This window comes from Amblyomma mixtum, chromosome 2 (genome assembly GCF_055824585.1).
Source record: "Amblyomma mixtum isolate Tamu chromosome 2, ASM5582458v1, whole genome shotgun sequence".
Lineage (NCBI taxonomy): Eukaryota > Metazoa > Arthropoda > Arachnida > Ixodida > Ixodidae > Amblyomma > Amblyomma mixtum.
In genome coordinates this window covers 204,344,413-204,482,078 of record NC_143013.1, presented here as the reverse complement: position 1 = coordinate 204,482,078, position 137,666 = coordinate 204,344,413, and the positions used below count along the sequence as shown (strand labels likewise).

Genomic DNA, 137,666 nt, shown 5'->3' with positions numbered 1-137,666 from the left:
CCTCTCTGCGCTGCTCCTACCGCGATTAGCATTGCACTCCTCGAAACTCCGCCGTGGAGCCTCTGTTACCTTTTTAGAGCTCAACACAATAAACGAAACGGCGGAAAGCTACTGCGGTCGGGTATAATGCCAGTCAAGGCGCAAAGTAATGTAGGCTGTCGTGCAGACGACGCCACGAAAGACTACAGCCAAGATGGCGGCTGGCTACTTCCGGTAAACGCGCGCATGCGCAGTAGGCTTTGTGAAATCGGTCTATTCCCTGATTGGCCGAGACAGTGATCACGTCCTACGTGCCACATGACCACTAAGGACTATTCTCCGTGCTCCGCGTAATTTAAAAATCCATCGCTAATAGAGGAGCCGCCGCGGTGGCTCAGTGGTTATGGCGCTCGGCTGCTGGCCCGAAAGACGCGGGTTCGATCCCGGCCGCGGCGGTCGAATTTCGAAGCAGGCGAAATTCTAGAGAACCGTGCGCTCTGCGATGTCAGTGCACATTAAAGGGAAGCTGAAATGGTTTTTTGAGAATCCGAGGTTATTCAAGAATTCGAATCTATCAAGCTTCTAGTTAAAACATGCAAAGTATTTTTGCACTTGCATTTAAAATGGTGACATAATCGTCGATTAAAACCGCGACAATGTTTAGGCTTCTCCTCACTACGTTGGAGGAGTGCGAAAAAACTCGGCAGTGACGTCATTGTTGCCGAAATTTCAATGTCCTCTGCTTACGCCTGCATGCTGCTGTGCGTCGTCAGATGGCGCCAAAAAATGCATTGTGAGCTTCGCCTCTGATGGCGTCGGTTTTCTTCCATGGAATAACCGTTTCTTAGCTGGAAACGTAGTGTCGTTATACGTGACGTCATTATCGGGGCCTCTGCCCGTCGCTGGGCACTTCAGAAAAGCCTGAACGCGGACGACGACTTTGTTCGGCGATTACGCCACCATTTCAAACGCCAGAGCAAAACGATTTCGCAGGCTTTAGTAGCACATTTCACACATACGGCAACCTTAAACTCATCGAATTCTAAAACCGCTTCAGTTGCCCTTTAAAGAACCCCACATGGTCGAAATTGCACGCAGCCCTTCACTACGGCGTCCCTCATAGCCTGATTCGCTTTTGGACATTAAATCTCCATAACCCATAACCCATAGCCCATCACCCATTTGTCCTTAAGTCCTTTACCCCCCCCCCCCCCTCCTTCATGGAGTGCTTGGCTTCACTCGGCAGATCATCAGCGGGCCTTGACGGAGCAAGCACTCTTCTTCACTGGGCCCTGGTGATGATAATGATGACGTCCTCAGGCTTAATGGCACATACCCACGGCGGGGGATTGGCCAGGGTGCATAGCGGATACAAAGGGGCCATAGTGCTGGTCTCAAAAGTATTTTCCTCATCCTCTTCCTCAGCGCTTCACTGCGTCGAGTGCGCCTAGACGAGCGTGTGGTTCACGAAAGCTTTTTCAGCAACGCGGCGCGGTTCTTTCGAGTCGAGATCAATTGTCAGCCGGTTCGCTTAACGGCACAGCAGTTCCTCACAGCTTAGATGCAGAGCGCCTATTCATTTTTAATATGTCATTTAACTTTTCAACGAGTAGATTTACCTTTGTGGAGTCTGTGTCAGAACTGTGAGCAAAACACTTTTTAACACCGTCACAAATACTACCACGTGGCGTGTTTAGCGGACTGGTTTGGGCAAATGGGAGAGGTCATTTCGAAAATATTACCCAAGAGTTCGGCCAGCCTCCCTTCTGTGTAGGTAGGTAGGTAGGAAATACTTTTATTGCTCTAGAAAGGTGCTAGTAGCAGACGAGAAAGAAGAGGTCCATCTTCCTTCTCGTCACAGGGTCGGTGCCCCTATTCCAGGGCTCCGCTGAGCTTCGCTGCTAGTTGGGTGTGCTGGTTCAGAACTTGTTGGCAACCCAGATCGCCGCTGGAGAGCCGGCTCTCCCACTGTTCTGCACTCGGTTCTTTACGAAAGCTGTCGTTCTTACTGCATTCCCACGTGATGTGGTACAACGATGGTTTGCTGCCACACCACGGGCAAGTGTCCCGATATTGCGTCGGGTAAATCTTCCTAAGGATATGCAGGTTTGGGAATGTTCCTGTCTGCAATCTTCGCCAATACACTGTCTTCCGTGTAGTTGTGCAGGGTATCCACGAACAGCAAAATTTGAAATATGAAGTGCTCTCAAGAGCGGCTTCGTGGTCGGTCGACCGTGTCATCCGAGTGCGGTGAATATAGAGAGCAGACGCACTGCAATAAACAGGCGCAGTAGTGCAGAAGAAGAGCACCCTGGTAGCCGAAGCTCTGCACATCGCCGTGAAGTGGACACTACAATAGAGCACAGAACCGAGCCCGCGTTGTGCCAGATTTGTCGGCACCGGAGCGCGCTCATGCGTGCATGGCGAAGCACATGAACACCATTCGACGCCGAGTGCGCAGGCGAACTATACCTTCTTCAACAGGCCAGTGAAAGTCGAACACAATGGAACCGACGGTCGACCAAGTGTTTTGTGCCCTTCTTCCTATCCGTAGGAGAATACAGAACGCGCTTACAACGATCAGACAGGTCTGGCAACATTGCCGGCAGCCTTCCGCGTCGCTGGAATGGCTATGTGCGCCACCACGCCTTAAGCAGTGCCGAGAACGGTGCCAACAGGAAGCAGCCAGCACCCACGTTTCTCCTGGATGGTTCCGAGGAACCCCTACCGACTAGTCGACGTTTGCCTCAAGTCGTGAACTCGAGATTTCCAACACTGGGACGCTCCCTGGGATGGCGTACAGGCCTGCGTCTCTCCGAGCCTGCGCGTCGTCATTGTGGAGCGTGTTGCGCGTTCGGTCCGGTCAGCCACCGGGACGCTCCCAAGGAAAGCGTCCTGACCTGCGTCTCTCGTAGTCGTGGAGCGTGTTCTGCGTTCGGGCCGGTCAGCTACCGGGACGCTCCCAAGGATGGCGTCCAAGCCTGCCAGGCCAATCAGCCACCAAGACGCTCCTGATTAGACGAAAAGGGGCGGGAGTCTGTGCCGGCTCTATTTAAGGGCTCCCGTCTGCTTTGTTCGTGTCATTCCCTGCTGTGATTCATCTGGGCACGTAGCGTGCTTTTCGCTGCCCCTTGTAAATATGTAAATAAATTGTCTTCTTTCGCCACCTTTTGACCCCTTCGCCCAGCGCCACTCCTGTCCTGGTGGTGGGAACGGGCGTAGTCTTAACCGTGGTTCCGTCGAGCCACGACCCCGAACCTTCATCCTCAACAGCAGCAACTTTCGCTCCTGCCGAAAGTCAAGAGAGGGAAGAAGCCCAGCGCTGTTGAAAGCTGAAAAAAGGGCACCTTACTAAAGCGGATGCTATTCTGCATTCACTTGTCTGTAGTGCCCGCCCGTCTTGTCTGTAGTGCGGGGTATGTTAGCGTTGCTTACTAGGGGCCTGGAGCATGAGAGTAGTTATATATTTTAAGGCGAACGCCTTTAATGGCTCATACTCGCATTGTCCGTCCATGCCACTACTTCAAACAGCCGGCTTATGGCTCTTGGGGTGGTGAATACTTTCCGGGAGCTCCGGGAGGCGCACCTTACAAACCAGTACACGCGCTTGTCGCTAACGGAGTCGGGTCGCCGCCTTCTTGCTCGGCTCCATATCCAACACACCCCTCCAATGGAAGACAGGTTTCGCATCCCGGAACTGTGGAGACGTGCCCTCCACGTGCGGCCTCTTCCAGCAAACATGTCACATGAAGACCATAATGGTCGGCGCCTGGCACGAGCGGAAGCGCTAGCCCGATATTATGGCAACAAAACAGGTGTATACTACGTGGACGCCTCCGGCCCTCACCACGGGGGATGGTACACGGCCGCGGTAGTTCACAACAGCAACACAGTTAACGGCCTAACTTTCAGAGCCCGCAGTGCAACACAAGCAGAAGAGGTCGCGATTGCTCTCGCGGCCTCACATTCCAATTCAAAATACATAATCACCGACTCGCGAGGGGCCTGTCGGAACGTCGAACAAGGCTGCACTCCCTTCCTAGCCTATCGAATATACCAAAATTGCATACGGGATACGGACCCCGCACACCGTTACCTCATATGGGCCCCTGCTCATCAGGGGTTGGCAGGAAACGAGGCAGCAGACGCAGCCGCCCGCGCGCTCTCTCACCGGGCTGTTTTCTCCTCCCCATCCGATCAGGAACCCGATTTTAATCCGGTCTATACATTCAAAGATATGACAACATATTATCAAAATTGTCATCGCCTTTACCCTAGCCCATGTAAAGGCCTGAAGAAGGCGGATGAGCGGCTCCTTCTCCGCCTTCTCACCAATACTTTGCTGTGCCCGGCAGCGCTAAAACATTTTGACCCCTCCTTTAGCGGCAGCTGCCCACACTGTAGTGCAGTGTCTTCTGACACCTATCACATGGTGTGGGCCTGCCCCTCCAACCCCGCTATTCCCCCATCCCCAACCCAACCCGGGAGGACTGGGAGGCGACCCTGCTCGGCTGCCACGACTTACAGGCCCAACAAGCCTTAGTCGGGCGTGCCCGGGCGGCGGCAACCGCAACTGGGGTCCCATACTAGGGACCTCCACCTAGTGTTTGTAAGGATCGGTTCCTTACGGGCTGATCCAAACATACCTCCTGTTCATTCGTAATAAATGTTTTCACCACCACCACCACCATGCTCGCAGTGTCCGTCCTTGCGCTGGAATCGTGCCAACTGTGGCCTCTCCTCCGCGCAGCGGCGCAACCTCCTCCGTAATTTCCTTTCCTCAATTTCATTTTCTTCACTACGGGGCCCTCTTGCTCTTCCTTCTTTCACTCCCACTGCCTCCCTTCCTCTGAAAACGGATGACGGGTGTCCACCGAGAGATGCGAGAGAGTTACTGCGTAATTTCCTTTCCTCAAATAGAATTTTCATTTTCTTCACTACGGCTCCTTTTTGTCTTTCTTCTTTCACCTCCCACTGCCTCCCTTCCTGTACGGTTCGGTTCGGGTGTCCACCGTGACGGTTGCTAGGCAACGGCTCTTGCAGCCACAACAACAACACAAAAGCGCGATTCAGGCGTCCATTGACCCACGGAGCCGGTTATGAGCGCTTCCTTTCCTTAAAATTATCGGAGTGTAAAACGCCAACGCCAACGAACACAATGAACACCGAAAAAGAACGGCGACGGCGACGCCGCGAAACGGGCGCCAAAGAGCTCGCACTAAAACACTACAATCAAAATAGAGATCGCAGTCACCAAAGATAATAAAAACCTGCGGGAAGCCCGCCACGCGCCGGCTGGACGACCTCGGAATCAGAATACCGGCCAACGACCCAACCCTCCTCGCCATCCCACGACCCCTTCACCGAGAGCTCCTCATTAGGCCTCTCCCGAGGAATATGCATCCGTCCCACCATGAGCAGCGCCGTAGAGCCCGTGCGAAGGCACTCCATCGAGTGTACGGCTCCGAGCCGGACGCCGTATAAGTGGACGCTGCCTGCACGGGTGATGAAGCGACAGCAGCTGTGGCGGACTCCAATTTATCCGCCCTCCTCACACTACCTCTCCCTCCAGACACCTCCCCAGAGGCTGCAGAGGAAGCCGCCATTGCTCTTGCTATCACCCGCACGGAAGCCCGGTACATTTTAAGTGACTCGAAAACTGCGATTCTAAATTTTACTCGAGGCCGAGTCCATGTCCCTGCTTTTGGCATACTGGACTCGCCCGGTGCACCCCCACCCCGCCAAGTAGAGCTGATATGGGTGCCTGCGCACTCCGGGAATCCCGGAAACGAGGCCGCCAACCTTTTAGCCCGAGGTTCTTTAAACCGGGCTCAGGTGGCCTGGGATCGCGGATTCACGAAGGAGCGCATGTAGACATTCAGCGAGCTGGCGCAGTCCTACAGAGCTTCACGCCAGCTCTACCCCCCGCCCCACTCCTCCCTAGATAACAAACAAGCAACACTCTGGCGCAGACCACAGACACACTCTCTCCCCTCACCCCTTACCCTAGCCCACTATCATCCCTCCTTCTCCACTCCGGCATGCGCCCTATGCCCAGAACCCTTCGCTTCTTCCCTCCAAATCCTTTCCCTCTGCCCGGCGGACCTTCCCCCGCGGGACCTAGAGAACCTGAAGACCTGGGAGACTGGTAGACCCTGCTGTGCTCGGAGGACCCGGCCGTGCAGACCATCACCACCGGCCGGGCTGCCAGTGTTATCAACCTTAGGAACATAAACACTTGATTGCAGTGAGGTCGTGCGGGGACCCTGGGGCGTGCCCCGAATTCCTCTTCAAATAAAGTTTTTCCCTCTCTCTATCTTGACCACAAGGCTTTCGCCAAGCACACTTTAGAATTTCCAAAGTGTCTTTGGTAATTTTACCTGTAGTTTCCTTCAGACCTTAGTTGTCCTTTAAAGGCTATATGTATATACATGATGTGTCACCTAAGAGATTACATATTTTAAAAAAATAGGCTTTTTAAGTTAGGAGAGCGCTTTTTTCCGCGTAGCATTGTCAGTGTTGTAGCTTATCAGAATACAGCTAAGACATGCTAACAGGACCGTTAACTAATATTGAATATGTAACTTTTTAACTATTACTGTTAGGCCCTTTATTTTTTGAGAGGCGTGCAGCCCGCCGTAAGTAATATCCATTTTAGCTTTTAGGATTTCGAAAACGCGGTTACCCACGGCGCTGTGGCCCGACAAATTTTGGCTATTTACGAGCAACGGAGAGGTTGCTTTGCCTGCGAGCTTCTCGGAAGCGCATGTATTTTGGCGCGATGCAGCTAAAATTTGTTCGAAAAACAGCGGCCAGTCTGGCCAATATAGCTGGCACCACACGCGAGAGGATTGCTGTAGATAACATCCATTTGGCAGCGCACAAACGGTTCCTTATGTTGTTGTGCACATGAACTGCGTCTGCCCTGCTTCTCGATCCTGTTGACATTCTGGCACAACGAATTCAGTTTCTTTGGAGCATAGAATACCGGCTTTACATTGTGCCTGCTAGCAATCATTTTGATGCGGTGCGAGATCCTACGCACATATAAGATGGCGAATGGCCTTACTCCTATCTGTTCACACTCTTCGGCCGGTGGTCGCTTTCTTTTGAACCCATTCAGGCAATCCTCCGCTACCGATCGTACAACATGTACTGGGAAGCCACTTTTCGAAAACCTGTCAACTTGTCTGTCCAAGCTTGCTTGCACCTTGTGGTGGCAAGACTTCTTCACCGCCTGTAACCTGCATCCCTTTCGCAAGCCTCTAGCGGCGCAGGCATCCTTGCAGATCACTGCAATGTTCGGGATCCTTGGAAAAAAAGAAAACCACGTCGGGAAAAAGTACGTGTGCTAGCCATGCGCTTAGACAGAATCAGCAAAGAGATCATTGAGGCTTTCCTTATAGCTAATTGTAGCGAAAGTTGCGTCAGCACGCCTTCAATACTGCTATCGGCCAGGGAGATGACTTTTCTTCGAAAACAGCTGATGCCGTTTACTCAAGATAAGTATCTTACGCATGCTCCTTGATGGTTTTCGTTTGCTTTATATTCCCATTTTGCATAGTAAAATTCAGTTGATAGTTGCGCTTCGTCCAGTCTTGTCTCGTATTGTAGTGCTCAGCGCATCTGCACTGGAGTTTACGTTACCGTTTACCGTGCTACCGGTCGCGGGACTTTCCGGTTAGCGCTGCGCACGCAAGTAGCCGTTTAGCATACCGTCTCTCCGCAACAAGCTACCGTAAGGATAAAACAAGTGGTGATGGCAGATGCCCCAGCTTTTATTGCAAACGAAAATACGGGTGCCTTGCAAGCATTTCTACGCAGTGAGATGCTACATGCACACTAATAATGTTTTTCTCTGCATATCACGAGCATCACGGTCGCATTCGAAAAGCCGCTAAAGCGGCTTCTCATATGGGCCCGAGATGCTAGGCACTTTGCTTGCCCTGGCCTATAGACAATTTTGTTACGGAGAACTCAGTAAGTTTGCATACGTAGCGCTCATTGCGTTGCGAACGTTGTAAAAAGCGCAAATACGACACCTTCTATTTGCCGTGCCACAGCCTCGTTTCTTTGGATGTTTGGATGTAAACACAGTGGGGCCATCTAGTGGCAGCAGGTCCAGGCGCGTCAACTCTGTGGCGGACAAATTCATTTTCTGCACTTAATGTTGAATGTGGTAAGGAAATTTACCAGTCTTTCTTTTTTTTTATTTTCAGGGGAGAAAACTATGAAAATATCATAAAATGTTAAAGCGGAGCACAAAGCTGAAGAACCGCAGTGCTGGGGTTGCTATTTCGGCTATTTATAGGTAGGCTTAACTGCCGGAAAACCGCTAAATTATCTAAAAAATTTTGGGCAAGATTTTACTCGAACCATGACGCATGAGTGAGAGTATGCGAATTAAAACAAACGCCTTCATTTATAGCGAGAAACGGCGGCGAAAAATGTGGCGGCGGTGCTTTGTTTGGTCTGAAACGGCCATACAGTGTTTACTAGCGAACGCGAAATTTCCGCAGAGCTAAAAGAGATCCCGTAAAGTGCTAGCGGTCCGGCAAGTGCCACGCATGAGCAGATGTCGCTGCCAGGCCCTGTAAACGGTAACATAAACACGGTAACGATATGCTGTAACTCTCTATTCACTAGAAGCGTAAGGGTCTTCTTGGCGCAGAGGTTGAGGCGCCATAAGTTTGACACACTTCAGAAACGTCCAGATGTGCAGTGTGGCAGCAGAGACTGGAAACTGATGCCCGGTAACAGGTTTGGCTGAAAAAAATTGGCTGTAGCTTAGCTAAGGTTAAGCCTGGATATCTCGAAGCGAAAAGCTCTCGCTGCTTTTCAGCCAGCTCCCAAGCTACCACTTCTGGATCGGTGTTTCTGCGCCGTCCGACTGTTGCTTCTTGTTCTCCTTCCATGGCGAGTGTCTGCGCCTGTTCTATGGGCAAGTGCGCCTTATATACCCCTTCTTTCAAATGCGCACCAAGGTAGATATACCATGGTAGCGAAGGCTCCATAGACGCCCATTGGTCTAAAAGATGGCGGCTCATGGGGGCACCCCAGCGCCCCCAATTTGGGGGGGCAAACATACGTATGAGTGACGTTGGATGACGTCACGTATACGTATGGTTTTGGCGCGAATTATAAAGTGGTCTTTTTATGGAACCCGCATTTTCGAGCCGCTATCACTTGAAGGTTGCCTTTCAGAGCGCACCAACCTTCGCCAGTGAAATGTGCTCGAGTTCCTGCTAGTTATGGCCTTGTTAATGTGCAACTGGGAACCCATAGAAGCGACTGGCAAAGAAGGCAGCATAGAAAGGCAGCAACACTTTCAGACGCTGCCTAAGCATGCATGATTCGTAGTGGAAACCTTGGTGGAAGTACTGGTGCCAGTGCTTTCGACTATATCATGGTATGATGCACAAAGCACAGGCTCAGGTGCACAGTTGGCAATACAGTGTACGGCAAGTATGGTTTTCATATTCAGGGTTTATTACAGCAACCAAACAAATAGTGATAAAGCACACCAACAAAAAATGCGCGTCACAGGCAGCTCAAGCAGTAGTTCTTTTTAAGCTGGCTATTTATCTCAATGGTCACAGTGCGGATAGGAAAAAGCCCTGAAGTTCCACGAACGTTGCCAGGTAGCAAATTGGAAAGTATAGAAAACAATGCTACGACAGCTTCCATTGAGGCAAACATGACATGACATAAGTAGGCGCATCAACACATAGACCATGCAGCACACAGGGATTACTCTTCACATTTTATTTCTTCAACTGAAAGAATATAGCAGCTATGTTCACACATGCATGACAATATTAAAAACAAGTTTTAGCATCAACAAGCTTGCTCAACGCTAGAGCATTACACCATACATAGGGCCTGCGCACAACCTCGACAGCTCCTTGTCGCTAACCGAAGTAATTTGAAGCAATTCTAATCAAACTAAAATATACATGAAGTTTAGTTTAAAGTGAAGTGCAGGGACATTCAATACAGCCACTCCTTCCTAGAATAGGCACAGCATCGAGACGCAGACATCCTGGCCGCAGATACACAAACAGTTCGAACTTCGAAGTGCTTGGAACAAACCCTCAGGTCTCGCAGCTGGCACGGCATCTTCTCCAGGCTGAGGTTGCGGCAGAACTCCACCCACGTTTTGCACCTGGACATGAAGCAGCATCCACGTTATACAACTGCACCCAAATGAATACCATCTACTCCAAACGTCAATACGCAAAGATTCCCTTCACCTAAATGCAGTACGTTATAACTATGGCAGAAAATGCTCGCGCCAAGCCTCCGCGCCTCAGAGTGCGGTTACGCTCGCCTGATATCACGCGGCTAGCTGCTTTTCTGTGCTCAAAGAGTGACGAGAGCGATGCAGCAAAATGAGTCTAAAACTACATTGACGGTCATGTATACGTAGAACGGCAATAACTACTGCTGGGTGAATTCAGTTAAGGCACAGTCAATGCGGCGCACATACACATGGTTGAGCTTCGATACTGTCAGTTGCGAGGGGATCCTCAAATTGGCTTCACGGTGCTGCAAAACCCATTAATGTCATGCTCAGAGCTGTTAGGCAGCGCAGTTGGTTTTAAATTGACCATGCGGCAAGTCAATTTACTAAAATATCCCGATAACATGAAGACAAGTGCGTATGAAACGGTTACAGCTACGATAGGCGCGGAAAGCCCGACAAAAGCATATCTAGAGCAGACGACAACGGCAAGAGCTCACCTGCGAAAGTCCAGATGGAAGCGGTGTAGTCTTGGTAAGACACCCACGGTACAACCCACGCTGTCACAATGTGCCACGGAGCAAGGTTTCTTCACGTGCCGCAACCTCATCTTGAAATGCACAGCTAAGCGCTTGAAACGATGAGCGCGAAGCCTGGAAGCCTGGGGATAAGGGCCAGTGCACCGAAGGAAACGCTGTAGCGGTGCAGCGGGGTGCAGCAGATCTTGCCAAACGGTGACAGAGAAGCGACGGGCAATGATGACAAAAACTTCTTAATGGGGCCATTTCGAGACCGGCGAGCTTAATTTGTACGCTTTCCAAGGCGCGCCATAGCAGGCAGCTGGAGATAAGAAATCGCATCGTAAGCTCCCGCAGCCACTTTGGCCGGGGGGCCGGGTACCGAAACAAGGCCTGAAAAGTCGCGCTGCAAATGCACCGCACACTCATCAACAGAGGACGCAACAAGAGCGTTGCAAAAAATTACAAAATTCGGCGTAATATGTTTTGTTGAAATAGTTTATCTATTTTATAAAACGTGGCATTAAAATATTTATTTCTTTTTGTTGTTTTATAGCATTTTTATCAGTGCTTTTGAATTTCATTATATAAGTGTTTCGGCCGCCCAAAGTGGCTGTGCTGCAGTCGCGCTAGACCGTTTTTGGGCCCAGCCTTCGCCACCATTCTGCATCCACCTTGTGCGCACTGCGCACGGCTGCGGCGAAAGGCCAAACGGTGGGGAGGACGAGAAGCGGCGGCGCACATGCGCAGTAGCGCGCGGCGGCGGCGAAAGGTCAGGCGACGGAGTCAGCGGCGGCGACGGCGGCCACCTGCGCCGTGCGTGACGTCGCTCGGTTTCGCGCATGCGCAGAAGTGGCAAATCTGGCATCCGGCTCACGCGAAGCGCGGTGTTGACTAGCCTAGTGCTTCACTAGCGTCACGCACCTTAAGACCTCTTTCGTCTATTCCGCAACCGTGCCAGGGGTAGGAAACTTCGGCGAGGTTTAACTACTTTAGCACACCTGATGACACAAGAACTGGTGTTTAAAAATGAATCATTCGTGCTCATGAATGCAGCCGAGGGGCTGCAGCGACTGAATTGGTTAAGGCAACGGAAAACGAAGCTGCTTTGTTTTCGCCCTTGGTGGTTCAAATCTAGCTCGGGGACGAAGTTTTTTCCTTCCAATTACCGTTTCCACGACAGCGGTACGCCGCTCTAATTGACTTTACTCTGGCCGCTATGGCAGCAATTGGCGCTGAAGTCAGGATTGGCTGGACAGTGGTATATACAAGAAGTTTCCTCCTCCTGACCATGCTCTTTGTGAATTGAGGAACCGTGGTACATTCAATAAATGTTACGTAACCAATTTTTATGCGCTGAAGCGACGTTGCGGCACTTGAAGCATGCATTAGCGAAAGGCTCCAAATTAATGTATGCCATCTTGTGTCCTTAAAGTCCTGTCAAGTCTCGGTATGTGCGTGCGTTTTCGGCTTTCACTTCCTCCGAAACGCGCCGGCCACAACTCCTCATGAACACTGTAAGCTCTGACTGATGCCTTAAAATCCTAAATGGGCAGTGGTTTACCGCTGTTCCATCAGTTGGAACCAAGTTCTTGGACCGGTGGACAACGCTCGTACGAGCTGCCCGGGAAGTCAACCGTAGGCATCGCAAGAGGTCGCTCTCTTTCATATTACTGCTTCGCTGGCTGCATGTGGCGATACCAGGCGTAGACTGGACCCTTAGCCATGACCTCCACACGTGCCCGTGCTAGGCGTACGTATTTCACTGAAATATCTGCCGAGCTCCATGAAAGGTCTATGCGAGCGTTTACCAAACCTTCAACCTATACTGCGTGGCTACCTTATGCCGCGCATTGAACGAAGTAGGGAGATTTACATGAAACTGCGAGATCAACAAACCCAGGTCCAGATCATGGAGAGTCCGGGATGATCTCTGTTTTCATGCTGTACCCTTCTTCAGTGATTTTTTTTTTTGCTGTGCCGCTTCTCAGCGCGATATTGAATCTCTCTACGAATACCGTAGTTGCATATCACCCTCCAGAGTATTTTCGTCGTTGAGCATCGTGACACACAAGGCAAGCAATATCGAACTCCAGAAAAACTGAGCACATAGGTCACTGAGGGTTACTTGTAGCTAATGGTAAAATACTGAATCACATGCCAGTTATAAGGAACATAAACGCAACGTGGCAACCCTTAGTGAAATTTATTACCGGAAAATCAAGGCAAGAGTACCCACACCTCAGCAAACTTTTCAGTGCAGTCAGGGAGAGAGCGTAAGTGTTTGACGTGTTCCGTTGTCGCTGCAGTCGACGCTTTAACCATCTTACCTGAACGAAATCCATGGTAGAAAGTGGGCAGGAAGATGTGCCTCTTGACAGCGCAAAGTGAACAGGGGAGGGGGAGCCCCAGGGCGCTTAGCCAACGTTTCGACAAGGGGACTCGTATCCGCCATGACCTATTTTCGCCGAGACGAAGGCGTCATCTTGTTGAAACAATGGCTTTTTTTCGCTGAGACAAACGTTGGCTAAGCACCCTGAGGCTTCCCGTGGCCTGCTCACTTTGCGTGACCTGAACAGAGATATGGACTTGCTGCTGTCTAGCGCGTCCTCGCAAAGCTTGAGACTGCTAAATTGTGCGACGAAGTTCTTCCTTCATATGCAATCGAAGGACCTCATAACGGCCCTTGCCGCTATATCGAGAGTAGTGGAAGAGGTTGCACCAATACTAAATTTCAGAAAATGGTGCGGCGGGAAGAAGCACACTTTATATGTGAGCAATAACGTGAAATAAGCAGTTTATCTTTAGCGACAAGACAGAAGAACGAGAAGGTGCAAGCGCTGACTACCAACTGAAGAAATTCAACATAAAAAACAGAGATCTTAACGGATGCATTATTTAAGAAGAAAGCAACAAAAACCCTAAAAAAATCAAGACAAACACAACGCTCCGGATTGTGTTCCCCGGGTTCACAGCCGCAGTCAATGCACGCGGATTCAATGTTTTGCGATAAACAGGTGACTGAAGACAACGCACCTTGTCATTTCTCTTTTGTTTATTTGCCTTCTTTGGCCCCGGTGTTTGAACGAGACAGGACTTGCCCCAACCCGATCGGAACAGTCACAGGAGCGCATGGTTAGGTGCGAGCCGTCGGGGGCCTGTGAAGGAATACTTTTTGCTCTTTCGGGCTCGTTCCCATTCGAGCCTTGTGCTCGAACTCCGCGTTAAAAGAATAGCGGAGAAAGAGGAGGCGTTGTGAAATGTGGATGGTGTAATATGGCAGTCAGCCTCTTATAGTTTTGCAAGAGATTCCATTCGTGTACGGTGACTGCTGACGGCGCGCCAGGCAGGAGTTTCCGTCATATTTCTTGACTTCATGGCACGGTGCTTCATAGTCAGCGCCTGTGTTGCCTTGTTCTTATTATCATCATCTTCATCACCAGCCTGACTACACCCACTGCAGGGCAAAGGCCTCTCCCATGTCTCTCCAATTAACCCTGTCCTTTGTCAGTTGCCGCCACTGTATCCCCGCAAACTTTTTAATCTCCTCCGCCCACCTAACTTTCTGCCGTCCCCTGCTACGTTTGCTTTCTCTTGGAATCCACTCCGTTACCCTTAAGGACCAGCGGCTATCTTGCCTTCGCATTACATGCCCTGCCCAAGCCCATCTCTTCCTCTTGATTTCAACTAAGATGTCATTAACCCGCGTTTGTTCCCTCACCCACTCCGCCCTCTATCGATCTCTTAGCGTTACACCTATCATTTTCCTTTCCATAGCTCGATGCGTTGTTCTTAACTTAAGCTTAACCCTCTTTGTTAGCATCCACGTTTCTGCCCCATAGGTGAGTACCGGTAGTAGTCAATAAAGGGAATCGTTTTTTTCTCAAAGTAACAGCATAGCATGATGAAAAACAAACTACAGACGAATAAAACTTAAGTCTGCCTTTCTTGTTACCTTAAAAAGAAGCCAGCCGCCACAAGAAATGATAAGATCAAGAATCATGACGGTTCTGGCTTGTTGATCTAGTCAAACATAACAAAGCTAATATTCTTTAATTTTCCGATAGACAGGGGAGCAATAAAAGCCGCCGCAGAACACTGCCCAGTGTTACCACCTGCACTTCCTTTGTAGTTGTATGCTGCTATAGCGTGCCTTACAGCGCCAAGAGAGAGGCCCTCACTGTCTCTATGGACGGCTGCAACGTCCATGTGAAAGTGCACGCGAAACTGCACCACATTTTTTCACATAGCTCTAAGCATTATTTCACATTCCCACGCTAAACAACGGCAGCTGGGCTAATACGATCATATTTGATGCTCTAACTCCTGAATGCCGCCGCGGTGGCTCAGTGGTTATGGTGCTCGGCTGCTGACCCAAAAGACGCGGGTTCGATCCCGGCCACGGCGGCTAGAATTTCTTTGGAGGAGAAATTCTAGACGCCCATGTACTGTGCGATGTCAGTGCACGTTAAAGAACCCTAAGTGGTCGAAATTTCCGGAGCCCTTCACTACGGCGTCTCTCATAGCCTTAGTCGCTTTGGGACGTTAAACCCCATAAACCAAACCAAACCTAACTCCTTAAATACAAAATTCAACCCAGACTGACGTCTAAGATGTCCCTCGGCCTATTGTGCATATGACCGTTTCGTTCGTGCTACCTCAAAAAGTCGGGACGGCTGATGTGCATGCGCTGTAGTTATTTTTTTGCACTACGAATGACGCGCGGTAATTAGCAAAATTTTGTGTCATGCTCATATCTGAAAGGGCCGTACAATTCGAACTAAGAGAGCTTTCATCTTGGAATGCTTTTTCTTTCGAAGTAAAGTAAAAAGCGGCTGAATCCAGAACAATGTTAAAGTATGTCATTGTGGGGATCTCATTTAAAAGGAACGGGTCACTCGAAAGCGCGTACGTATATTTGCCTTTTTTGAGATTTCCAGCAGACTTTTGACAGAGGAATATATCATTGCCAGTAGCAGCATTTCCTGTTTCATCCAGGCGGCCGAAAGAGCCAACTTCGAGCGAATCGCACAATACGCTGGTAAAAACAACACATTTCGCTGACCTATTTCAGCGAAGGAAATGTTATTTTGGACCTGATCAGACCGTATACATTCCCAGGCGCATTAATAGCGATATGAAATTGTTTCATCAAAATATGAATCCCTGCAGCACATTCTTACCCGATGTTACCTGACAACAACCAGCACCGCATTAAGCCTATAATTTCAAGCCGAGAGATCAGCCGCTCTGCTGCCTCGACAAAGATTCTCGTGTCCTGGGCCTGCGGCGTGACGTTTTAGAAGTGCGAAACACATGTGCCGGCAAGCGGCTAGCCCGATAATTAGTGAAAAAGTGATTATGTGAAGTCTGAAATAAGGATTGGATGGTTCGACGTTTCCTTTGTGCCGCGCTGTCAATGACTCATACTCAGCAATTCTGGTCAAAATAATTTTTGAGCGGGAAGACTGCTATGAACGCAGTTTTTTTCATACAATGTATGATTTCACTATAACCATCAATGTATCCGCAGATCACCCGACGGCAGTCTCGCACTGTTTTTTTCTATTAAAGTTCATGCTATCGTTTAATGCGTTCCCCAATGCTTTTCTAAGGAAGTCTTAACTGTTCGGTGTGATCGATGGGAACACTTTAAAACAAAGATTTTTCTACATGTCTGAATAATAGCCCATTTCCTTCAAAATTTCTTTAAAGATACCTCACAATTTGCCATTTTTCGAAAGTTTTCTCCGGAGCTGCTGGACCTGTTTTTTGTACAATCTGCTCGTCAAAGGTTCCCGGCAGCACGGGTGATCTCGAGTACGGGTGATCTCGAGCACTAGTGAGCACGAATTCCCACATGAGTCTCTATGTAGGAATTCACTCAAGCAACTTTACAGACAAGCTAGGCCTTGCTTTGAGAGCAAGCAATAAATTCTGCCGCTGCGACACAGCATCGAGCCTCAAACGGCTTCCGGCATTCTGCATCGAAGACTCTGCAACCAGGAAGAAAAAGACACGTCTAGAGTGAGCAGTTTTAAATAGTTTAATGCCCCGAAGTACACAACGTACGTCTATATGTATAGAGAGCTCCTAAATAGTGAGTCATAAATAGCCAGAGGCAGCGCGAGACCTAGAGTTCTTCAACACCATCACAGTTATTAGGGAGTGAACAGAATGCACAAAAAGTAATAACAAGTCACTAAACTGTTCCTGGAAGCACGACTAATATGGAAGCTTAGTTATGTACACATAAAATCATCAAATATAAGAACACTGGTAAAAGTCGTAGTGCGAGCGACGCTTTGGCTTCGAGCTTCCCTCTGGTTCTCTACAAAGGGTCCGGGTCCGCACATTCGTCGAAAAACTCGACAGCCAATGCTCTCTGGTCCTTCGAAGGTCCTGCGTCAGAAGCAAAAAGAAAACAAAAAACACCCATAAGCAACACTCATTCACGCCAGCTATTCTTGTTGTGGAAAGCTTATTTTGCTATGAGACTATAAAACTACCGGCGTAAAACGAAATTATTACTGGCGTCCCAGAGCGCAATAGTGAAACGTTCAGTAAGACGCAGAATTGTGGAAATAGAGACTCTCCATAGTGCACGGATATCTATACATTCGCCGCATGCTTTCTGCTAGGTTTTTGTTAAATTTTCGCATGGCGAGCATGACGTCATACAGAGTCCCCAAGTGTTGCACTTTTGATCTCCGTAAAGGGCGTGCGTTTCATAAGAGTCGTGTGGACATTACACGTACACGGGCGACGGAAAGAAACAAGAGCAGAGCAGAGGCGCTCCTCTGTTCGCATTTATTTTCATCACGCGTTTAGTTAACTGGCAGCAAAAAGACGTTAGAGTCGTCCGTGAGGCTTTCTAGGACGACTCTAAGGTCCTTTTTTGTTTTTACTACCGAGGCAAAAGCGCGACAAAAAAATTGCGAGGACACTTTGGCAACTTTATGAAGTGTTGAGAGGCGAAAGCCGAGGACACTATGGCGTGACGACTTCTGTCACACCGTTCCGTGGCTATATTGATACCCAAATTATACATCTTTCGGGGATCTTAAGCGTTAATGACGCTTATTTACACAATTTTCTATCTAATTTGACACAAATACGACGTTTTTCGTACCATTCTATGACAATTTTCACTATGCCGGGACGGCTTCCGGTGGATGTGACGTCACACCGTTCCCGTGGCTATACCGACGTCCGCGCTATTTCGACGTAATTTCGATATTTTTGACTAGAATTAGTTAACTAATTAATCTACAGTCATCAAACTTAGCTTCTAGGTTCATTTTTTCCTCCTCTATCTGAAGCAAGCGTCGGTTTTCTCCTATCTTTTTTAGTTCCCCGAGTCAAACGCGTGTGACACGCTTTGTTAACGGACGACCGTATGAGCCATTAAAGGCTTTCGCCTTAAAAGAAATTCGAGAAGTGAAGCGCGTAGGCGCCGCGTTGTTAGCGCTTTTTCCGTCGCGATGGTACTTATGATAACTGTGTGGCGGACCGCTGCTCGAAATGGGAAATGGAAAGAGGAAAAAAGTTTATGAAACTTTGTCTCAGGGCGAGGCTGCGGAGAAGGCTCTTTCAAGGCGGGGGTGTAATACCAGCTTTTGATTGCTGTAGGCTCGATGAGTGGCTAATGATACGTCCAGAGGGCGCTTCACTTCGTGCTAAACGGCTGCCGTCTGTCTGGACCTAAGCACAACCTACCAACGTAGCGCCAGGCCACAACACAGCACTCGTATGTGCCCACTGTGAACTGTGCTTGCGGCCGAACACTGCTGTTAGTGAAAGCGTTCGCAAGCCGTTTTATAAAAGCACATTTCTGTATTCGGCGAAGAGGCCATTAAGGTAAAACTTCGATGGCCTGAACGCGAAGTATAAATAGCTTCTGGCAGCACTCTCATAAAGAAAAGTGCTTTCCCAGAAAGCAGGGCTGGGCAAGATACTTCAAAATAGTATCTTCGATACGATACTCGATACCTTTGAAAATTGTATCTCTGATACAGATACAAGATACAGTACCGAAATCAATTTTCGATACAGATACTCGATACTGTATCTTCGATACTTCGATACATCACTAAATTATCAAATATAATACAGGTTATGTTACGACTAACGAAGTTTACATAACTGAAATCACTGTCTAATAAGTCGGGTAATATAATTGGAGAACTTTGGAAATGTACGCGTGGTTTCTGTAACCTTTAGTGTATTTCTATGGAGCACTTTTCCTGAAAGGACTTATAAATGAATCCGACCGCATGGATCTGTTGAAGCTCCGCTGTCTGCGCAGTTGGCCTTGTTAGAACTTTAATTTGCACTAAAGCCATATACCAGGTGTCCCAGCTAAATGTAACCAAGCTTTTCAAAAACACGGGGTGTCCTAGCCGTCTGAAACCTAATGAGGGTTGTTAGAGTCGCGTGACCTAGTCTGCAGTATTTTTTCCATTCTTCAAGGTTGACTATTTAGTTAAGCTTAATTAACTAACTTTTTATTTATTGACTTCAGGAACAAAGTGTCAATGGAAAAGTTGTAGATCGCTTCGAGAAACAGCTTACTGAGACATTTGCAGCAAAGTAATATTTACGTAAAGTAGTTTTTTTACCGGCCTTTAACCATACCCCGCCCAATAAGAAAAGGCTTCCACATGACAACTGTGCCACTTCAACGTGCCAAGACGCGCCTTAAAGAATAAAATCCGTTTTTTCTGAAGTCCTCTCCTCGATGAGACTTTGGGTGCACATTGGGGAAGAGAAGTGAGCGAGCAGCAGGTCACGTGATAACTTTCTTTTAAGGCCAATAAATGAAGCTACGTAAATCGTAACTTGACGGAAACAGCACTACTAGCGGTTTTTCGAGGTGATCTAAAACTTTTGCATTGACACTTTCTTCCTAAAGTTAATAATTAAAAAGGTAGCTAATTAAACTGAACTAATTAATTAACTTTTAAGCGCGAAAAAAATACTCAAGACTAGGCCACGTGACTGTGAACAACCCTGAGTTGGTTTCACTACATGAATAGGACACTTCGCCTTTTTTAAAAGTTTGGTTACATTTAGCTGGGACACCGGGTATATGTTGAAGTGATCGCTTCCGTAAGCAGCCTAGCGAAAAATCATTTAGCCCAAAGTTCCTCATACGAACCAATCTGTGAGCACTTGGCTATATGAATAAACCTGAAACGTTTTCTGTTTTCGGTTCGATACTATAGAGTACTTACCCGATGGCCTGTGCCTTTGATCAAACTAAATGATGCAAGCTCCGTGCGCTTGCGAACCGAACAGTTAGTTTGCCCGTACTGCGATAACAAACTTCTGAAGCTGAAACTATTCTTGAAAAGCTGGAATTAAAACAATAACAAGTAAAATGGCTGAACGTTTTTATTAGGCTAAAGGTATTCGTTACGTTTACTTGAAGGTCTTAAGTAACAACATTTGCTCGAACCGCCGGTCCGAAAGAGCCCCGCGATGTGGGCGCGCTGTAAGGGAGGCAAATGAAAAAAGCCTCTCTACAGGAGCAGACGAGCACGTCGCAGTATTATACTTGACGAAGGCGCCTCTTATCAGTGGATAAGAATGAAGCATAGCCACATCAACTCGAGGATCTTGTAAATAATTGAGAAACTGAAGCTTCACTAACGCCTTCTGAGAGCTACGGCTGGTTATACCGCTTGTCTCTTGAAATGAAAAGAATGCGTCAGCTGACGCATTTGATGCTGCTGGCGCCGATGATCCCACTGCCTCGCGTGCGAAAGAATGCGCGGCTTGTGTTGTGCTGACATAGTCGACAACAGCTTCGTCTGTAAGCTTCTGAGCATGACGGCGGAAGTCTTCCATTTCTGCTGGCAACCACCGCAACTTGAAATAGGGGTGTAGAACAGCAGCAACTATTGCCTCTTCTGCACTCGGTTTCATCTTCAAAAGATGGTCAAACCTGCGGGTGAATCCATTCCTAACTTCGAGAAACGCTGATCCAGAAGTGGTAGCTTGGGAGTTAGCTAAAAAGCAGCGAAGGTGCTGCCGCCCGTCTTGTACTACCGCCTGAGCAAGCGCTTTTACAGTTTTTTTTTTTGTATCGAGTATCGTAAAATACACGATACACCAAAAATGTATTTTCGATACCGATACTCCGATACTCTAGTTTTCAGCACGCGATACCTAATACCGATACACAAAATGTATCGAAAGATAGTATCGAAGAAACATGTATCTTCGATACTGCCCATGACTGCCAGAAAGCCACCGAACGACACATCGGTTCTCACTTGAAACAAAGGCTTTTACTGAAGCTTTACTCATACGCTTTGACGTTGGCTCGAAAAATAATTTCCTCCTCCTACTATATTGACCTCTGACGGACAACAATACAGCCGAAAAATTATAATGGACTTGTAGTTTGAGACAAGCTGTTTGTTGAGTCACATTGGCTCTGTTGATAGCGTTTTCTTACATGATCAATGACGGAGTGAGCGAACACACGCAATTTTTGACTGAAAGTAAAGGAATGCAATATGCGCCGCAGTTGGCATGAACTCTTTTCTCTAGACGCACATATCTCAATGCATGCGCGGCACCGTTATTAAAACAATTAATTCCTTGGTAAGCTTAACTATAATCGTCAGTGAATACAGTCTGAATTCAAAGTACGTAATTGTGCCGCTCGAGGTGCCATTAGAAAATTCATTACACACGCACACGATCAGGTTATAGCGGCAGTATAGCAAACACGATTTTTTTTCTTCCCACGTACGCCGGCGTCGCTTGCGGCAGTCCAGCGAGCGTTCATCGTTTCCGTGACAAAGTCGCTTTGTGGGGTTCGTCCTCTAATCGCTGAATGTCACAGGGAAGCCGCAATGGAGGGCTCCACACACTGCGCATTTTTGCACTTCGCCTCCGTCAAAATGCACCTGGAAAAACCGTTATTTGGGTCCCACAACTTGGGTTCAGCAGACAAATGTCATGGCTAATTGCGACCGCAGAGGATGCGTGACATAACAGAGGACTGGCGGAGCAACCACGTCGAATGGAATCTCGGTAAATGGAACTAACTTGATTTGAAATTGTCGCTTATTCGAACTTACGTTTCGCTGCATCAGGCATATTTCAGCGCGAGGAACCGTTCACTAATTCGAACAACTACTTCGAACAGGCTACGTAGTAACATTCAAAGAAAAAAATAAAGAAAGAAACACTGAGGCGCAACTCGGCGGATTTTGCCCAAAGAGCGGGCTGTTTTAAGACGCCGGGCGTCGAATGCGCGCCGTCGGGCGATAATCGCCAACTCTCCGCTGCAAAAACGCTCCACGTGTCTATTTTTATTTTCATTCAATACTGCCAGCCGCCGTTTGGTGGCCAAGGCAGGAGTGGGGATACAACTGCACAGTGCTTTGTCAACAGCAAACAACGAAAAAAAAAGAAGGCCTGCAGGTAGGCAACAAAATTTCTGCCGAACAACACAAATAATAGACGAGTAACAAACACTTCCTTTAAAATACGAAACAACACGCGACAAGGGCAACACTCCAGAATCGAACCAAATACCATAACTTGACCGGCTGGGGTTGATTGCAGATAAAAATGTTTCGGCTGACGATAAGGTGACCAGTTCACGAGGTAATGCATTCCAATCAGCTATCGTTCTTGGAAGGAACGACAGCTTGTATGGAGTGGTTCTGCATTTGGGAACTACAATTGATTTATCGTGTTTGTGCCGAGTTTGTCGTGTTCTGTTATACTGCATATAAGTGTGAAAGTCTATTCTGGAGTGATTATTGACAATGTCGAATAACATTTTCAAGCGATGCATTTTGCTACGAGATTCCAAGGTGGGCAAACCGGAACGGCTAAGAAGATTAGATATCGATGCTTGTCTTCCGTGTCTAGGCCTTTAACCTGTCCAGACTCCACAGCGGTTAGTGCGGTTTTTTCTACTACCGCCAGGATGCCGCCACGCAAACTTGGACATCGGTAGAGAATCACAAGCGCGTGATAAGGTGGGCAGTAAAATGGGGAACAAACGAGACACCGGACAATGAATGCGCATCTGAATGGCGTCTTGTAAAACAGCATCTCCTTGACATATATACCGGGGTGGCATCCACTCGCTCCCTGTGTGGTAAGGTGCAACTGCATAGAGACCCCTTGCACGAAAGCTGTAATCAAGAAGGTACACACGGTTAGGTGATTATTTCATTGCGATGTTAATCCCTTCACTCGGTGCGCGTCGACAGCGTTTCTTTTTTCTCTCTTTCACAGTGACAGCGGTGCAGTAGACTTTGTCCGGAGAAGGAGGCAAAGCTGTCGGCGTCGTTGTGTAGCGAAGCCGAAAACGAACGCCATGCAGGCGGGTCTCGGCCACATCAAGCGCATGGGCCAACGGCAGTCGCGTGCGACGGCGGGCCTGGTAGGAGACGTACTCACGGTGGAGGGGGCCGCGGTGTGACATACAGCTATCAATTTTCTCAGCCTCACGGGAAGAGAAAATGGATGTTTGCACTTTGCTTTTCGGTTTTGTCTTTCTTATTGTTTTCGCCTTGAGCTTTTTTTCCGCTTTTGGTATACTTTTTATTTGTTGTGTGTGATTATCCTTCCAGTTCTTTTCTGCTATCCTTCACTTTCACTGAACAAAGCATTATGCGCTGTCCTTGTACACATATTCCTGTGCCTCATCCTACACAGTATGGAAACACACATAACTTTCTTTTTTTACAAAATTTATTTCCACTTTTAAAAACTAGTTCTTCCAGTCCGTTTCACTTTATTATTCCTCATCTCTGGGTTTTTTGCCTCCTTCTTGGCTTTTGCTTTAATTTTCCTCTGTTTCTGCTTTTCAGACCAGGTGATGATGATGATGATGTCCTCAGGCTTAATGGCACATAGCCACGGCGGGGCATTAGCTGACTACTGCAAGGGAAATATGACCAGGTCCTATTGGTAGCGCCTTATAGACTCTTCGTTCTTCTCTCCTTCTGCTGTCAGCCGTTCACTCCGGCTCCTTCCGGCATTCTTTTTCTTTCTTTTTGCCAACTTCAAGCGCTAAGTTCAGAAGTTATCCCCTGGTTATGTTTTCCTCAATTACCACCTTTCTAACTTTCCTTCCTGAGTGCGTAGCTGCTTTCAATTCTGATTGCCTTTAAGCCTGGAAACGCGGTGCTCGAACAGGCTTCTTCTGAGCTGTACTTAGTTCTCTTGAGTTTTCTGAGCTGACTACTGCAAGGGAAATATGACTATTGCGCTAGCAAAAAAAGAAAGAGAACCATGGACCAACTAGGTGTCTAATACTACTGCGCATAAATCCCGCTGTTCAGCGCAACTCTCCATACAAACGTCAGTCAGATCTTCGATAGCGCTTAGCTGCGGACGGCCCCAGTCATGCCGGGTAAATTAAGAGTGATCGCCTTGCAGTACGTCATCCACAGTGTTCAATGATGTTCATTTTCATTGAGTTATCTACGCAGAGCATCTCGGTACCTTTCTGGACATCGCCTAAATACTTCTGCCTGTGATCGCGATGGTCGATGGCACCAATTTCATACAACTCAAGAAAGCTTGTGTGGTTGGTAAGGAAAAAATGGCTGAGGATAAATAAGCCCTTCATTCCATAAGAAAACAAAAACATTCACACAATTTGGATCATGGATATTTAAGTGACATTCTATGTTCACTTGTACATTATACAATGATCTGAAGAAAAATCGTCTTTTATGGAAAAAAAAGGACGGCAAATTTAACCAGACTGACGACATTAATGGCGGTGCTCCATCAGGCAGGTTGTCTTTCAGGTACGGCGCTTCAGAATGCCGAGAAACGGCCTAAGCGACGTTAAAGCGCGCAACGGACGTTAAAAGAATTATCAGTTAACGAAGAATGAAGTCTGTGGTGACATACCACTGCTCTGCTGCATGCGGTTGAACCAGTCTCGAGAAATTGTTCCGCCATGTGTTCAGGCAATCTAAGGAAGATAATGGGTCAAGTTGAAACATACTGTGTCGACCCTGGCGCAGTATAAGTGCCGAAGCATTAGATATCGACCAAACGCGACTACATTCTGCCTGCACTCGGTCCTGTAGTTGTCGAAGTCGATGTCGTATATCAGGACGCACACCTGCGTTCTGTTCCCAAGATTGGACATCTTGTTTTTGAGAGAAATGAGGTCGTCCAACACAAAAGTGACGTTCAGGTTAGGACCGGACGTTTTCCTCAGCGTGCAGCCCGTACGGTTATCCACCACATCGTTGAAGCTCAGCTGTGAGTCGCACGCCTCGAACAATGCCATGTACCCTTCAGTGGTGGAGACGGGCTGCGGCGGCGCGGGATGTTCGAGTCGGTATCCTTGCCGAGCGTTCAGGGCTAAGGACATGCTTATGCATAGTCCTTCGTATTTCTGGGGCTCCGGCGCATTTGGGACAGGAATTGGCGGTCGAAAGAACGGTTTGATGCGCTCAACATTGGACTGGAAGAGTTTAGCAGAGTTTGCGCAGTAATCGTCCAAATCCTTTGGGGGCGACGCCTGGTGCGTTTTGAAGAACGTCATGTTCAGGCGGGTTCGAAGCAAACGAAAAAACTGCATTTCTTGTAGTTGTTGGGGATCCACTATTGCGGCAATCTTGAACGGGGGGCTGTCCTCATTGAGCGACATCAGAAGCCTCAGGCTGTCAATGAATTCGCCCAGCCGCGGCACGCTTCCACCGAAGGTGCTCTCGCAGACGAGCTCGTTCTCCACCCAGTGCAGGACAATGCCGGAAAGGTTGTAGCGGCGGTATGCTTGGTACACCTCCTGCACCAGCCGGTGTCGTACAGTATCGTCTTTTCCGGCCGCGTGAAAGTCACCGCTGTCTTCGGGGTAGCCGCCCAGAGCGAGGGATACGTTGACTCTGGCGCTTTGGTTGCGCGCTACCTCCTGCATGGTGGCCAGCCCATAACGTTCGTCGAATTCCTTTGCTCTGCTGGTAAGGATCCCACCGGATATCCTCCAGGACCAGTACACTATGTTTGGACACAGGGCAAACGGCAGATGCGGCGGCAGAAAGTAGTAACGTTTAGGGCGTCTAAAACGTGTCACATTGTAGATGCAGTAGACGGGCTGATTACGGCCGCCTTCGGGATCCGCTTCTGGGTAAATCAAGCGTTCGCCGAACACATCTGTCAGGTTAACAGCACCTGGAACATCGGGACTTTCTTTCTGACAGCCGGTGCCAGTGGACCTGGGTGCCTCCGTGGTCGGAGGCGCCGACGTTGTCGCGGTGGCGGTCGTCGTCAACGTGGGCGGCGAATTTTTCGGATACGTTGCGGTCTGCGATGGTACGAAGACGTGCTCAGTGTTCTCAATGAAACTCGCCCTGATGAACGGAAGCAGGAAGAATCCGACGGGAACGGCCAGTGTGGCGATGCTCACGAAGCAGAAAGCCCACAGTGTGACGAAGTAGCCGGAGGTATGCCGTCGGACGTTCACCACGTTATCCGTGTACGAGGTCGAAACGTTGTCACCACCTCGGTGTCTTCTAGAGCCGGGCCTGCGGCCGCCGCGGGGCATCTCGCCATCGTCAACGTTACCGTCATTACGCTGTGGCGACCATGGTGCTGCCGATTGCATGGCGGGTCCAGGCGCGGTGGCTCGATGGTTTCTTGGGTTCCCAGAGCCTCCTCCTCCGCCGCCATACGTTTAAAGCGACCGCCTCGTTGTTCCTTTCTCCTTCCGCAGCGTCCTGTTTCAAAAGGCTGGCCAACCTCCTCGTCGCAATAGTGAGGAACCGGTGGCACGTAAGGGGAAGCAGAGAGCTGCCTGCCGCAGTAACTGCCCGTAACGAGGCTGTTCAGGATTCTCCGAGAGCGGTTCCTTGACGGAAGACGAAGAAAGACGCGTCACGTGGCAGCACGGGCTTTACAGTTTCCATGATGATCACCTCCATTGTAAAGAAGACGATGGTTTAGAACGGCAGACGGTAAGGATGGTTTGCAAGAAGCGTGAAGAACGGGTGGCAGAAAATAATAATCATTGAGGAATAATCAAAACCATGCAGTGCGGTAAAACATTGAACGAGGTACTCAAGTTGGAAATTTAGACTGAATTTTGGCTGGCTAGCGATCATAATGGCGGTGAAGTTGAATCAGCCGAAAGTTGAATCAGGCGATGCGAAATCAATGCTTGAAATGCTATTTCCAGGGTTTCCATATTACAAAACACTTCGAGATTACAAAACACGAACAAAGATGGAGAAATAAGAGCACCAATTTTACAGCAAAACCGGCAAAGCATTAAACCCACGAAATAAAGCAGGGACAATAGAATAAAAACGAGATACTTGAGCCTCTTCTAAAGCTTTGGCCCGACCCACTCTGCCATCCCTCTGATAATTTTCACGCAGGCATCTCCGTCACATGTCAGCTCCTTGTCCCTACACCCCTCTCCCACAACTAGGGCGTCGTGCTACTCACTGTGACAGTTGCAGCCGCCATAGACCCGCCAACTTCCTAATCTCCTCCGACGAAGTGACTATCAGCTGCCCCTTGCAACGTTTGTCTTCTCGTGTAATCCGCTCCGTTACGCTCAGGAACCTTTTCTTGTCACTTTACATGTCCTGCATGTCAGCAGAGCGGCATGTAATGTCCCCGTGTGTAGCTGGGAGCGACAAAAAGGTAGGTGGGCGGCTAAGATAAGGCCACAGCTGGCACCAGACAAGGTTAATGGAGGGACATGGGTGGAGCCTTTGTCCTGCAATATGTGGACGCAGTTAGGCTGATGCAATACTTTAGTTCGAGCTAGTGGTTGTAACGATACATAACTGCACAAAATGCGAACTGGCGCGAAGGCGCAGTTCGAACCCACAGAGGCCATGCCTGTCGCTGTGTGTGCGTCGTCGTGTTTTCGCGCCAGCTTGTCCTTAGGCTGATGATGATGACATTCAGTGCCCCTGTCCGTTTGTTACACCTTATCCCAGCTAAGATAGTATTTTTTTGTCTTTTACTCCCCATTCCCTTTAGCGCTAGAAAATTGCGTCATAGAGTCCGTAATAACCTTCCAGTCAAGACTAACGCAAACATGCAAACTACTGCTGCTTTTCATGCTGTATTGTCTTCGTTAACGACGGCTCTCGGTAGCACATGCCAGCTGGACGGCCATACACATGTTGTCCGAACGCGTTAACAGCTACAGAAGCCTCCACAGTGCAGCAGCGGAGCGCGCCACACCGTATCGACCGGTGAGGCCTGTACACCGACGGCGGCCGGCAGGGTGCGCTCGTACGTGCATGCTAGACACGTCTCGTGGCGCCGGCCGCCTCGCACGAGCGCCTATGAACGCGCGGGCGTGTAACGAAGGCTGCTCCGAAAACGAAAGGCCGCACATCTTCCAGCCCACTTCTGTGGTGCCACCAGTCGATTACGCGATTACTGAGGAGATTTAAATCAGCTTCATTTCGAGTCAAAGCGTAATAAAACATCGTTAGGGCTCGTGGCGAGTCATGACTAGTGGATGCAGCTACCACGTTTGCAGGGGTAATTCACCTGTTCTTCTATTGCCGCCAGCACACTTGCATCCGTGCTTTGTTGACTATTATCAGTGAGGTAACAGCCACTGACCAACAAAGCTCTCTCTCCTGCTGGTCTCTAAATGGATCTTCCCGCGCCACCCCCGGCTGCCCTTTTGAAGGAAATTTGCTAACATCACCTGATAACTTCAGAATCTTATCGGATGAGAGCTGTAAGCACATTTAAGTGTCAGCTGCCAAAAAACACACCAGAACTCATCGCTGAAAAATTCAGGTTTGCTGCTGCAGCATGTCCGAAACTACACCTTCGATTTAAAAAGAGACTGAAAGACCCTTAGAACATGAACAGGATATTTTTTAACATGTACAGGGTTAAGCTTCAGGGACGACTGTTTCAATGCGTTCGCAAGCATAGTTACTGACGGAAGTGCCACAAGCGCTTGGTGTGAGATTATGCAACCTCCGGTTAGCGATTGCGTTTGCAGTTTAGCAACGGCACGACACCTTCGATTTCGACAGCGAGCGAGAATTTAGAACGCCCTCGACTCAATAGTCCAATCGAAACTGTTCGCGTGACATGAGTATTACATTTCGCTCGCAAAGCGACTCCCATAAACCTCGTGTTTCTCCCCAGCCATGAGCGCGGCTTCAATCGAGGCCGCGTTTCTTTTATATACTGAGGTTGCTTTCGAGAACTGCTGCTGTAAGTATTCATTTTTGCTTCTGCAGACCCGTCTCTTCAGACGTAACACCTGTCACGCAGTTCAGCTGAGAGGCGCTGCCTTCTTATAAATGTCGTTTCTTTTCGGAAGTGTGTGTGTTTTACCTGGAAGAAGAAAAGCACGAACACACTCACAGTACAGCCTCTGGCAAAAAGGATTTGGCCTACAGTTTCCATTTTCACGCGTTGTACAAGACACTTATGGCACCCTGATTGCCCAAAATATCTACAGTACAAACTTCAGCGTCCTTAGTTCTACGGAGCCTTGATCAAGCTCCTTGTGTATCGGGATACTGCAAACCTTGTGGGCCCGACAGGATTGGTTTTTAGAAAAGGCTGTAGTTGCGGAATTGAAAAACTCTAACTCTATTGAGTTACAAGCGGGGCTGCGTAATGTCAAGTGTGCTTGCAATCATATTTGTGAAAAAACTGTCGGTCAAATATCTCGCTCATTTTATACTGCCTTGCTTGACTTGTCTGTTGTCTGTCGTGCGGCACTCAAGGATCGATAATTTGAAGCAATCATTGGGCCGAGCTAATGAAAGAAAGAAGGAATAAAGCAGAAAGAAAGAAAGAGAGAAAGAGAGAAGGAAAGAATGAAAGAAAGAAAGAAAGAGAGAAGGAAAGGAAGAAAGAAAGGAAGAAAGAAAGAGAGAAGGAAAGAAAGAGAAAAAAAGAAGGAGAGAAGGAAAGAAAGAGAAAGAAAGAAAGAGAGAAGGAAAGAAAGAGAAAGAAAGAAAGCAAGAAAGAAAGAAAGCAAGAAAGAAAGCAAGAAAGAAAGCAAGAAAGAAAGAAAGAAAGAAAGAAAGAAGGAAAGAGAGAAAGAAAGGAAGAAGGAAAGAGAGAAGGAAAGGAAGAAAGAAAGGAAGAAAGAAAGAGAGAAGGAAAGAAAGAGAAAAAAAGAAGGAGAGAAGGAAAGAAAGAGAAAGAAAGAAAGAGAGAACGAAAGAAAGAGAAAGAAAGAAAGCAAGAAAGAAAGAAAGCAAGAAAGAAAGCAAGAAAGAAAGCAAGAAAGAAAGCAAGAAAGAAAGAAAGAAGGAAAGAAAGGAAGAAGGAAAGAGAGAAAGCAAGAAAGAAAGAAAGAAAGAAAGAAAGAAAGAAGGAAAGGAAGAAAGAAAGAAAGAAAGAGAGAAGGAAAGGAAGAAAGAAAGGAAGAAAGAAAGAGAGAAGGAAAGAAAGAGAAAAAAAGAAGGAGAGAAGGAAAGAAAGAGAAAGAAAGAAAGAGAGAAGGAAAGAAAGAGAAAGAAAGAAAGCAAGAAAGAAAGAAAGCAAGAAAGAAAGCAAGAAAGAAAGCAAGAAAGAAAGCAAGAAAGAAAGAAAGAAGGAAAGAGAGAAAGAAAGGAAGAAGGAAAGAGAGAGAGAAAGAAAGAAAGCAAGAAAGAAAGCAAGAAAGAAAGCAAGAAAGAAAGCAAGAAAGAAAGAAAGAAGGAAAGAGAGAAAGAAAGAAAGAAGGAAAGAGAGAAAGAAAGGAAGAAGGAAAGAAAGAAAGAAAGAAGGAAAGGAAGAAAGAAAGAAAGAAAGAAAGAGAGAAGGAAAGGAAGAAAGAAAGGAAGAAAGAAAGAGAGAAGGAAAGAAAGAGAAAAAAAGAAGGAGAGAAGGAAAGAAAGAGAAAGAAAGAAAGAGAGAAGGAAAGAAAGAGAAAGAAAGAAAGCAAGAAAGAAAGAAAGCAAGAAAGAAAGCAAGAAAGAAAGCAAGAAAGAAAGCAAGAAAGAAAGAAGGAAAGAGAGAAAGAAAGGAAGAAGGAAAGAGAGAAAGCAAGAAAGAAAGAAAGAAAGAAAGAAAGAAAGAAGGAAAGGAAGAAAGAAAGAAAGAAAGAAAGAGAGAAGGAAAGGAAGAAAGAAAGGAAGAAAGAAAGAGAGAAGGAAAGAAAGAGAAAAAAAGAAGGAGAGAAGGAAAGAAAGAGAAAGAAAGAAAGAGAAAGAAAGAAAGCAAGAAAGAAAGAAAGCAAGAAAGAAAGCAAGAAAGAAAGCAAGAAAGAAAGCAAGAAAGAAAGAAAGAAGGAAAGAGAGAAAGAAAGGAAGAAGGAAAGAGAGAAAGAGAGAAAGAAAGAAAGAAAGAAAGAAAGGAAGAAAGAAAGAAAGAAAGAAAGAAAGGAAGAAAGAAAGAAGGAAAGAAAGAAAGAAGGAAAGAAAGAAAGAAATATTGGACACAATGTTATCCAAGTTGGCATGGATGGAGTAGACGACGTGCTCGAGTAGGAAGTGAAGTGGGCGCCGAATAGGTGACTTAAATCACAGTAAGAATCCTACCTTTTATTTAGGACGGCTGGAAAGAAACCCCGGGGATATGAAACATTTCTACTAAGGCAAACAATGAAAACAGCCCCTAAGAGGATGACCCGTTCTAATCAAATATACACTTTTCTGTATGTCTAGCCATTTGGTTCTTTAAACGTTCAGACACCTTGGACGAGAAGGCCTCATCACAGATTGTATTGAAAATAAATAAATAAATAAAAGATGTCCCTAGCACAGAGCCTGCACTACGGCTTTTACAGAAAAAAATTGAAGATATTTTCCAATTTGAAAGTGAAAGTGAATTCTAATAAATAGAAATGCATGTGTGCGCCTTTTTAGTGCCAGTGGATCGGGACGGAATGTTCGGTTACTGTTTTATTAATAGGTATATTAAATCAAAGAACCCTCCGCGGTGTTCCATTAGCTTTGGCTTTCGGCTACTGGTCTCAAGGTTGCAGGTTCAATCCCGGCCACGGCGGCCGCGCTTTCATGGAGCCTAAATACAAAAACTCCCTTCTGCTGGTACTATTTCCGCGCATGTTAACATCAGGTCGTCTCAATTAAACCAGAGGACACCCCACTGCAGCGTCCCTCATAGCCCATATATCGTTTCGGAACGTTAAACTCCAGAATTTACAATTAAAGAAATCATGTTTTTTTTTACGCTTCTCGGTTTTGGTAACCGACAAGCATGCGTACAAAGGGTAAATAAACCCCCATTCTGCAGCGTCCGTTATGTGCACTTTAAAGGGGGTCTATAAAAGTTCATTTAGGCCGCATTTCGCACATGACAAAGAGGATGCCAGTTTTTTTTCTTCTCGAAAAAGTGCTAGCTGGTTCAGCTGTCCGCCATTGCGATGGGGCTGGGGTGGAGTGGGGGAGTTGGCTTGGTTGCATTTTAACGGCGCACAGCTACTCTGATATTGTAGAGACGCGCTAAGCTCTGTAATGGGAGACAAAAAAAGGGACTGAAAGGAAGATAACGCCAGTACGTACACTTTTGTGTAATGGGCAACTGACAGAATGGAATGGATCGACAAAAGGAATAACAAAAGTGCATCAATACTGGCATTCAACAAATATTTCAGAAAAGACTTTTCTTAATGACTGCAGAACAAGAAGAGTGCGTTGACTACAGCTCCAGTGAACGCTGAAGGCGCAAAACTCCTACCGCCGTCACAACCAATACAAGGCCAATATAGTGAAAAACGTTGGCCTCTTGAGCATAACTAATGAACGACGTAAACGGCATCAAGGCAGGAAAGGTTTATTTTTCAAATCGCACAACGTTCCTCGCCTTTGAGGCTTTCTGGGAATGAACGCCGCGAATACGGACTTGAGAGATTTTTGAGACACGCGTGCAATATACGAGTCGCCAAATTTGTCAAAAGCAAGTTAGCAGACGTTGCCATTGATTTGTTCCGAAGGAGCCCGAAGAGAAAATTTACCGATTGCTACCTTGTTCATCATTCTTGCATTCGCCTTTTCTAGTCGCGAGAACCGCATATGGTACTGAAAAGACATAAGTGATACCAAATCTGCAGCATTTAAATAGGTATGAAGAAGTTTAGATAAAGTTACAGGCTCCACGGGCTCCTATTTCACGGTAAACACAACACGCCACGAGCTATCGGTGGCTGCGAACACCGACTGTTCACAACGCTCTGTCACGTAAACTGCCGTAAACAATGGATTTCACGGTTAATGAAAACGTCATTTCGGCACTGAAACGCCCAGAGGTGTCGCGAAAATGAGAGGAAGATCTGCGAACTGTGGAGTTCTGGAATTTCTTGGAAGTTACACGGACATGACAAGTCACGGACTGCGGGGCGAACAGTTTTTATGACACGCATTTTCCGAATGTTTTCACATTAAGCATATAATGAATTAATCCACTTTTGGCGCAGTGAGGTAGGGCGCAGTGAAGGAATCCAGTCAGTCCACTGACGGAAACAAGTAAAAAAAAACATTGCCGGAATATTCTGGTAGAGCTTGCTCTCAGCTGGTAAAAACGAGTGAAGAACTGGCAGTTTGGTCACAAACTATAGCTAGTACCTACTAATATAGTCTAAATTGGCTGAGTGAATACGGCCAGACCAACAATGGTCTCGTGCTGCGCTTAAACTTTAGAGTTTCTTGGTAAGCGGGCTAGGTCGCCTGAAGTTAAGCATACTACAGACTATAGTTAATGAATAAGACAGAGCACGGTAGAGATAAGTTGCTTCGAGTGAAGAAGCTTCAGGCGCTTTTATAATTTTATATCCTTTTTTTAAATAAGTGACCTTGTGTTTTAAGGTTTGACTATTTTTTATGACCTTTTAAAACATATTGAAAAGGCAGACTGCCATTATGGTTAGAGCGGCACTGCCATTGGAATATATCTGCAACCGATAAATGGCATCTGTGACATATACCGCCAGTCTTGTTTTAGCGATACCCTCTTGGAACCACGCTATAGATCTGAACTATAAATTAACGACTAGTTTTGTACCTGAGTTGCTACGCTGGTCTCATCACCTTGACGGTGGGGTTGCACCGTCTCTTTCGCGCCTCTAGTGTTATGGTTGAAAGATGCTGGCTACCGTACACAAAGGAACGCTCCCAAGTAAAAAATTTAGACTTCAAAATGCTCTACAGTGTTTTGCAGGAGCATAGCGGGGCATGCAAATTTCGTTGAGCTAGGAAATTTCGGCTGCCGCAAGGAAAATACGGCTGATAAAATGCAGTAGACTGAATCTTTAATTTTCGCACAAATGGGATTCTTGAAGGGGGCTCTGAATACTACTCCATCCAATAATTCTCCAGAGTAAAAATTTATTCCCCAACTCTTTCTGAGAATGTTAGCGTGTGTCTGAGAGGAGAAAACCCCATTTATGTTTGAGAAAAATGCAACTAAAAATTTCCTTCCAACCCCATTATTTGTAACGTCCACACCGAGAGGGTCTGGTTGCCGCTGTTTTTAAGTGAAGGACAGAGGGAGGTAACCACACAGGGCGGTATAGCGTATATGGCGGTAATATGCGGCGGTATATGTATACCATACCATCTGCGTGAGAAACTCCGTGTCCACACGGGTACTTTACTTGCGAAGTCGGCCTGCGACGGCACCAACTGTATATTGTTTGTCCGCCTTTTTCTGGCCCAAAGAAAATTACTTTGAAAACAGAATGCGCACTTCTAATATCAGGATGCGATAAGCTGTTCAGAAGCCATATTTAAAGCCTTAAGTTCCGCTTCAAAAAGTTCCGCTAAATTTCGATATATGACAGTTTTTGTGCTGATCGGAGAGGTGTCCTGCTACGTGCTTGCCCCCGTACTTTAGACGTAATGGCGCAAGTCGTAGCAAACGAATGTGTCCATGTAATCAAGTTAAATAAAATTAGACACTTCAGACCCAATTATAACCGAGTAATTTTTGCACTATGCCCAGGCAAGATGCTTGATCTTTAATTAGCTTTCATTTAAATTTTCTCTTAAAACTAAGAGTTGCGCCAGCAGCTCCTCGATCAGGATAAAAAAACCTTGGTCGTCCTTCAAGAAGCGGCTTCGGCAGGTAATTAAAATACGACGATGGGCTCCATCTCTGTTTTACCCGCACTCCGTCAAAGATTTAAGAGATTTCACGCGTCCGATGTCACCGGCCCTGAGCCAAAAACGAAGAGAGAACACGGGGGCTGGCGTCGCTTCAGTCAATGAAGAATAACTGGAAAAAAACAAAACTTGATTAGGATGCCTCAGTGTCGGAAAAGATCGGATACGATCGAGACTCAAACCATGGTCGCAATAGTAACACCGTATCCTAGTCGACTCGATCAGGCTCAAGTGTCCGTGGGACACCGACCTTAGTTAAGCCTCGCTGCTATTAATATGTCTGTCTTTTACAATTCGTTTGCTCTCGACCGTTTCGGTGTCCTTCTGTGCACACGTGGTCACTGCTCATACGGGAAAACTGACTAAGTCTGCACATGTGTTGGCCGTCATGGCGTCGCTTCCACGCCGCGTAAACATGTCTCGTGAATCCTTGAACTGCCCTATCCGGTAGAATTTGACTTCCTCTACAAATCAGGCTCAGCTACATGATTATGTAAACATTATGCAACTGTTGACGTTATCAAAAACACTATCTACCCTCTATATGTCGTTGCGTTTAGTATTCGCGGAATTTGAAACCAAAACCAAAGTACGAATGAAACGGAAGCGATGTAAAACAATTACTCACATTTCCGCGTAGAAACCTCTAACGATACTGAATCATCCCAGAACGACAACGTATTATTAATCTCACACGTTACATGCAGTACTATAAAAAGTACAGCTTTTTCGTCCAATCGGGGCCAAGCAAAGCAGCAAATAATCCCTGGAATATCTGAGCGGTATCGTGACTATTTTCCCACCAAATATTGCGTTAATGGAAAAGGTAGCTCGGGATGATGTTTTGAAATTACAGCGAGTGTTTCATTCACTGGTTGAATTAGCAGATAAAGTTAGCACGAACACAGCACTGCGGAGGCTTGCTCTGATGTGATTCGTCGCCATTCGTAAACATGGCGTTCGCCGAGTCGGCCGAGTCGCCAACTGGCAGCAGCTGGACGACGTTGCTCTCTCTTTCCCAGACACTGCGCCACCATTCGCGGGGTGAGAGTAGCGGAGGAACACATTTAGCAGCGCACTGTGTTCATATTGGCTCAGACCAGCGCCGCCTTCACAGCTCTACAAACAACCACCTTAGGAGCATAGTAATGTTTCATCATAATCATCATCATCAGCCTGACTACACCCACTGCAGGGCAAAGGCCTCTCCCATGTCTCTCCAATTAACCCTGTCCTTTGTCAGTTGCCGCCACTGTATCCCCGCAAAACTTCTTAATCTCATCCGCACACCTAACTTTATGCCGTATACAACAAGAGAAAAGTATACAACAGCTGTATCCTACCGGTACTCACCTATGGGGCAGAAACGTGGAGGCTAACAAAGATTGTGTTGTGTTGAATTTATTGGCGCATAAGCAGCTAAGGCTATCATGCGCCAAGAACAAGGTATGGAAAAATTGGCTTGGGCAGAGTTTGAAAACAAAGTGGATAAAAACGGTGGTGTAAAGGGCCTAAAAGTTATTTTTACTAACTAGCTGATGAAAGACAAGAATTTTAAAAATGTCTGATAGCAGAAACTTTTAAAGGTTGGGTCGCCTCCGCAGACATCCTTGGCTCGGCAAGGATTTCGAGGCTCCCAACAGCTCAGATAAAGACCTCAGCCTCCCTCTCACGATTTAGAAAGTGGCTGAGGTGTATAACTGTATGTAGTGAAGCACAGGGTGAGTAAATTAGAGTTTGTGAAGAATACTGGCTTCCCTTAAAAAGCTAAAAACACAGGGTATACTGACAAGTGCATCTTTGCCTAAAATCAATGCTGGATGAAAAGGAATCTGTTCTTTGTAAAAGGTAGTAAAATGTTTTTTCCTTATAGATTCAAGTTCCGTACATGAGAATAATATGTGGGTTACTGTTAGTTCATCTCCGCACTTTTCACAAACAGGTTTGTCTTCTTTTGTAAGTAGGAAGTTTTGTGTGAGGTGTGTGTCCAATACGGAGACGGCATAAAATAACTTCGATGAATCGTTTTTGGTGTGAGCATGATTTCCATTCGCCTAGGATCGGTTTTACTAAATGTAACTTATTATTTCTTTCAATATTCCATTGCGACTGCCATTTATTTCTTAGCTTGCACTGTACCAACTTCATACAATCATTGTAGGGGATGTTCACTTTCTTTATTTCTTTGTTCCGAGCTTTTCCAGCACATTCATCTGCTTTCTCATTGCCAGCGATTCCAATGTGGCTGGGAACCCAGCAAAATTTTATGTCTTGTCCCTGTATTATCGCGCTTGTTATGTTATGTATGATATCCCCGATTAGTGGTGTCACTGCATTGCTATGGTGAAGTGAGGTTAGTATGCTCAGAGAATCAGTGTAAATGATACTGTTCTGAATGTTCTCATTTATTATTTTTTCTACAGCCACCAAGACTGCGTAACACTCGGCGGTGAAAATGGATGTACACTCAGGTAGCCGTACTATTTTTTCCCAATTATTCTGAACTACAGCACTTCCCACGTAGTGCGCCGATTTTGATCCATCGGTATAAAATGCTTCGTATTCTCCGTATTTTTCGTTGAGTGCTAAATATTCTTGTAATATCTGTTCATGTGGAGTATGTTTTTTTCTGAAATTGTGTTAATGTGAAGTCGCACACAGATGGTAGGCAGTACCAAGGCGGGAGTGGATCAGGTTTGCGGGCAATATTAGGTAATACGTTTATTATGTCTAGTTCTTGGCATTTCTCTTCAAAGCGGAGAAGAAGTGGTCTGATTGCTAGAGGTTTGTTGGTAAATAGTGTTCGGAATGGGCACTTTGTAACGAGTGGGTAACAGATGTGTTTAGGCTGGGAACGGATCTTTAAAATGTATGAGCATGTGAGCATTGTTCGTCTGTCTGCAAGTGGTGGTTCATTGGTTTCGACGTACAGGCTATTTATGGGTGACGTCCTGTATGCACCAGTTGAAAGGCGCAATCCAGAATTGTGCACAGGATCCAGTCGCTTCAAGTACGATGGCCTTGCTGATCCATACACTATGCAACCATAATCTAAAACGGAACGTACTACAGAGCGATAAATGTGTAGAAGACATACCCGATCAGAACCCCAGTGTTTGCGTGATAGGACTTTCAGTATGTTCAGTGCTAGCGACGCCTTCTTTTTCAGTGCGTTTATGTGAGGCAGGAAAGTAAGTTTTTTGTCGAAGGTGACGCCTAGAAATTTGTGTTCGTTTTTGAAAGGCAGCTCGGTTTGGTTGAGGTGTAATGTTGGATTTGTGTGCAAGCCTCGTTTGAGTGAAAAAAGTAAGGCCACTGTTTTCTGTGTTGAGAACTGGAAACCATTCTTGTCAGCCCATGTTGCCATTTTGTTGATTGTAAGCTGTACTTGTCGTTCGCATGTGGATATATTGGAAGATGTACATGCTATCTGAAGATCATCAATATACATTGAATACATAATGGACCTTGGGATTATTTTTCTAATAGAATTCATTTTTACAACGAAGAGAGATGTGCTTAAAATGCACCCTTGAGGAACTCCATTTTCCTGAATGAAGTCCCTCGAAAGGGTCGAGCCTAGGCGGACATTAAATGAGCGGTTAGACAAAAAGTCTTTAATGGAGTTGAGCATTCTGCCACGGATGCCGAGCTCAGCTAAGTCCTGGAGAATCCCGAACCTCCAGGTTGTATCCTATGCTTTTTCTAAATCAAAAAAGACGCTAAGACAGTGTTGTTTGTGTATAAAAGCTTCTCTGACAGTATTTTCAAGGCGGACTAAGTGATCTGTAGTGGAGCATCCTTTTTTAAATCCACACTGATGGATATCAAGCAGTTCACAGGATTGAAGAACAAAGGTTAGTCTTATATTTAGGACACTTTCGAAGGATTTGGCGAGGCAACTGGTTAAGGCTATATGGGTCTATAACTGCTAGGAGAGGTTGGGGGTTTACTAGGTTTAAGAAACGGTACAATAATAGCTTTCTTCCAGGCTGCAGGTATTTTCCCTGACATCCAAACTGTGTTGAAGAATCTCAAAAGTGCTTCTATGGCAGGCTCAGAAAGATGTGCAAGCATTTCATAATGTATATGGTCGGGTCCTGGAGCAGTTTTTTTTTCCGGCAGACAGTACTCTGTTGATTTCTTGGCGGGTAATTAGACTATTGTATTTTTCATTTGCACCTCCAGTTGTTGGCAGCCGCTGTTTTTCAGCTGTATTTTTGTATTTTAAAAAGGACTGCGTGTAGTGTGATGAACTTGAAACTGCAGTGAAGTGTTCCCCCAATATGTCTGCCTGTTCCTCTATGCTTGTTTGTGTGCCAGGTGTTGTTAAAAGCGGAATTGTGAATGGTGAAAAGCTACCGTTTAATTTTCGAACCTGCTCCCACATTTTTTTAGATGGGATCTGACTGTTGATAGATGAAACATAATTCTGCCATGAAGCTTTCTCGGCACTGCGACGGACGTACCGAGCTTTAGCTTTTGCCTTTTTAAAAATTAAGAGATTTTCATGTGTCAGATACCTACGGAATTTACCCCAAGCTCTGTTTTGTTGTTTTTTAGCTTGTTTACATTCTTTTGTCCACCATACTTTATGGTTTTGTCGCGTCACTCCTGACGACTGAGGAATAGCTGTGAGTGCGGCAGTTATGATACAATTAGTAAACTTTTCGTTTATCTGGTCGATAATAAGATTTTCTAAAACTATATTTTCTAAAGTTGCCTTTGCTCTAAAAAGTGACCAGTCGGCGAGGTGGAGCTTCCAGCGACGTGGCCTTGTGGGGATTATTTCCGGTGGGGATGTTAAAGTGATTAGTACAGGGAGGTGATCGCTGCAATATGGATTGTTAATGACGTCCCAGTTAAACTCATTAAAAACAGAAGGTGAACTAAACGACAAATCTAAAAAGGTCATTTTCCCTGAGGTAGGCGAGCAGTATGTGCCTTTTTCTGTATTTAAAAGACATACATTATTTGTGAGGATAAAATCTTCAATTATTTGACCCCTAGAGTCACGGTGCTCACTTCCCCAAAAAGGGGAGTGAGCGTTAAAGTCCCCAACTACTAGATACGGTTCTGGAAGTTCATTGACAAGTTCTTGTAAATCGTGGACTGTTAATGTAAAATGTGGAGGAATATATACAGAACAGATAGAAATTGTTTTATGGCTGACAACACTGACCGCAACAGCTTCAAGCTTTGTTTTGAGTGTGATTTCTCGAGCAGGGACGCCGCTGTGCACGACAATCGCGACGCCTCCAGAGAGTCTATTTGCCTGCTCACGATCGCGTCTAAAAGTTTTATAGTGTTTCAGGATATTTGCATGTTGTGGACCAAGATTGGTCTCCTGAAGACATAAAGCTACGGGCGAGATTGACCCTAGAATATCTTTTATGTCACTGTAGTTCCTCAACATTCCTCTACAGTTCCACTGAACCAGAAAAGCCATATTTATGTTTGGGATAGGAGTGATTGAGAGTTTACTTATTTTCTGGGGCCGTTATGACGGTCTTGTCTTTTTTCCGCTCAAGGGAGCTGTTCCGCCGCTGTAAAGCAGGCGGGCTGGGAGTTTGGTCCATTACCTCGCAAGATGTGCTGGACGACCGCGGGGAAGCCGCGGGTGGGTGAGTGTCAGGCCTCCCCCGACGGGGGGAAGTCCTGCGGGATGTCGACCCATGGGCCGGCACTCCCTGGCTTGGAGTTGGCAGAGCAGCCTTCGCTGTCCCTGCCTGGGGCGTGGGTGGCCCTGCCACCGGCGCAGTAGAACTAACCTCGGCAGGTGCCGGAGTGCTGTGTGGTGCTACGCCCCCGCGCACCACATCAGCGAAGTTAGGTTTCGCTGTGAAGGAGAATGTGTTGGTAAGCGCAAAACGCCTCCTCGCTTCTTTGAATGAAATGTTTTCTTTGGTCTTAATGGTGATGATTTCTTTTTCCTTTTTCCAGGACGGACACGCCCTGGAGTACGCAGCGTGGTCGCCTTCGCAGTTTGCGCAGCGTAGTGCTGCGTCGCATTCCTCAGAAGGGTGGTCCTTTGATGCGCATTTCGCGCAGGTTTTGCGGCCGCGGCAGCTCTGTGAGCCATGGCCAAACTTCTGGCAATTGAAACAGCGACGGGGATTGGGTATGTAATGCCTTACGGTGATTTTCAGGTATCCAACATCGATCGTTTCGGGCAAACTGCTGGTGTTAAACGTGAGGACCATGTGTTTGGTGTCTATTTCTTTGTTGTCTTTACGGATTTTGATTCTGTGCACTTCAATTACATTTTGATCGGAAAGTCCTTCAAGCATTTCGGTTTCTGTTAGATGGATGAAGTCAGCCTCTGAGATTACGCCTTTGACTGTGTTGAGGGATCGGTGGGGAGTTACGGAGACAGAGATGTCCCCTATGGAATCGATGTTTGAGAGTTTTGAGCACTGGATGCTCTCGCGTAGTTCAAGAAGTAGGTCGCCGCTGGCCATTTTTGATACCTTATAGCCAGGCCCTAAGGTATCTGTTAAACATTTGGTTACAAGGAATGGGGATATTATTCGAGCTTGCTTTTCGTCACTGTTGCTATGTGTCACATGAAACTTTGTGAATGTAGGTTTCTTTTTCGAAAAAAAGTCTGCTGCCTCGTTCCGCATTCTTTTAAGAGAGCGATCAGGTTTTGAAAGGGGGGGAGCCATAAAAAATTGAGGTTTTTCGGTCATGGTGCCAGCCACCCACCATGGAGTCCAACAGGGGGACGCGACACGAACTTGAAAGCAAGTCCTGCCCACGCCAGCTGTACACCTTAACTATAACCTAATATGACTCAACTCAGGGTAGTTGGTCACACACGGTTAACCCTCGCCGCCAGGAAAAAGAGGAAAAAACGAAGAAAAGAGGAGGAGACAGGAGAGTTGTAAGAAAGATATAGGAAAGTGAAAGATAGAGGGGAGGACAGGAAAAGGCGACTGCCGATTTCCCCCGGTCGGGTCAGGCCGGAGGTGCCGTCTACAGGAAGCTGGGGCCAAAGTGGTGTGTTGCCTCCGCCGAGGGGCCTTAAGGGTCCAAACGCTCGGCATCGGCTCAACCACCAGGATCCCCTTTTCCCCGGACACGGCGATGCCACGCACGGCTAAGCGCGGATGCTCGGGTCCGTGGCGACGCATTGTTCACCATCATCCCCCTGCGGGGATGTCCCTGCGGATGCTCGGGTTAACCCCGTGGTGTCGCCACTCACCAACGTCTGCATGCTGCAGACGCCTCCCTGCGGGGAGGCTAACAAAGAGGGTTCAGCTTAATGCTTAAGAACAGCTTAAAAACAACGCAGCGAGCTATGGAAAGGAAAATGATAGGTGTAACGTTAAGAGATCGGAAGAGGGCGGAGTGGGTGAGGGAACAAACGCGGGTTAATGACATCTTAGTTGAAATCAGGAGGAAGAAATGGGCTTGGGCAGGGCATGTAATGCGAAGGCAGGATAACCGCTGGTCCTTAAGGGTAACGGAGTGAATTCATAGAGAAAGCAAACGTAGCAGGGGACGGCAGAAAGTAATGTTTACGAAATGAAAAACTCCATCACATGCTTCGCTTGGGAAGCAGAGGAGATTCGTAAAGCCGAATGTTCTCGTTCCATGCGGTCCACCAACGGCAATTGGTTCAGGTAGTACTATAGCCTTGGCAGGGCAGCAACGGGCCTCTGGAGTACGGTGGCCCGGCGGCCGGATGGCTCTGGTGTAGGGTAGCAATCTGGCCCCTGCCCTTAATGTTAGGACGGCTTTCTCACCCTCAAAGTCTTTAAAAACGACCTGAAAGCAGCTACGGTATTCTGATGACTGTGAGTGGCATGTTCGGGCTTAGTTTGCAACAAACGCGACATTTTGAGCTACTTTTTGTCATTTTGCTTCTTTCTCACCGCTATTCGCTTGCTGTGTTTTTACTAATGCACACCTGCTCATGCTCCCCTGTACCACATTGGCTGAGCACCCAGCCTTTCCAGTATAGATGCCTTGTTACGGTCCGATATTTAATACGTTTGTTCCAATATATCGCAATGTGTGAAAACGTTGGGCACTGTTACCCCCTAAAAGACGGCCCCAGCGAAGAGATCACTCTCGCATGTAGATGTCTAACGAGACCGCTTCGGCGTAAGGTTTCAACCATTCACTCAGTGTCAACGTGCACGCGTGAGAGGATCCCTCCCGGACAGACCGCACCTGCAAGGCATCACGGGAAGCCGCTTTCTCCCGTTGCCTGTCACGCCATTCCGGAGACGTCGCCGCCATCCTTTGTCCTTCTCTCACATTCCACGGGCCATTCTCTCAGCGGCGCGGTCCTCGCTCGCTGGATGACGATATCGCTAGACTAGGCTCCATTTACGCTCCCGCGTCACTCGTGCGATATGAAGCCACGCGAAAGCCGGCGCCTGAACGTGAGCCCTGTCGCAGGCCCAGCGCAGCGTGGCACGATGCTGCGGGCTTCTTTACCTCCTCAACCAGGAGAACATGTCATCAAGAATGGCGTTAACGCCGCTCCTCTTCTCCCTCGATCTGTCATGACAACTTTGAAGAAGTGTCACCGAGTTACACTGACGACACAGATGAATACTTTCTCTGGCAAAGAGTTGTTCTTTTCATGTGTGAAGTGTTTTAACAGTACGCTGTTATATTATTATTATAGAACAAGTTTAACATGTAACTCATAAGAACAATAATGTAGTAGTAACACGCATATATACCTCTGTGCTCTACTCCAGCTTTAACAGCGTTCGGAAATATTCGGGTCAACGATTCGCGGTTTGGATAGGCCAGTGGCTGTCCATATAGTTCGCATACAGTTTCGGTCAGCGACTTAAATGCTAAAAGAGCAGTTTTGTTGTCATAGCAGTGTCAGCGATGCAGTACATGTGAATACAACTAAGACTTGCTAATTAGCAGCCTGGTTAACTGGTACTGAATAATTAACTTTTTAAATATTACCGCTAGGCTCCTAATTACTGAGGCCTCACAGTACTTAATATACATATCAGCTAAAATTTAGCTTTTATAATTTGAAAAACTCGGTACCCTCGGCGCTGAGACGCAACAAATTATGGCTATTTCGACGAATAATGTGAACTGGAGATGTTGCTTTGCTTGCAAGCTTCTCGAAAACGCATGTATATTGGCACGATGTAGCCAAAAGTTGTTGGGCCACAGCGCCGAGGATAACCGCGCTTTCGAAATTTAAAAAACTGACATTGGTATTACTTCCGATGGGCTACACGCCTCTCAGTAATTAAGGAGCCTAGCGGTAGTAGTTTAAAAGTTAACTATTCAGCATTATTTAACCAGCCTGCTACTTAGCAGGTCTCAGCTGTATCCTCATGTACTACGCAGCTGACAATGCTAGGCCGAAAAAAGCGATCTTTAACTAAGAAAGCCTATTTTAAAAAATTCCGCAAAATCTTAGGCGAAGCACCCTGTATGCTCGATTCACGTCTCAGCTGTATTCTCATGTACTAGCATACCCAGCTGATAATGCTAGGACGAAAAAAGCGATCTTTAACTCAGAAAGCCTACTTTTAAAGATTGCGCAAAATCTTGAGTGAAACACCCTGTATGCTCGGTTCAGCGAAAGCGTTTCGCTATACTTTAAAGCATGCAGCGGAGTGTGGCACGTCACGACAGGAACGGAGGTAGAATTAGCCGAGCATGAACAATCCCCCCGCAAGCCAAAGTGATCCACTGCCTCGGACAGCTACCTCTCAGCATGGTCAGAGAGAGAGAGTAGACATATTTATTACAGCACCTCATCCGGTGCCCTCAACACGAACAGCATCGCAGGTGATATAGAGCCCTCCAAAGGGTGTCACCACTATTGGGACACTTTTTAACGCGCCTGACACGAGTAGCAAACAACGATAGCGGTGAGGACTAACCATGCATCCGCTGTAAATCTTGCACTGGGACTGTGCAAGCTGATACGTAAACGCCTGTGTAACCCGGATGGAGTGGAAGCGGTGACGTTAAACAGTAGATTGTTTTTCTTATTTTCTACTGGCAATGCAGGAACTCCGAGGGCGTTAGCCTGCGCCTGCTTGAAAGAACAACAAGCACGCCACAGCGAGCATGTGACAGCGAGTCGCCGCGTGGAGAGAAGCGTATGCGGTCTCCCGTTGAGAAGATTAAACGTGCGTCACAGACTCCTCGACCTCGACAGGGTCGCGTCTGGTAAAACCGGTCACGCTCGTTATTCATGCCCGCGTGTGAAGGGGTGGCTCGGGAGCGTGAAAGCCTCCCGCCGTGCGAGATGAAGCGCCCAAGCTCAAGCGAGATGAGCACAAGCTCAAGTGTAGTCGCGCGACGACTGCGCCGCTCTTCTTCCCTGGCGGCGATCTGTAGCCGACTGGGAATAAGCGCTGCCGGCGCCGCTGGTCTTACGGCGCTCACTCGACAAGTTCGTTGATCGAAACGGCATTTCTGCAATGTTAGAAGCGGGCTTCGTCGTTTCACACCACGATGTGGAAACAGGCTCCTCTTCTCTTCCCAGTTGGTTTGCCCCATTTCTGGGGCTGGCTGACTGGGGCTAGCTTACATAACTTGCATGAAAGCACACCACATCTGCGTGCTTCCAGGAAGCTTTAATGCCAGCTTTGCAGGTGAATTTTTCTTCTTGAAAGAAAAGCTCCCGCTTTTGCTGGCATGGCTTCGCCAGCTCTGAGAGAAAGGAATAAGGCCGAGACAGCATAGACGTTTGCTGTCGTTTTTCAAGGGAAAACTGCTTTTCCAAACTCGCCTCTACAAGTGTTCAGCTATATTATGTTCTAGGGGTGCGAGAAAAAAAATTCCTAACGGCCCAGACATATTATACACTGAATCCCCTGAGAAGGCACGAGACACGCGTGTTTCATCCGTTTGGAAAATGGCCTGCTGACTTCTAGGCGAGAGAGATGAACTTTAAGCAATGCGAGGCTATAGGTGTACTGCTCGCCTCGTTATTTCGGTTCCCATTCCATGCTTGCACTTGATTTTTGTGAGAATTCCGGCTTCAAAGAAGTAAAACTCGCTAAGCGAACGCAGTGTCCAGTGTGAGTGATGCCGAACTACAGGCGCGCGCTCTGGTATCATACGCGCGACATTTTCGCGTAAATAGCGCGAGTGTAAACGCACATTCATAACATTGTACTGAATGTTTTATATTGGAAACCTTTAAGTAAATTCTGTCGTCTTAATTTTTGCTTCGTACGCGCTCTCCGAACATTGTGGTACAGGTGGAAAACTGAATTTATCTGCAAAAATGTACACCGTGTCTTCTGACTATTGTACAGTATTTGTAGGGGCAAGTTTGGAAAGGCAGTGGCGCTTCAACAACGGCAGCAAACGTCAACGATGTCTCAATCCTATCCCTTTCACTCACTGCTGGCCATCTAAAGCGAGAGCTTTTGATTAGACAAGGAAGATGCGCCTGCAAAGCTGGCATTAAAGCTAACTGCAAAGCACGCAACTGCGGTGTGCTTTTATGTAAATGATAACGAAGTAAATTCATGCCCAGACAGCCACAGAAATGGGGTAAGCCAAGTGGGAACAGACGTGGCGCCTGTAAAAGGATGTTCTCACATCCTGGCACAGCTTAACAGGTGTACCGTGTCCCGCACTGTTGTGGCAGCTCACGACGCAGCCGCTTCTGTCATTGCAAAAACGCCGCTTCGCTGAACACGCCTGTCGAGTGAGCGCACTAAACTAGCGGAGCGGCGTCCCCTCCTGTGCTACGGCCGAACTACTACGTTGCAGCCGAACTGCAGAGCGCGTGTGCGTGAGTGCCGCCAGGGGTGAAATGCGGCGCTGTCGTCGCGAGGCAAAGCTTCAGTTCCCTATAGCGGTCAAGCATGCAGATCGAAAGCCGCACTGCACGCGGTACATTGTGACGCGCCGCCGATGCAGCATGAGACCGCTGCACGTACGCAGACTATAGAGGGAATGCGCTGCCGAAAAGAGAAAACGCGCAAAGCGTATCAGCAGTTCATAGTCTTCGCCCAGAGATGGCGCTCCCCATCAGGAGCAGCAGCGCCGCTCAACGGTGCTCTCCGGAACCTATAGTTGCCAGAGCTTGTGTCAGTCAAAGACACGGTGGAAGAAACAGTATATTCTTCCACCGTGGTCAAAGAAGCGGTTTCTATGTCGGCTGGTCGACAAATGCTGGACCACGGTGGAAGAATACACACCGTGTGCTGGACCAATCTCATCTCCGACGTATTTTAGCGAACTTCACGTATCCGCTTTGATCTCGCAAGAAACTCAAACTTTGTGCCTGGCGGTCAATGCCAGCGCACAAAATTCCCGCGCCAGTCCCTACCTGTCGTGTATGACGAGCGGTGCGATGTACTCGTAAGTTTTGCTGCTGAATAATACCCCTGTCACAGGGGCGTTCAACGACAGTTCACTTTACCGTCAGTTGAACAGAAAGACAGTTTGCGCTGTTGCACGACAGCGTCAACATGTCGTTGAGATCGCAACGGCAGTTCAGTTCGACTGGGTCCGCAGTTGAATCGGCCAACTGAGAAGATTACAGTCAACGGACCCGCCGCATCGGCCGAGTCGGCGGCATTTCCCACTGCCATACCTTCTCAAATCATGCGAAAGGTTGTTGTCCTCGTTAGTATATGGCCCAGTCTGCAACTTTCAATAATCGAACGAATGTAAACACGCAAACCCGCTAAGCGGCCCCGGAAAAACGACTATACGCGATGAAGGCACACGCGTCTCTACTGTATTGTCCTGGCTCTTTGGGGTGTGTACAGTTGCGGCATGCTCAGAAATTGCACAGAACAAAATCAAAACACGCCCAGAAATTGTAGTTCACAATAATTCAGTGTGAAATCAATGGTGACAGTAAAAAATAGAGAAAAAAACAGCCTTTTGATACCCATAAATTGCCCGCACATGACATGCTAACGTCATCCAGAATTCGAACTTAGTTTCGCGGAACTTGTCGTGTAAATGCAGGCGAATGCCGTTCACCTCAACTTCAGTTGCGACGCTAAAGTTCTGTTGAGCTCAACTGCAGTTTAAGCTGCCCATGCCATACCCCTGTCACAAGGGCAATCTCAATGCCCATTGAGCCAATGGCCATCGAAACTTTCCAGGGCCATCCAGACGCCCCGCAGCCAGACGGCGCATTTCTGTGATCGTTGAGTGAGCCTGCGGCGAATTTCTGTGATCGTTGAGTGAGCCTGCGGCGAATTTCTGTGATCGTTGAGTGAGCCTGCCAACCTGCGGTCCCACAGATGTCGCTAGGGGTAGCAACATTGAAAAGGGTATGCACAAGTTGAAGGTGAGTAAAACGTGTCAGTGTTGGACTAAATGCTATTTTAACTGAGTTTTTTTTTTAATCAGAAAAGGCTATTCAAATACTTCACAGGTCGGCACAATCTAGACAAATCGGCGACGGGGCTACGATGGGCAGCGATGTGTATTTCGTTTCAGAAGCATTCACATATAGCCAGCAAAGATGCCATAGATTGCCGACCATGTCTATCGTGTTCATAGCAACTATCGTTGCAGAAGTTGTGGGGTACTTCTTGCTCTCGGTTGTCGTAAAGTGCGCTATGAAGCGAAAAAATGAGAAACGAAGCGGAACGCCCCGACGCCGCACAAGAAAGGCGTCGGTTTGTTTGCGTTAGAAAGCCGGACGTTCTGCGGAGCGGTCACTTTGACTACCGAATAAAAATTACTTTACGAACTGACTGATGTAGTCTGAAATTTTTCAGTTAAATCAAACAGATTTTTTGTTTAGTTCGAAATTTTATGTGTTGTTTTTTCTATGTATGGTGAGTGCGAGGTTGTTCTCAATGGCCCTTGTGATTCCAATGGCCATTCGCAAACCTCCATTTAGTGGATGGCCATCGAGTTCAACGGTCATTGAAAACCGCTGTGTGGCACTGGCCGATCTCCACTGGGTTCGATGTCCATTGACTCAATGGCCTTTGAAACTGCCCTTATGACAGGGGTATAACAGAGGTATAAAGTACTCTCGAATGGGGAGATTATATTGATATGGACTCCATAAAATTCCCCAATATAGGCCTTTTGCAGGATGTGGATGTGTTAAACTAAGAGGCGCGCAGCTGCCATATGATGGTGAGGTCTAGAAGTGCGCTAGATTTGAAGACAGAATGGGAGAAAGTAGTGCTGAAAAAGCACATTCGTGACTCAGCCGTAAGCGGTCAAATACGGGAGCTCAGTCTCTCGCTCGATAACAGATATTGCTCTATAAACCAAAGACGACCTAGACCTACAGGCGGTGAATGAAATCCTTCTCAATGTTGCTACGCAGTGCGCATTAAAAGTAAGAAAACACACGCCTAAACGCCACAGGGTGAAAGTCTAAAACTATATATATATATGGGACGTAACTGGCGTAAGATACAGACCTAATCAATAAAATAAGCGCATAGGAAAGTATCATGTGGAGGGGATTCAACAAGCTCCAAAGAGCGTAGGAAAAATCAAAGTAACAAAAAAGATGACTATAAAGCCCGACCCGCAAGGAGCTATTTTCTCGCGAAAAACCTGCGAACGGCCGCCCGGCGGCGGCCGCTTGGCCGCCGACCAAGCACTGCTAGATACGTTCGCCCGGCGGTCAGCCGCTCACCGGAAGCGGCGAATGCGAGCACAGCGCGGACCAATGAGGGCGCTCTGCTCCCGCATCTAGCTTCCGCCCAATTTCCGCCGCGCGGCGACAAACATGGCGGCGCCCTTCGAAGCCGGACCCCTCGCTTCGGACTGAATTCTCGATGTTGCTGCCTTTTTCAGTGCGTTTACTGGCCGTAAATGGAGCACCGGTCTTTCGCTTCGTCTCAGCTTGCCTACAAGAAAACGTATAAGCGATCAATTTGGTTTATTTTTTTATTTAGAGTGAGAGTTCTCCCACTTCTAGGCTTACGATGAGAGTCGGTTTGTTTACAGTAAAGACGGCTGCTGTCTGGCGGCGGTCGCCTGTTTTTCGCCGTATGTGGTGCAGCACGGCGAACGCGCGTCGGCGTCCCGCCGCGCCGCATGAAATTCGCAGCGTCTGTTCGCTCCATGTGGGTTGGCCTTAAAGGGGTGGAGACACCAAATTTTGAAGCTATAAAAAGCCTGCTATGGGATTCCTGTGTATGCAAGGGCACTCACAGCCAGGTGTTGGACGCAACAAACGTTTAAAAAATATTTTAATTCGGTTCCAAAGATTACCTAAATGCTCACTCTCACGATCTAGACCCATCGCTAGCGCCATCAACGCTGACGTCACAAGGGGTAAACAAATTAAAGTTTTAGTGACGTCATACCAAAATACAGTGACGTATGATGAGCGGGGCGCAGCCGCGTGAGCGCAGTCGACGCACCAGCGAGCCGCATTTGCTACTAACCGCCACTCGCTCGGTTTGCGGCGCGCCGTTGCGAACAGCGTCGCAGCGTCCGATTGCAGCTCGTCGCCTGCGTCCGGCCTGCTAGATGTCAACGGCGAGCCGCTCGCGACAAACGCAACGACGGGAAGCGGCAGCCAATGCGAGCCCGGAGAGCGGCAGCGTCATGATGAAATAGGGCGCACTCCTTGGAGCCGGGCGGCCTGCGCCAGTCTTCGTGCCGACCACCGGCGTCCGAAGAACGCGACAGTATTGTTTGTTCACGTTCATAGCAAACCCTGGGATATATGAATATCAAAAATGCATCGTTTCTGACGATCGTTGGCAAATACCGAGTTCCTGATAGAAGTGATGACTGCGATGCAAGCAAATTTCATCCCATAGCCGGTTTTGTGCTGCTGCTTCCTGGTGCGGTTCGCCTGCCGTATGCTAGCTCTGTTGCTGAAGACGTCGTGGAAATCGAACACATCTTTTATTGTGGGACGAGTTCACAGTAAAGGGGTGCCGAGCGGAGCACGTTTCTGAGCGCTGGCCAGTCCCGAAGCGCCCTCAGCTGCGGAGTCGGATGTGAAACCAGCTTAGGCCTAGCGACGACTAGGGCAGTCTGGGACCAGCGCGCAGGTCGTCGCCCGGCGTTGCCGCAGGCAGTGTCGTTGCCGAAAGATATATCCACTTTTAGTACAGTCATGCTGTCGTATCTCGAATCTAGGAAGCATCCTTACTGGTAGCATGGCCGTTTTGTGCGGACGTGAAGTACGCCGTGCCTGCCAGCCGATCGGCCAGCCTGGATACCGTCTGCCGACGTCATAAAAGCGAGCTAAGGAGTGTTCTTGACGTAAATAATAAACCATGGTACAAGAAATGTGAAAAAAGTGCCATTTTTGAGTATCGCTGACCAATACTGAGCTGCTGGTAGAGGTAACAACGGTGATATGAGCAATTTTCTTGCCAGAACCCCTCGCAGCTGCCGCTGGCCCGACGTTAGGGTCCGGCTCGCCTGGCGCCCACTAGCTCCGCTGCCGAAGGCGTCGAGGAGATTGACCATACTATTATTTTATTGTGACATGATGCTGTTGACGCTAAAGCTATTTGTGAAAAGTATTCCTTTTATTATAGTGCAGGCGACTTCCGAAGCGCCGGCCGCTTGCGAAACAGGCTATAGGCCTAGCGACGACCACGGCAGCCAGGCAGCAGCAGAGCTCGTCGCCCGGAGCGCCCGCGAGCGGTGCCGTTGCCGAAAGCTCCCAACATAAGCAGGCATGCTTTGTCGCTGCTCGAGTATAGCTGGCAGTTCTGATAACAAGGCGATTTTGTCTTTTCTTGTGATATTTGTACACCATCCCAAGCAGCGCTCAGGTACTGCTGCACGGCGGCGAAGTGTGACACCGGTTGTGGGCGCAGCTTGGGTAGAGCGGTGCAGCGATGCTTACTGGCATTTTGCAAAGTGTTTCGCATCCTCACGCGAACCCGCGAAGGCAATATTAGCGTGCGATAAAAAAAAAGTCGATGTCCTCACTCATTGGATTCAGATCCGTCAGAATCCGAGCTGCTGGTACTAGACATGCTGTTGTTTTTTTCATGTGCTGGTCAGCACGTGTGTGAGAAAGCAGACGATGCAGCAGTAGGTGCGTCACAACTTTTGAGGACCCACGTGACCAAGCGAAGTAGTTGATCTTCCCCCTCTGTGACGTCACTGTCCAACTCGGCGTTCCGAAACCGAAACCGAAAATCGTTCATCTAAAAATGCGATAATAAATTATTCACTGTGAATATATGAATCTCTGAGTGTGTATCATGCTTCCTGGAGCCATAAGAAACGTTTGAAACTAAGAACGCGCGAACCACAAATTTGGTGTCTCCACCCCTTTAAGAATATTCAAATGTACGCAAAAATAGATTCGACTTAAACAGCAATTTGGACGACCCAAAGAGGCGAGGAATTCTACACGGGAGTAAAGAATTCATCTAATATAATCATGACATTAATAATCGAAGTTGTTACATTGACAAAATATTTTAGCGGTAACTAACGAAAAACTAATGCCAATTTTCAAGTGCTGCAAAGAGGAAAAGTGACCAAAGAAGTTAATGAAAGTGCATACGTTTTGAAAGATGTATAAAATATATTGCACTAACTATATCCCTCTACCTGTGCGGACCTATCCCATTGGCCCTTCTCATGCCGGTCTTCTCACCAGTCGGGTCCCTACCCCCTTTCCTTTTCCACCACCAACTGGCTTGGCGCTGAAGGGGAAGAAATGCGTCGACTGGTCGCCCAGGCGGCCGATATGCTCGGCTTGTAAATTATGACCGAATCAATGTATTACACTGCTCTTATTATTGTTACTACTACTATTACTACTACTACTACTACTACTACTACGAATACATCTACTACTACTACTACTATTACTAATACTACTACAGGGACTACTACCCCTTAATTGTACATTATAATTATACAATAGGACATTATGCTACGGAGTGTATAAGAAACTGAATGTCACAAGGTTAAAAAATTGTGTACCGATTAGCTTACTGCCAGCCACCTGTTTTTTGTTTTCACATACAGCAGCCCCTTTAGGGCTATAGCAGGAGTTTAGGACATGCAATATAATGCAGAAATATTTAGTAATGGAATAAGATTATTAAGATATAATAAAAGAACTCAACTGAGTATTAGAATAATAGCAGTTGTAAACTTTAAACATGCAACGAAACAAGCCCATTTTCGGGAAGGCTACTCGGAACTAGGCAACATTTCCACTATCAATAAAGCCACACAGAAGTGCGGAGACGATAACCAGCCCCTATATATAGCGTTCATAGATTACGTGAAAATACCTAAAAGCCACAGTGATTACGCTGGCTATTGACACACGCCGTTTTTTAGAGAGAATGGGGGACATAAGGCTCAAGTGCGCGACACTCTTTGGACTTTCCCGACACGTGGCGTAGCGGCGGCCCTTTTGCGCCAAGGTGTGTAATCTCTACAGTCCAGCCGATAGTGCTCCATTCTGGCAGCCTTCCTCAGGCACTCAAAGTTGGAGCACAAAACGAGGCGACACCGTTCTGTTGATATATGTTTCACTGATACTATTGTCCGCAGTGGAGGCATACCTATCGTCGGCACGTGCATTCATATCTGCTGCGCTCGAGATAAGAAGGCATTTTCCCGCTTTTCCTAAAGCCGGGATCGAAAAGGCCGGCCGGCTTTGTGACCGAGCGATCTTCATACACGTGAGGTGACCATAGCTGCTCCCGTCTGCTCTTTTCGAATCGGCTAGGGTGCTGTCGGGTGTATTGAAGCGAAAAGCTTCTCTACGAGGGTCGGAGCCGAGCTTCGCGTATGCCGGGTATGCTGCAAAAGCCACATTCTGCGCATGCGCGAAACCGAGTGAAGTCACGCGCAGCGCAGGTGGCCGCCAACTCCGTAATAAAAAAAGAATAAAAATTAGCACAGAAACGAAAATAAAAAAATGAAATATCACAAATAAAAAATAGATAAAAGACGAACAGTGCGCCAGGAAATTCTCATATCTCGGTGGAAACCCCAACCGCGCCGTAAGGGAAGGAACATGAAAATAAAACTGGTTTTAAGGAGAGGAAACGACGCCTGTCTCTCTCATATCTCGGTGGATACCCGAACCGCGCTGCAAGGGCCTTAAGGAAAATGAAATAAAATGAAAATTGGTTTTAAGCGAAGGAAATGCCTGTCTTTCATATTTTGGTGTACACCGGAAAGGAGTGCACACCACAGTACATGTCTCTAAAGCAACCTTCTAAGACAGCCCCGTATTCACTACACACGCGTCTCCTCCTCCGCCTCCGTACAGGCAGTGTGTGGACGGCCGAACGCCTCCACCGTTATCGTGGTGCTCCCAGTGCATTGCGCACTGCGACAGCCATGACGTCGAACCAAGCGTAACTGAACCTTTTCGCTAGTATATCCACGCTTAACCACAGCTAAGCCACTGCTATTTTTTTTTTTGCTCTTACTACACCTACAATCACAAGGAATTTCGGCTCCCGCGTGTGCAGCGCTCATGAGTTTTCCTAGTCCGCCTTGCCTTCCCTGGCGCATTCGGGGCGATTCAAGGCTACGCCCACAGCCTGCCATCCGTAAACACAAGCGCCTAGTGGAAACAATGACGCCATTTAGAAACACAAACGCGTCGTTTCTTTGTTTTTCCTCGCAACGCGGTTGGCGTGCGCAGCGTCCGACCTTGGCTCGCTCCGCTGCTGCGCGTTTGGGAGGAAGTTTTTAACGACACCGGCCGGGCCAGCGCTTGTGCAGGGAGGGACTGCCTCGTGCTGCTCGCGCCGCCACAACAAGACGGGTACGGACTTGCCCTTCCGCACATTAGCCGCGTTCACATGAATGCGACAGAATGCGTCTTGAGTCGATTTCTCATGAGAATAGTAGGTTTTGAGAAGGAAAGCCGTGACTCGTCCTCTACTCTCTTCCGCAACGTTTTTGCAGTTCCCCTCAAAAAGTTTACTGGAGTCGACTTCTGTCGCATTCATGTAAACGCGGCTAATGTCGAGGGGAGAAAACTAACCAAAGGGCCGGAGCTACTGAGCCCACCTTCTCTCATACACTGTGCCCGAGGGAGAGGCCGGCTCATAAAGACTATCGTGCTCTAAACTTGTAAAGCGAATGGTGCCTTAAAGGGGCTGCGAAACACTGCCTGGGGGAATACCGGCTATACTTCAGGTGGGTTCTTTATGTCACACAGATGCTGACTCAAAAAGAATTACAGGAATCGGTGCACAGGAACGGGAGTTATTCAATGAAGAAATTTGAAAATACAAGCAAAAAAAACACTGCCCTCAACTCGATTTTGGCGGGGCTTCCCACTCCTATTTCGCTCTCCCAATGACGGCACGTGGCGCAACCAATCAAAACAGCCAGCCAGAGCACGTCGCGGAAGTTTGTAGTCCATGGTTGCCTGCTCTCTGTGAGACTGGCAGCGTTGTTTCCATGCCAGAGCGCCCCTGGTGGTGTATTTCTATTTTACTTGCCTTGCAGGGCTTTTATGTAAGACAAACAAATTGTCTTCGTTGATATAATATAAAACGCAGACAGGTGACAAAATGTTTCTCTATTTATTCACACAATTTGCAGTATATTTACTGTTTGTCCGGTCATCAAGCTCGCGCCAGGTGATGTCATATCCGCTGCTAAAAACCCGCCACTGTGTGGGGAAACCATCAGAGCCATGAAGTTGTTTTTGGGGGGACATTAAAATATTAAAAAACGGAATATACGCGGTGTTACCGACGCTAATAGCACCATTATAACTCACTGTATGCAATCAACAGGCAAAACAGTTAACTAAGATTGTGTTTCTGGGCCCCTTTAAGGCGGAAGAGAATAAAATTCGCGGCTAACGCGGATGAAACTGTGTGCGCAGATTTCGCGGCGGAAGGGAAGCAGCGGCGCGCCCACCGTGCGCAGGCCCCCGGCGTGACGGGAACTTGTAGATGCCTTTCTATCCCTGTGATACATCTGACAAATAATCAATAACCAGGGATGCATATCTGATTGGCTATAAAGAAGCCGCAGACTTGCCCAAATATTTGTGCGTCATCGATAACCGAACACATTCAGGAAGGTAGCGCCAAACATAAGAATAAAGCAATGAAATTATTGCGCACGTTGCAATAAGAGACAGCGAAACATTAGAACGTTATACTCATAACAAAAATACTCATAACATATTCATAACAATAATATATATATATATATATATATATATATATATATATATATAGAGAGAGAGAGAGAGAGAGAGAGAGAGAGAGGGAGTACAACTAATTAATATTTTGAACAGCACATATATATATATATATATATATATATATATATATATATATATATATATATATTGGGTGTTCTGCTGTAAGCCTGTCTAGGTGTTGTTTGAAGCCGTGTGCCTTCAGGTTTAGTCGCGTTTTAGAGAAAGTTGCATTATGTTGTTTAAATGATCACAGAAGGTTAAGAAGTTACTGCAACAATTATTTTTAATGTTTCAGAAATGGTAGAAAAGGAAGATATTGCGAACAATTTACGAACGCTTGATCGCAACAAAAAAGAGTATTTCATTCCACTGCTGCGTCACCTACCCGCACACACTACCAAGAACACCGTGGTTCGCACTTTCGTGGTGACGGGAAACTGCGTACAGCGAAAACTAATGAACTGCGGAGTGCAGCCAAGAGAAACTTTCCATACTTAACGAAATATGCACGACCCACAAATTCCCCAAATATGCTTGCGCTTCGTTAACTGGAGCAGACGCCACTGAACCTGTAATACGGGCCATTTTTTTTATATTATTCAGAGCGCCGCCTCTGAACAACTAACTATTCGCTAGATCCGAAATCCACTCTCCACTTACTGAGATGGACACTTCACTCAAGCGCTGTTGAAGGAGCCATCTTTTTGGTGCGGTGCTTCATTTCAAAACACTGCAGGCAAGCAGGCAAGTCGAACAAAAGTATTTTATTATGCACTCCGTTCCTTCCTCGCTCCTCTCACACGAACAATGATTGCTATCAACAACGCGTAGCAGTAAAAAAAGTATACAATTAACTCTCTAAGCAGCTACAACTTACATTTTTTCACCACAAGCGGGGTAGCCACAGCGATCGCGCAAACATTGCTATAGATGGCCAGTGGCCGCTCAAGCGTGAGTCCGCCGCCTTAAGCAAGTCCACGCTGTAAAAGAAAGCCCGACTAAAGAGTTAATTAGATTCCAATTCCGCATCAACGGTCGTTGCATTTCCCGTGCCGTAACCGTGTTGTCAGTTTTTATTGCGAAACCAATACTAGTTGCACTTTCAGCCCGTCGCGTAGCGAGGCCGGTAGCTACCAAATTAGCATATTGGATTGGATTGGATTTTATTGCGAAAGCAATACTTGTTGCACTTTCAGCCCGTCGCGTAGCGAGGCCGGCAGCTACCAAATTAGCATATTGGATTGGATTTTATTGCGAAAGCAATACTAGTTGCACTTTCAGCCCGTCGCGTAGCGAGGCCGGTAGCTACCAAATTAGCACATTGGATTGGATTGCATAACCGATGCATCACCAGAAGTCTAACCACAAGCACCACCACCAGCTACACTATCAGCTGAACCATGGTGTAGCTACGGATATTGCTTTCGAAATTACCGGGCTTAACCAGGCTAAGCCACAGTCACTTTATTGTTATTTTTCTCTCCTTCTCACCACGAGACCCAGACACATCAGCCGGCTCCCAGAGCATACAAGGCGGCGGCTTCTGCTAAAGGGGGTATCGCTTGGCGGGCAGCAGTCATGCAAAACCGCGAGCGCCGACGCTAAGCGCCCGAGAAGAGCCTACAAGCGGTCTCCTTCCGCGTTTCGCATAGCAAACTGGTCCCCATATCAGCGTAACCCGAGCGGGACCGAGCTGCGCACTGAGGTGCTGTGCATAAAGGTCATGTTGCCAAACACGGCTGCAGGGTGGCGGGACGCAGATAGGACGCGCCGGTCGCCTGCGCGAGGGATCAGCTGACGGCGAATGTCAAGGTCCCCAGCGGGCAGTCCGGCGGCTCCCTGACGTCTTTTGCACAGTGATATAAGATAATTTACGCAACGACGACGGGCTCGCCGAAAGGGCGAGTGCCTTGACCTTTCTGGCTTCGCTAGAGAGAGTAAGTTAAGAAGGGAGGTAAAGCGGAAAGAAGGTTGCCTAACGCAAGACGCAAGACACGAGACCTGCCTGAAATTCCTACTGCATATCACTGAGTGAAGCAGTGATACGCTGATGATTAGTTTCGCATAAGAAACTACAGCGACCGTTCTCATCGCGAAATGGAAGCGGTGCGCACTGCGCACTTGTGCACAGAGCACAACGCGTTTTTTGTTCCAAACACAGTGGGAGAGCAGAGCCAAGCATCCCCGCTCTGAAGGCGCACAAGATGTTTGGCCGCAGGTTGCCATCCTAGGATTTTTTGCTGTGTTCCCCAAGATTTAATGTCATGCTCGCACCAGTACCATGCGGAACCAACCCCTGAACCAAAACGTTTTTTTTTTTCAAACGCTAGCCAGCAGAGCTTGCAGCTGGCCTTTCCCTGAGCACCTTGCTAGAGACGTGGAACCTTTGACGCCATATTCACTGCCACGTTTACATTTTTTCGCTGATGACTCCTGCGACGTGAGACCAGTGAGCAAGCTTAAGTAAAGAAGCCGCAAGGAAGGTATTCTTATGACAAGTCAAAGATTTCTCTGCATTGTGAGCTCTATTAGGGTTCAATTCAATCTAAGCTGGAAAGAAACGTCATCCAAATATGAAAAAAAAAACGCAACGTTAAAGAACCTACTCGGTTCCCTCATCAGCTGTGACTGTTAAAGGACTACGGACACCAAATTTTGGTGACATGTTTTCTTCTCTACAACGATGCGGAAGACACTACTGTGCATGAATCACCACGTGGCATTCGCCTACGGCCACTAAACAATTTTTAATCGTTTTTTTTTCACGCTGTGTCATTTTCGGTTTCAACAGCCGAACGATGTCTGTGCCTTAAAAGTGCGCTTATGACTCACGTGATACATAAAAAAAAACTGCGATATAATCGCTGCTTTGTCGCTTTAATTCACTGTAGTGCTAAAGACAGCCTGGCTCAGTAGCCGGAATGACAACGAACGTAGAAGCAGCATTATATTGCAGTTTTTTGATACTTCACTTGACCTATAAGCACACTTTGACGTTACAGTCATCGTTCGGTTGTTGAAACCGAAACATCACGAGAAAGATATTTAATTATAAATTATTTAGCGGTCGCAGGCGAAAACCACGTGGTAATCCATGTATTATTACGCATCGTCACAAAGAAGAAAACACGCACCCAAAAGTTAGGTGTCTATATTCCTTTAGCCGTTTCCTAGAAGCCCCCCCACTTACATCCAACGTTGCTAGAACAAAGTTTATTAGAGTAACGTTGCTTACATCTACGCGGTCTACGGTCAGTGACCCGGTAGCTCACTAAACGAGCGCCTAAAAACCAACCCTCAACTCGCCCGGAGACTCACCTGATGAAGGAACCGAGAAGGTTCTGAAACGTCGAGTTTTTTTTTTTCATTTTTTGTTTGACGTTCCTTTCAGTTTAAATTAACTTCCTTTCCCAACCAGACACCCCTCCGTCGAATGTTTTATTTTGAATCCATTATGCCTCCTGCAATTCATAAAATTCGTGCCGCAGCGCCGCCTTTCACGATCAACTGACGGCAACAGATGTGACCACATGCCATCAGGCAGCTTCTCTGAGAAACCTCTCACGATCACGAAAGAAGCAAACACATACACATATCCGGTACCGCGCAGCGAACTGAGCATGCCTGACAAGCCAGCTGCAAGGAGATAAATAAGGCCTAGGCACAAGAATCGTTTACGACTTTCGACAGCCAGCTGCTCCAAGCGGAAAAAAAGGCAAGAGCCAACAGCAGTAGACCGCAGCAGTCGTCGACGAAACATTCCAAGAAAATGCAGCACACGAACCTCCTTATAACCGATTCAATGCGGGAGAGCGCAAAATTTTGACTGGAGCAGTATTTCGACAAGCGGCAGTAGAGAGATTCAGCATACCGCAGACGTACGTATCACCGGAGACGTATACTGGGCTGACGTAGGACTGTTGCGCAGCATGCAGTGGTTGTACGCAGCCATGTGATTGTCACTGCGCATGCGCAGGTTCCGTACGTAAACCCGGTATACGTCTCCGCTGATACGTCTACGGTATGCTAAATCACTCTGATATTAAGAGAAGGCCCATCCTAAGATAGCGAGAGATCCAGCAAAGCAGCCATTCTAACAAGTGATTTTACTGGAGCCAGGGTTTCCTCTAGATCACGCGGTGTGTTCACCTGTAATAAGCAGCAGGTCTTGCCCTTTCGCTAGTGCGAGACGAATTCGCAGTGGGGCTCTCAATTTTCGTTCAAATGGTCCGAATTAGTAGGTCCGAGTATACCTAACACAGAGACTCGCGAAATAGCAAGTTGAAAACTAAACATTTCGAAAGAACTGAGTGCCTGGTTGAGAATAATGGGCAACTTGCAGATTACTGAACGCAGTCTGCAATATAGGGCGCATTTTTCAAACGAAAACCCTCGTTCACAGAGGGCATTTTCGCAGTCTTGTTCGAAAAGGAAGAGAGGAGATGCCTCTCTGCCAGTAGGAGAGGCAAGTTATTGAAAGGACACAATAGAGTTACTAGGAAAGTTTTCCAGTGATTGAAGTTCAAAATGGCGCAAAAGGCACACACACCGGAAAATTGGGGGTTAACACAGAGAGCGCCTTTGTGTCATCCCCTATTTTTCCTGCGTGTGTGTCTTTTGCGCCATTCTGAACTTCAATCATGAACCAACTAGCCCCAAAGCAAGTTCTTCTGCAACGTTTTTCCAGTGAACCCAAAATTTCTACTGGCTGTAGGGCACCATGTAGGAGAGGCAAGTTATTGAAAGGACACAACAGAGTTACTCGGAAAGTTTTCCAGTGAATCCAAAATTTCTACCGGCTGTAGGGCACCATGGTCTCATCTCGTCAGTAGCACTGGCCTCTAGCTTATCCATAATACATACTCGGTCTCTGCCCTTTTGTGTTCGATAGCAGGAGTGCCAACCCGAGGAGCAGGAGCAGTCATGTGGCATGACGTAACAGCCACACCTGCAGCGATCCTCCAGTTAGAGGTGAAACCGAAGCGTCATTCTACCTTCAGCTTTCCATGCGAGGGGTGTAGCTTTTCCTTGCAATAACGGGTGTAGCAATCAGAGGCCGATTTCGCAGACAAAATTCATGCGTCGACACCAATTTTTCGGCGCGTATACACGCTACATCGCTGTTCAGTTCAAAACGGTGGTAACCCATCCTTTCCGTTAAGGACGGCACTAGTGTGAATCGACTGGCGGAAATGTTTTTAAATCCAAATTTCTCCGAGATATGTGCGTCTTTTCCTCCTTGCCAAAAATCAACATACCCTGAAACATCCATAGAATAAATTTTTACTGATAACAATAATTCGATTCAGTTCTCCTGGGTGCCACTTTAAATACTTTGCATGGTTTCCAGAGTGATCTTGCAGCATCTGATCATATTGCGAGGCCATCCAAAGACATATTCGTCCGAGTTTGACCTGTCAGCGTCAAATACACTGAATCGGTTTGGTTTGGTTTGGTTGGCTTGGTTTATGGGGTTTAACGTCCCAAAGCGACTGAGGCTATGAGAGACGCCGTAGTGGAGGGCTCCGGAAATTTCGACCACCTGGGGTTCTTTAACGTGCACTGACATCGCACAGTACACGGGCCTCGAATTTCTCCTCCAAAGAAATTCAACCGCCGCGGCCGGGATCGAACCCGCGTCTTTCGGGCCAGCAGCCGAGCACCATAGTCACTGAGCCACCAAGGCGGCACTCCACTGAATCGGCCCTGCTGCCAATGACCGTGTTCTGAGACTGCTTTTTTTTCAGTAGAACTGATCGGGATGTAAACAGCGGCGAGCTAGGCTGCGTATCTGTTTGTTAATAAGTGTTTTTCTTTTTGCGTTGCGTATCATGCGGATCGAGCGAAAAGACACATCAAGGTGCCCAAATAGAGCTCTCTCTCTCTCACTTAAAAAACCGAACAGAACAGGCAGTCTCTCAACTACTTATCACTGGACTGCAAGGCACGAGCATGAGGCGGCAGCTTCTAAAAGTGCGTTTTCCTCGCATGCTTAATGAGCCAATGGAAGTCGCCACTTCGCGCTTGTACCGTCCTCTCTACTGCCGAAAGATTGCCCGACGCAGCGTAGCGATGGATAGAAATAAAAAAAAATGGCTGTGGCTTAGCATGGTTAAGCCCCGTAATTGCTAAAGCAATATCCGTAGCTACGCCATGGTTCAGCTGGTAGTGTAGCTGGTGGTGGTGCTTGTGGTGATGTATCAGTTATCCAATCCAATCTAATCTTATCTAATCCAATCCAATCCTATGCAACCCAATCCGCGCGCGGCGGGCGCAGGAGTTAGGCAGCAGCCACCACGCGCGGCCTCGCCTCGCGACGGCCCAAGTTGGAGCCCTGCTCTTGGAGCTGTGACGTCACACCGCTAGGCGCGCCGTTCAAGGTCAATGGTAGCTACCGCGGCCTCGCCACGCGTTGAGCTGAAAGTGAAAGTAGTATTGCTTCGCAATAAAAGCAGAAACCAGATCAACAACAGCGGAGAAGACGAGACCAACCTCCTCTTCTTCGGCCACTCTGCGCATGCCTTTTGTACGACTGCTCCGCTTAGGGTGAGGGTGCGAGAAAATTGGCGTTTCCGGACCCGTCGGCAAACGGACGAAGGAGCGTGAAGGCCGTAGCGAGCGCGCCACGCGATGCGTGAAGGCTGCACTTCCCGCTGAGCGCGAGCTTGCAGCGGTCGCGTGAAAGCCTGGAGGACCGACTTGCTTGCAGACAACGCATGCATAGCTAAATGATGCGAACATTTGCGCAGCTTAGTTGTTACCGGGTTGAAAAACACTCGTCAGCGAACAGCACGCCTCCAAAGCAAGCAAGCGGGACACTAAGTTAGATGCAGTAAATTTAATCCCTTAGTTTAGCCCATCCCCAACCCCTCGGAGGAGCAGTGGGAGGCTATTCTGCTCGGCGATGATCCTGACCGTCAGTACTGGCTGGTGGGGAGGGCCAGCGCAGCAGCAGCAGCCAGTGGACTACCGGACTAGGAGGCCCACCCACACGTTCTGAGAATACTGAACAAATAAAGATGTTTTAATCAATCAATCAATCAATCAATCAATCAATCAATCAATCAATCAATCAATCAATCACGAGAGACAGCTCGAAAGAACGGTATACATGACGCAAAACGCTGCATCGAGCGACTATTACTCTATCTCGCGCAATTTTCATGGCGTGAGCTACATTGGCCACAGTGTCGTGTCGCCGTTTCGCGTGCTGCCTCCGTCGACCCTACTGCAAATGCGCAGAGGAGCGAGTGACGTCACTAGCGCCGGCGCAGAGCCACGTGGCGTCACTGCTCACGCTACGTATATCCTGGCATAGCAGAGCTAAGCCACTGGCAACTTTTTTGCGAACAGCTTCCTAGAATTCACCCAGTGATCCTTCTACACTGAAGCGGAATGAAACGAGCAGCAGTCGTGTGGTGAAGTTGGGACGTCACCTCAGAAAGCACGTCAGCCATGGCAGGCGTGTGATTGAGGCGTCGTCCGGTTTAGAACACAACTTTCAGTGGCTGCGGAAAGCGGTGACACGAACATTTGTGTTAAGAGGTGGGCACAACAAAAATGCCTGGACACAAATAATGCACCGCGCGTGATGTGCATCGACTCTTTTGTGGGTGCCGATAAGTGAGAATGCACACAAACGGAATGGCGGTGCACTGCACCGATACCGGGATGCCGGCGAGCCATATTTTTCGAACAGTACTTGTTCCAGAAAGCGGTACTGCCCTCTGACGCCCGCAACGACATGAAGGGCAAATTTGAATACAACTCTCTGCCTCATACAGAGCTAAAAAGAAACTGCCGAGAGATTAATTCGAATAGCGAAGGAAGGACACCGAAGAACACCATTGCAGTTGCAGCCCTACCAGTGTTAGAGGGCGAGAGCGCATTAACCGTGTGCAAGATTCGGAAACAAGAGATCATGGAATGGACAACTAACCAGTCTATCATTGGAAGCCAACTCCGACAGCCGTTTCGCAGCGGGCTCTGGCCTCGAAGACCTTGACTTTTACAAGCTCTCTCGACGTAGCGAGTCCCACGATAGCTTACTCCCAGATAAAAACGCATGAACAGCGCTACAACACTCAACAGTCTACAGCTATTCTTGAGGCTGATCCTGCAGATATTCATGCGCAGTGTATATATACACCACTATATGAAGCACGAAAGCACCATGTATTTTTAGTCTGAGAGTAAATATTACACGAAGGGTTTCGAAAACTAGCTTTCATCACCGGACAACCTGCCAGAATGGCCAAATCTGTTCCAGTTGCAGCCAGTGTCAGTCATTAGGGCTAGCTTTACAGTGGGCTGGAAACCGATTTCCTCAAGCAAGCGCAAAATTTCACCGAGGTATGGACACATTTCTTGTCCAGTTCCTGCATAACGCCAACGCAAAACGATGAGCTATACACTCCGAAAGCGGTCCGAAAGCTGGAACACTTTTTGTACGCACGTGGAAGAAGACACGACAGCAATACATAAACGTCTCCCCCGCTTTCCCCCAACCGCGTACACGATGATAAGCATTGCCGCACCCCCGTCGGCCAGACCTATTGCTCCCACATTAGTGAGCAGATGAGTGCGGCGGCTGGCAGTTGCGACATACCACCACGCAAGCCTTCGCCGCTCAGGGTGGCCACTGCTGCTGCATTTACGCTTCTCTTATCTAACCGTGTACTTATCACGCCGCGACTCTTGCCGACAAGAGCTCGATGGCCGTTACGGCGTCTTTGCAAGTTTCTGTTGCAGCATCGCGTTCTTTTACTCAAGACTGTGAGTGGAGTAAGCTACGAACGATAAGGCTAGGCTTCGTATACAGAAGACGTGCCGTCCGGGTTAGAGAATACGGACATCCGCCTGCGTGGACAGCTGTCATCACAGGAGAAGAAAAATTCTGCAGTGAATGTCACGCGACAGTTTTGAAGCCTACTCTAAACAACGAAAAACCAGAAAGCCTGCCCCACGTGACAACCCGTGACGCGTTTAGTCTCGGTCTTCACGTGGGTTCAAAAGTATCTTCTGGCGGGCTAGTTGGTCTGAATCGTTCATATTTAAAACTGCGCGAACAAAACAAGTTTCTGAGTCACTTGTGTGCCGCTAGGTGCCTGGCCATTATCGTGGAATGTTTGGGACGTTCAGAGGAGATAAGCGCACGTGTTTTAAATGTTACGGATGGTTTGGGGTGTGTTGATGGTATCCACAGATGGTATAAAAGACTGCGGCAATCTTTTCGAATAAAAGCTGGAAGTCTGCGCTTGTGTGTGTTACTGTGTTCTTGCTCGGTCCTTGTTTTGTTCGCGCAGTTTTAAATATGACCACTTCACGTCGGGCCTACTTAGGCATGTCGGCTTGGCTTGCAAATGCCGGCCGCATACCGCAATGCTACCAACTGAGAGTGTTTTTTTTTTTTCCGATCTGCGACTGACGTCGCTTGGTCACTCGAGCGGCGGGATCCGGGCGCGGCGCCAAAGCCCGCCAGAACTGGCACAGAAGACGGGCCCCGGCGCTGCTGTGATAACAAACAACCGCAGGTTCAGGCTTCATCGAAGATGAACTGACTGCCAGTCGGCCAAGGCTGCCTAACGCGAGCGTCATTCACGAGCGATGCACACAGAGGATATGCTTTCTGCTCGTGTGCACGCGCCATTGGGGTGAAGTCTAAAGAAAAAAAAAAAGAACCAGTGGGCGCGGCTGGTGTAGGAGAACGCGGAAGTGGTGCGTCAGACAGACTGACAAAAACTGACACGTCGGGAGAGTCGCCGGAAGTGAAACGTCCTGGCGCGGAGAGCGAAACCGCTGGTGCTTTGGACGCACGAAGCCTATTTGTCTAGTTTTCGGTTTGGTTTAGTTTATGGGGTTTAACGTCCCAAAGCGACTAAGGCTATGAGAGACGCCGTAGTGAAGGGCTCCGGAAATTTCGACCACCTGGGGTTCTTTAACGTGCACTGACATCGCACAGCACACGGGCCTCTAGAATTTCTCCTGCAAAGAAATTCAACCGCCGCGGCCGGGATCGAACCCGCGTCTTTCGGGTCAGCAGCCGAGCAAGTGTCTAGTTTTCGTTCGTGCTAGGTGTCCGCATAGAAGCACGAAAACATAGGCACATACACATATACGCATAAAACACAAACGCACGAGAGTATTGCGAAGGTATTTATAATGGCCACTCCCCATCGAATTCCTTCTCCAGAGGGCAAGTTTCGATGGTCGCATACAACTCAAGAACGAAGTGGCAGTGACCCTCAAAAGAGGCTCTCCAGCCAATGGCGTCGACCGATTTTTATGACACCACTTTAATTCCGATTAAGCATGATTATTCCCCATTCATCTGCCACCCCCTGGGATTTCACTCTAGCGAGCCCAAAAGGAAGCGGTCAAGGGGAGGAGGGCGAAAATCGCTCGAACAGGAGACGCCGATCGACGCCACTGGCTGGAGGGTCTCCTTTAAGTGGCATCTCCGCTCATTCTTGAATTGTATCTGACTATAGCAGCGATTAACGGCTGCAAGAGTAGCACCCTACTTACGCAGAAAAAGCTCCATTTTCTGCTTTCTGTCACACACACTCAGCGTGCCATAGTTCACTGCGTTCGTCGTTCTGCTTCAGCATGAACAAGGCAAGCCATGCCGCGGGCTCTTTACTGAATGTCGAAAGCATATGCAATATGCGCGAAACATAAGAAAGAAAGAAATGCCGGAGTCGAACAAGTCACCGTGTATGGCAAGCGTCGCTGTGCAAAGAGAGGGAAGGGGACAGCCAGCTGTATGTACGGAACGCGGCAGCTTGAATTACAGGTGCGCGCACCTGTGTGCATGCGTGCGTGTCTGTGAGCAGTTGCATGTACGTGTAGTGCGTGAAATGGAAGGACCGTTTAGTGAAAGGGGGCTCAAAGCACAGCAGGAGTGGTTAAAAAAGTGGAACATCGATATTTTAATAATCCTTCGCCTATTATGATTATGGTTGGTTTGTTTATGGGGTTTAACGTCCCAAAGCGACTAAGGCTATGAGAGACGCCGTAGTGGAGGGCTCCGGAAATTTCGACCACCTGGGGTTCTTTAACGTGCACTGACATCGCACAGTACACGGGCCTCTAGAATTTCTCCTCCAAAGAAATTCAACCGCCGCGGCAGGGATCGAACCCGCGTCTTTCGGGTCAGCAGCCGAGCACCATAACCACTGAGCCCCCGAGGCGGCCTTTATTATGATTATGACGTCACAGCGAATGCCTTGTGCTATTTACAAAGCACCACCACGCGCACTGATTCGCTGTACAGATCAACTTACGTCCAACAGCCTGCCGAAAGAGTTTTAGGGGTGCGTTTCGCTCTCCGGCTGCGTACACTGGAAAACACAGTCCTCTACCCTTCCCGTACCCGCCCCCCCCCCCCCTCTCCCCCTTACTGGTCATCATTGTCGAATTAGCCAAGTCATGCAGCCGCCGTGGCCACTTTATAGTCCCAGCCAATGTCCCAATTTCATTCCCACTCCTGACTACGCGTCGACCATAGCTGGTTTCAGACTAATTCGTTAATTTGTTGATTAGTTAGCAAAGCGTATACCTGTGACCGTGTGTCCCCCCCCCCCCCCCTCCCCTCCTGCCCAGCGTAATTCGTGCGCACGCAAGAATCGAATGAGATATGGTGTGGGCGGTTTCTTAAACTCGGCACTCTATCTGTATTATCCGCAGATGTCATCGATCATCTGTTTTCCGCATTACGTGTTCTGCCCACGTAATTTTCTGCTTTGGAGCATAGCACATTCTGTTACGCTATAATGTCACACCAACTCGCTCAATATGCAGTACTGTTAAACGTCAGATGCTCGTGCTGGGAATTTGTCGCGGAAAATGTTGCTTAGTAACCGGAGCGCGCAGGCGGTAGCAGGACTTCTGAAGCGCAAACCCTGCAATGCTTGAGTCATGAACTGGCGCCACTCAGTTTTCAAATGTTTCGCGCTTTGTTCACGGGTTAAAGAAAAATGGAAAGAAGAACGCGTGGAAAACAGGCGCCCCTTGCAACAGGTCGATTTGGGGCAGTGGAGGTATCGTACACGAGAATGGCTTCTCTCTAAAAAGCAACAAAATATGTTAGTTTTTTAAACTTCGACTGTTGGGTTTCAGAAAAAAAATAAATGCCTCACCATGTGCAAGCGCGATGCTCGTAAATTTATTCTGCCCCACCTGTCTGCTCAGGCAAAGCTATTCTAGTTAAACATTTTTTTAGAAGCTTCGGTCCAATGACCTGTAACATTCCTCGTGGTACAATCCAGTTGTAAAAAAAGGAAACAGAATGAGGGCGTATAAAACCGTGGCGTATTTGAAGCCGTGCAAGCTGACAGAAGGGCTGTCATCCCAGTAAAATCAGGGCACGTATCTTTTTCGTACGGATAATCATAGCCGCTGACGGTCATAGAAACAATGAGGACTGTTTTGTGAGCCTGTGCTGGACAAGTTTTTCTGTTAAACACGCTCGGGTGGTTTTTTTCGCAGCGAGGAGCTGAACGCTTTCTTTTTTGTTTTGATTGGATAGGGGGGGTGGGGGCAGGAATTAGGCACGCGATGTGCTCCGCCTGGACTGCGGTTTCCAAAAACATAGTGATGCCGAAGCGCTCTACGCCAGCCCTGCTGTGCGAATCGCTGCTCATTAGGAAAAGGTCATTAAGCCCGTCATTCATTAAGAACTGAAGAGACCCTGGCCCAGCCTCGAGAAGAGACTCTACCGGACCAGCTGGCCTTGCGCAGCCATGCCTAAGACATCCTCATCTGCCCCAGAGTTATGCGCTGTAAATTATATTTTCTCCCTCTCTGTCACATTACGCCTTGCGAATGATGATGAGGCGCAGAGAAGACTTCGTTTCTTTTTTTTTCTTTTTGTCAAGGCGAGTGCCGCGAATAGAGCAGGCATGGTCAAGAAACTTGACGCCGAATGCACTAATGCGCTGTGTACGACCTACACGACGCAAGTCGGAGTCTGGGCCCCCTTAACGAAGCAATACGGCCCAAGCTAACAGACACATGGTAGATCAAGGATAAATACATACAAACTGCTGCGACGCAAAACGCGCACTGTGCGAAAGCTGCTTGTTGTGGGTCGCTAGTGCTGCAGACGACGCGGATTTATAATTAATTCTGATCAAATCAAGCAATTACCTCATCAATACTTGGTATTGAAGAGGCAAGACCGTCGTATGCTACCTCAGCGTCAAATCCTAGCGCGGATAATCCACCTGTTTAACCGGCAGTAGCCTTCTACGGTGCGCATTTAGCGCTGGAACAGTCTATGCAGACAATATCAACTTTGGCATTATGATGTGTTTGGTGCTGTCCACCACAACGCGTCATACAGAATTCGATCCCGGCCGGGCCGGCTGAATTTCGATGGAGGCGAAATTCTAGTCCCGTGTACTGTGCGATGTCAGTGCACGTTAAAGAACCTACGGCGTCCCTCACTACGGCGTCCCTCATAGCCTGAGTCGCTTTGGGACGTTAATCCCCAATAAAGAATAAACCAATAAACCAAACCAGAAGTCAAACCCGGCGCGGTGCTCAATTGTTTCATGGCGCTCGGCTGTTGACACAAAAGACGCGGGTTCGATCCCGGCCGTGGTGGCCGAATTTCGATGGAGGCAAAACTCTAGAGGCCCGTGCACTGTGCGATGTCAGTGCACGTTAAAGAACCCCAGGCGGTCGAAACTTCCGGAGCCCTTCGCTACGGCATCGCTCATAGCCTGAGTCGCTTTGGGACGTTAAACTCCACCAACCATATAGACGTAAACTGCAAAGCCCAGTCGGCGTGACACACGCTCGAAGTCGTATACTGAGCGCGATAATAAAACTTCTACACGAGTCGCGCTTCGGAAACGTAACACAAACATGTCGAGACACGCGGAAGAAAACTTGCCACTTTTATCTCGACACACCTAAGAAAAACGTCATCCTAGCATATACAACGGCAGAGACAAAGCAATAAAGAAACAACACCGCCACTCCCCATCCCGTCGGCCCAGTTAGACGAGTGAATAGAAGGAAGCGTGAACAATCTAGAGCCTTATATAACGTCCGCGCGACGGTTATCGCGCATGGGGCCGAAGGCGGGGGGGGGGGGGGGGGGGGTGACGCACTTCCTCGTTGGCGTTGCCCCGTGTACGGTGTGCCCCCATTCAATTGGAGCGAGCTCACGCAGCTTTGCGTCGTGCATTTATTTTTACTCCCGCTCCGTCAGATACGCCTAACAGTCGGCGCGTGCAAACCTGTGGGTGAAGCGACCGCGTCTTCCTCCTCAGCAGCCAACGCGTCAGGCCTAGAGGGTGTTGGTCAGGCTCGCCACCGGATGTTTTCCTTATCCTTACGTGCGAGTCTTCCGGTAGTATAAGGTTGGCGGTCAGCAGATGTATGACTCATGCCTTGCCGTGCAAGCACGATGAGGCTTTCACGGCGCTGGCCGTATTACAATGCTTCTTTCAATTAGTTGCAAACTTACTGTTCCGACCCGTGTTTGCTTCGACCGTGGGTACGTATGTGCATATCTGTGCGCGTGGGTGCACATACACATGTGCACATGTGCGCATGTCCTGTTTGCGGATGTGCGTGGTCATGTATATGCCTCCTCTGTCTCATTAAAGATGTCTCGTATTTATACGCAATGCCTGAGCAATCCGGAAAAGAAGCGCTGATCCAAACTTCAGGCTGAGAAGCTTAGGTTTAGGTTTTATGGGGTTTAACGTCCCAAAGCGACTCAGGCTAGGAAGGGACGCCGTAGTGAAGGGCTCCGGAAATTTCGACCACATGGGGTTCTTTAAAGGGCAACTGAAGCGGTTTTAGAATTCGATGAGTTTAAGGTTGCCGAATGTGCGAAATGTGCTGGTGAAGCCTGCGAAATCGTTTTGCTCTAGCATTTGAAACGGTGGCGTAATCGACAAATAAAGTCGACGTCGGCGTTCAGCTTCTGAAGCGCACAGCGACGGGCAGAGGCACCGATAATGTCGTCACGTATGACGGGACTAAGTTTCCAGCGAAGAAACGATTATTACATGGAAGAAAACCGACGACATCGAAGTTGAAGCTCACAATGGATTGTTTGGCGTCATCTGACGACGCACATGCAGGCGTAAGCAACGGACATTGAAATTTCGGCAGAAATGACGTCACTGCCGAGTTTCCTCGCACTCCTCCAACGCAGTGAGTAGAAGCGTAAACATAGTCGCGGTTTTAATCGACGATTATGTCACCATTTTAAATGCTAAGGCCAAAATACTTTGCATGGTTTATCTAGAAGCTTGATAGATTCGAATTCTTGAATAACCTCGAATTCTCAAAAAACCGTTTCAGCTTCCCTTTAACGTGCAGTGACATCGCACAGTACACGGGCCTCTAGAATTTCGCCTTCATCGAAAATCAGCCGCCGCTGCCGGGATCGAGCCCTAGTCCTTCGGGTCAGCAGCCGAGCGCCGTAACCACTGAGCCACCGCGGCGGGGCAGGCTGAGAAGCGACATACGAGGTCTGTTAGAAAAGTATCCGACTTTATTTTTTTTTTGCGAACACCTGATGGATATGAAACAAGCGCGCTTGCATAAGCCGACCGTGAACCTTCGTGCGCATACACGAATTTTTTCCCGCCTGCCAATAGCGTCAATCACTGGGACGCAGCGTTTGAGTGAGACAGTGTGCAGTGCTCTCGTCGGTTTTTTATTGCAAGGAGAATCGCGGAGTTACAGGAGCAGCGCTACTGCTTCAAATTTTGCCAGAAACTGTGCGACAGCTAAGTGGAAACCATTCGGAATATTCAGACGGCCTTCGGTGAGGATGCTATGAGCAGCACACAGATTAAGCAGTGATACAATTGGTTTAAAGTCGGCCGCACATCAGTGGAGAACGAGCCACGCTCCGGTCGGCCATCAACATGCCGAAATGACCAGGCCATATCCGAAGTGAACGCTGTGGTGATGCGGGACCGTCGTGTGACTATCCGAGAAATTGCGGAAGAGGTGGACATCAGCAATTTTGCTGCACATTCCATTATCACCGAAGATTTGGCTATGGCGAGAGTTGCGGTGAAATTCGTGCCGAAGCTGCTCACGGTGGAGCAAAAGCAGCATCGTGTTGAAGTCTCCCAGGAAATTCTGAATTCCACACCGACCCCGACTTCAACACCATAATCACTGTTGACGAGTCTTGTGTGTGCGGGTACGACCCGGAAACTAAATCCCAGTCATCACAGTGGAAGCATTCCACGCCACCAAGACCAAAGAAGGCCTGCCAAGTGCGCAGCAATGTCAAAGTCAGACTGACTGCTTTCTTTGACTCTTTTTGGGTGGCACACCACGAGTACGCACCCCACAGGGTCAAACAATGACCAAAGAGTTCTACAGGGATGTCCTCCGTCGCCTACGTGGTGCTGTGCGGCGCAAGAGACCGGAGTTGAGGTCACCAGGAAATTGGCGCATCCATCACGACAACGCTCCTGCACATTCCTCGCACTTGATTCAAACTTTTTTGGCGAAAAACCAGACTCCTGTAGTTCAGCAGACTCCCTAATCTCCTGATATGGCCCCCTACGACTTCTGGCTGTTTCCCAACATCGAGAGGCCATTGAAAGGAGCGCGATTTCAGAGAAGAGAGGACATTATGGCTGCAACGACAGCTGAGCTAAACCACATTCCGAAAGGGCCCTTTTCGGAATACTTCCAACAATGGCAGCACCACTGGAAGAAGTGTGTAGAGTCCCAAGGAGACCACTTTGAAGATAATTAGGTTTCCAACGCTCCAGTTGTACCAGATTTTTTTCTTCGCCCAAAGGTCGGATACTTTTCTAAGAGACCTCGTATAGAAAATCATTCGGTAACCACTCAGTTGTCGGCGGGTAAGTTGGTGAAGTCCAAAAGCCTTCTTTCTCAAAATGGCGCGGGAAGAAATGCGTTCAGATTGGAGGAGCAGTCGTACCACGCAAGCTTACGGGCGTTCACAGTTTAGCAGCTCGGTTGCTATAACTAGGTCTTCTATTTCAACGAAATGAGCACGAAATGCAGAGCTTTGAGTTTTGTAATCAGTTAGCGAGTTTTTACGTTGACAAAAAAGTGAAACAATTTAAAATCCTACGAAATCAGCCGAACATGTTATATCCGTAGTGTATGTACGATACCAATTATATGGTGGAGTTTTAAGCCATCAGTAGCGGTGCCGCTATTCCAGCCCCTTCCCTTCTGAGGACTAACGAGTGAAAAATCTGGGATGTTTTCTTCTGTCCCCTGTTGTGAGTTTACGGGCATCACGACACCGAACAGTTCACCCCAGATGCACTATTCCAATAAGATCCACCCGAGCTTTGTCCTGAGTGCTATGCGCTGGTGCTGCCTAGCGGCGCGACAACTGACCGTTTACGGAAATCAGTAAGTCAGCTTTTCCGCACGGCTTCTTTTCCAACTAATATATCTTGAAAACAGACAATACTCACATTCTTCGTACGAATAACAACTGGTCGGCGTGCCTGCAGCGGAAGCTAGGCACGAAAAGGGGGGAGAACGGCCTTTGTCGCCGATAGGTGGTGAGTGGGATATGTTCGTTGTTCGGGCTAGGGATGCGGAGGTGTGAAGGGAGGAAGTTGGAGCGACGGTGCGGGGTCAGTTTAATTTGTGCAGCAGAAAATTTCAAGGAAATTTAGAATGAGGCAGACCACACCTGCCGTCACGGGAACAAGGGCTCATTTCCTTCCATTTCCTGCCCAGCCTATGCTGCAGTGCTACAGAAGGCTTCAATGTTGTAAAATGGTACTAGTTCGGCAGCTCTCTCGGAGCCATGTTGAAGACAACTGGCGACATTCCTGAGTTTACTCAGAAAGTGGGAACTTCACTCTTCGTTCCCACAAAGAATGCGAGAGGGTCGTCTGGGAACGAGGCCCTATATGGTAGGAAAACAAGCCTTGCGGAGAAGCTCACTCGCAGATTTCCGGAAATGGTCTATTGTGCCGCCTGTCTGTGACTTGGCTTCCTGGAGTTCGGCAGAGCGCGCAGACGAATTGCCTGAAATATCCTCGGGCAAGCAGCGTTTCAATACCGCTGCTTTCGCCAGTAAAAGTTACTCTTTCTACTTTTATTTACCTGGCACACGGCTGCTCGCATGCAAATCTCGAGCGCAGGTTCCGACCACCTAAACTGCCCCGTGACGGAACGCATGAAGGAGGCAGTTGAAGGAGGTCGAGAGACGGAGTGGAAAGACGGCACTGCACGACGCGCGCATACCGCCTCAGAAGCAGGACGGAGCGACACAATAAGCTCTAAAAGTATCTTCTTTCTTTGTGCGCTTCACGAGCGCATAGCGCTGAATGGAGCGAGGCTGCGGCTACCGCTGAGTTGCGTAACGGGTTAGAGCTGGCAGCGCAACAGCGGCGACGACGAGGAAGCCCCGCAAAACAAGGGCGGCCGGCGAACCCACTCTGCATCCTTGTTGGTGCGTGTCAGCACGAATACGCTGGTGAGGTAAGTGTCCGTACGGGGTCAGCCCGATCCTTGGGAACGAAAAGGATTCGTGGGCCTAGACTACACGAAAGCCCTCGTTTTCTGCGCAGCAGTTCGGGCAAGAAAAAAAATAGCGAAAACCTCGTTACATCTAGACAAACCACACACATAAAGAAAGAAAACAACAGAGAGGCAGCTTGAATCCTTACCACGAGGATAGAAAGTTGGGCGTCATGTCCCAAGTCCGTACCCACAAGTTTGGGTCAAGCGCATTTTTCAACGGGAAATTGTTTATGAACTCAGTTTTTCGCATACAAAAATTGCACCACAGCAATCAATACTTCACCAGAACCCACCTCGGAACGCTTGTGTGTGTTGTGCCATTCATTGTAAGAAACACACCCCATTCGTTTTTTAAGGCAACCATAGCTATTCTGTGCGAGAGCAGAAGAAACTTTACAAGCAAGGTTTCCTTATGCATCAGAAAATTAGACCGTTCCCATAAATATGCTCATATCACAGTTGCCTCCTGGCCTTCCAAGGTGTTAGAGAAGCAGCCATACCTGTAACCGATGCTGCGCTTTTCGACTAGATAAAAAATGCCCCACGAGCGCTGCAACAATAGTGTCTGAGGAGAGGTGGCTTATCTGTGGCAGTTTTCCCGGTGAAAAATGAATGCTTCTAAAATTAGATGTGTATCATTTCCCACTGTCCCACTGACTCCTCCACCATGTTGCACGTTTATTGTGCCATGGTGTGAAGTATTTAGTCACCTTTTTCCGGAAGTACTCAATTAAAATGACAGTGACATCAATGAGTGACTTTTAGCTTGTTTACAGCTTGAATTCCAATGGTCTTTACTAAGTAAAACTTGCCTAGTTGGCTGAGCCTAGCGTCATTTGTCGGATCGCATTCGAACTTCTCACTGACCATTTAAACTTACTCGCCGCGGTGGCTCACTGGTTACGGCGCTCGGCTGATGACCCGAAAGACGTGGGTTCGGTCCCGGCCGCGGCGGCTGAATTTCGATGGAGGTGAAATGCTAGAGGCCCGTGTACTGTGCGATGTCAGTGCACGTTAAAGAACCCCAGGCGGTTGAAATTTCCGGAGCCCTTCACTACGGCATCCCTCATAGCTTGAGTTACTTTGGGGCGTTAATCCCCAATAAACCAAACAATTTAAACTTACCGTGTGGCAGCAGCGCGTAAGGTTGGAACTAGAAAAAACCGATGCTCAGTTTTCAAATGTTTCACGCTTTCTTCACGGGCCATTTCCGTAAAAGTGAAGGCAAACAGGCTAAAGACACACGATGTCTGAACTGCAGACCGCATTTTTTTTTACCACAATCATGGAAGTAAGGGTGCGGACTTAATCATTAGAGAACACGTGTATTCCTGCCTAGGTGTGGCCGCACATCCAAACATTCCGAGCCCGTTAACAGCAACTTCGTCAAAATAGAATTGTAAATGCGCACTCACTAGCCTAAAAGTAAAGATAAAAATTAGCAGCCGCACAAAGATCCTGCGAAGAATACAGCTCTTCAGGTAAGACTCACCCATGTAATTGGAAAAATACTGCCCTTTAATGCCGAGGATGGCCTGAGGCCACAGACACTGCCATTTTAATTAGAGAAAAGAAAATGAAGCGCACTGTATAGGTACCTGCGCACGCTGCCGACCGTAAACCCTTCATCTCCACCCTAGAGCTCTTTTTTCTGTCTTTGGGGAGCCGTTGGCTTCCCATGTGCGTGACAACCAAGCAGCTGTGGCGTGCGCTGAATTGAGCGCGAGGACGCGGGTTCGATCGCGTTGGGGCAGCCGCATTTCGTAAGAGGCACAACGCAAAACTTCTAAAGCACTGTGGTTTCTTTGCCGGTGAAACAAAAGGTCGAAACTAACCGGGGCTCTTCCATTTCGGTGAACCTTAGCGGCGCTCCCTCCGCTTCGGCATGTGCGCGTTACTGTTTCATCGATTATTAATCGTCAAACGACGCCGAATAGAGACCTGCAACCTCCGTGTCGGTCACTTCCGTGGCTCAGAAACTAGACGGCGCATCGAGCGAATCAAATTCGTGATTCCCGTGACAATCTGCCTGTCGGTATATCAAGAGCAGCGAAACGGTCACATCGGACAGCTTTTCCGCAATGCGGACGCCGTACAACGCTTTTTATGACGCATAAATTGAGCTACGTTTGGCTGCAAACAACATTTTCGCTTATTGCTCCACTAAATTTGAAAATGACTTTTGGATATTATCCGCAAAGAGGAAACTTCATAAAAGAGGAAAAAGTGTGCTTGCTATAATATTTAAATTGGTGGAGCCTATTCTCCGTTTTTCCTCGGAAATGAGTTTTAACATGTTGAGTGACGTTAGAAGGAAGAGCACCGCTTCGAATGAAAGATGGAAGCCAACGCGATGCCATATGCGACGACTCGGATTGTAAGAGCCTGCGTCGATTATCTGTACGAGTTCTGCTTTTCCAGGCACTTATCCACTTAATTTTTTTTTCCCTTTTGTGGATGTTTTACAAGTGCGCGAGCAGAGGAGGCGCGCCATGAAGTCGTAAGCTTAGTGAACACACTACGCGGAGGCAAGAGGAATCCGCTTTTCCTAACATGATTAAGATAATCGTATTACACGGTATGCACCGTAAATTACGAAACCTCGACCTCCGCAATGTCGGCACTGAAGATTTATAGGTGCTATCTTATCGAATACGTGCACAACTGTGGCACATGACGTTAACCTTGACCCGCTGATAAAATTTTTTTTCGCACGTTTCCCCGTGTTTTACGTTGCTTTTGATTAAGTTCAACGCGATGTCTCATCGAGCCTTGCAAAGATATTTTGAAACAAAGCGAAAAAAAGCTGATAACGTCCGAAACTGGAAATAGGCACAAAAATACCCTGACATATCATTTAGTTTGGGGCGGATTGTGCATTTTGTTGGAAAGTTTCGGAAACAACCCGGCATACCGACTAAGTCGTCAGACTTAGTCGGTATACCGGACCTCCTTTACGTCTGCCTTGTTTCGGAGTGCTCCCATCATGCGTGTGCTGCTGCATGGACGCAGCTGAATTTATGTCAACTCGCGGAACCACGTTGCACGCTTTCACTAAACCACAATATCATGTGCATAGCAGGCGAAGCTCGCAAATGCTAAAAAGACGCTTCCTCGTACTGAATTTTCCAGGTCTCGCCTTTCCGCGTAAGCAGCGCATCCGAGAGTGAAATGCGGGGAAATCCGAAGGTTCACGAACCTCCGTGCTCGTCTCCCACGGCGCGAGACAGCATCGGTTCCCCGGTCGGCTGTCACCACCTTCGCCGGCGCGGCGCGTCACAGCCGGTACTTGCGGTCGAAGAAGGGCGACTCCCAGCGGAACGTGGTCTGCGGGCCGACCTTGTAGTTCTCGACGACAGCCCGATACTTCCAGCGGCGCGGTATGCACAGCGGCGGCAGCACCAGGAGCACGAAGAGCACGGACACCGTGCCGGGCAGGAGCAGCAGCCAACCGAGGATGCGCAGAGCCCACGCCGAGCAGTTGGAGTTGGACAGCGTGTACGTGTTGGGCACGTAGGCGCGCGTGTAGGGCAGCGCAGCCAGCGGAGTCATGAAGAAGGCGACCACGGCCAGCACGGCGAACACGTCCCGCGCCACGGTCTTGAGCAGCTGGAGCGCGTGGCGGGCCAGCGCCGCCGACGCCGATGCGGCGGCAGCCATGCCGCTCCTCGCGTGGTCACCGAGACGCCGGCGTAGCTCGGATCGGTGACAGAACGCGGCTTCGCCCGGCGGAGTCAATGACAGGGAGAGGGAGGTCCGCGATGAGTGAGCTGCAGCACTCTCCCGAAGACCGTGTCGGCGAGGAGCATCAGCCGGTTTCAGCGGCCGGCGATGAGGCGCTTCTCTGTAGCTGCCGCCGCACGCGGGTGGGCAGCAGCAGCCGTCGGCGAGGAAGAGTAGGAGGCGCTGGGTGTGACTCACTCGCCGGGGGGAGACGGCAGCGGCTCTCGTGGGCTGCGCCGCCTGCCGCCGATGCGTAGTGCTCCGCCGGCGGCGTGGCACGGGCGCGGCTGGGGAGGTGAGCAGTCGCGCGGAGCGGTGAGGCGTGCTATTCCACCGGTGTGGACGTCGCTCGTGCAGCGGTGGCGCGGCAATGTTAGCGAAAAAAGTTTGCGCACTGGTCAGTGTGGCGCACTGGACGTTGAGTCGTGCCTTTCACCGTACTGCTGGTGACAACACCCCGAAAAATTACTTCGTGCACTCATGAGCGGCGCTACAATCATCATTTCGCGCAACACATCATTTTTGTTATTTATTTATTTATTGCATAGGGGGGAGCATTGACACACAAGAACGCAAAACAAGAATGAGCAAGCGCCATTGCGCAATACATAAATACAGAAAGCACAAGTAGAAAACAAAACAAAAGAAACAAACAAAAACCTGTAACACAATTTGTAATTTACACGAAAAAAGAACAGGTAGTGCTTTAGAGGCATAACATAATCGCAGGAACAAAACAAAATAACAAAACAGCTGAATGCAGCATGTGGTTCAATCAATTGGTAAAGCTAAACAGACATTATGATTAGAATGTCCTGAAACTTGTTAAGGTTCCTTTCTGAAGCGATGTGTGATGGTAGATTATTCCAGTCGACTATAGTACTAGGTATGAAAGACTTCGCAAAAGAAGCAGTGTGGCATGATATGCCTTTTAACTTTCAGCACGTGGTCGCGACGTGGAAAAAAAGATTCAGGTGATTGAAAAAATCGTCATGGAGCAGAACATGATGGTAAAGTTTATGGAAAAGGGCCAAGCGTGATAGTTTGCGGCGATGTGATAATGTATTAAGTTCGACGCGAGCCTTTAAGTATGACGAGCTCTTATTTCAACAAAGCACTGAATTTCATACCTGCAACACGTATACTAGGGACGCAGTTTGTGGTGGGCTGAAAATAATTTCTGCAACCTGTGGCTTTGTAGAGCGCTCTCAACTTTTATTGCAAGGGCGCTTTTGCATATGCCTCCAACTATAATCGTACACCGGTGCGCAAGTAGCTGCTGACTTTTTTTACATTGCTATTGTGTTTTGCGCGAATTCGTCTATTGTACACTGTTCAACACGTGGGGTTGAGGGAATAAGGGCTTTCTTCCCATACACTTATCTGTTGGCTTGTTGCATATCTGTGGTACGCTGCTGTATGTTGAACTGCTCTCCATTGTCCTTTCTTAGATCCCCTCCCATCTTTCACTTTCTTTGCCTGCTTCGTTACCCCTTTTTGTTCTGCCGACTGCAGAACAGCTACCCTGGGAACGACAGAAAAACACCGTTTTCCTTGCTTTTTTTATCCTTTACGTATACTAAGGAGGTTTTCAAATCTCCTGTTGTGCTAGGATTCTGAAGTAAACTGTGAAGATTTTTTTTTTTTTTGGGGGGGGGGGGGGGGGGGGGCTAAAAGAGTGGCGCGAAAACCAATTGAAAGCGTGGTGTTCAAATCTCCCTCGTCCCGCGGACAAGGGTCCTTTTTATGTCCATGTCGGCCCACGCGATGTCACTTTGAGGAGCCGCAGATACTTGAGACACCCGAGTGAGCGTCGATCTAGTATCGTTTCTCGTGTTGCATACCTTGTTAATCGTGGTGCGCGCGTTGCGGCGTACTGAATGGTGGTGTGGTAAAAAAAATTATTGCGGCGCAGTCACGCAAGCCAGTTGCCTGATTTGTAAGAGCATACTGCTGGGCGTACATGCTTCTTCCTCTGGTAACAATATCCGGCGACTGGGTAGCGAGGTGAAGCTACAATAAACGTTTTCCAAAAATCGCGCCCCCCAAACTACTGCAGCCGATCGTACAAAACGTGTGAACTGAGTTTGAAGCACCTGGTTCAATACGAGGTTCGAGTGCGCGAACTACGGCCGCATTTGTGTCGTCTTCCAATGCTCCCCTCAAGATCAAAAGCTCGCAGCGTTCAAGCTCAAGCTGAAAAGTTCAAGCTGACCGAAGCAAGCGTACTCTGCTCGAAGCACAATCGTTATAGCGGCTGCATGCAGAGCTTGTCCCTAATGCGATCTCTTTCTTGGACTTCATAAAGTCAGAGGCACGGCTGAACCAAGACGCGGTTCCTTCGATTTTCTCGCGTATGACAAGAGAAAATTAACATGGGATAAAGGCTTCTACTTCTGATTCTAATTTCATTATTTTGCGATAGTTCAGGTATCTTCGGGTATGGAGAGCTTTGCGTTAAGTGTTGACAGCGATCAGTTCACGGAGAGTTACCTCGCGATGGGACGGACAGACAGCTTCAGCGCGCGGCTGCATTTGCGTGTGCACTTTTCTCACTCAAGCGGATACACTACATAGCTGTGTGCTAATAATCGCGTAACCCATAAGCTCGAGAAACTCGGTTTCTTCTTCAAGGTCTGACTGCGGGTTGCAGCTTGGCTGTTAAGCACACATATCGTTGACCGCCAGGTCACTGAACTTACTCTGTGGATCTAGGAAGGGCGAGGGTTCCGACGGCGCGAATATTTCCGGCCGTCTACTGAATGCGCCATGACTGCGGCAGTAGCCTTGTGCGCTGATTTGGCTGCGTCTCCAGCACTAGAGTTCCGTCAAAGTATATCCTGTGGTGACTGGCCGCGCAGCGCTCGCCCACTGCCCTTCGCTAACTATGACGTCAGATTTGTGCTGCTTCATCCTTTCTGTGAAATTCTTTGCTTCCGCCACGTACAATGCGGGCACTCAGACCAGGGTATTTCGTAGAAAAACACATTGAACCTGTTCTTTAGGATGACCATCTTTCGGGCAGGTTAGCAGGCGGGCGATGGTGGTAACCGGCTTGAGTATTGTTCGCACCCCTTCCTTTCCGACAATAGGCTTGACACTTTTTACGCACGGAATGTATACGCGTCTTTCCCGCTGGCTTATGCTTGCGCTAGGCCTAGAAGTGTTTTTGCTGGGTATTTTTTTGTTTTCAGGTGATACCTCAAATCAACAGAGTAGGGTATCATTTTCTTTGGAGGTCAGCGAAAAAAAGTCGCCACAACACCACGGAAAGCTGCAATCTGCTTTCAGCGCAGCGCACGAGCCATATCGGCAGCTTCTGCGGTCCTTATTGTGTCGTCACGGCCTCCTGACCAGTCACGGGCGGCGGCGCGACCCTCGGTGTGCCCCGCGGCGGCGGCTGCATGTTTCTGCTAAAATGCAATTCGCGCTTGTTTTTGCCTAATATGAGATCCATATTCGAGTACGCAGCATGAAAAACTGTAGGACGCTGCACCAAGCCCGGTTTTCGCAAGTGCTTCAGCGTCCCTTTAGATCACTACCACTAATATTTCGCGGGCAATCGAGTCTATGCGGCTGGGGTAATATTGCTAAGTCGTGGTTAACAGCAGGCTTGGGTAATATTGCTAACTCGTGGTTAACAGCAGCGCAGCACAGATAATGCAGTGGGCGCTATTTGACGAGATTCTATATTTAAAATCCGGCACCTTTGCTGTACCAGTGTGCCCGCCGCGGTGGCTCAGTGCTTACGGTGCTCGGCTGCTGACCCGAAAGACGCGGGTTCCATCCCGGCGGCGGCGGCTGAATTTCGATGGAGGCGAAATTCTGGAGGCCCGTGTGCTGTGCGATGTCAGTGCTCGTGAAAGAACCCCAGGTGGTCGAAGTTTCTGGAACCCTTTACTACGGCGTCCCTCATAGTGTGATTCGTTTTGGGACGTTAAACCCCAATAAATCAAATCAAATACCAGTGCAATGCGTTGCTTTACAATGAGATATCACGTTCGGAAAAGGTAGTGCCGTGAACATTTTCCTTTAATTACAACTGGTGCTCCTATTAGGGGGCATCAGCGAAGACTGTTCCTTGAAGGCTGCCACAGACGCACGCACTCACTGTCACCTGCGGGAAGCACCCGAGTTGGCACATGCCGTTTGCGTTGGAGGCTGACGGCCGCCTTCTGCGGGAACAGGAAGGGGAGCCGCCCCTGCCTTCCTTTCGGAGAAGTGTCGATCGAACACTGACAAGTTGGCTGTCGTCTTTTCGCTTCCTTCTTCCTAGTCGGCGCATGTCCCCGCGTTTGTGAGCTCTCAGGGGCACCTGCTGAGTGAAGCCTTTATATCGGATTTATAATAAACAGGAAAGAGTTCGAGATTTGAGCCAAGTGGTAGCGAATGTGCGCTTCTGAAATAGCCATTGAAATTCACAAAGCGACCCTTGCAAACGAGATCGCGTTCCAGTGCACTTCGACAAACTTAGCCGTTAATATGTTGCCAATACTATATAATGCTGCTACCCCTCACATCTCGTCGAAAGCATGCATGGTTATCCCTCTTTCATAAGATATTTTACCATGATGACTTACACGGTAGATTGCTCATTCCGCCTTCATATGTATCATCACGCATTGACGACGTTCACAAGGTTGGCATAAATTCATGCAGCACTAAATGTTTCTCCGATTCATTCATTCCCCGCACATCTATAGACTGGAACCGCCTTCCCTCTTGCGTTTCAGCAATCAATAAATTTGGTTATTTCAGTCTCCCGTGCGCAATATAGACCATGCCACTTTTTCTTGACATTGTATAACACCTACCTCTCTTCCTGTGTGATCATGTCTTATTTAATTTCACCACTGTGTACACTCAAATGTTATCGCGAATTTCATTGTGTTATATTAATCAAGTGTTATGGGACTTTGTTTAGATCATTTTGTAACCAACCTCAACTGTCACAGTGTTACTTGCATGTTCTTATTGCTGTGCATATTTTTTGTTTATTTATTGATTACAACCCACTCCCCTCTGTAATGTTTAAACCCTGAGGGTAATAATAAATAAAATAAAAATAAATAATAAATAAAATGCTCGCGTTGCCCACAAAATCGAATTGCATCGTACCCTAGTGCACTTAGATTTCATTTTTTTAAAATTCGAAAGCGCTGAGGGCCACGATGGCGGAAACTGTCCGACGTCGGCGAGTGTGTGAGAGAAGATAGGCAGAGAAGATAGAGAACGCTTCCGCGTTGTCTACGCATCAATCCAGTCGATCGTCGCTCAATTTTTATTTTCCTTTGCGAAAGCGTAGTTCTTTCTTTCCGTTTAACAAAAGAGAAGGTATAATTTTACCTGTTTGGTCGCTTGCCCTCGTGCTCCAACTGCGGCCACAGCGACTGCCTTCTGCTGTACAGTCGTAGCGATGAACGGAGGCGGTGATTGTAGCATAAGACGGTATATACCAGGTGTCCCAGCTAAGTGTAACCAAGGTTTTAAAAAATACGGGGTGTCCTAGCCGCCTCAAACCAAATGAGGGTTGTTTAGAGTCGCGTGACCTAGTCTGCGGCATTTTTTTTGCTCTTCAGGGTTTACTAATTAGCTAACCTTAATTAACTAACTTTTTAATTATTGACTTGAGGAACAAAGTGGCAATGGAAAAGTTGTAGACCGCTTTCAGAAACAGCTTACTGAGACATTTGCAGCAAAGTAATATTTACTCAAAGTAGTTTTTTTACCGGCCTTTAACCATAACCCTCACAATAAGAAAAAGCTTCCACATGACAACTGTGCCACTGCAACGTCCCAAGACGCGCCTTAAAGAACAAAATTCATTTTTTCTGAAGTCCTCTTCTCGATGAGACTTAGGGTGCTCATTGGGGCAGAGAAGTGAGCGAGCAGCTGGTCATGTGACAACTTTCTTTTAAGGCCAATAAATGAAGCTACGTAAACCGTAACTTGGCGGTGTTATATTTTGCCGTGCTAGTAGCGTGTCCCACCAGGCATCGGATCCAGGATCACCGCCGCATTGGCGAAGGAGGAAGGAAACGTGGGCCGGAGACGGGGAGTAGGGGAAGTGAAGGAAAAAACTGTATTTACATGGTTACATGATTAATTACATTATTTACAAGAGCGGGACTGAGAATGGCTCTCAGTGGAAGGGGAACGTCTTCGTCAACCGTAGTCGACTGGAGCTAGCAGGCTTCTCTCGGCCACACTAACGGCCGAGTTAAATATCGTTCGGTTTCCCCAGATCTCTGGCTGGGGAATAATGGTCGACGAGTACTGTCCAATCGGATGGACCGAAGGGGACGTTCTTGTTACCACCCAGGGCTGGGCAGGTGCGAGCTTTTCCACTCTCTCGCAGCTGGGTCGATGAGAGGGGGAGATGCCGACTCATCCAGCCCTGCGGGAAAGGAATCTCCCGAAGTCTTCCAGCAGGTGAATGAACTTGCCTCCCCGCCGATTGCCCAGAACGCGAGTCGGGGACACAGAATTCTTCAATTAACCGCCAGCGTGACCGGCGCCGGCACGTCGCCTCCGCTGTGGTCGCTCGGACAATACCTCCGGCGCGTCTCCGGCCTTCGCCGCTTTAGTGGTCACCTCCGCTCAAGGAATTTCGCTGGGGTTACTGCTGACAATGGCCCTAGACATTCCTGCTACACTAATCCGCTGAGGCTCGGAGGGGCATTCCAAGCATCCCACTTCCCATGGTCGTCGCGAGGTTGTCGGCCTTGTTGATTGTTCACGGTAGCTGCTTGATCGGGCCCACGTGGTCCGAAGTACGGTCACAACAGCACGTCCGCCGCCCGAAGAGGTCTCGTAGTGGTTGCAGCCAACGCTGCTGCGCGCAGAGACCTGGAGTTGTGTCCGTTCGGCTTTTGGTCACAGCTGGGCCCAAAGGTTCTTCTTGCTTCGTTGACAGCTGTAACGAGCTCAACCAGCAAAGTCCAAAGCCCAACAAGCAGAAAGCGCCAAACCGACTTTAAGAACTGCCAAGCTGTTTTCGGTCAACAAAGTCTCTTTAGAGAAAATGAGCTGTCGCGTGAAATTTACTTCCTCCTCCGAAAGTTTCCAAGTTTGACCAAACCAGAATACACAGAGCTTGTTTAGCCAAAAGGGAAAAATTTCCTAAAATTTTTGGGGGGGGGGGTGCCGTAGCACGGTTTATGTCACAGAAAGCCACCGCCCGTGAGAGCACAAAGGGAAGGTGGAGCTGCTGAACACACATACAAAACAGACAAAAATGATTCCCGCTAAAGCAAAAAACAAAATACAAATTTGCATAGCGGATTAACGTCCGGGGAGTCAGGAAAGGGCATTACACGGGAAAGCTGCGGCTGAGGCCATCAGCGTTGCCATTACTCGCACCTTTCGGCAACGCATGTGAACTGAGTCCCGCAATGCCAAGCTCCGAAATTTCGCTCTCATTTCGCATAGGAGAGTGTAATGAACAAAAGACAAAAAACAAGCATTAACCTCAATATGAGATTATGCGTCATATCCGCCCCTGGCGCGGCCGCGGTCCGACAGCTGCTTTAGCAGATAAGACATTGCATAATGCTAGGAATTCCAGCTTGCATTTCTGTACAGGAGAGTTAAATGAACAAAAGAAACAAGCATTCAACTCAAGACGGGATTATTCCTCGAATCCGTCTGCAAACGGCGTTGCGATCAGAGGAATTTACTGCTTCCTATTCTTCAGCCGCCCCCTGCGCGGCCGCGGTCCGATAGCTGCTCTAGCAGGTGCAACAGGACACAAGGCTAGGAATTTCAGCTTGGGACCCTTAACTGTTCCTCGTCCAAGTCTCGCTGTTCTGAAGTTTGGCTGACGCTCAGAAAGCAGAATGCGAGAAGGGAACGAACGAGTGCGAATGCCGTGCCAGCGTATCCGTTCCTCTCGGATTGGGTTCGCGCGTTGCGTTCTCTTGGCTTGTGTTCCCACGGGGCGGGTGCGAACTCTTGAGCACCGAGGTGCCAAATTGGGGCGGCCACGCGGTTCGGATTTCAGTCGAGCAGTCAACAAGAGCCGCACTTTCCCCTTAATTAACTCTTCCCGTTTGGCCACCTCTGTGCGCTGCCGCTACGTGGAAACCCTCGCAGTTGGTTTGCGTGGCGCGTCACTAGCAATCGCTGAACCGTCACAGGTTAAGTCGTCGGCGTTCGCCTCATTGTCAGTTTGTGATCCAGCCTGCTCTGGCTCACTACCGTGAGAGTTTATGAGGGTTACAGGGCCACGTTTGCCCTCTTCACCCGCGTGCTCTGCTGGCGCTGCGAATTCTGGAGCCTTCGAACTGGTGAGGATCTGCGCAGCGTTATCTCCAAGACTAAGGCCCTTTTCTTTGGGCAACATATCCAAGCGATTTGAGAAAATCGAGGGATGCTGCATAGGCAGGTTTTGGGAGACGGTTGCCTCGGTCAGACGCAGCTCGAGCGGGCTCTCGATCGCGACGCGGGCAGTAAGTTGGTCGTGTTGGATACCTTTACTATCCTTATACTGGCGGTACAGCAGGCCAGAACGGAGCTGGAAAGGTATGTTCTTCCGTGACACACCTATGTCACTTTGGTGACTCAAGTTGCGTAGAGATAGGTCTTCCTCTTGCTCAGCGGTGAACCTTTCTCTGTCCACACGAAGGAGTTCGAGAAAGCCATCTGAGTGGGGTAACACCAGATTGGTATTCAATTCCTCACCTAGCTCCAGCTCATCACTTGCGCCTGATTCGGAAAACTCACTATAGCTTGCACTACTATCGGTGCTCTTTAGCCCTGTGCTAGAAGTGAGTAAGTCCTGGGCTGGCTCGTCATTTGGTAACTCGGAGCCGTCACGGCTTAAGTCGCCGGCGTTCGTCTCATCGTCTGTTTGTGACGAAGCCTGCTCTAGCTCATCACCGTGAGAATTTACAGGCTTCGGGCTTACAGGTTGAGGTTTGCCCTCTTCAACCGCGTGCTCTGCTGGCGCCGCGACCTCACGAGCCTTCGAAATGGTAAGGACCTGCGCAGCATTATCTCCAAAACAAAGGCCTTTTTCTTTGGGCAGCATATCCAAGTGATTTCACAAAATCGAGGGATGCTGCTTAGGCAGGTTTTGGGAGACGGCTGCCCCGGTCAGACGCACTCCGAGCGGGCTCTCGATCGCGACGCGGGCAATGGGCAAAGACACGCTGGTTTCAGTGGAGCATAACTCAATTTCGGGTGTTTGGTCGCGAGCGGCTGTCGTTCCCTCATCGTTGAACTGATCATTGTTTCGAGGCAGCGCTGAGGCGCCTTCCTCGCTTACAATAGAACTTGCAGTTGCCGCTTTCAGCGCGCGACTGCTCTCTGGAGGTCTACATTTTTGCGCTGCGCCTACGCCTTTCTGGGTTGCAAGGGCAATCTGCGCGGCATCGCGCTTTTCAGCTAACGCCGCGCTCTGGCTTGGAGCTCCACAGTCGCTGTCAGGTTTGCCCTCTTCAACTACGTGCTCTGCTGGCGCCGCGACCTCACGAGCCTTCGAAATGGTAAGGACCTGCGCAGCGTTATCTCCAAAACAAAGGCCCTTTTCTTTAGGCAGCATATCCGAGCGATTTGAGGAAATCGAGTGATGCTGCTTAGGCAGGTTTTGGGAGATGGCTGCCTCGGTCAGACGCACCCCGAGCGGGCTCTCGTTTGCGACGCGGGCAATGGGCAAAGACACGCAGTTTTCATTCACGATTTTAATTTCACTTCGCGCCGAAACCTCTGGATTTAATGTCGAATTCCTCTCAGCGCGCTTCGCCAGTAAAATTTGCAACTCCAAACGCATTAAAGCAAGTTGCCTTTCATCGGCTTCCTTGAGACGAAGGCGTTCTTTTTCTATCCTGTCAGCCTCCTCCTTAGCGTTCCTGATTCCCTCCTGAATGACTTCCCAGGTCTCCCAAATTTTGTCTCCCTCCTCCTTAGCACCACATTCCTTAATAGCCTCAATCAGCTGCGGCTTTCTGTGACTTTTCCTGGCCTCAATACCCAGCTTTTCACACAGCAACATCAACTCTGGCTTCTTTAGCTTGCTCAAATCCATGGCAATTCTCGAACGAGGACTTTCAAAAAATAAGCTGCTACGTGAAATGCATAAGCGAGCACGTGCAGAAGATTAATCTACAGGTAGTGATAAATTTCCAGAGTTATCAAGCCTGGCAGATTCTTAAAGAAAGTCAAGCGCTCACCACTGCTGAAGCCAGGACCAAGCGTGGAAGATCCCGCCGCTGCCAACCAGTTGTTATATTTGTCGATGCTAGTAGCGTTTTCACCAGGCATCGGATCCAGGATCACCGCCGCATTGCCGAAGGAGGAAGGAAACGTGGGCCGGAGACGGGGAGTAGGGGAAGTGAAGGAAAAAACTGTATTTACATGGTTACATGATTATTTACATTATTTACATAGAGCGGGACTGAGAATGGCTCTCAGTGGAAGGGGAACGTTTTCGTCAACCGTATTCGACTGGAGCTAGCAGGCTTTTTTCGGCTACACTCACGGCCGAGTTAAATATCGTTCGGTTTCCCCAGATCCCTGGCTGGGGAATAATGGTCGACGAGCACTGTCCAATCGGATGGACCGAAGGGGACGTTCTTGTTACCACCCACGGCTGGGCAGGTGCGAGCTTTTCCACTCTCTCGCAGCTGGGTCGATGAGAGGGGGAGATGCCGACTCATCCAGCCCTGCGGGAAAGGAATCTCCCGAAGTCTTCCAGCAGGTGAATGAACTTGCCTCCCCGCCGATTGCCCAGAACGCGAGTCGGGGACACAGAATTCTTCAATTAACCGCCAGCGTGACCGGCGCCGGCACGTCGCCTCCGCTGTGGTCGCTCGGAAAACACCTCCGGCGCGTCTCCGGCCTTCGCCGCTTTAGTGGTCACCTCCGCTCAGGAATTTCGCTGGGGTTACTGCTGACAATGGCCCTAGACATTCCTGCTACACTAATCCGCTGAGGCTCGGAGGGGCATTCCAAGCATCCCACTTCCCATGGTCGTCGCGAGGTTGTCGGCCTTGTTGATTGTTCACGGTAGCTGCTTGATCGGGCCCACGTGGTCCGAAGTACGGTCACAACAGCGGAAACAGCACTACTAGCGGTTTTTCGAGGTGATCTAAAACTTTTGCATTGACACTTTCTTCCTGAAGTTAATAATTAAAAAGTTAGCTAATTAAACTTAACTAAATATTAAACTTTGAAGAGCGAAAAAAATACTCAAGACTAGGCCACGCGACTATCAACAACCCTCAGTTGGTTTCACTGGACTAGGACACTTCGCCTTTTTTAAAGGTTTGGTTACATTTAGCTGGGACACCCGGTATAATGTCATGCGCACATTTCTATTCCGCGGATGGACTGTCTATGACGATTCCTTCTGAAAATGATCCGGTTGGAACCAAATTTTTTGCGCGGCATCCTCACATAATCCCGCTTTTATTACAATCACTCTTGAGACGATATATTTTTGTAGTTCACCGCAAGCGCCGCCAAGACGTTTTGCGGACACAAAACCGCGGACATAGTATAGTAAGGCTTTCGCCTTAAAATAACACTTGGCTTCTTAACTGTAGCACTCTATAATTTAACAATCCGTGCCACATGCTTACAAGCAACACCTCAGCATTCAAATAGAAACTCGCCAGCGCGGCCGGTGTATACCCTTTCACCTGGCCACAATACAACTAGAGATGTGAAGGCCTGAAAAAAACACTGCAGTTTTGGAAAAAAACCGGTTTCTTTCGTTTTTTTCAGATGACAAAAAATGGAAAGAAACATCGAAAATTTCACAATGCAATTTCAAGGTTTTATGATTGCTTGCTTTTAGGTTAGGTTTTTGTTTTTGCTTTGAAAACCATTACAGCGTGCATCGTTGAACTATTGGAGAGCAGTTTTTATCGCCGGTGCCAGGTAGGGCTTTTAAAACGTTCGTGCTGCGAGCACGCGGGTTGAAGGCCAGGTCACATATGAGGTCCAGGCTTGACTTAAAAACACGTCAACTCACGGCTGAAGTAGAACAAAATGGCTGCATGTTCTACAGCGCTACACACGGGGCATAAATAACATAGGCTGCTGTGCACGTAAGCGGTTTTAGCCAAATACAAGCCCAGCTTCTTGATTTCCAACGTAGCAGAGCACAGGACATCCGCAGAAATTTGGTCCAGGACAGGGATCTTCAGCGAAGCACGTGGCCCCATCTACCTGGTGGCAAGGCCTTTGCACCAAGCAGTCGCTAACTCGTCTGGCTTGCCGACTGCTGCAGATGCCACCATCATCCGTCAGCTGCGAACGAAACTGGTCCCGTTTCGGAAACGTCCATAGAAGGATTCGCAACAGGCTTTCAGGGGAACGCGTTCGAAAGCATGTTTATGTGCAATCGAACCTAGCTGTGGAAATAGCTTCAATTTATGCTGCTGCGCATAGTGCCGCATCCAGCGGCAGTGACTCTGAGTCCGATATGGAGTGACTTGTAGATCAGTTTTCATGTTCCCTTTCTCGGTGCAATAGAACAAGAAGTTCGTTCCACAAATATGGTATTTATATCTCCATATTCGCCTGAAGTGCAAATCATTATTTGTCTTCTCGGTGGAATAGAACAAGAAGTTCCTTTCACAATATTACATCTATAACTGCATATTCGACTGAACTTCGGAGCATTATTATTGATCGTTGTGCTGTTGCAAATAATTATGTTTTTGTCAAGTTTTGCAAAATTTCCAATTTTTCATGAAAAAAACCGTGAAAAAAAACGGTTTTTTTCATGCCATTCAAAATTTCTTGAAATTTTACATCTCTAAATACAACACTTAATGTTTGCATGCACCAGACTGGCCGTTCGCTCTAAAGCCTTAAAAAAAAGAATTCGTCTCCCTTTGCAATACATGAAGCAAACACTGAGAACGGAAGTAATTCTATCGCCGGAGTGCTTTCGCGTGATTTGTGTGTATTTCCAGTTTCTTCCCCCTTTCCTCTAATTTGCTTAATACATAGTGGCTGGCCTGTTGGTTACACATCTTGTCAACAACAGCGCGGTCGGAACACGGCCGAGAAAGACTGGCGCAAACACAGGTGCTGACTGACAACATGGTTTATTGCCTGGAATGGATTTATATAGGCCCAGTCTTGTGACAAAACAGGAAAGCAACAACTCATGCTTCATTCAAGTCATGCTTAATTTAAGCGGTTAATAAGTGTGGTTGGAACAATTTTAAAATATCTTCCACTGTTCAAACAAGCACGCTGTTTTGAGGGCAAGTTCTTTAGAAACACTGGCACTTTTAAAGTGCGAAATGGAAAAATAAGAAGCAATTTGGATAAAGTTATTTGCACATAATCTTCCGCAGCTTGTAATGCTTGCTGTTCGATGGCGGTGTCATTTAGTGGTTAAGTATCGCACCTTCCAGCGGCACTGCTGCACTGCAGTATGTGGGCTGGGCTGGTGTGCGCAGTCACCATCCAGAGCGCCAAGCAACAATGCAGTGCTAGGCCCGTACTTCTGGCGGCAGTTGCTTTTATATAGTCAACAAAAGAAGGCTTTTCATCCACACAGAATAAAGTGATATATTTAGCCCCAGGGGAAAGCCGAAATCGCGGGCTGGACGTTTTTTTTTTTTTGTTTATTCTCGGCCACCAAGCCTAACTTATGGAAAGCTGCAGTTCGTTGGCGAGTGTGAAATTGAACGCACAGATTGCGAAAACCACAGGTGGAGCCAAAACAAAGCTTTATGTCATCCCCCCAAACCCATAGTACGTTCCTTAAGCTTTTTGGCTATCAGAAGGAAGAGGTTCGCCTTGGCCATCCATGCGATCATTTTGATCATGCTCTCTCTGCAGCACGGAGGTATGTAAAATAAGGGACAGGTTAAGTGACATAAAGAGAATTGAAATGCACAAATCAGTATAAGAATTTCTTATCGCATGAAGATAAAATTCTTACGCGATGAATTATCACTTCCGACGGCCTCTCTTTCAACGCGATAACGAATCATGTGCGTACTTTCTCTGTTCTGAATGCGTTACCTTTCTGATTTCGCGTCCCTCTCGGATCGCCGCGTTCGCAGTTCTTTTGTTCTCGATATTACGCACGTCTGAGCAAAAAAAAAAGTGGTGAATCCAGGCTAACATGAGCCACGCTTCAGAACTGCCTCTGCTGCTCAGGGCGAATATGAGCCAACTGGCATCTCCTGCCAGAACACAGCACGGGCATCATTAGATGCCTTACACGTGACGACGATGATGAAGCCTCGTGACGTAATGCTCTCCTGGTGTTTCAGTTGACTCTTTGCACAACTCGCGTACGTATATATTATGGGAAACTCGAGTACGCATCTTGTGTCCAAAGGTTCGAAGTTATGCATAAAGCGCCCGACTAAGCATAACATATGTGAGATATGTCAGGTGTCAGTGTTCATTCTTCAAAACAGCGCGAAGGATGGGATGCAACTAGAAACCAACAGCCTTCGCCGCTCTGTTTTTAAGAAAGAATTTCCACCAATCAGGTCAACTTTCTATTGGATTATCAGCGCTTGCTTTTCGTATTCCTGAGGCACAGTCAGAGAGGAAAATTCCGCATCGGAGCGTTTCGTGATTCGCAGACAGCGGGGGACATTGCTCTGCGCAGTGGGGACAACACGCCGGAAACAATGCCAGTGTGTGCCGAACACTTGCAGGAAGTGCAGGCAATTGCTGCCCTGTGTCAGGGATTTTCCTACCACGCTGCCCGTGGGTGTCACTTTCATCTTGTTTGCTCGGATTTGAACAACACCGATAGCACCAGCAGCTGTGTAAAACTTCCGAGGCAGGCAAACACTGAGCCAGGCAAGGCGAAAATTTTTTAGATCTAGCTGCTTAAGAGGAAATTTCTGGACCCGGAGCGCTGAAAAGGCGGATTTGACCTCGTCTGATTAATTGGTGCCTCAATTACTGCGCGCGGGTCACTGTCAAGCCTAGGAAACGTTCCATCGAAGCGGTTTAAATCTTTTGTGACGGAACAGCGCAAAACACGGGAACAAGAGACAAGCGCTGTTTGGAAGTCAAGAGTGAAACACTGAAAAGAGCCCGAGGTACTAGAAATGTTTGCGCTGTTCCCTCACAAATGAGTAACCAACATGCCCAAACTGCTGTCCAGGTTGAAATCTGACCCGCTATTCTTGTTTCGACTAATCTAAAAGCCGCACATAATATTCGAAGAATACGCCAAGAATACGATTGGTGTTGCGGTAAGCATTATGCCATTATTCACCTTCTATTACCTCCTTTGAAAGAGCGGCTGGTTGTTCATTGCCGAGATTGTAAGGAAGAAACAGGGACATTTAAGAGAAAAGTGCAGCCGCGGTGACTTCAGATGATCATTTTATCCCGAGGAACCGGAATAAATAGCCAATATAAGCGGTGTGAAAAAGAATAAGAAGACCATTGGACCGCTCAGTTTGCTTGGCATGACATCAGGCTAGATCACAGAAACGACGCAAATGATGGGTTGAATAATGGTAACGAGTGTAAACGACGACGACGACGAAAAAAAAACAGAAGAAAAACGGCAAAAAATACACACCAGGTCATTAAGGTATTCACGTGACATGAAGGATGCATCTTGTGGTAGAGCGCAGCTTCATCAACGTAAGTCGAAGCAAGCAGCGATAAGCAAAATATATAAGTCTGCAGCCTTTCGCCATTTTCACCATGAAGTGGGGGCCACTGTGACGTCGATGCATACTACCCAAGGGCGAGGACTTAAAGCAGAATGAAAGTAAAAGGCGCCGAAACAAAATGCGTGAATGACCCCAACTGTGCTAACCTAACTTACACCCGTGACCTTATTCAGAATAACTCCTTCCGATTTCTTCTGCACAACTCTCATCGGATAACTAACATATCATCAGTGAAACGCACGTTAAACCTAGCGTCCGTGGCTTCTCGTCGGAAATTTTGTAGCATTTGTTTATTGCATAAAATATCTGACATTTGTCCACAGCATCGTACCGTACTTTCTGCCGCGTTCGTACATCTCATTACGATTGGACTAGGCATCAGAAAGTTGGTATAGCACCGTTCAGGACAAAAATGTGCTGTGACTCCCTCGTTCATCGTACCTTGAATACCTGACAGCACTTCCCCGGACCGACTTAGGACGGTCATCATTTTTGAACCGCATTAATCAACATTCTATATGTCGATGACTGACTTGTCTGCAATGCGTTTATCACTTTTTGTCTGCTTCTTTGTTTTTGTTGTAATCATCAATGCCTTCTGTAATGTCACATGCCTTTAGGGCAAAAATAAATAAATCAATAAAATGAAATCGACAGAGTTATGACGCAGTTTTCCTCCAGTCTGGTAATGTTGGACATGGGGGAAATCTTTGTGATACCCCAGGCGAGTGCGCAGAAAAGTAAAACACTAATTTTTGCTTCAAGGAAGTAATATTCTCCGAAAAATAAAAATAACAACAGAATCACGCCCTGAATGTAATACCGAAAAATGTGCGCCAAACTTTCAAAACTTAGCAGACGACCAATTCAAAGCCTTATCAAAATTACCTTCACTTGGTTTGTGCAGGGGTATATGCTTGAAGCCCCCTGCAAGAGCAGCGATGCCTCTTCTCCCTCCTATACTTCAGTTTGTTTTGAGATTGCACGAAAAAAAAAATAAAACGCTGAAACACAGCAAGAAGTTGAACAACATGTCCTGCCGAGTGCTAGCGGGCACCTTTCAGCTCTCTAATGCGCCGAGGAGGTCTGTGTATCTCCCCGATAAGCTGAGCTTCGGTACGGTGCAGCAAATATGAACGATGACCCAATTCTTTCCGTTGTACCTGATACCTGCACGACAACAGTACAACCACTCAGGCACCTCGTTTTTCTGGGAACAGATTGACTGATACCGGTTGTATCGCTCAGGCCTCTATAGCGGCTAGCATTACGTTAAACAGTTGAAACCGCGTTCAGTGAGGGATACGTCGCATTATCATCGGCGTCACTTCAAGACGTTAGCAAAGCCTTCTGTGCACTGAAGCCGAAATGCCTTGGATACACTCCTGCTTTCTTTGTTGAAGATTGCGCTGCCATTACTTGCTCTGCCCGGAGGTCGGTTTTTAATTTGCGCTTGTCGGAGAAGCTACTTTAAGGCAATTGGAAGCAGTCAGACAGTATTGTCTTTCAAGACAGAGACATCTGCAGAGACATCAAGAACTACTGCCCACTTTCATTGATTTCTGCATTCGCAAAAAATAAATGCTGTAGATTGCTCTTCGGAAAAGAAAAGATACTTAATATTCAAATTGCCTTTATGAAAGGCAGGTGAAATTGCTTTCTAGGTGCTATCTTTGAAATATAGCATATACACTTTTTCGCGGCGTGTTGCAACGCTTCATAGGAGGATTACTGTTCAACATTTTCTTGTTAATTACTTTGGTCTGCTATCAAGAGGGCGCACGCATGAATGAATGAATGAATGAATGAATGAATGAATGAATGAATGAATGAATGAATGAATGAATGAATGAATGAATGAATGAATGAATGTTTACTTTGTGGTAGGAAAGCATTAATGAGTCTGATTCTGAGAGGCCATTTTACCAGCCGTGGTGGCTTAGTGGTTAGCGCACTTGGGTACAGAGCCGGAGGACCCGGGTGGTAAGCACGAAGGCGCCCGTGTACTCTGAGATGTCCGTGCGCTTTATAACCCTCCACTACGGCAGCCCTCACAGCCCGCATGTGTCGCTTTGGTGCCCACCACCAAAGGCGTAAATTAAATTGTTTTTAACATTACACGTGCCATTGCTCTGTTTCATTTTTTATTTCTATATTCGGGAGTCACAAATATTTAGTAGCCCCGTGTGACCGACGCTGCAAGGTGCCGGATGCGGCGTCCGCTGAGTTGCAGCGGTGTAAGCAAGTATCAACATTTCGTCTCCCGGTGTGTGAAGCGTTCCGCGTATTTTGTCCCACATGGCGAATAGTGGTAAATACCGCTATATGGAAAGGAATGACTGGCTTCAGATAACGGAACGACACAGATGGCTCATGTACTGCGTTATCTTTTAGCCGGATGTTTTGCATCCTTGGTTTAGGGAGTTCCCGTTAGAAAACATTACCGAAATGAATGTGTCATGCGTGCGAACGGCACTGTGTTCGAGTACGGGAAATTTTGTTGCTTCCATTTCTGTAACCACAATTACACACTCGAAATAATAGAAAAAAACCTCTTAATTTTGGTTGATTTGATGTTCGATCGAACTTTCGCCCAAACAATCCTATCTTTTTTTGAGTTGAATTAAGTGCGGCAGCATGTTGTATGCACGGTATAACATGCGACATCCTTCCCGTGAGCTGTTAGGAGCGACGCAATGCAGGGACTGGCACCTTTCGCATCTGGCCTCTATGGAAAGGCGACTACCGTTGCGAAGACTCGATAGCGCGACTTTGGGCTGAGTATCCGAATGTCAAGGCCACTCGTCCACAGCTAGTGCGCAGCGCAGTGATGTTTCACGCCGTAACCAACTATTTTCTCAGTTAGAGCCAAAATTCCCCGTTTCACTCCCTTTTATCCTCTAGAAGCTTCCCTCAATATGGAAAAAAGTGAGCCAGTTTCGATTCTCATTGTTCCTTGAAACTCCGTAAAAATTCCCTTTCCGCCAAGTTTTGCCCCTTAAACTCCCCGAAGAAGGGACAGTTGTTCGTATTTAACATAATCAGTGTAGCGGAGTTCGTATTGAATTCTCTGCCCGGCTATTATAAGCGCATGCCGGTATCAATAGCTTTGATTCTTCGCATATTGGCCTTATTGTGTTTTATTTCTTCTTTGGTGCTGAAGAAGCCCAGAGTTGCGTCTGTCAAAAAAAAAAAAACGACAGTAGGAAAGCCCTGTTAAGCAAGTAGGCGCAAAGAAAAATAATAACATATATGCTGGTGGAGGAAGTTAATAGGTTAGTGCTGTAGCCGAGTCATCTGACGGCAGTGCGATTGTTATATTTATTGTGCTCACAGCCCCCAGCGACATCCGCTTTGGTCGCAGCGAAAACGTGACTCTCCATCATCCTCACCACGAACCTGACTACTCCCACGGCGGGACAAGGCTTCTGCCATATCACTGCAATTAACCCTGCCCTGTGCCAGCCTCGGCCATCTTATCCCGGAGAAATTCCTTATCTCATCTGCCCCCTTAAACTTCCTGACGTCCCCTTCTACGCTTGCCTTCTCTTGGTATCCAGTACGTTACCCTTAATAGCCGTCGATTATTTTCCCTTCGCAATGCATGCCCTGCCCATGCCCATTTCTTTCTCTTGATTTCGACTAGAACATCCTTAACCCGTGTTTGTTCTCTGACCGACTGTGCCTTCTTCCTGTCTCTTAACGTTACACCTAGCGCCACTTTCCGGGAAACAAGTACGCTGGCTAACCGGATTTCATATTTGGGGTGACTAGACTAACTTCAGTGACGAAGGCACCCTAAGGTATACGTGCAGCAGAGGCAGAGCACAGACGCTTGAGCGTCCAGATCCATTACACATTGCCAAGGGGAACATAAGAGGCACTGCAGAGCAGCTCGCAACCTGTCTCCGATCTTGAGCACCGCCGCTCATGAAGGAGGCCGCAACATTTACGCCTGCTCAGATCACGGGACCTTGAGGAGTAAATGAGGGGCGGCGGCAAGAAAGACCTGGATGAGGTAGGAATGATGCTTGGGCGAGTTGGTATGCCATGTTCAAGAAGAACAGCGCGAAATAGACAAGGACTGCCTGTGTGTATCTTCCTTTGGTCCTTGTCTATTTCGCGCTGTTCTTCTTGAACTGGATGAGGTACTTTCCCAGATCCGATGCTCTCAACTGTGCGACTGGTTCTTCCTTTCCTCGCTACACTTTGAGTTACGGCTTTTCAACGTGCGAATAGGAAAAGCTTCACCGCAAGTTTCATGCCTGTCACCAAAATTTAAAAAGTAGGTCTAATGTCTTGCCGTTTTCTTGAGTCAAGGGTTTTGATACTTGGCAGTCGGCCGCTGCAGCTAAGCCCAAACCGGAGCTCCCGATCCGAAAATTGGTTAGCGATGGGGCACAATTACGACTATAGGGGTGGTTTCTGACGTAAAGCGCAATTGTGCCGAGACACCTGTTCTCGTCGACGTCGAATAGGGACCTTCGCTGCTTTATATATATATCAATTTCCACGGAGCGGAAATGCGGCACACGTCACGTAATTCTGTGCGCCCAGATCTCGAGGGACGTTAAGCTAGCCAAGAAACGGCCGTTGTGTGAGGTGGCTGCTTTCGTAACGGATCTTTGTACTGACGTGGGACTCCAGACGCTTCATTATCAGCTCGCAAAGATTGATATTTGGCTCGAGTCTTTCTTCTTTGCGTCGCCTACGGATGTCCCCGTAGTCGTTACACAAGAACTGGAGATTACGATAACGGAAGTCCTCACAGCCGTATCTCTGTGAAGCCCCTACTGAAAAATCCGGTATGAATTTTAAACCGGAACCGCATACCGGGTTATTGTACAGGATTTGCGATACCGGATTACCGGAATATCCTGTATAAAACAGGACAGTCCTGTATAATACAGGACTATCCTGTTTTGTACAGGATACTCCGGTAATCCGGTATCGCAAATCCTGTACAATAACCCGGTAAGCGGTTCCGGTTTAAAATTCATACCGGATTTCAGGACAGTCCTGTATTCTACAGGCTAGGCCCGTATTATACAGGAGGGCCCTGTATCACAGGACAAAGGCAGGAATAAAATGCTTCAAATATATTCCACTTGGACTAAATCTGCCCAAAAACTGGGGCCATAAGTGCACATGCCAAATGCTGCAATATACAGAGCCTCAGAAACTGGTAATCTGCGATTATCAGCGACTCGTATTGCAGTCGATGTGCAATTGTGTTATTTGCTCCCAGCTTTTACCAAGTATTGGTTGCTTGGTGAGTATTGTAATGCATCAAAAACTCCAAAAGATATTTATTTTTTTCGCATGTCGTGAACCAGCTCACTGAGGTAATAATTTAACTCTTTGCGACGATCTACCGGCGCTGGGGTCTCTACAGGGTGCTGGCCAATGAAGTAGTGAAAAGCACCTGCAGAAAAGAAAATATGATTGGTAGTACATAATGCCCCCACCTTATCATTTTATTGGGCACTGACACACAACATAATGCATTGAGCACTGTGACATGCAACTTACGGCCAATGGCTTGTAGCTTCTCAGGGGTCATTGGCTTCCTGCCCACTGTCGAGGCTTCTGACTTCAGGTTCCGATGGCAAGCTTGCCCTTTAACGCTCCTTTCCAGGAGTTGTGGAGTCGTCCAAAGGCTGCGTCCTTGCAGAAACGCGAATCTTTGGGTGCCACCATAACTGCTGCCCACGTAGCCGAAGGAATAAAAATTCCATTCCCGAGGTGGACCTGTATGCAATAATTACAAATGCATACCCCAGTAGCACAAACGGGGCTCTGAATTGCGGGCCCTCGTGGGCCCAGACAAGCCACAGACAAGCAAGGCGTCTCAAGACGCCAGGCCCTGAGCATTGGCAATGCTCAGTATCGTGAATGCACCTCACGCCTTCCATATTTGAATCAATAATGTGTTGAAAATCTGCGTCGTAACATTGTTGGTGTGTAAACAGGTTGTTCGGACGATTCCGATGCTTGCGTGGTCATCCTCCATTATTTACGGCACATACCGCAGCATCGATGCGATGCTTGACGTTTGTTCAAGGGCTTGAGCCGCTCCCCCTCAGGACGCTTACCGATGATTGTTCTCGCACGTGTACACCACATGCCTGTGCAAAGAAAGAATACAAACTAGAAAACTAATTTTAGTCGTGTTATCATGAAGGACAAGCAATTTCGGTATGTAACTGAAATAAAATTTTGCGCTATTCCGTCCCTCTACGCTGTGCAATCTACAAAGTTTTAGTTGAAAAGACACTGGACAGTTAGAACGTTTCTGTTGACGCCGAGCATATCCCCGAGACGGAGGCAGTACTTAAAGAACAGAGTGATTTAAAATGCGTACTTACGTCCTAGCAGCACGACGTCGCCGTCATAAAATCCGCCTTCACCGCCGTGGCCTCCACCGGTCAAATGTTAACCACTCACGTCTTTCGGAGCGAAGTCATTCATCACTGAGACAAGGATGATAGGGTTCCACCATATTTGCACTGGACGTACGCATGAAAGGCAATGTCATCTTTGATCATGGATTGATCAAGGCAACACGAAGAAAGGCGCAAAAAATTGTATAACACAAATTCAACGCCAACGAGCGAGTGCCAGCGTGTTTTCGCAGCTACCTTCATAGCTTGACACTCAACCCAGCCGCAGGAGAGAACTAAAACCTGTTCCAAACAAGCGCAGGAAAGGCGGGGGAGGACTTCTGCATAAAGTCACCGCGCTGCGACCGGGCACAGTGAACAAGCAGAATCGGAACCTCCTCGCCACTTCATGGAAGCCTCGCGGGTAGCGTGGTCCGGAGGACGGCTTAAAATGCTCGGTCGTGGGTTGTGGAGTGAGCGCCTCCGCGCCGCTTCGGGGAACGGCACTGGAAGGGACAGGACAGAAAAGCCAGGAATGCGGTTTTTTTTTTGCGACTGGACCCAGGAAAAGCAAAGGCGGTGAGGAGAGAAAAGAAAAAAGCTTTAAAAAAAATTGCGCAAAGACGAGTTACTCGTGTAAGGTTTCTACGGGTGGTTTTTGTTTTTATTTTGTTCTCTCGAGCACTGTATCTTTTAGCTAGCACGAAGCGTCGCCCTTAAGGGAACACCCCAAGCTTCCGGCTCCGTTGAATTAACCTTTTCTTGTTTGTAGATAGAAATGTTCTGGGCGATTTGTGATTAGTATGTGTTCCTGATAGAGTGAAAGGTGGGGCCGGTCGCGATGACGCTTGGACAAGTTGCGTTATCAATGGGCGATCACTTGAAGAAGAAGTGCAAAGAATTCCTGCACGAAACCAAGAATTTTCTTTCTTCATCGATGCGTCGCTAGAGGCTGCCGCTAGCGAACGTTAAGAAAGCTGCTACAATGAACGCGACAGTAACAAACCTTTTTGAGCCTCTGGCGCAGTCACCGGAGGCTCGCCATGTTTATCAGCCAGTCTTGATGTTCTGCACTGTGAAATCCAGAGTAATCTTCGAAGGACTTACGAAGGCTGCTGACGGATACATACTAGCCGTTTGCCCGCACACAGCCGCCCTGGCTTTGTCAGGGTGCTGCACGGGAAGCAGCCCCCGCCTTTCATGCACAAACTGCATGTTTTGCCACTGCGAAGCTCACGCTTAGCCCTTTTCTTTTTCTAGACCTTTCAACAAAACCATGTATGTGTTGATTATCGCACTTATGCGCACGCTGCCCCCCCCCCCCCCCCCCTTCCCCTAAAAAATATCTGCTGGCGTACAACAGTCAATCTGCAAACCAAGCACCAGAACCGCAGCACATATCGCTCTGAATACAGGCTGGTATGTCCGGTTTGAGCTACGTACCGGACTCCTCTGTCCGGTTTGAGCTCCGTACCGGGCTGGTCTGTCCTATTTGAGCTTCGAACCGGGAATGGACTGCCCGGTATGAGCCCCGTACCGGAGCGGTCTGTCCGGTTTGGGATCGATACCGGACCGGTATGAACCGGTATAGCCATCAAACCGGACGGGTCTCGCCGGTATGAGAGTGATACCGGACCGGTATGAAACCGATATGTTCCGGTAAAATCCGGTTTGCCGCGATACCGGATTTTTCAATAGGGCGAGAGCCTCGCCGTCATATAATAGTGCTGGTGCCAAGTAGTGACGTTCTCTTTAGTGCCTTCGGGATCCACGAAAGGGGGTGCGCTAATCGAGATCTCACCATGCATGCAAGGATATGCAGCCAGAATGCGTGCTCCCGCGTGTGGCGCGAACTCCGAGTGTTAGCACCACCTGTTATGTAGTAATCAAACGTCTTGTTTTACCTGATTCCATCAGTCGTGTCTTATGCAGAGCCCATTTTACAACGCTGTGCAACTAATAACGCTCTCAATGGTCAACAGGTGAAAGCACTGGAGAGTTTTCTGCCACGAACTCTGCGCGACAGTGCCATCGTTTTTCCCGAATGGAGCCCCGTTTACAACCATCGTTGCAAAAAAAGCTCCGGCTATGTCAGCGATCTCGACGTCATTCGACGTTTTTAGCATACCGAGAACATACTCTGGAGGCGTATACCGGTTTCTCGGACGCCGGCCCCACCTATCCCACTGCGCGTGCGTAGTGGGCATCCGGTAAAACGGTATATGTCTCCGCTAACACGTCTCTGGTATGCCAAAAACGTCTATTATATAGTATTAGGAAATAATGATCGAATAACACCACGCTGTTGAGCGTAATTAAAGGAACTATAGCATCATTGCTAGATCACGCGCGCAGCTCTGCTGCTTATGGGCGCATCTTAGGAGGTTTGTATTCGCGTTTACGCTTTTGTCGTCTTCTTTAAACTTCATTAGCCGCATTAAACAAACTTCTCCGGCAAGAAATGCATCTCGTCAAGTGAGTTAGCTGTCGCACTATAAGCCGGTGTGTCTTACTCGCCGCTAGAACAGTAAATCCAATGAACGAGTATACCTGCAGCAGCCACTCAACATATGTTTTGCCGCAGTTAATAATCATGGACAACACTGAGGCAATCACCAGAGATAAGCGGTAGTGAATCGCTGTGAAAAAGTTATTCTACATGGTGGGAATCCTGGCTTTCCGCCGTTGCCTTTGCGCGGCTGTGCCGGCTTCCCGCGTTGTTTCTCCTCTTTCCCTTGCTCCCGCTTCAGGCGGTGGAGAGGCGGCTAGGTGACTAATCACTGTCATTTGGCCGCAGCTCCGCCCCGGCTCCCAAACGGCCTTTGCCATTGGTGCCTTTTGGCGGGATTTCGGGCCCCGCTTTGGCGGCCGCGCACCGCGCGACCGTCCGGGCGGGGCCCAGAGAGAGATCCCTCCGAGACAGCGTAAGGTGCGTACGCTACTGTTTGTCCGTGCCGGCCTTTGCCGTTGGGACCAGTGCTTACTCGAGCTCGCCCGCACGTGTCCTCTGACATGCAGCGGCTCGAGCCTGTCCAGCGGGGTCCAGCGACCTCCGACAGGCGTACCTTGCGTTTATTGCCCACTCTCTCTCGCAACCGGCCCAACGGTCGACACGAGAGGGAGATCACAGCATTGCCGCGGGGACATTCTCCTGCAGCGGCGTGCTAGCGGCGCGCATTACTCGAGTCGCTTCGTGCGCGCAGCGGAGCCTTGCTCCTCGCGCGCCCCCGGGACGGGGTGACTATTGAGTGTGTGTGTATCAGCTGAAGGACGATGTGAATAAACGTCTCCTTTGTGAACTTGGAGGCCTATTTCTTTGAGGCGAATCGCTCTCCTCCCAGCGGAGGTTGAGTGCACCGCATAGGTGTCCCAGTGTGTGTGTGGTGACGGCTGATCGGGGCCCTTGGCTCGCGCGAAGCTCGAACTCGCGGTGGTTGGTGGCCTGTGTCCACTTAGAAACCCACAACATGTACGTGGTGTTGTCATGTATCAATGTATGATCAAGGCATGTTTCGTATGTTGCTTACCGCATGATATTAGCGGGCTACAGTATGGCTAGCCCTAACAGGTAGGTATGTGCGTTGTTCGGTATGTGGTGCTGGCACTCTGTATATAGTGCTCAAAGACCAATAAACGATTGGTTCTTTCGGTTTTTTGGCCCATGGTCGCAGGTTGTGTGTTTTAGAGCGCAGCACTTTGGCACCCGAAAGTTTCCTGCGTTTCGCGGCGTCGCCGTGGCCGTCGACGTTGTCCGTTGAAACCAGCAGTAGACACCCTTTAAGCTGCGAAAGCAATGGAGCGGTAGCTTGGAAAGGAAACGAAAGGCGTATAACTGCCCTCTTGGAACAGTGGACACCTCAATCGGGCTTTAAGCTACGTGGCGGTAGTGACAGATGTGCGCTGCATGCTTTGGCATTGACAACGTTGTGCCATTTTAAGCAAAGGAAGTGCGCATAACAGGCTCTCAGCGGACGCCTGAATCGCGCTTATAGGTAGGCGGGGTGATGAGAGAGAGATGTGGGCTGTATGCGTTAGCGCTGACAACGGTGAGCGAACTCTCGCGATCAGCCATTAACTGCCACCTGTCAGGGTGGCAAGGTGGGTGGGGACTTTAATGTACATATAAAGGCGAACAGGAATTTGTTATCACTTCAGCGGGAGAAAATCCCGTTCCTCTCGCTCGTAACGCCTCCCACGGCTGTGACAACCTCGCGGAATATTTGCATAGACCTCGTCTTTGAGAACCAGGCATTGGTGCAGAAAGTTCAGCATATATCCATCCATTTTTACGACCACAGAGCTTCCTTCATGACAATCAAGGCCCGCCGCGGTGGCTCAGTGGTTACGGCGCTTGGCTGCTGACCCAAAAGAAGCGGGTTCGATCCCGGCCGCGGCTGCTGAATTTCGATGGAGGCGAAATTCTAAAGGCCCGTGTACTGTGCGATGTCAGTGCACGTTAATGAACCCCAGGTGGTCGAAATTTCCGGAGCCCTTCACTACGGTGTCCCTCATAACCTGAGTTGCTTCGCGGCGTTAAACCCCGATAAACCAATAAACCCAATCATGACAATCAAGAACTTTTACCGGAGTGTTTCCTGAAGAAGGGATATGTGTGAAAAATAACAAGTTGTCTGTAATTGTACATACAGGTCTTGCTCTACTTCTTTGCCTCTATCTATCGAAAAGCTGAAACAGCTGAAGAGCTGCGCTGAACTTTCGCATTAGTAAGTAACGTAATAGTCTGCAATTTTTGTCTCTCTAGTCTGTCGATTTCGTCTCGGTCGCGTACACCACCAGGTGCAGAGCTCTACAGGTGTGGACGTACAGCGACACGGAGTACGCAGCCGAAGTGAAAACAGTGCCACCTAGATCGGTACCAAGGGAACTGAAATGCTCAATGCGCATATGCACACTTTTGCAGGCGGTATACCCTCGCACTACTACACATGCCATGCATTCGCTCGTCGTCAGTGTGGCGCTTTTTCAGCGGCCACGATGACGTTTCTGGTGGCACTTCGTCCTAAGCAGCTGTTAGTGAGTTAGCATCCTTAAAAAGCATGACTGCTTCGAACTTCTGTAGCCGTCAGCACTTTGCAGTGTCCGGCTTGCATACTCCCGGCCTGGCTATGCTGCCTCCGGTTTGATCGACGGAATCGCTTTTGCTTTTCATCCTGGTGCTTCCAGGTTGCGTCAAAGCCGGAATTTGCCGCTGCACTGGGTATATAAGCAAAAGTAAAGTTCTTAAACAGGTCAATGCAGCACCGGCAAGCCGGGCGTTTCGCTCACGCTTGCTCACTAGCATGACAGTGCACAGACCCGACGACTACAAAAGTTCGAAACACGCGGGTAGCCGGCAGGCTCACGCAACTCCGCAGAAACGCTTATCTGTGGTTCGTTTTTAGCCGCAAACTTCATAAACGAAACCTTGTTTCATGGTATGCATGCGTGCTGCGCTCAATTTTTTACCCGTTCTCGGTGTAACTTGCCATTCTTCGCGTAGGCTCCTCTTCCAGATAAAAATTGAAGCTTTTACTGCCTTCCGTAGCCTGTATGCCACAGATGCACTCAAAGAGCACCGCGGTAGAAGCATAAATTACATGCCTGTGTTGCCGTGAAGACAGATAATCGAAATATGCAAAACAGGAAGTCGCCAGAAAGAAAAGATAAAGGGAGTTGTACAAAATGCACGAATAAAAAGAATAAATTATGTCCCTCACTCACTGGCTATCAGACAAGAGGAGTCACGCGATCTATTCTGCGGCGCACGATTGACGCTAGCGCCATTCGCATCAGTGGTGGAGTTCATACCCAATAAGACCAAGATGCGGGTCTTCGGAATGGCGATCTGGTGGTCTCCTATCAACACCTCACACTCTCCTGCGCCAGTTGTCTCTGTGCGGAGACACATCTCATGTCACACTGGTTGATCTGAACGAGTGACTTTGACCTGTAATATAATTAACCGGCTGGTGCACGGTATCACTCATTGTCCGCAGGTTTAAGCGATATCTCCGATCGAAGACCCCATGGAGAACTCATTCGCATTTGGTTTTGAACAGAACCATTACCATCCTCATTGCATGCACTCTGAAAAAAAAAGAACACAGGAGAACGCAATATCGACGTCATCCAAAATAAAGTTTTGCTTGAGTTTATTTGTTTCGCCTAGGGCCCAAGGAGATTACAGAGGGGAGTGGGTGAATCAAAGCAATATAAGACAGAAAAAGCAAAATGATAACACAAAACTAAATGGTCATCATACAATAAATATTCACTAATGTGCAACACGGTATCAAGGTACGAAAGCAGCAGCAGCACTAAAAAGCACCTAATGCGTAAAAAAAAAAAAAACCTCGAACACGACAGAAAAAAATGCGTTGTTAAAAACTGGAGCAAAGTAGGTTATTGAGAGCCGCTCTGAAAAGCAGTGTCATCCCCAATTTCAGCAAAGACACGAGGAAGACGATTACAGCTGCTAGAAGTGCTTGGAACGAAAGAGTCATGACAACATTTGCTGCGACATGATAGATATCCTAACTCGTGACGATGATCAACGCGTGATGACGTGTAGTATGGTCGTGAACTTCGGTGACTTTTCTTGCCCTCACCAATCATGAGCGTCCCGGAAGGGCGACTGTCTTTTGGGCAAATGTCGTTCATAAGCTTTCTTTTCCCTCATCCACCGTGGTCGTACTTGAGGGGCAGACGATCTTTTGGTTCCGTGCCTGCTCAGCACCTTGAAAACTCGTTAGAACTATGAGAAGAGTTTCATGCGTTTACTACATCGTCAACTCCTTGTCCTTTCTTCTTGTCCGATTACAAACACTCCATTTAAATATTATTACCTCGCAAAACAACAAGCACCAACCGTTTCCGAGGTTCACGCGCTGGGGTGGGGAGGGCACCAACCGCACCCTCCAAAGTTCTCCCCGGCCCTCGGAGTGAGCCGCGAATCACAACGCGCTCAGCGCACTCGTGACGTCATGGTCACCACACTCATTTCGTGAAGCACGTATCCTCCGCCGAGCGCCCTGAAATCCCGAATTCTCGCATGTATCCCCCCATCACCTTCTCTGGCGCTCGGTTCTACGTAATGCTCTCATGCAGCGGCCAAGTTCGACCAGTACAGTGTGCCTCGATGCCAGCGCTGCCATCGAGGCACCCTAGACCAGTATGACTAGCAGCGCCTCTAACTTTGACGACTTCGTCCCTCGTTTCTCTCTCCGACACGTTGTCCTAATGTGGCGGGCAGAATCATGTCGCCGGCAAAGCTTACGTGACTACGCCGCTCAATTTGCGTCCGCCGACTTTCGGCGGTTGCCGTCAGGCATCATTAACGTCAAATGAAACGCTAAAAGGACAAGTCAAATGTGACCGCCGTAGCACAAAAATAATAGGCACAGCAGAAGAAATACAGGCTGGGTTCAAAAGCACTTCCACGCAATACCTTCGCGTCGTCGAAGAGAAAATCAAGCTTCCTGGTATTAAGTAGAACGTGTTGTCGGGCTAGTTGGTTCAATACTTCAGACATGGCAGTTGCGCGAAACACACACACAGACAAGACAGGTTACGGGTCGAGGCTCGTCGTCGGTATTCTTTTTCGTTCCTCTTAAATACTGTTGTTTAGCTCTCTCTAGTTTCATTAGAGAGCATACCGGAGACGTATTAGCGGAGACGTATTAGCGGAGACGTATACCAGGTGTACGTACACCGGTTGCGCATGCGCAGTCACGCGCTTGCTACTGCGCATACGCAACCCCGGTACGGAAAACCGGTAAACGTCTCCACCGATACGTCTCCTGTAGGCTAAATCCGTGTATAGTCTTGTTCGCGTTTCATTTGACGCTGACTGTAGGTCGGTATCCTGAGTGCGCGAATAGTGCGTGTGCTTCTCGAACTGCTGAAAAGGCTCGTCGTCGGTATTCTTTTTCGTTCCTCTTAAATACTGTTGTTTAGCTCTCTCTAATTTCATTAGAGAGCATACCGGAGACGTATTAGCGGAGACGTATTAGCGGAGACGTATACCAGGTGTACGTACACCGGTTGCGCATGCGCAGTCACGCGCTTGCTACTGCGCATACGCAACCCCGGTACGGAAAACCGGTAAACGTCTCCGCCGATACGTCTCCTGTAGGCTAAATCCGTGTATAGTCTTGTTCGCGTTTCATTTGACGCTGACTGTAGGTCGGTATCCTGAGTGCGCGAATAGTGCGTGTGCTTCTCGAACTGCTGAAAAGGCTCGTCGTCGGTAGTGAGAGATTCAGTCGCCAATAATATGTCTTGCAGAACCGGTGCATCCTCTCACATCGCTATACCGTATACCGTGTTACCGGAGTGCCGGGCGCCCGCGCGCCATCAGCACGCATGTGCAGGTCGCTTGTTGAGCGCGACCGCTTATTGAGGGTCTTGTGTCGTAACAAATTTTTTTTTTCCTTTCCGATGGTTGAGAGTTATAGCATAGCGCGATGTGCTGTCGTGGTTCGCTTCGGCGTGTCACCAGCGCACACGCACTGATTAATCCTGACGCGGCAGGCTTGCGCGCATCTTGCCTGCACCTGGAGCCCTCAGTGCGATCTGCGCGCTCATTATGACGCCCTGGGAAGCGGATCACAATAGCGAATCGCGCTATGCTATAACTCTCTACGCGTGGAGGGTGTGATTGAGAGAGACGCTGAGAAACAATACCCCAATACATAATCCCAACCCCTTCTGCATACAAACGCAATGGCCATGAGCTCTCGTTTTCTTAGTAATGTAATTATTATTTCTTGCAATGCATTTCATACGTTAATTTTGGCAAAATCTCTTACTTCCACACGTGTATCCTGTGCAGTGTCATTCACCAAATAGTGAGCTTCCTCGCATTAGCAGCTTGATGGCAGTTTTGCCCCTCGACCGACATTCGACGCAATGACCTCGAAAATGCAAATCCTGCGTTGTCGTCCGTCCCTATCATGTGACGTACCAACATCTAGCGGATTGTTTTGGCTTGTTTTACTATGCATAAGGGCTGCCGAAGCAGCATTGCTAAGTTTAGCTAAGTTTACGTACTGAGCTTAAACATCTACAAAAATTCCTTGAAGTTTGTAACAAGGTTACCTTGCGATATGAAGCACTTTGCACGTACAGTTAGAAGCAATATGAGAGGAAACAAAGTTTTCGAGTTGATGTAAAATAATTATATGTGACAACAACAGTTTATCTTCATTTCTAATCAGTTTCTCTCTAGGTGTATAATATCCAAGCGTCATCCTCAAATTTAGTGCACAACTAAACAAAAAGTTCATAGTTTTTCTAGCTGCACGCTCATTTGCTTTCCTTATCGGGCTTTTATCGTTTGACTGTCATTTATATCCTCCGTGAACAACCGCATTCTTTGTCGTGTAGGGCCCGGTAGGTTTACTCAGATACAATCCGCTTCCCAATCGGTAGTTGCAAATCAGCCTGTTTGGTTTCTCCTGAATTCGAACCACTGAAGCTTTCTAGGTGGCCTTAATCACTTTCTCAATTGGCCACCCACGACAATAAGTCTATAAAGTATGGGAAGGTCAACAAATTTGTACTCTGCTATAAGGGAGTAGTTGCTCATTGGCATCCACCCAACTGCAGCCATAAGGCTACAAAGGAAAACTATACAGCTTCCACTGAAACTTCATAGTTTCAGTGGAAACCGGTGCTTTGGGAAAAAAGATATGAGTTTCTTTTTTTTTCAGTGTGTTGCCGGATCTCTATCACGTGGTATATATATACCTTTCATACGCACTTCAACATTTTTGGCATTCAGAAGAATGAACTCTGGTGTCATTACAGGTTGTTTCCAGAGGATACAAGAGTTTTACGTCGGTCTGGTGCGTGATCGAGGAAAAAAAATACCTGTAGGGTTATTAGAAACCGAGTTCGCCAATCAGCGCATCGCATATGAATAAGTTGGCGACACTGCCGCCAGGTTCTGCAGCGCAACGCCCTACAGAAGTGAACTTACATAGGTAACGTTACATTTGTTATAGAGGTAACGGTTGACGCGTCTTCTTCTTTCTAGTGTTCTGAAACGAAGCACCAAAGGTCAAGTGAAAGCTCGGCCGAAAACCGGTATAGGTTCGGCGCCAGCTCGTCCGCACAAATACAGGCGGCTATGAATATCCGCCATGTTAAAAGAACGCGCTCACTAGGCCTTCGCTTTACGGCTCGCAGGTGTTGCCGTCGGAGGCATCACGTTAGTTAGATTCTTATTCAGCTGCCATGCTGCAACTCATAGCGGAAAAGGGTTGTATAAAAACCAAGCCTTGCATTTGGAAGAACGGAAAAGGGGCCGACATGCGCATAGATGCGACGTCGCCAGGGCCATCGAGTTCTACCTCACTTATTCATCAAATAATTTTTATTCAGTAGTCAAAATGGACGCTCCACAGAGAGTTAGATGTAAACAAGCCGATGCCGCTATCGTTGTGCGCCGGGCTTCACCTGAGCTGTCGCCGCGGTGGCTCAGTGGTTATGGCGCTCGGCTGCTGACCCGAAAGACGCGGGTTCGATCCCGGCCGCGGCGGTCGAATTTCGATGGAGGCGAAATTCTAGAGGCGCGTGTACTGTGCGATGTCAATGCACGTTAAAGAGCCCCAGGTGGTCGAAATTTCTGGAGCCTTTCACTACGGCGTCCCACATAGCCTGAGTCGCTCTGGGTCATTAAACCCCACTAAACCAAACCATCACTCGTTTTCACCTCTTAGAATGCTTTCCAACAACCGACAGATAGAAGTACGCCACAAGCGCCGCAGCTTTAACAGCTGTGAACACGACAAAGACGGCCTGGACAAGCACCCTTTGTGGCGGCTTTGCCAGCGAAAAATTAATGCATCCGAAACAAAGTGTGCATCGTCGCCTATCGTCGCTCCGCTACCTCATTACCATCATCATGAGTGGCGCCTGTGACGTCATCGATCCTGCTCTACCTATATTAATAAAAGCAACAACAATAATAACATTAATATTAATAATAATGAGACTTTATATCATTTCACATGATGCCGGAAGCCTGTGGAAAAAGCTGCTGAAAGGACAGGTTGACAGGGCCACAGGCCCCTTCATTGTAAGTTTGCATACAATCAACAAACATGAACAGCATTTCTGCCTCAGCAAATTAAAAATGAAAGCATGAACCCAGCGTACCTGCTTAACACCACATGAACTACAGAGCGAGCAAGAAATTTTGCATTTAGTGATAGCATTTCGCCTATCAATCACACAGAAACATAATTCACTGTTTAAAACGCACAAGGAAAAATCACATGTACTTTATTTTGAAAAGATCGGGTGATGTCTGGAACGTGACGTTGTTTGACTGGATATTTCTAACGTGTAATTTGTTCAGTAGACTGGGTCATTTATTTTGCAGCATTTGTAGACCACATGTTGTTGTTCTTGTGTTAATCTTCCATGGTTCAATATGACGCGTCTTATCGGATCACCCGTGGCTGAAGTACGTACTGCGTGGTACCTCGGTGCGGCTGTGATTCTTGACAGAGGCTACGGGATGTGTCGATCAACTGTGCCGGCGGGCGCTCGCTGAAAAGTCAGCGACCAACGCTACGACACGTATCGTCAGTCTTATACGGCGTCCGATGCGCAGCACAGCGGGGCCTACAGCGTTCATCGGACTGTAAAAAGCGAACATGGCTACTACCGCACCACCCTACGACGAGGCGCGCGACAGATGGGTGTTGCACCTCACCCGCATGGAAGCATTCTTCAGAGGCTACGATATTGAACGAGACAAAAAAAAAAAAAACGCGCTCTGTTGATCGCCGCGCTTAACACCAAGACCATCGGCGTCTTAGCCAGCTGCTCGATAATCAGGTAAATGAGTTTATAATGAAGCAGTCAAAATCCTCAGCGCCCATTATTCGCCGGAACGGAATCTAATGACAGCCAGTTATCAATTTTTCAAGTGGTGTCAAAAAGAAGACGAGCCCGTTAAAGAATACGTTGTGCAACTGCGGAAGCTAGCAGAAAACTATAGGACTTTCGCTCAAACCTCCAACGCATGCTCCGCGACCGACTGGTCTGCGGCGTACGAGACCGCGGCGTTCAACAAACGCTGCTAACCAAGGCCACTTTAATGCTTTCAGAGGTGGAACGTATTGGACTCACCGCGGAAGCGGCATCAATCCAGGTCGCGGCCATGAAAATGACGGGAGACAACGTACCCGTTCGCCAATCGGGACGCAACCCGCGAGTCTCTGACATACGCCGAGTAAAGAAAGAAAGAACCAGAGTGTTCCCGTTGCGGAAGTCGAGGACATAAAGCTGACGAGTGCTTCCACAAAGAAGAACAATGTTATCGCTGTAAGAGGCGAGGTCATTTCGAGAAAAAGTTCCGGGTGCATAAGTGGCGTAAAACCGGGCGCGCGTCTGTGTGCGAGACACACGGGAACGCAAGAGCAGTGAATCCGAAGAAGGAGATATTGGTACTATTGGTACATCAATGTAGGTACATCAACCATAAGCAGATCTTCTACGATTAACTCCTCCACTGAAAAAGATTATTGGTTGGGAGGAGGAGTGCCATTCGCCGTTTACAATAGGCACGGGCTCTCCGATATGATTGGTTTGGTTTGGTTTATGGGGTTTAACGTCCCAAAGCGACTAAGGCTATGAGAGACGCCGTAGTGGAGGGCTCCGGAAATTTCGACCACCTGGGGTTCTTTAACGTGCACTGACATCGCACAGTACACGGGCCTCTAGAATTTCTCCTCCAAAGAAATTCAACCGCCGCGGCCGGGATCGAACCCGCGTCTTTCGGGTCAGCAGCCGAGCACCATAACCACTAAGCCACCGCGGCGGCGCTCTCCGATATGAGTTATCCGTAATAACTGTACGTTAATCTTCGGCTTAGTTGGCCCCGACTCGCTAAATGCAGCTTAGAACTCCGCTCTTATCTTGCAAAGCTTCCAGTCTTCTGTCAACTGTTTCTGCGAGCCGTTTATTAATGCGATAGCATTATATGGTTCTGTCGCATCAGCAGAAAAGTGTCCGCAAAACGTGCCCACAAATTTTGTGCGCGTGATTACGTCGTTCTATGAACACAAATATGTGAGAGTGTTATTGTGATAGGTAGTGTGTGATAAAATGTTCTCGTCTAAAAAATTTGATTGATGAGGTATAATTAGTTAATTAATTAAACGCTAAAATATACACTTGGATGTTAAACTAGCCATGGACGTCGATATAGTACATGGACATCAGAACAGTCACGGACGTCGATATAGTATGCGGAAGTTTTCATTTCGCGTTGCTCTAATGCGGGTCGCCGCAGTGAAGTTTTTAGGAAGGAGTGTGCCTGTAAATCTGGTAGTAATCGACTGGAATGGACCCAGCTTGTGCGGAAGAGAGAGAGAGAAAACTTTATTTACAGAGGAATTCGGGGCACGCATCAGGGTCTCCGCACGACCCCACTGCACTCAAGTGTTTATGTTCCGAAGGTCCATAACACTGGCAGCACGGCCGGTGGCGATGGTCTGCACGGCCGGGTCCTCCGAGCGCAGCAGGGTCTCCCAGTAATCCCAGGTCTTGAGGTTCTCTAGGTCCCGCGGGGGAGGGTCCGCCGGGCAGAGGGAAATGATGTGGAGGGAAGAGGCGAAGGGTTCTGGGCATAGAGTGCATGCCGGAGTGGGGAAGGAGGGATGATAATGGGCTAGGGTAAGGGGTGAAGGGAGTGTGTGTGTCTGTAGTCTGCGCCAGAGTGTTGCGTGTTTGTTATCTAGGGAGGGGTGGGGCGGGGGGTAGAGCTGGCGTAAGGCTCTGTGCGCCTGGGTCAGCTCACTGAATGAGTGCATGCGCTCCTTCGTGAATCCCCGATCAGAGGCCACCTGAGCCCGGTTTAAAGAACCTCGGGCTAAAAGGTTGGCGGCCTCGTTTCCGGGATTCCCGGAGTGCGCGGGCACCCATATCAGCTCCACTTGGCGGGGCGGGGGGGCATCGGGCGAGTCCAGTATGCCAAAAGCAGGGAAATGGACTCGGCCGCGAGCAAAACTGAGAATCGCAGTTTTAGAATCACTTAAAATGTACCGGGCTTCCGTGCGGGTTATAGGAAGGGCAATGGCGGCTTCCTCTGCAGCCTCTGGGGACGTGTCTGGAGGGAGAGGTAGTGTGAGGAGGGCGGATAAAGAGGAGTCCACTTGCAAGGGTGGAAGAGCGGGCTAGTTGGTAGTTCATCTTGAGGAAAAACACAGCGCACTCCTAAGACACGGACAAAGAAAGGCAAGACGATGCAGCGCTGTATCGTCTTGCCTTTCTTTGTCCGTGTCTTAGGAGTGCGCTGTGTTTTTCATCAAGAGGAGTCCACCACAGCTGCTGTCGCTTCATCACCCGTGCAGGCAGCGTCCACCCATACGGCGTCCGGCTGGGGGCCGTACGCTCGATGGAGTGCCTTCGCACGAGCTCTGCGGCTGCGGGAGAGACCTGCTCCAGGAACTCGGATCACTGCCGTTAAGTGTCCAGGAGCAACGGGGCCAACGGGAGAACTCCTCAGCTGTGAACACGATCCGAACATTGTTAATTATTTTCCTGTACTCTTCGACCCTTCCTTAGGTTGTATGCGAGGGCCACCAGTCAAGTTTCACCTCATAGAAGGGGCCAGGCGAAAGTAACACAATGCGTGACAAGACCGACAACTGCCATCCGGACTTTGGGACGGAGTGGAGTGGAAGCAAAGTTAAATCAGCTCGTACAAGAGGGCATATTCTCGCCTGTTACTTACACGGAATGGACTGCTCCCATACTGCTGGTTTTGAAAAGCGTTGCGTCTATTCGGGTTTGCGGTGCCTTTAAAACAAGTCGCCGTTGCTTGTAATGCGCAATGATACCCGCCGCTGACAAACATCAAATACATTTTCGCATATCTTGAGGAAGAACGAGAGGGGGGGGGGGGGGCGCAGTGCACATGGGGCTGGACGTAAGGGATCCCTAAAATCAACTTCAGCTTGATGAGGAAGCTAAAAGGCTCGCTGTGATTAAGGCACAGCAAGGGCTATATGGTCTTACTATCGACTTCCCTTTGTTGTTGCATAGTGTCGGCTGTTTTCCAAAGCCGCATGGACACGACCATGGGGGATATTAAGGCGGAAGCCTTTAATGTCTCATCGTTGTAAGCAGGAGCTGTCGACAGAAATGTCACGCTTTTCAGTTGGTCGAAACGGTCGTGACGTCACAGTACGCGAATTTCAAACGGGACCAATTGTACTTTGGCTACTAAACATGCAACCAATTAAAGGGATCGCACTTCAAGTAAGTTTGACTGAGTTCAGTTAATTACTTACTTAACAAATTAATCTAATTAACCTTCCCAGTCAGACCACATAAATAAAACCGAGTAAGAAATTGGCGGAGCTTGGGAATGGAACCCTGGTCTCCGGAGTGCGAGTCGAGCACGCTACCACTCCGCCATGCCAGCTCGATGGTTTGGAATGAACAAAGGTGCGTCTAGTGAATACGGTGTCTTCGTTCACTCCGATCTTCCTCCCTTCCCGTTACGGCGAGGTTTAGGTGTCCACCGAGATATGAGAGACAGATACATTTCCTTTCCTCAAAAACCAATTAACCGAAGAGCAAGGCGTATTTGTCCGCTTTACAGATTGGTCCAAATTGTCGTGACGTCACCGCGCGCGAATTTGACTGGTGTTCACCGAAATATGTGAGACAGTTAATGCGTATTTTCCTTTCCTCAAATACAATTTTCATTTTCTTCATTACGGCCCCTCTTTCTTCTTTAACTCACACTTCCTCCCTTTCTGTACGGTGCGGCTCAGGTGTCCACCGAGATGACAGAGAATTACAGCCCCATTTCCTTTCCTGAAATTGCGTTGCGTTCAAAGGGCAACGCATCGCGCCGAACGGGTGGTGGCGTTCCTTGGACTCCATGGCAGCGCTACAACACGCTGTCGCGTTCCACTCCTAAAGGCGAAGCTTAAGCGTCCTTAATTGGCAGTTAATTAATGCACCAACAAAATTTGCAGTGAACAATCGCGTAGCAGAATGCAGCACTCAGGCTTTCGCCTTTCACCACTTTAGCCGCTAAAGTTCCTCGTAATTTTTCCCAGTCAGGTATACTTGGTTACCACTTAGAGGCTGTACACGAAGGATACAGTGGAGAGACTGCAATAAAACGAAGAGTTCAGCTAGTTGGTGCGGCAAATTAAACAAAAAACACAGCTCAACGGACGAAGGAGAAGCGAGCAGACGGCAAAAGCGCTGACTATCAAATGCATGATTTATTGGAGTGACACAAGTTTTTATAGAACATCCCAATAACCAAGTGCGCATGTTCGCATATGAAAACAAAAACACCAACAAAATATAGTCATATCAACCAGTTCCCGCAATGAAATATTTCACGTGGATTAATGATGCTCAGAAGGCGTGGAGTACAAAGTACCTTTCAAATATACCTGCCGCGGTGGATCACTGCTTATGGCGCTCGGCTGCTGACCCGAAAGACGCGGGTTCGATCCCGGCTGCGGCTGCCGCATTTTGATAAAGGCGAAATGCTAGAGGCCCGTGTACTGTAAGATGTCAGTGCACGTTAAAGAACCCCAGGTGGTCGAAATTGTCCGGAGTCCTCCACTGTGGCGTCCCTCATAGCCCGAGTCGCTTTGGGACGTTAAACCCCCATAAACCACAAAACCTTACACGTGGCAAGAAATACATCGGACAAACAGCAAGGTGTCTCAAAATGAGACTCAGGAATGCTCGCGCTCACTGGGCGTACTAACGCCTCTCCCCCTGCGCACCACGGCGACGACTGCAACTTTATCGTATTGAACTCGGAAGTGCGCAAACTCGCATCTTACTGCTTGGGACCAGACAACAGACACCTTTAAAATGCCGTGTGCCATGTTACCGCTACCGTTAGCGGAGTGCCGGGAGCCCGCGCGCCTTTAGTGCGCATGCGAAGATTGCCTTGAGGACGCCAGATGGCGCCATGTACTCGGAAGCCGCGGGGATGCCTCCCACATCGGGACCAATGAGGGTGTGCGCACTGGCTATGGGCGGGCACCGGATACTAACAAAAGTGCCTATCAACTCATACCGGCTCTACCGGACGAGTCCAGGTTTTTCACTCGTCATACCTGCTTTCGAGCAGCGCCCCACCGGTATACAAGAGACCAAAGCTTTGCATGCACAAAGAGCAGGGGTGCACTTCAATGAAAGTCATTTCAAAAGTAATTATCGCACCTCCTGTGATACTAGAGCGCCAAAACGATTAATTACATTACTAAACTACTAGAGCAAAAAGTGAACCATTGCACTACAAATTATCGAAAAATATATATGAATCAAAGCAATTTTTTTACAGTAATTAAAAATATGCCCATGTCTGCCACAATAGAATGCTCTCTTTACGAGTGACTAACAACTCGCCCTTAGTATAGTCCTTCTTCGCTGAACGGAGCGGATAGCTTTTTTTTCCCGGTTATGTAATTTGCCGCCATTGCTTCAGCAGTGCACGGACAGCGTCGACAAGATGAACACGTACCGCGGAGGGCGAGAACGTCTTGACTTCTTTGTCTATCCTGAATTTGTTTTTGTGTGTTTTCCTTGGGCTTTTCGTAGGCTAAAATGGACTTTGCGTAGGGGAAAAGATTATGACACGGTATAACCGTAGCGTTTCCTCGCGCCTGGCGTCTGTGGCTGGGTGGCAGCGGAAGCCAACTCACAAGCAGGAGTCCATTTCATGGTACAACGCATATGCTTCGAATGCCACTCCGTACGCTGCCAGGCTGAGCAACACCTCCTTCAAAGATGGCGACGCGCAGGCTGAGGGGAACAAGCGAAGCGTAAAACTGACGCCCTCTCTCTCTTCCGCGGACGGAGCCAGGCGGATTGTCCAGATGTCTGCTGTGGAATCCTCCACTTCTCAGAGAGTTCTTTTTCTTTTCACGGTCTGTCTTTCATTGTTTGCAGGCAGAACCCTTGGAAGGATTTCCCCGTTCTTTTGATCCTTTTCTCCGCCGCTTCAGCTGTTCCATTTATGTGTCCTTCTTTCCCAGTCTGTCGTGCTCTCGTTTTCACGGCCACTCTATGGGCTTAAGCGAGTGGAGCTCTTCAGGGGCGGAGAATGGGACGGGAGGGTGCTCGCCCCGAAGGCTGTGCGAATGGGGCAGCGGTGATCCCACGGAGGTGCTCTTCGCTGCGCTCCCTTTCACCATTGTTATTCGGACGTCGCTGGGAAAGGGGCAGATAAGAGGGTGAGTGCGTCCAGCTATGGTGGTCCGGCCGCAAACGACGGGAAATCGGGGGGGGGGGGGGGAAGGGAGAGGGGTGCAGCAGCGTTCCCGCTTGGTGTTGTGCTTTCTGTTGTTTCTTTCTCTACTTTTTTTTCGCCCGTCTTTTGTACTGTCCCGAGTGCGGGGTCGGAGGCAGCGAGGCCAAGTCATCAGCTGAAGGTCTGTGCCGTTGTGGACATCGGTGCTGATGCGGTAACGTGATGGAGCTCTTTCGAAGAGTCGTTCGTGCCATGAGCTACGCTTTTTGAACCCACGCAGCAAAGGTCAATAGGCGCAGTAGAACTGCAGCAGCCGGCGGTCGTCGCGCTGGCGCTGGAGAGAACCGCCAAACTGGGAGGAGGTTACCGACAGACAGAGCGGTTACTACCACATACACACGCGCGCGCGCGTACACACACGCGCGCGCACACACACACACACACACACACACACACACACACACACACACACACACACACACACACACACACACGCACGCACGCACGCACACACACACACACGCACGGGCACACACACACACACACTATGATGTATAGACGGCCATAGCAATTCGACGCAACTAATGTATACGTGCATCACAAAGGTTTAGGTTCACGGTGTTTAACGTCCTAAAGCGACTCAGGCTCAATGAGGGACGCCGTAGTGAAGTGCTCTGGAAATTTCGACCACTTGGGATTCTTTAACGTGCACCGACATCGCACAGTACGCGGGCCTCTAGAATTTCGTCTCCATCGAAATTCGACAGCTGCGGCAGGGATCGAACCCACGTCTTTCGGGTCAGCAACCGAGCACCATAACCACTGAGCCACCGCGGCGAGGTGAATGCATGTTCGCAAGAAGTAAAAAAAGAGCAGGGGTCTTTGTTAATGTAAGCAGGCTGTTAGTCAATGAAAATTCCACGCAGTTTCGCTCTTGATGCCAGAATGACTGATCGTGGCGGGCGAGTGATCCTCGTATAATCGGATTTGTCATAATATCTGCTGTTTAGGACGGCCGCTTACTGTCACAGCATCGTATTGTATTGAGTTGGTATGACGTTTTGTGCGTATAGGTACATTAGATGGTCTGAAATGCTCCTCCGCAAAGTCGATTATCGTCGTTCCGTTTTTGTTATCGTCGGCACCAAAACATGGGGTAGACAATGGCACGGCTTTAACTATTAGCAAGGCGGAGGGTGAACACAAGCTTCAAATGCTATAGAACTAATCCAACGAATAGTGTTCGGCGGCGCCGCTCCAGGCATAAGACCTTTAATCCGACGGCAAGTCGTCCGGGATGCCTGACAGGGGTAGCAGTGCCGCAATCCTGTGCCGTATTAGCAGAGAAAGGCAACAAATAATACTGCGCGACGCCTACCGGTGCTTGTTTGCTGGTTGGCTCTACTGCAGAGTGTTCGCGTTTCTCAGAATCCGCCGAGCTGCAGGCATATAGCGCAATGTGACCGTAGAAACAATAGGTTATAAACGCGCGTGATCTATACTGCCGGCAATAAAAAAAGTAATTACGTCTCGTTGCCAGGGCGCACGCTGGAATACCTGGTCTGTGTGCTGGCTGTACCTTACAGTGCCTGCAGAGACCGATTAGAATACGTCTCGGCGTATTCTGTGCACGGTCAGGAGAGTATACACACAACTAACAACCATAATGCAACAATGCATTATTTGAAATACTGCCGCTAGTAGAGTGTCCAGCCTCCTTGTTCTTCATTTGGGCTTAAAGGTGGCGCATTCACATGCCAGTGAAACACTGAAAATAGTGGTATACTGCGTTCTCTATCCTTTCTTTTTTGCGCACTCGTGACCACGATTATAAATGCATCGTCCAAGGCGCCCCTTCGCTGCAATCAGTCAACGTGTGCTAGCGCGTGCGGTACCTTAAAACCAGACACTCAAGCCACAAGTATTTTAGAGGATGCAATGTCTCATATACCAGGTCTCCCAGTTAGGTGTAACGAAACCTTTAAAAAATACGAAGTGTTCTAGCCCAGTAAAACCAACTGAGGCTTGTTGAGAGTCGCGTGGCCTAGACTGAAGTATTTTTTCGTCCTTTAAAGGTGATTAATCATTTAAGCCTGATTAGCTAACTTTTTAATTAATGACTTGAACCAAGTGTCAATGGAAGAGTTGTAGATCGTCTCGAAAAACCGCTAGCAGCGCTGTTTTCAACAAGGTGCGATTTACGTAGCTTTATTTATTGGCATTAAAGGAAAGCTATCACGTGACCAGCTGCTGGCTCACATCTTTGCCCCAATGTGCACGGAGGGTTGTACACGCACGCTTACTAATGTTGATTATAAACTCTCAATGAAAGCTCTAGCCAAACATTTACAGTCAGTTATGGACATTCTGGTGGGCCCCCACCATACGTGCGCAATTAAACCGCGGACCATCTTCACCAATGTTCATGTCCCTTGGAGTACCAGATTGTTGTGGTGCCGATTTTAGGCGGGTCGGAATGTTGCAAATCTATTTAGAAAAAGGCATTTGACCGTGTCTGCCACGATATTCTGTTAAAGATCCTCGAACATTTCTGTGTTGGAGAGGTAATACTATAAGGGCGTATAGCAACTGCGCCACGAATCTGGTTGTTAACCGGGAGCTTACAGACAGAATTGCAGTAGAGCATCCGTGCTGCAGAGTTGCCCATTGTCCCCGTTACTTTTCGCTATGTACTATCGGAGACAAAAGTGGTATACTCCACGCGGCAGAGGCCGGGCAGCAGAAAACTGCGGCATTTTGGCGAGCTAAACCACGAAACATTGAAACGAGCCAAGCGACATGCCTGCTGATAATAAATGTCATGCATTGGCTGTCTTCATCCCACATACCGCCTTCGATGGCATTGCAACGCAGTTTTCCGTTGCTCCGGCTCCCGCTGCGTGGAGTATACCACTTTTGTCCCCGATAGTACATAGAGCCTCTTTGCAGGAATGTTATAAATAACCGCTGTATTCGCGGATATGTAAATAATGTGGCCGTGTTTTGTAGCGACCAGTGCAGCATAGGACATGCGATTTCGGTTGTTCGGAAGTTTTGTAATGTAACAAATAGCGTTGTTAATCTGGACTAATGTGCGGGTCTTTGGCACGGGAACCGGGCATCAGCGCCTATACGCTCCCAAAGCATCGCCGGGTGGCGCTGCTGCGCCTGATGGGCAGCGCCATCTATGGGAGAAAAGTAAAAACTGGGGCGCTGCTCGCTGCTCGCGCTGCTTTCACCACGCTTCTTTGCACGCGCGCTTTCTTGCACGTGCGCGCGCCAGCGCTGTCGCGATGTGTCGCCTGCATGAGCCACAATACGATCGTTCAGACTGACGCGCAGTACTGCAATGCAAACTTAATTAAAGGAGGGAAACTGATTAGTCGCGTCTACTGTGTGGAGCAGACGATCGACGATGAGGAGGCCCATTTGACTGTAAAATGCGTTTCTCGAGTGAGTATTAACGTCGTACTGTATGACATGTAACTAGAGGTAAGTCCCCTGTATAATTATGTGCTCGAAATATGTGAAGTACTATCAGCTCTGCGAAATAAAGCGAGACACTTGTTGATCGTAGTTGTCAGTTGTTGCATGCGATGCGCAGGGCGATCCACTTACGTGCGAGTCGAAAGGACATGCGACCAGGCAACAGTTCGTCAACATTCTACTCCACCTTGGGGGAACCCCCTAAACATTTGACCACCATTGTTCACACTTGCAAGTGCGACCTGCGGGTCGCCTTCTCGCTTGAAACGAAAACTCTCCGGAATAACATTGCTTGCGCGCTTTCGAGAATTTCGTCTGCTTTGACCGTGCCTCCTGCACTCGCGCTCGGTGGGATTCGCAATGCACTACGGCGACCAGGAGGATGTCGTGACGGTATTGATGTGCACCGCAGTCGTATAAGCGTCATGATGACAGCGACAGCGGCGCTCTTCTCAGGGCCGGCCTGCCACCGCCGTCAGAAAAATACGCTAATATTGTTTGTTCGCGTTCATACCAAACCCTGGAGTAGAGCAACGTCAAAAATGAATCATTTTTTAGGATCGTTGGCCAATACCGAGCTGCTGGTAGAAGTGATAACTGCGATACAAGCATATTTCTTTTACAAAGCCGCTTTGCTGATGCCCAGTGCTGCTCGCCTGTTGTCACCTGGCTCCGCAGTTAAAGGCATCACGGAAATCGATCACGTCTTTGTTTTATTATGTGACGGTGAACATAGTAAAACGGTGACGCGAGTAGCACCTTTATTACAGCGCTGGCCAGTTCCGAAGTGCCCTCAGCTGCAGCATCGATGCGAAATGGTTAGGCTGAGCGACGACTACGGCAGCGAGGGAGCAGCGCAGCTCGTCGCCCGGCGTGGCCGCGGGCGACGTCGTTGCCGAAAGCTCGACTGTCCGCGGACGGCTGTCTCGCCGATTAGTTCAGCGGCTTGCGACTCGCAGTCGCAAGGCTGGAAAATCGAGCAGCGAGCGACTTGCCTGCGCGTCGTCTGCCACTTTTTTCGTGGATGGTAGGGACAAACTCACTGGCTCTCCGAAGATCGCGGCCGCATACTCGCGTGTTCGCGGTAAGAGTGGATCACCGTGTACATACGCTTTGGTTTTTACATTACGGCCTACGTACTACCTCCTTTTTGCTTCGCCGAGACCGCGTCATCATCAAAACGTTTATTTCCACCGAAATGAGACTCCTTTTTGGACCCCCCGGCATGCAGGCCTAAGGGAGCCCTACTTAGGAGCCTCGCAAACTAAGGTCTGGTGATGACACATTGTCTCTGCACGGCCTCAGCCGCCAGGCGGATGGCTTGTTGCTGCTTAGCGGGGTCCTCGCTCCGCAGCAAGGTCTCCCAGGCTTCTCTATCTTCTATATTTTGCTCGGCGCTCGGGCTTCCAGCACATTCCCATATGACATGGTCCGCGTCTGTCAACGCGAAGATTGCGCCTCGCGCGACTCTCCCGTCGCGCGTGCACACAAAGCTAGCAGGGCGTCTGCTACGGCGCCGCCCCGAGTTTCCGCTGCTCGCCGCTGCTGCGCTGGCGTCGCGCTCCCAAACTTGAGCTTGGGTTCCCTATAGGTTTCATGCATGCGTAAAAAGGTAATATGTGTCTTCCAAATACCCAGGTGTTCCTCTCGACAGGTATCGAGATAACGATGACTTTTGGAAGGAAAATATTCAACGATGACTTTTGGAAGGAAAATATTCAAGTAGTGTCCACGCGTACACAGAAATTGTCGAGAAGGGACCCGTCTATTTTTGCGTGAGAAAACATATGTACATAAAATAAAGCATCATTAGATTCATGCACAGTTAGGAACATTAGTTGAACCGGCTCTATCTCTACTCCGCAGAATGTGCAAATTTTCATAAACTTGTAGCGTCATTACAACCGCGATCAAGAAATTTATCCATTAAACATATTGGTTAGTTCCCTATTTCCGCACAAAGTACGTCAGTCATTAAAACATAACCTACGATCACTTCTAAACAAATACCCTAAGCAGTCTTTTTCATGTAAGAAAGAATTCAAATCTTTTTTTTTTATATAACAGCTCAAAACGATACGCGTCACCGTGACGTGCTGTAAGCTCTTATTGGTTTATGAATTTTGATTATCATTTGTTAAATGAATTCAATTGTCCTGTGTTTTGTGTTTCAGTATTATAATAGATTCTTTTTTTTTACAATGTACGTGTCCGATACCAACATCTTTATAGATGTTCTTTCAACTTTGTCGAATTTCGATGGAGGCGAAATTCTAGAGGTACGTGTACTGTGTGATTTCAGTGCGCGTTAAAGAACCCCAGGTGGTCGAAATTTCCGGAGCCCTCCAGTACGGCGTCTCTCATAGCCTGAGCCGCTTTGGGACGTTAAACCCCCATAATCCATAAACCATCAACTTTGATGAGTGCGTATTTTTTATCGTTTAATAATCAGCGTGACTGGTATTTTGTACTATGGCCCCTGGGCGTCTTCAAGACGTTGAGTGTAACTTTTAGCCCCAGGGGATCTTAAGAGTTGTGTCCGTAACCGCTCTGAAAATAAACGAATTGAATTGAATATATTCGTGATTTAAAAATGCGGTATTTGTTCAAGATACTCTCGTGGTCTCGAAACTCAAACGTTTTTTTCGTTTTTTCGCAGTTTTCGCTTGGCACTCCTCATGGGAATGGACTAAGCGTGATAAACTCTGTGTACGTTTGAGAAAACAAGGTCTTGTCTTGGGACACGTGTACCAGAGGCAAGCGGTGTCAGTGCGTATGTTTCTTCAGGATCAGCGCGACCCTTTCCTGCGCACTTTAATTCAAGTGAGGCTTTCTTCGGCCAAAATTATGTTATTTCCATTTCAGACGGGTCGCGGCATACAATGTAAGCCAGTTTTGGAAAGAAGTGATCTTTGCTTTCGGGTTTATGAATAGTCGCTTCAGTTTGAGTACCTTGCAAATGTCACGCGTAGGCAGTTGCTTTAAGATTTACTCGACTGTGTCATCCCCGAGCCGATGTACCGGTCTTTGTACAGTGGAGACCAAGGAGGAAATGCTTCAAGAATATTAAGGAAAATGGTGGCGCGCCAGCGGATGTGAAGATATTTTTCTTCAAGTTTCACACGGGCACGTTGTCCGCAAACGTTGGCTGGAGGAAAAGGAATTGTTCTTACTATTGGGAGCTGACTGCTTGCTGTGTCACGAACCAGAGTCACACGAACTCGTCTTTATTGATTGCTGGGACACGCTGCTCTTGGGGACGTGCTCCAGCGCACAATAAAGACCTATCCTGTACGCCGTACGGAATGCGATTCCCAGATGTTGAACCGGATCTTTATAAATACGATGTCTTTTCCTCCTTGGCCTGCACAGTATTTGGCGAAGCAGGATGGCTGTGAGAAACTGTAATAAATATGCGTGGTCTGTCCGTGATTACTAGAAAGAAAATGTGTTTAAGCTGCGTGAAGTGTACAAAATGTTATCACTTTGATGGGGTAGTTCTGTTTCTTGAAAGGTTCTGAGTTTCTGGCGGGAGCGAAACGCATGTGCGCTCCTCATTTTGATGGTGGAGCGCCGAACATGATCTGTTTGTGGCCTGTTGTTGTAAACTGCCGAAACTGGTAATAGACGGGATAAAAATATGCGATGATAGCTGGGTTCTCTAACGTAGCAAAACAACGAAGCTGATCTGCTCGTGCAAGACTGCGTTCAAAACAAACTTCGGGAGAGATTTAAATTTTTATTTTCTTTCTTGACTTATGATGTAGCCACTGCCGACTACGTTATAAAGTCACGTGGGATTTCTAACCTTGTTACGTGGACAACGACAACACCGCATTTTCAGTTTCATGAGCGGCACGCATTACGCTTTCGTATTCATACACATTTACCCGGGATCGTGGCAGGAGCACTGTTTGCACTCAAAGTTATATCGAGCGCCGTTAGAGGGCCATTATAATATGAGCTGGAATTCATGAAAGAAAAGAAAAAAAACCTTTTCTTTTTTTCTAAACTTGAGCCAAACGGCGAATCTGCACCAGAAAATGTTTGCAATATGCTTTTAAAATTAGGAAATACAGTATTTTCCGAATTTTAAAACATTTAAGGCACGATATTTGGAGCTCTGACCCCGGTGCCTCGTGGTCCAACGGTGGACCACTTTTAAATTTCCTTGCCTGTGGCATGATGAAGCAATGACCAACTGGTGAAGCCAGCTGGCAACAAACAGCAACAGCTACCTAGCATGTGTGGTTTTCGCGCACTCTTTAAAGCCTAACAGCCTGCACACGCAGCGTTGCCAACTCGTGCACGCTTTCTTTTTTTTTTTACAAGAACTGTGCATCAGAAGGGCACATGCGGGACAGTGGGATAGAAAACTGAATATGAATGCACAATGAAAAGCTGAATGCAATCTTAACCAGCGTCGATACGCCTCTACTAAACAAGCCAAAGGTCACCTTCTAACCCTCTGCAGAAAGTAAGGATTCGCAATTATTCACGCCAAGTAATGCGATGAAGCACGGGGCGTCGGTGGATGAGATGACGACATGGCTGGTTGAGGCGTGAAGCACGCTCCCATTTGCCATGATTCAGCGAACTTTTAAGAAGCGTCGCACTTCAAACGCTATGGACGGCACTACCGACTGACGTTACGCTGTGGCACGGTTAAAAAGGAATATGTGACAGGGACGCACGCTGAGACATAGACGTCGCTTTTGACCTCTGCACAACTCTTGCTTTTTGTGCTCCTCACGTATGTACAGTATTTGTAAAAAGCATACAGCCCAAGGGGTCCGCTTCTGAGCCCTGCATAGCGGCTCCTTTTGCATACTCAGGGACCCTAATCTCACGAAAGCGGGATGAACTTATGTCTTCGGTCCACCCAAGCTTAGGACTGCTAGATCGGCTTAAGAGCCCAGCTACACAGCTTGTGCATGACAATCAGGTGTGCGTGAGGAGCGGCAAGCCGGCTTCGCCTAATTGCTGAAATACATGGGTGCCTAGACTTTCAGAACAGAATTTTATTTATGCAATGTTTCAAAAAGACGCAGAAACGAAGGTCCTTCGTCCAAGTGAATAATTGCTCGAAAACCCCAATCATCGTAGATAGAGAGAGAGGGGAAGTTTATAACACCTAATTTTTACCTTGGAGGGCGCGCAGAAACATCAGAATATGCTCCCCAGACATTTTGTGTGTAGACTAGCACCCACGGCAAGTTAGATAAACGGCGAGCGGCGCGTAGGAGCGTAGGTCCGACTTTGTAGACATCTGGTGGGGAAAACGAAAGTCTGCAGCCACCGTTCTGTGATGGTTTCCTGAAGATGGCGCTTCCGGCATCGACGCGCCAAGGCACGCTGTCAATAGATAGGTAAAGACAATTTTCGCGAGCCACTTATGATGCGGACACTCATGTTTCGAGCCTTATATTTTACAGTAAGCATTTTCAAAAGCTGGAATAGCTTGGAGTGGTCCTTTGCACATTTCGTCAAATTTCGATCAGGTCGACCTTCAAGCAATTTGCATAGAGTCAGTTTCCGGCCACGCTTTTGCAGAGAGCGGTCACCACTTCCTCAGAGTTTTTCATATACATACAGGCATTCCTCGATGCACCAGTTATAGAATGTAGTGCGCACACCTGTGCCTCAGTCTAGCACAAGTCATCGCATATTTGATGCACAGAAACTTTTTGCGCACATACACTTTGAAAACGGTTACATGATTATAGCAACCTATAGTTCCTCATCTGATGCATGCCAAGTTATTTGAGCTCAAGAAGTTCTGCACAGTGTCCGGACCAGTCATGCAGGCCATGCATGGATGTCGTCTGTCTATATGGTGTTGTCGGGTCGATTGCGACGTATCTATGATTCTGCGCCCAACGTCATCAGTAAACACTGGGAGAAAACTTGAGCGTATGTGCGGCAAAAGTAATGCAGGGCTGCGAAAACTTTATTCAAGCAGTGGTGAACTACTTTACACGAGCTGTAACATTATTTTTTTATTAGATTCCATAATAAAGACCGTTGTGCATGTAGATGTGCTTGCTTCGCCAGACACCGGCGGAAAAGCACCAAAGTCTTTAATTTATTGAAGATTGCTATTTTGTTGCACTGCCGATTTCCTGTTATTAACAGTGCAATACACTTGGTTCCCAATGGATATGAAGGAAGCCAAGAGTCGTCAAAACGAGGGAAAGCGTAGGGATCCTTGCTATCTTTTTTTAAATTTATTGCCCGGCTGCTCAGAAGCCGGGTTCCTACCCCCCACTTTCTTTATCCATCACCACCTGACTCGACTGGCTTGGCGCTGAAGGGGAGGAAGAACAGCGACTTCTGGTCGCCCAGGCGGTCGACATGCTCAGCCTGTAAATTATGGCCGAATGAAGGTCTTCTTCTATACTTAAAAGTCTTCAAATATAAAACACCCAGTACAATGCTATGAATGTGCGGTTTATACAAGCGCTATTTACGCGGGAACAGCCTGCGCCTGTTGTTCGGCACCACTCAAACTGGACACTGCGTTCGCTCAGGAAGTTTTGCTTCTGTGAAGCCGGAATCCTTATAAAAATCACGTGAGAACCGAAATAATGAGGCGAGCAGTACGCCTAACCTGGCATAGAAGTCAGCAGGGGATTTTCCAGCGGATGAAGCACGTGATTCTCATGCCTTCTCAAGGCATTCAGTGGATATCGTGTCATGGCCGTAGGCAATTTTTTTTCCTCGCTCCCCGAGGAGTGAATATAGCTGAATATTTGTAGAAGCAAGTTTGTAAAGGCAGTTTTCTTTGAAAAACGCCAGCAAATGTCTACGCTGTGCCTGCCTAATTCTTTTCCCTCAAAGCTAGCGATGCCATGCCAGCAAAAGCGGGAGATTTTCGTTCAAGAAGAAAAATTCGCCCGCAAAGCTGGCAATAAAGCTTCCTGGAAGCGCGAAGATGTGGTTTGCTTTCATATAATTTATGTAAGCCAGCCCCAGAAATGGGGCAAGTCAATTGGAAAGAGAAGAGGCGCCTCTTTCTACATCGTAGTTTGAAACGGCGAAGCCCGCTTCTGTCGTTGCAAATATGCTTCTTCGTTCAACGCACTTGTAGAGTGAGCGCCGTAAAACCAGCGGCGCCGGCAGCGCCTATTCCCAGTCGGCTACGGCTCCGCCGACAGGGGAGAAGAGCGGCGCTGTAGTCGCGCGACTACACTTGAGCTTGGGTTCATCTCGCTTGAGCTTGGGCGCTTCATCTCTCACGGCGGGAGGCTTTAATGCTCCTGAGCACCCCTTCACACACGGGCATGACTAACGAGCGTGACCGGTTTTACCAGACGCGACCCTGTCGAGTGTCTCTGACGCACGTTTAATCTTCTCAACGGGAGACCGCATTCGCCTCTCTCCACACGGCGACTCGCTGTCGCATGCTCGCTGTGGCGTGCATGTTGTTTTTTCAGGCAGGTGGAGGCTAACGCCCTCGAAGTCTCTGCAGTCGCAGTAGAAAAGAAAAAAAAGCAATCCACTGTTTAACGTCACCGCTTCCACTCCATCCAGTTTACGCAACCGTTTACGTATCAGCTTGCTCAGTCCCAGTGCAAGATTGACAGCGGATGCATGGTTAGTCCTCACCGCTATCGTTGTTTGCTCCTTATGTCAGGCGCGTTAAAAAGTGTCCCAATAGTGGTGACACCCTTTGGAGGGCTCTCTATCACCTGCGATTCTGTTCGTGTTGAGGGCACCGGATGAGGTGTTGCAATAAACATGTCTACTCTCTCTCTGACCCTGCTGAGAAGTAGCTGTCTGAGGCAGTGTATAACTTTGGCTAGAGTGGGGATTGTTTATACTCGGCTAATTCTACCTGCGTTCCTGCCCTGACACCCCACACAATGCTTATGGGGGTCAGGTTGCCAGCGTTAGTGCATTTCTGTCACACTCCGCTGCATGCTTTAAAGTATAGCGAAACGCTTTCGCTGAACCGAGCATACAGGGTGTGTCACCTAAGATTATGCGCAATTTTTAAAAATAGGCTTTCTGAAGTCAAGATCGCTTTTTTCGTCCTAGCATTGTCAGCTGCGTAGTACATGAGGATGCAGCTGAGACGTTCTAAGTAGCAGGCGGGTTAACTAATGCTGAATAGTCAGCATTTAAACTACTACCGTTGGGCTCCTTAATTACTGAGAGGCGTGTATCCCATGGTAAGTAATACCAATGTCAGTTTTTTAAATTTCGAAAGCGCGGTTATCCTCGGTGCTGTGGCCCAAAAACTTTTGGCTACATCGTGCCAAAATACATGCGTTTTCGAGAAGCATGCAAGCACAGCAACCTCTCCAGTGCACGCTATTCGTCGAAATAGCCATAATTTGTTGCACCCCAGCGCCGAGGACGCCGCGTTTTCCAAATTTAAAAGCTAAATTATAGCTGATATGTATATTAAGTACTGTGGGCTACAAGCCTCAATAATTAGGAGCCTAGCAGTAATAGTTAAGAAGTTAAATATTCAGTACGAGCTAACCAGTTAAAGTGTGTAGTATTTTCTGCGACACGAGCTCGTTAACGCTGTCGCGTTAACATGGAATGGTTGCTTAGTTAAGTCGCTGACCGAAACAGTACGCGGATTATATGGACAGCCACTGGCCGATCCAAACCGCAAATCGCTGACGCGAATATTTCCGAACGCTGTTAAATGGAGCAGAGCTCAGAGTTTATATGCGTGTTACTACTACGTTATTATTCTTATTGCAATGGTATGTTAAACATTTTCGATAATAATAGAATAACAGAGTTCTGGTAAAAACACTCCACAGATCAAAAGAGCAACTCTTTGCCAGAGAAAGTATCCATCTGTGTCGTCTGTGTATCTCGGCGACATTTCTTCAAAGTTGTCATGACAGATCGAGGGAGGGAAGAAGCGACGTTAACGCTATTCTTGATGGCATGTTCTCCTGGCTGAGAAGTTAAAGAAGCATGGAGTATCGTGTCACGCTGCGCTGGGCCTGCGACAGGGCTCACGTCAGCGCCTGCCTTCGCATGGCTTCATATCGCACGAGTGACGTGGGCGGGTAAATGGAGCCTAGTCTAGCGATATCGTCATCCGGCGAGCGAGGACCGCGCCACTCAGAGAATGGCCCGTGGAATGTGAGAGAAGGACAAAGGATGGCGGCGACGTCTCCGGAATGGCGTGACAGGCAACGTGAGAAAGCGGTTGGTTTCCCGTGATTCTTTGCAGGTGCGGCCGGGAGAGATCTTCTCACGCGTGCACGTTGACACTGATTGAATGGTTTAAACCTTACGCCGAAGCGGCCTCGTTAGACATCTACATGCGAGGGTGATCTCGTCGCTGGGGCCGTCTTTTACGGTAGTAACAATGCTCAAAGTTCTTACACATTGTGATATATTGGAAGACACGTATTAAATATCGGACGGTAACAAGACATCTATGCTGGAAAGGCTGGGTGTTCAGCCAATGTGGTAAAGGGGAACATGAGCAGGTGTGCATTAGTGAAAACACAGCAAGCGAAGAGCGGTGAGAAATAAGCAAAATGGCAAAAAGTAGCTCAAAAAGTCGCGTTTGTCGCAAACTAAGCCCGAACATGCCACTCACAGTCATCAGAATACCGTAGCTGCTTTCAGTTCGTTTTTAAAGACCTTGAGAGTGAGAAAGCAGTTCCAGCATTAAGGGCAGAGGCCGCGTTGTTGCGCTACCCGGGCTATAGGGCTACCTGAACCAATTGCCGTTGGTGGACCGCATGGCAGGAGAAAATTCCAGTTTACGAATCTCATTCGTCGCACAAGCGAAGCATGAGATGTGATTTTTCATTTCATAAACATTACTATGCTCCCAAGGGATTTGTTTGTAGCTGTGTGGAGGCTGCGCTGGTCTGAGGGAGTCTGGACACAGTGCTCTGCTAAATGTGTTCCTCCGCTCCTCTCACCCCGCGGATGGTGGCGCCGTGCCTGGGAAAGAAAGAGCACCATCGTCCAGCTGCTGCGCGCAGGGTACGTCGGCCAACTCGGCGCACGAGTGGCGAGGCGTCACTTCAGAGCAAGCCTCCGCAGTGCAGTGTTCGTTCTAACTTTATCGGCTAGTTCAATCAGTGAATGAAACACTCGCTGTACTTTCAAAACACCATTCCGAGCTACCTTTTCCATTAATACAATATTTGGTGGGAAAATAGTCTCAATACTGCTCATATATTCGAAGGACTATCTCTTGCTTTCCTTGGCGCCGACGTGACGAAAAAGCTTTACTTTTTATAGTACTGCATGTAACATGTGAGATTAATTATACGTTCTCGTTCTGGGATGATTCAGTATTGTAAGGGGTTTCTGCACGGATATGTAAGTAATTGTATTACATACCTTGCGTTTCATTCGTACTTTGGTTTCGGTTTCAAACTCAACGAATACTGGACACAACGAGATATAGCGCGTAAATAGTGTTTTTCCTAACGCGAACAATTGCGTAATGTTTGCATAATCATGTAGCTTAGCCTGCTTTATCGAGGCAGGCCAAGTCTACCGGAGAGGGCAGTTCCAAGATTCACGAGACATGTTTACGCGGCGTGGAAGCCACGTCATAACGCCCAACACATGTGCAGACTTAGTCAGTTTTTCCGTACGAGCAGTGACCACGTATGCGCAGAACGACACCGAATGGGCCAAGAGCAAAAGAATTGTAGAAAACAGGCAAAACAAGAGCAGCGAAGCAGCGAGCCTTAACTAAGGCGGCTGTCTCATGTACACGTTCGAGCCTGACCGAGTCGACTAGGATACGGTGTTACAACACGACTAGTTTGAATCTCGATCGGACCCGATCTTTTCCGACACCAAGCCATAGATAATATATAAATTCTGTACCAATTCTGATAAAGTTAAGCTGAGATCTGGGCATGTTGTTATGCATTCATACTGGTGAACAGCGCAAAAAGGCGGGACAACGACAAGACAAGCGCTTGTCTTGTCGTTGTTCCCGCCTTTTTGCTCTGTTCACCAGTATGTCTGATAAAGTTTTTTTCCCTTTCTTCTCCATTGTGTGTAGCGACGCCAACCCCCGTGTTCCCTCTTCATTTCCGGCTCAGTGCCGGTGACAGCGGCCATGTGGAATCTCATCAATCATTGACGGAGTGTGGGTCAAACAAAGAGCACATCGTCATATTTTAATTACCTGCCCAAGCCGCTCCTTGAAGCACGAGCAAGGTTCTTTATCCTGATCGAGGAGCTGCAAGCACAACTCTCAGTTTTGAGTTAAAATTTAAATCAAAGCTAATTAAAGGTCAAGCAACTTGCCTGGGCATAATGCGAAAACTACTCGACAATAATTGAATTTGAAGTGTATAACTTTATTTTACTTGATTATATAGATTCCTTCGCTTGCTACAACTTGTACAATAACGTGTACAGTACGGGGGCTAGCATGCAGCAGGAGAACTCTCCGAACAGCACAAAAGCGCTGATATATTGAAATTTCGCTGAACGTTTTGAAGGGGCAGTTAAGGCTTTACATTTGGCTTCTGAACACCTTATCGCATTCTAATACTAAGTGCGCATTCTATTTTCAAACTAATTTTCTATATGCAAGAGAAAGGCAAGCAAACACTGTACAGTTGGTGCCGTCACAGGCCCACTTCGCAAGTAAACTACATGCGTCGACACGGAATTTCTCACGCAGATGGTAAGGTATACATATATCGCCGCATACACCTATACATATGCCGCCATATATGCTATACCGGCCTATGTCGTGGCCTGCCTCTGTCCTATGTCTGCTTACGAAGATGCGGTGGCGCTGATGTCAGTAGCGACTTTCGCGTGGTAGGCAAAACAGGTTCCGCCTGCCCGTGCCTATCGCAGTTGCCGCAGCTACCGGCGGCTGCATCATGCCTGCGCACTGCAGAAGCAGCATCTACTGACCAGCTGCGTCACTGTTGGATCCGCGTAGTATCATAAAAAGGAAAATCAGATTAGTCTTAATAGGTTTCTCGCAAATAAATACCGCATTAGGAAATGGGCCGCGGTAGTAAGAGCGCAAAGTCTGGGTGTCGACCGGCGCTGCCAGTCAAAGTACTTCATAGCAGGGAAATTGCTGCGCTCGTTCACCTGAACAACAGCATGGTACGCTTAAAATTGCGCAAGAAAAAAAAAGGATGCATGTAGCTGCGCATGCATTTATCACCCTGAGCTGGTGTGCACGGGCGCCGGCAGGGTCACTCACCACCAAGGAGTGCGTTATTTTGTTGATAGCACAGCATGTCTTAACGTGTATAGAAGCTATACGAACGTATAATGGCGCGTTTTAGGGCATGTATTATATACTTGAAACTATTTCTTAACACGACCGACATAATTGTTTGATTCTAGTAGAAAGAAGTCTGGTAAGTTGTGACCATCTTGCGCGGTCACGTTGGCATGCTTCGAACAGCGTACTTTAAGTGTGCTAAAAGCCACATGCTTTTCACTGCATCATGCATGTGTCATAAGCTGCTTCATGAAGTAGTACATGACCGCGAAGCTTGTTTGGAAAGAAGCAACCGCAGGCGGGCTACCAACAGAGGCACGTAGAGAGATTTACAGGGGATGGGGCAATGAAGTGTTTTTTTTTATTGATGCATGAGATATGTAACCAAATTTGGTGAAAATAGAAAATTGCTCTGCTAATTTCAGTAATGCGTTATATTTTCAGCTATACCTGGTACAGTTATTGGGTAATTATAATTAACACCCTCGTCAAGTCACCCCAGGTCTTGAATAATTAAGTAGAAATGGCGGAAATTTTTTATGCCAGCATGTTCCCAAAGCGCTGTTCTATATGATGGCGGTATTACTTCTTTTTTTTTTAGATTCGCAGTACTTACGCATGCATAATCACATGAAAACTATTCTTATAAAGATAGCTAACATACTACTGTTCCAGTAGGAAAAAAATCGAGAAATTTATTGCACTCCTCAAAGCCTCTGGAATCGTTCGCGACAAATAGAATCATTCTATTTCCATTTGTTACAAATTTACGGAGGGGTGAGTGATGTCAATCGCAGTGAATGTGGTAAATAACAAAACAAACCTTTAAGTTCATTCCCTCGTTTATGGCCTCTTCGATCGCTTTCGCTTTGGTAAAAAAAAAACCTCTGATCCGATGCTACCATTGTAGTGGTCCGTCGTCGGAAACCCGCAGAATTCGCGACGTGCCGGGACCATCAGAAACCCCATTACCTCAGAATTTTTGACGACCACAGATCTAGAAACCGTAATTTTATGACTTTTTACTGAATATTTTCCTATAATTTTTCGTCACCAAACAGAACACCCAGGGCTAGGAAAGAATATAATTTCAGGAATCCAAACTTTTTACCGAATCGACCAGTTTAGAATGGGAGTAGTCGGCCTGGCTGGTGCCTGATATGACGGCTAAAAAGAGCGGTTCCGAGAGACAGGTGAAATCGGGACATGGTCGAAGCTGTTCCCACTTTTCGCATAGCGCGACACGTGTGTCAACCGACGATGAGCGCACGTCGTCTCTGCCGAAATAACACCAGTGCTTCCCTCACTACTGTTCCTAGGTAACATCATTCTGGCTAGTGCACAGTGTCAAAAACTTCTTATATTATTCAATGCCTAGGGTAGAAACCAACGGCAGTAACGCTTTCTAGCCATACTACAATACACTGCGTCGAAATACGTCGTACATAGCCAACGCGAGCCCGTGTACTTCGAGGAATACTAAGTTGAAAGCATCAGCCATTGCTATCATTCTCAGAAACTCAAAATGCGCCTACAAGCCTTGAAAACCGACGCTGTACCACCTCAACTCGACGCCACTCCCTGGCCTCTTGCCTACCTCTTGCCTACCGCTAGCGACTACAGCGCCACCTCGCTTGTTTGCAAACATGAAGTAGGTCTTCTATACACCCCCATTCGTTTCAAAAATTCAGAGGGCACCTTGGCTCTCTAAAGTGCGGCAAGGCGAAAGCGTTTCCTGGCGCACTGTTTGTTGTTTTTATTTTGTTTTATTTGTGACAGTTTACTTTTTTATTTCATTTCTAATTTTTTTGTTTCTTTTGTCCATTTATTTTTTATTTATTTTATTTATGAAACCGATGCATTCACCAGATGCGCCTTTATTCATTCTGAAACCCACAGCCTTCGTGGCGGAGTGGTAACGTCTCCACTTCAAATTCCAAAGACCCTGGCTCGATTCCCATCCTTGGAACCTATCTTTTTGTTGTAAGTAGTGCCGCCGAAACGCGGACACACTTGCTAACGCAACTTGGTCATGGCAGTTTGAGGCATTAAAGTTTCGCCTTAAAACAGCGGCTACCAGTATCTCTCGGTGTGGGCGTCACAAATATTAATGAGGTCGCAGGGAAATTTTTAAATTCAAATTTCTCAGCCATAAATGGGCTTCTTCTCCTGTCGGATACACGCTAACATTCTCGGAAAGATTCGGGGAATAAATTTTTACTCAGAAGAATTATTGGATGGAGAAGTGCTCAGAGCCCCCTTCAAGAATCCTATTACGCTGCAAATTAAAGATCAAGTCTATGGAAATTTATCAGCCGTATTTTCCTTGCGGCAGCCGAAAGTGCGTAGCTCAAGGAAATTCGCATGCCCAGCTATGCTCCTGCAAAACCCTATAGAGCATTTTAAAAACAATTTTTTCGACTAGAAGCGCGATAGGGACCCCACCCCCCCGGCAAGGTTATGAGACCAGCGCGCTGTCTCAGATACAAAACATGTCGTTAATCTGTAGTTAAGTTCTATAGCGTGGTTCCAAGAGGGTATCGCTATAACAAGACTGACGGTATATGTCACGGATGTCATTTATATGTGGTAGATATATTCTCATGGCAGCGCCGCTCTAACCACAATGGCAGTCTACATTTTTAATGCTTTAAAAGACCAGAAACAATAGTCAAACCTAAAACACACGGTCACTTATTTGAAGAAAAGGGATATAAAATTATAAAAGCGTCTGAAGCGTCTTCACTCATAGGCACTTATCTCTACCGTGTCCTGCCTTGTTCATTAACTGTAGCGTGTAGTGTTCTTTCTCCAGGCGACCCGCCTACCAAGAAACGATGCCACTGTGGGCCTGGCCTCATTCATTCAGGCAGTTTAGATTACATTAGCAGGTACTAGCTTTTAGTTACTGACAAAACCGTCAGTTCTTCACTCGTTTTTACCAGCTGCGAGCAAGCTCTACCAGAATATTCCGGAATGTTTTTTTTTATTGTTTCCGTCAGCGGACTGACTGGATTCCTTCACTGCGCCCTACCTCGGAGCGCCAAAAGTGGATTAATTCATTATATGCTTAATGTGAAAACATTCGGAAAATGCGTGTCATAAAAACTCTTCACCCCGCAGTCCGTGTCTTGTCATGTCCGTGTAACTTCCAAGAAATTCCAGAACTCCATGGTTGGCAGATCTTGCTGTCATTTTCGCGTCACCTCTTGGCGTTTCAGTACAGGAATGACGTTTTAATTAACCGTGAAATCCATTGTTTACGGCAGTTTACGTGACAGCGTTGTGAACAGTCGGTGATCGCAGCCACCGATAGCTCGTGGCGTGTTGTGTTTACCGTGAAATAGGAGCCCGTGGAGCCTGTACCTTTATGCAAATTTCTTCGTAACTATTTAAATGTCCCAGTTTTTCTATTGCTTCTATGTCTTTTCAGTACCATACGCGGCTCTCGCGACGAGAAAAGGCGAATGCAAGAATGCTGAATCAAAAGGAAGCAATCGGTAAATAGTCGCTTCAGGCTCCTTTGGAACAAATAAATGCCAACGTCTGCTAACTTGCTTTTGACAAATTTGGCGACTCGTATA

The 137,666-nt window shown here is 48.1% G+C and overlaps 1 protein-coding gene across 1 annotated transcript; it reads right to left on the bottom strand.

The window, feature by feature from the left end:
* Positions 1-16,768: 16,768 nt before the first annotated feature.
* LOC149362302 (uncharacterized) lies at positions 16,769-78,231 on the bottom strand. The gene is made up of 2 exons (XM_089572983.1): positions 77,597-78,231; positions 16,769-17,142 (listed from the first exon to the last, which is right to left on the bottom strand). The coding sequence occupies exon 1, from the start codon at positions 78,055-78,057 to the stop codon at positions 77,674-77,676; it is 384 nt and encodes a 127-aa protein (XP_089429109.1). The 5' UTR covers positions 78,058-78,231; the 3' UTR covers positions 16,769-17,142; positions 77,597-77,673.
* Positions 78,232-137,666: the final 59,435 nt, after the last annotated feature.

Coding starts and splice junctions, on each gene's coding strand:
- LOC149362302 (XM_089572983.1), bottom strand. CDS start 78,057: ATGGCTGCCGCCGCATCGGCGTCGGCGGCGCTGGCCCGCCACGCGCTC.